At 41.1% G+C, this 144,179-nt stretch overlaps 1 protein-coding gene across 1 annotated transcript; it reads left to right on the top strand.

Annotated features, from left to right (window-relative positions):
• Nucleotides 1-32,717: 32,717 nt before the first annotated feature.
• Nucleotides 32,718-90,033, top strand: LOC148023169 (protein ASPARTIC PROTEASE IN GUARD CELL 2-like). Its single transcript, XM_087695329.1, has 3 exons — nucleotides 32,718-33,313; nucleotides 33,662-34,333; nucleotides 89,886-90,033. Exons 1-3 carry the CDS (start codon nucleotides 32,718-32,720, stop codon nucleotides 90,031-90,033), a joined length of 1,416 nt encoding a protein of 471 aa, XP_087551455.1.
• The last annotated feature ends 54,146 nt before the right edge of the window (nucleotides 90,034-144,179 follow it).

Here is a 144,179-nt window from a genome sequence, read left to right as displayed (position 1 = left end):
CTGCGGAGAGCGTCCTTGCAAGCTAGCTGCCCTTGGTTCTCCACGTTTTCCTCGCAGGGGGCCTGTAAGATGCGAATCAAGGATTAGGATTTGTTACATGATAAAACCATTCATATGTAAGGGATTATAGTACAGGTTATCAAGTGCATAGGATGAGAAGGGGAGGGGTGGGGCATGCAGTGCTTGTTGTAGAGGGATGGCCCCCATGATGTATATTTAGCCTCCTACCATTAGCAGGTCTTGGCTTATGCCGAGTTACGTCGGCTGGTGGTCATGAAGTTAGGCAGGGCTCAACCTTGGAAGGATAGATCAGAAAGGGAAGAAGGTGTATAGAAAAGGGGCTGTACCTTGTCTACACCATCAGAGTTGTTGGTCAAGGCTTCCTATGGCCGTAATGTGGGTTGCATACCCTTCACTTGGAGGCGGGAATGGTCACACGGCTTTTAAATGCGTGATGAGAGGAGGACTTGAGGAGCTTGGCCTGTTAGACCCAACTCTTCTCCCTGCACTTGACTATCATTGCTTGTGTGTGTTGATATTGTTTATACACGCTGACACAAAAATTAATGTTTATTTATATACATATTTATGAATCCATGTCACTTCACGAGGATAAGAACCAATTGTAGAACTCGGGGTTGTACTAGAGCATGGCACACGCATCCAGTACTCATGGTAGCTTACTTAGTACCGATAGATATTTTGTGACATCAAGCAGCATGGACCCTTGTCCGAGTCTACTGGCAACATGTAACTCCTCCTCAGTGAGAACCTTATCAAACAGAGAGTTTTCTTGGCTAGGTTCAGCCAAGTTCGTACCCCGAATGGCAGTCAGTACTCGAAGGGAAGTTGGTGCCACATAGGTTGGGTCTCTTTGAGACCGCCATTTGGCCAATCGCTCCTCTAATACTGTCATGATCTGAGCTCCTAGTTCGGCCATTACAATGTGGCATTCGCATCAACACTACTCAAATTGACTCTGGCCTACTGACAGTCGCTTTAGTTGCTCTATGTCTACGAGATTCGGTCGGCAGAGCACTTCATTGAACGTGACGGTTAAGCGCAGTTCGTCAGCCTCCTCGTCAGAGATGAGTCACATGCGTTCATGTAAGAGCTTGTTATAGTGCTCGTCAAGATGTTCTTGCTCTTCCCAAGATAAGGGGAATGGAAAGTATTCTTCGAGCTGCTCCTTAGGGAATGTGCCCATGTCTGCAAGGACGTAGACACGTGCAAACACTTTGAGCTTAGCATCCAACTCAGTTAAGCATTCTATGACACTTCTATGTTCAAAGAGGGCTTGCTCGATTGCTATCTCATGCAAAGTTCTAAGAGTTTCCTTAGGCTTTAGCATAGCTGGGGACTCAGGCCTAGATGAGCAAGATTGGTCAACACTAGGATTGCTTATGCTCTCAGGGATTGTGTGTTTTTCGTGAGGTTTTGCTGCTATTTTTTCATGGTTCTTCTCGGATGTGATTGGTATAGATTTGTCACCCTGTTGTGACGATGTTGTATCCACTCTTGATTGGCCCCGATGTGAGTTCTATTGTTGGTGGATTGAGTGTTGAAAGCAACTGTTGATGGCAACGACTGCTTTGATTTTTCAGAGCACACGGATGTGATTGCTGTTGTCTTCGTTGTTTTCTCCTCTTTTTCCTGGTCAGTGAAGGTGCATCTCTCAATGACTCAGGACCTTGGACTAGGTCAACTGTTGATGTGCTTGGTTGGGCCTCAGCATTTCCTTTCTCTAGTGTGTCCTCATGGGACATAGCCGTGGCCTGCGGAATAGCCTTGCCAGGTTGTGAGGATACAATTGTCTCCCTTTTCGGAGAGTCTAGCTCTTCAACCAACTCTCTTGTGTTTAACTCCTCCAGCCTAGGCTTTAGGCACTTTGAAAGTGCTGGAGTTATTAATGAAGTTGGTTGCGACACCTCCTTCACAGGTAAACTACTAAGGACATGTTCCGCAAGGGGCATTGTCACGGCCAAGGGCTGTGACGGCTGTGCTCCCTGATTTGAAGTAGTAGTAGCTAGTTTAGTGGGCTCGCTACCCTTGGTGGATTGTAGTGTCAAGTCCCTAGGGCGATTGGAAGTGGTCGTGTCTTTTGTTGCCCTTTGAGCACTCATCTGTGTAGATCGAGCATGAGTTGATCTAGTCACATTAGGTTGCTCAGGCATACCCTTGGGTCGAGAGCTACAGATGGCGTCATGTCCCACCTCTTGGACATTTGGAAGCTTAGATGGAGATAGAGATTGGAATTGAGCAGTCGCCCTTGACAACTACTGTAGTGCTTCCTATGTCTGTTTGGAAAAAAAGGATATAGGAGGTCTAGGACTCTTAGGTGGACTTGGCACTGGGTGGCTGAATGATTTGTTCAAGGCTATTAGACGATTGTGCCATTTGCTTGGTTGAGCGAGCAGCCTTGCCATGAGCAATGTTGTGCCTATGATGCTTGTTCTCCCCTTGGGAAATCAAAGGCTCTTGGGGCACTAATGATTTTTGTGCATGCTCAATGGCTACATATAACATCTGTCTATTTAGCATGCTAGGCTGAGGCTCTTTCTTTTGAACAATCATGTCTGGTTTCTTGCCTCGAGACTTAGAGTTTCTCTTAGATTCCCTCCTGTGCTTCGTTGCTTTTGATGCACTCTGGCCTTCAGCTGATAGAGGTGGTTTAGCAAGGGATTTTGGTACCTAAATCCATCGGTTACCTGCGTAGTACCCTTGAGCACGTAGCAACACTTTGGATATCCATCGCGGCATTGTGCTGACCCTCCATCAATGCCTGTGTCTATAAGGCTTGGGCTTCTTTTGGGGTCTTCTATGATATTTGTAAGTCCAAAGCCCGTCCTTGGCATTGTCTCTTGACCTTCTTGTTCTAGGCATGGCCACACTCACTGGTTCTCGTTGTTCGACCTGTGCTTGCATCAGTTTTTCCAACAAGTCCTTGCTCTCCTTAGTAGGCTTGACTATTACGTCAGCATCTTCCTTGCCTTTCCCTCGAGGTTTGATGAGGTCACCCTTGCTAAAGGTTGTGACTATCCTCACACCCGGTAGTGTCAGGTGTATCCTCTGTGCTACATAGTCGGCCTCACACTTGGTCGCCCTTTTGAAGGGTCTTCCTAGGAGGGTTTCTTTTCCGTAGCTAGCACTATTTGGAGGGACATGAAATAGGATAGGCAAGCTTTCAGTTTCAATTGTTGCAAGGATATTGCACTTCCCTATGAGTGCTTGTGGAGGTCCCCCATAAGGGCTAAGAGTTGCATTAGTCGGTGTCAGCTCTGGTTGGCCTAGTAGGGTCCATGATTCATAGGTCAAGATGTTAAAATCTACTCCTTCATCAATCAGAGCATCAATAGTATGCTCTCTTTTTGAGGTGAGTTTGACCCTAAGATAAGCAGGTGGTACTATGTCTTCATCTTCCGGGTCCTGGCTTGTAAATTTAAGCCTTCTGACAGATGCCCTTGAGTCCCCACTTGCATGACCAGACGTGGATTCTCCACCAATGTCTTGGGTTGTCTGTGCAGTGTTGCTCAAGGTACATCTCTCGTCAAGAGTGTCATGTCTAGTCATCTTGGCATTTGTAGCTTGCTGATGTTGCATTTCGCTCTCACTAGATATGGTATGAACACAATGTCTTCGTGTTCTCATGGTGTGGCCTTTTTGCCCTTGATGGCTAGATTGGCCCATTGATGTTCTAGGGTCTCAGTTTCTCTCTGTTCGGGTATGGGCTTTTGGTTGCTCTTTTGCAAGTGAGAATCCATGCTCGTGTAGAGCCATTACTACACTAGGGTCCACTTTGGAGGATCTGTCATGGCGCGTGTTTTTTCTCCAACCTACTTGGGGGAGGTGCGGAGGGGGCAGAGCCCCCTTTGCAGGGGTTCGGGGAGGGCAATCCCCCCGGCCCGCAGGGCCGTTACGGTAAACACCATGCGCAATTTGGAGGACCGTTTATAGCCAAATTTTGAACTAGTTGCTCTAAGTTTCAGCCCAGTGACGGATCTGTGATATGACTTTAGCTCTACGTAGCCTTTGGGGTCGATTTCGGGGTTTAGATGCGTCAAAATTTGCATTCTAGATACCTATTCAATTTTGATAGTTTTTGTCCGATTCTCAGATGTCCGATTTTCAGGAGTCCGATAATTAGAATCGGACGTCCGATAATCAGAATTGGACGTCTGATTTTGGGTTGGTCCGATCGGTCCAATGGTCCGATTTTGGTTACTTCCGATTCTGGGAGTCGGATCGAAAAAGTGGTCCGATTTTCAAAGTGGTCCGATTCTGGGAATCGGATCGGATAGGGTGGGTCCGATTGCCTCGATCGAACGAGTGTCCGATCAGACAGGATGGTCTGAGTGGTCCGAGTCCGAGTGGTCCGATTTCCAAAATCAAACGGGTTGGTCCGAGTGGTCCGATTGGACAGGATGGTCCGATCGGACGGTTGTCCGAGCGTCCGATTTTGGACTTGCACATTTAGTAAGATAATTGGTTGCTACTATGATGTACTTAGCTTGTGAGTCTACTATGATATACTTAGCTTGTGAGTATTGTGCCGCAAGACTAATAGGTTTGATGAAGTTAATACGCCATTTCTTGTGAAGGGTTGTTGTGCTATGATAGGGGTCAACTCTGTCTTGTCTTTGCATACAAGAATCTTAGTCCTTTGGCACTCATCACAATTCTTGAAGAGCTTAGCAGCATCATGGAACAGGGTGGGCCACACAGATGAGAGACTGTAGCACCTTGGGAGCTATCATATCTCCGCTAAAATGTCCGCCAACAATTCCACCATGCGCCTCACTCAACACATCATGCATTTCATGCTTGCACACACATCTTTGTAGCAATCCATCTTGCCCTAACCTATAGAGCTGACCGGCTATTAGCTTATAGGGTTGGATCTTAAGAATAAGTCACCTAAGCCTAACCTTCTCAATAGGTTTCTTGGGTAGACCGTGCTCTAACACTTGGACAATGTCATCTACCCAATATGGCATCAAGTCAGCTTTGAACAAATCCCTTTCGCTAGACATGCAAAAAAGGTGAGCATTCGACAAGCCATCTGCTATGCCTTGTCCAGTGGCTTCTCCAGTGGGTATGCGGGACATATGATCCGCCATGTAATGCTGTTTGCCATTGCGTACAACCACTGAGAAGTAAAAATCTAAAAGAAGAAGTAACCATCAAGCAATGCATCGTGTAGCACATGTTTATTCACAAGATAAAGTAGAGCTTGATGGTCAATGAAGAAGGTAAAGGGTGGGGCCTAAGAAGCACTAAGCTCCCTTATATTTGTTTGGTAGTGGCAAGTCAACAATAACCCTGATCTGTGAAAAGTCAGTGGCGATGCCATTCTTGGACACCACATGCCCTAAGATGCATCCATGCTTCACCCAGAATTGGCACTTTAAGGGGTTCAACAAGAGGTTATAAAGCCTACACCATTCAAAGACTGCACGAAGCTTATCTAGGTGCTCTGTCCAGTTAGAGTGTACACATAACTCATCAACGAATACCTCTAGTTCTCGTCTAAGCATGTCTTTGAAGATGGTACACATCAAGCATTGAAAGGTAGCTGGTGTGTTTGTAAGCCCAAATGGCATGAGGATATAGGTGAACACCCCCCACTCAATGGTGGCGAATGTTATTTTGTGCCTATCATTGGGATGTACTTACACTTGGTTGTAACATGAGAAGCTTTCCAAAAAACTCTAAGCTTCTTTGGTAGCTACTCTCTCAATAATATGCTCGATGTAAGGCAGTGGATAATTATCTCGTTTAGTTACTGCATTGACCTTTTTTGTAATTTACGCACACTCGAATCTTCCTGTTCTTCTTCATGACTATCACGATGGGTGATACCCAGTCATAGTGCTCTATCTTGTAGATGAATATTGCTTTCATTAGCTTGTCTATCTCCTCCTTCATTGCGTGAGTATGCTTTGGGTTCATCAGGTAAGGTTGTTGCTTTACTGGTGTTATGTTGTGGGCGATCGATATATTATGCATAACTACCCCTGGATTGACTCCCTTAAGGTCATCTAAGGACCAAGTGAACACGTCTATGTACTATCATAGAGGACCAAAAAGGTTGGCCTCTTCTTCCTCTGTCAAGTCATCAGCTATAAACGCGGGTCAAGGCTTCTTCCCTTCCCCTTCTAAGTTGACTTCCTTGACCTTGGTCGGATCCTTTGATGGGCTCACTTGTCTGTCCCTGCCTCTTTGCCCCCAACAAGATCACTACCCTATCCCCTTTTTAAAACTTCGTAAAGCATTTCAGTAGGTCTTGTGGTTTCTTTTGTTGCTCGACTTCCAACTCCTTTGAATGTCCCCTCCTCCCCTCCTTTAACTGCCTACGCCTTAGGTTAATTGGCAAGTCCCCTTTTGTGAGTATAGTTTTGGGAGGTTGGGGTATCTCTCGGTCACTTTCTATGCTTACCTCCAACTCAGAGAGTTGAACTTACAATCTTCACTGGAGGAAGGGGTCTCCCCTGGTGGTTGTATCTCTATGGGTGTCTCCGTTGGGAATAGAGGTATTGCCTCGGCTAGCTAGGCTACTCTTGCTTGCTTGTAGTCTGTTGCTCCTATGTGTTCCAACCACATGCGATCACACTTCATCCTCATGACTCCTCTTTCAACACTAAAGGTGTTCCCCTTTTTCGTGGTTTGGATTCTACTCATATTTGTTCTATCAAGTGTCCCTCGATATCAATCTCTATCATGTCAATTTCCCCTTCTATTTCCTCATTGGTTGTCATAGTACTTTTGTACTTCTAGAAAAGTGTCAGTGTCATTGTCAACACACAAGACTGTGTTTATGTGTCCAAGCTTCCATCTTGGAACCTAATTCACTCGTGTGACATTTGGTCTTGATGTCTGTTACCTCATGAGCTCACTCTTTCTCTTTCAACCTCCATAGCCAAGCTCTAGATCCAAAATTTTTACATAGTATCAGAGCCCAGTTGGGCATGGCTCAGCTCTACAAATCACTCCTTCAGCTCCGCTCAATCTTTGGTTAGCTCAGCTTGACATAAACCCTTCATCTTCCACCTCTATCTTCACTTTCTCTCTCTTGGCTGGCATAGACAGCACGTGCCTACCTCTGTTGGAGCAACCATATCTCTTCAACTAGGCCATATCTCTTCAAGATTTCATCTCAAGAGTTTTTCTTTAGATCAAGATGCATCTTTCCAGCCCAAAATGTCCTAATATTGTGCAACATACAGCCTGACATTAATAAAAAAACATAGATCTAGCACAAATTTCACTGCTATAAATCGGACATCTTCTCTCTCCCTATTTTGAGCATTATTCCATAAGTTATCATAAGGCATTTGTTGATAATATAGGTGACTTGCTTCAACTAAAAGGGCTTGAGAAAATTCCACCATAGCAGAGAGATATTAGAAGATTACTTAGAGGTGGTACTGTAGGAAGCCGTAGACAGCATGTTGCTATTTAACTAGTGGTGCCATCATTGTGCCTCACAATGTCAAGGGCTACCATAGGGCTTTTGATGTTTATCATACAGGTTACCTCCTGACAAAATTTTAACTTAAATGGTCCATTGGGTGAGCTGCTATAGCCAAAATATCAAGATGCTATCCTAAAACTGTAACTGGCAGCCATAGCCACTTACCTTTAAGCTCATTTTTTCCTTCATTATCTCTCTCTTGCCACTTAAAACAAGCCAAGGCCACTCTAATTTGAAGTCCTCAAGAAGCATTTCCCATCAAATCAGCAAAGGGGAGAAATCCAAGCATCAAAGCATCAAACTCAAGTGCTTGAAAGCATAGTATCTATTGATACTTATCAAGTGTTATTTGACACTATATTCCTTGTGTCTCTTGACACAATTAAATATTCTAGCTCAAATTTGAGAGTTTTGGTGCTGATTTGCTACTCTAGCATGGGCAGAGACTCTCTAACTATTCAGTTCAAAGGGGTCAGGTCCACACCTAGAAAACCCGCATCAAGCTTATCCTGATGAAGAAGGGTCTTTGAGCCATTGCCAATGGAAAAGAGAAGAAGCCTTAGGATGTGGACCTTGCAGTTACTTGGTAAAAGAATGATGACAAAGCACATGCCGTCATTAAGCTCGAATTGGATGACAGCTACATCCACCATGTGGATACCTGTGAAATCTCTAATGATACATGGAAGAGATTAGATACTTTGTTTGGTGCAGAATCAAAGTCATCTAAGTATAGATTAATAATTAAATTTTTTAGGCTAGAAATAAAATCAAACATAGCTCTTGCAACTCACTTAAACTACATGGAAATTTTCTTAACTCAACTTGCAGGAATTGATCTTAAGATGGATGAAGATATTTGCATTGGCGTGTTATTAAAAAGCTAGCCTCTTGGCTATAATAATGTGTTAATTACATTGATCAACATGCCTAGTCCTAAACTGGTTGACATTAAGGCCTCCTTGTTAGAAGAAGAAAAGAAGGTAAAATTCGAAGAAGAACCAAGCATCTCTAAAGATGAACAAATGTTATATGTAGGTACCAGGTACAAGGGCAAGAAAGATCAACTGGTATGTGGCTTCTACAAAAGGATCAGGCACACGAAGAAATTATGTCTTGCCAAGAAGAGGTCCCAAAAGGCCTATCTATTGCTATTAAAGAGGAAGAAGACCATGGAGCAAAAGAAGAAGAAGAAAGACCACCAAGAGAAGGAAAAGTCTCATTAGTCCTTCTATTCTGATAGACATTTTTAGCCTTGTATTACCCAACCCTAATGCTTCTGACATAAGCTTATAAAATCCTCATGTAACTTTGTACTATAGCCTTTGTACACTTTGTAAGGCCCCTGTTACAACCTCTAGATGCCCACCATGTCTTTGGTACCCACACTTAGCCTTTTCTGCGACAGCCTCTAGTGTTTACCAAGTTTGTGGTGTGCCCACACTTTTCAAATGGTTTCTCACTAAAGCCTCTACACACTTTGTACTTCTCTGGCTGTGATTAAGGAGGGGTGTTGAGATATTGGCAATCACAGTGAGCTTAGCCTCTTTATATGAAGCAGTGTGGGCTCAGGATACAGAATCCCATATGCACAGTGGTGGAAAGTGCAACCTAGTTTATTGCTATAAGCATTGTACTTGCTCCCTTTTTGAATACAATGTCATAGTACTTTTGTATCTCTAGAAAGGTATCTGTATCATTGTCAATATACAAAACTATGTTTATGAGCCCAAGCTTCCATCTTGGAACCTAATTCACTTGGTGACATTTGGCCTTGATGTCTGTTACCTCATGTGCTCACTCTTCCTCTTTCAACCTCCATAGCTATGCTCTAGATCAGACATTTTTACAAATGGCTAGTTTTTCAATACTCTGAATGGCCTAACCTTCATTCCTTTAGCCAATGTAACATTAAATCTAGCATTCTCGATAGGTGGCTAATCCCAATCCTGGACTACTACATGGCTAAGCACATTGACTCCTACCCCTGTGTCCATGATTCCTTTTCGTGTGGCATCTCCTAATGCTAGGACTGCATGCATATCTGTGCCCTCCCAAAAAGCATTCATGTGTAATGACTTGGACACTAAGTGCATCGTTAGACCGGGTATCTGAGTTACTGCATCATCATTGTGTAGGTTAGCTACCCCTTGCTCCATTGGTCCTTCAACCCACTGCTTCAACCCTTGCCACAGTTTTGGGTGCTACCTAAGCAGATCTCCCAAAGGCAAAGTAACAAGGGTTGTCACTAACATAGCGAGGAGGTTATCAGTTGCCTTTGTCTCTCCTAATTCAGTAAGCCTTGGCCATTGGCCCGTAGAGTCTAAGCTCCGTCTCTGTGGTACCACCTATGGTGTTGATACATCTCTCAATTTTACCCTTGTAGGTGAAACCGGTGTGCTCAGACTAGAGAGCTCATTGATTTAATCCTCTAGGATGGGCTTAGTATCTTTCAAGTGTTCTTGGGCCTCTTTCACTTACTCCTTGACCTTCTCTATGGCTTTGAGCTAGCGTTTTGGGTTGGGGTACTTCCCTACCTTGCCACTCCCTGTCTCTGCCATCTTTGGAGCAAATGTCGCTACCTCTTCGTTGGTGACTTTCTTTCCTATGGCAAATGTTATAGCACTCTCCATTTTAAGCATGACCTTGGCCTCCGTCCTCTTCTTCCTTCGCCTACGGATCTTTTTTCCTATCGGGATTGCGTCTAGATTGCTAGGTCTAGGCAGTGATATGCCGCCTTGCTTCGTCTGTGCATGAGTCATGATGTGTAATGGGATAGGTGTGTCCTCCTTGTCAAATGTCTCAACTCCAAATAGTCCCAGTGTAATGGGATAGGTGTGTCCTCCTTGTCAAATGTCTCAACTCCAAATAGTCCCAGTGTAATGGGATAGGTGTGTCCTCCTTGTCAAATGTCTCAACTCCAAACAGCCCCAGTGGTACTGATGGCTCATTCTCCAAACTAGAGGATGGCTTTCATCTAGGGCATTCGACAAATAAGTGAGTGATTCTACACTCTGGTCACCTAAGATTGGTCTTTTCTCGATTAGCTTGCTCCTGTTCGGGGTCATGCGAGGAGATATGCCTTGGGTGACCACAAGTCCAACAAGAAATTGGTTCTTGGTCCTGCCCCGCTAAGCCTCTACCCCTATCTCTTTCTAACGCAATCACCAACACTGGTCAATAGTCCATAAGGATTGAATTTCCCTCTTCATTGTATGAGACATAAGGGTTCATGTACGCGTCCTCGTCATTTGGCTCATCCATGTAGTGGACTAGAGCGTCGCTTGGTGGGTCGGTTATGAAGGGTCCTGGTGGCCTACATATGCTTGTTGGGTTAATTTCCATCCTAGGAATAACTTATTTCATTGGGTGCTAGGAGAGCTAATGGGGCTCCCCTTCCAAATAAATTTGTTAGCCTATTCCCTAGGTATGGTGGGGTATATTTCTGGGCATATGAAAGTCTCCTTGGTAGCCTCTGCAATGCATGGCATCATGGCCGAACCTACCACAATTAGCATAGGGCTTGGATCTAGGATCCTAACACTCCACTAGGAGGTGGTTGCCACCACAATGCATGCATTGGATGTGTGGACGTGTTGGTCTTCTCACCATTTCTTGTAGCCTTGCTATCTCCATCTTCATCTCAGTCAGCTCTTGGCTTTGGTCTACACTCTTCCCCTTGTCTTGGGTTCTAGGGGCTGATTGCTCACTAGATGTAGCAGCTCTCTCCGAGCATCTAGAACTAGCGCTATCTTGAGTCAAACTCATGGAGCTCCTCTCCTTGAGTTAGTCATCCACTCTTATGGCTTCATCAAAAACCCTAGCTAGGACGTCTCTCTGTAGACTAGAGTTTCTCGCTAAGGGTTGTAAAGCTCTTTGCTGTGGATCCCATTGATGACCACTATGGAGATCATTCATTCGTTTAGATGGGATTCTCTTAAAGAGACTCCGCATGTGGGTAACGTATTCCCTTATTTCCTCTTCATCCTTTTGACTGGCGTTCGAACTATGAGGTTGTTTGAGTACCTTGCCTCAAAGAATCTCTTGATAAATAGATCCTTGAGGCAGTTGAAATTGTTCCGCTATGTTGCATCTAAGCCAGTGTACCAGGTTCTACCCTTGTCACCTAAGCAAAGCTTGAATTCTTGGGAGCGTTGGGCAAGGTCCATGAGACTGTTGGCCTTGCAAATCTGCTTGAACTGCTCTATAAAACTATATGGATCGTTTCTAGGTTGGTACTTGTCCAACTGATTAGCTACTGCAGGGATCTTGGACTGGCTCTTAGAGCCCTGGCTGACTCCTAGCCCCACAAGCAATGAGGTCTCTAGTGCCGATGTGCTTTGCTTGCTCTCACTCTACGTTAGGTCCTATCCTATTTCTACTGTGCTAGAGTGAGGATGCACTAGACTTCTTGCATTCTATGTCCTGTTGCAGCTTCCTAGCCCTTTGTTCATGGTTATAGGTCACTATGCTCTACATCGCCTTTCTAACTAATCTTCTCTCATCCTCGATGTCTGCGATGATCTCCTCTACTGGCCTTCCATGGTGCATTGTACTAGCTAATGCATCATATTGTCTTACCATCTATTGGATTTCGACCAAGAATTCTCCCAAGTCTAGCTGTGTTGAGATATTTGCAATCACACCTATTGTGGCCTCTTTGTATGAGGTAGTTCTGGGCTTAGGACATGCAGGCTCTGTAGGAATCTCATATAAATAAAGAGGGAAAACTGCTACCCATCCAACAACTATAAAGCAATCTACTTGACTACCACTTTGAATATGGAATGAATACAATGTCATGATGCTTTGCACTCTTAGTTAAGTGTCTTGTCTTTGTCAGTCCTACACAAGATTATGTTTATGAGTCCAAGCTTCCATCTTGGAACCTAATTCGCTTGTGTAACAGTTTGTCTCTACTTGTCTATGTCATCATGAGTATGGTCTTCATCTTCCACCCACCACAGCATCTATCATGCTCTAGATCCACGTCTTTTGACATGGTATCAGAGACCAGTCAAGCATGGCATAACTCCCTTCTCTGCTCTCTTAGTCCCTCTTAACCTCAATTCAGCTCAATGAGCTTATCTCTCAACTCATCTCCACTTGCTCCACCTTGGCAGCCATAGCCAGGTCTGCACCTATCTTCCTTCAAGCTTCTATAACTTTCTCTACAGGGCATATCTCTCCAAGCTCCCTTTTGAACATTTGTTCCTTAACTCCTAAGGCTTCTCTACATCACATAAGAACTTGACATTGCCCTATCTACTACTCGACATTGTCCTTTCTCTCAAGTTCTGTCTTGTGTGGCCTCCATAGCCAGTCAGTACCTAGTTACCTTGGAGCCCCTGGATCTCACACTACAAGCCATTATTCACCATGATTTCTGCTAGGGGAATATTCTCTAACTTCAGGCATACATTATTGGCACATCATGTCCCGACATTGGTGCTGCTTTAGCCCGGCGGCATTTTGAGAAAACAAGCACATTGTTCAAAATAAGGCGCAGTCTGATTAGTACACTATTTTCCTCCTGTGCATAGCAGTGCGATTTGGTCCAAGACCATGGGCTTTGGAAGCCCATATCATAAGCTTTCTTTCTATAAAAAAAGTTTGGAAAATGATCAAGTGTGCAGTCCACACAGAATGAAATACCAGGCTATCTCAAAAACCCTAAATTAGACTCCATAGCCAAGATTACAATCATTGATAGAAAGATCATGCTTATCCTCTTCAAATTACTTGAAATGATAAAATTCCATATTCTAACTATAGTATGATAAAAATTGACACAATTTTTGATAGAGAGACGCAAGTAGAAAGACTCGGGAACTCGTCTATATCTTGGGTCTTCTCCTACTCATGGGTTCCTTTAGCTTATTAAGTTTGGGTGCGTTCTTTCTTATTGCAACCAATTCTCAAATTATTTATACTCACTACATGGTGCTCTTTAGTATATGGTGAGAAATCAGGCTTTTGTCTTTTCAATGCACTTCAAGTGATAAAATCAATGCGGGGTGCGAATGCAAAGTGGAAAATGCAGCTCATGCTATTTTCATTTTTTTGTTCGCAGCCCTAATGTGGCTCTAAGCACGTTCTGTTGCTATTCCTAAGAATTGTCTAGGGTCTTTACTACTCTTCTCTGCTTGGTTAGGGTGGAATTGGGGTCTATGAGTTGGTTTCAACTTAAGTGGGATTAGACTCTCAACTAGGCTACTAGAGGTTGCCTCTAGGCCGTAGGTCACCATTTCCCGTGTTCTCGGCTTCTGTAAGTCAGGTCATTTATATAGGGGGGTTTCGAGGTCTGGTTCAGCAAGTTCCGGCTAGAGGCTGGGTGATTTGTTATTGTTTTTATGTTCTTTCCTATTGGTCCAATTCCCAGAATTGGATGGTCCGAGGAGTCGGACGGTCCGATTGGGTGTGTCCAATCGGATGGTAGTCTGATCAGACCAAAGTGGTTCAATTCCTAAGTTTGATCCGATTGGTGGTTGTTTGATTGGAAAAAAAGGTTGTTCAAATGGGGTGTCTAATTGGACAGAACCAACTGGCATTGTCCAATCGGATGTAGTTCACTGACTGGGTCTGATCCAACTGAGCAGTCGGAATGTTTGATTCTACCAGTCAGACTATCAGACCAGTCTGACTTTGGGAGTTGGACACCGATGGGGTGGTCAAATTGTGACAGGCACAAACGCAGATGCTGGCATGATCGATGCTAGGGGTCCCAAGGGTTTATGGCATAACATGTAACCTTCCAGAACAAGCAAATAGAGTACAAGGAAGGCCTGGGGGTACCTGTAATGGAAGATGGACTTGAAATCAACATGCTCAATTCATTCTGTACTTGCAGCTCTCTTTCTCTCTCTCTCTCTCTCTCTCAAGCTCTCTTTGTCACATTGAAGTGCAGAAATGAGCTCTCCCCTATTGGTTTTGGGCTTTTAGGGTCATGTCTAGCCATCTTTAACCTTCCAACTCCATGTCTTGCATGCATTAAACCCCAAAACTCAATTTTTTCATTTTCTTCTTCTTGTTCTGCCAGTTTCACAGCAACGAAACCCCACTATTTCCCTGCAAGTTCTTGGTTGTCATAATCTACCTAAATGCAATAAAAATTTACTCAGTAATCCCTGACTGAAGTAATCTACTTGTCTACTCATAAAAAAACTTCAAACACTTAGTTGTTTTGAAAATCAAAGCACCTAAATCTCCCACCTATATCAAGCACTGGTTTGGGGGTGAAACCCTACTTCAATGCTTGATTTAAAGCGCGCAAGTGCTCAAGGCTTAAATCTATTGGTCTCGGCAATAGAACCAAAATGATGGGAGCTCACGCTCAACAACGAAAACCCATGAAACGCTTATTTTTTAAAGCATTTCAAGCCGAGCACTAGTGGCTATATCTCACATAGCCAACACGTTATCCCTCTCTACGAGTGTAGTGAGCTTATCTTGATGCCTGATTGAGTACCCTTCTTCCTCATGCACATCAGTAGCTCCACGATTCGTGATGTGAGCTTGAGCAACCTCCACCCCTCTCCTTCAAGCTCCATCCTCCATAGCCACGGGAGACAAAGAGTAGAGAAAAGAAGAAGAAGAGAGGAGATGGTGGGAGCTTCTCCACCCCGTTCCCTCACCCTCACACACTTACTCCCTCACTCACTCACTCATACTCCCTCACTCAAGCACAAGCAAGAAGAAGAAGAAGAAGAAGAAGAAGAAGAAGAAGAAGAAGAAGAAGAAGAAGAAGAAGAAGAAGAGCGTTTTCCGCACACCAAAGAATGAGCTTCTCATTCACTTTTTGAGTTTATATACAAAACCCTTATCCCTTTGGCACCCATCTCCTTTTTTACATGATCGGCTAATGTGGCAAGGTCCTCTTTTTCCAATTCCCTTCTAGTTTCCCTTTCTCTTTACCTATTACTCGTCTACCCTTTACAATTTGCAAAAATGATGGAGCCTAGTGCTCATTTACAAAAGTTTTATGGGCGCCTTACATTTAAAAATGTGCTTTTGCCTTTGACTTAGCTTTTGAGACCACCATTGCGCTTTTGGCCGTTTCCCTTCTTGTTTCTTCCTTTGTGTCCGCATTTGGAGTTTTCTTGGAATTCTTTGGACTTCTTTTTCTCCGTCTTGAACTCAGGTTAACATCTATTTTTGAGCAAGAGGTTGAGAAGGATTTTAGTGAAGTTCCCACAACTCTGCTCCCCTCTTTCCCTATTGGCAAAAGGCAGTATGTTCTCCTATCCAAAATCCAAGCCCTTTTTAACATCAGGGAGGACTAGTACCTAGCCATTATTGCATAGAATCTACAAATAGATTCTAATCTTATTATATCGTATTGGGATAAGTATCTGCTTGTGGATTCAAATGTCAAGGAAATGGAATACCTCTCCACAATAGACACTTTGACTATGATATACAAGGATGCACTCTGATATGAGTCATCCATTCCTTCAGAGGAAGAGTTTGAGGCAACACAAAAAAAATTGAATGTTTCTCACTTGGGCAAATCATTTGACTCCTAAGTCCTTGCAAATCAACCAATCATCCATTCAAATATGGAGTGAGGAGTGCTTGTTTCAGATGAAAATCAAAATGTTTATTACACAAACTATGTTCATTTGGATACCGTGTTGATTTCCATAAAAAATTTCCTAAGACTCACTAGGTATGTTTGCTATTTTTCAGCTTGTCGTGTACGAAGATGGTTTCATTGGCTGTGTAGGTGGCAAACTAAAGGGAGGTCTAGACAAGGACTCTACCTTGGGCCATTACATCAAAGACCTCATGTTTCTAAAGTTCGTTGCGTTGCATCACAAGTTCTCAAGGGACAATGCAGAGTTTACTCTTTTTGCATTGAAGACCTTATCAAGATATCTTGGAGGATATTCTATTAGGTGGAACACAAACAAGATAATGTTTTTGGAGAAACATAAAGCTATGAGAATTTTTGGTCAAGGCCTTGGTTTCCAAAAACTATGTGCCAAATACCACTTAGCATATGCATAGTTCGGGATGATGAGTGGAAAAAGGTGCTTTGAGCTTCATTGTTGTATACTCAAGAATAGTGGGTTTTCGAAAAAAGCGAGTTGTATATTTGTCATGTAAAATGTTTCTTCCAAAAATAGATAATTGATAAGTGTTAGTGTCAAAATTTCTACAAACATCTCAAGTATTTATGAGGAATTGTTGGTTATGGGTATCCAAGTTTTTCCTTGCCTTTGTCTAGTTTGTCGCCACATAGTATGTTTGATTGATGCATCAGAAATCTCCCATGATTCTTTTCTTCTTTGTCTCTCCAAATGTTGCATAGCTTTGTTGAATTTAGATGTCCTTAGTGCTTCTTGTCTATTAGCTCTATGGACAAGCTTTTTGTATGTCCATTGGTGTAATTCTTCTAAATTGTTGGCTCTCTCTACTCCTCCACCATCTCTTGTATGGCTGGAATAGTTGGTACATGCTTGATAATAGATTTTCTCCATATCTTGAGTTGACCATACTGATAAACTACCATATTCCTTAGCAAACCAAGGGGTGCGATTATATATAATGTGCTATCAAATCATAAGAAAGGATGCCAGATTAGTGCTTCATGCACCTACGATTAAGCAATTATACTTTATCATATATTATGAAGGTAACATACCATGTAGTGGGTAATGTGTTGATCTATCCATGAACTAATCGTTGAATTTTTAAATTTTTCCAATGCTCTTCCAAAGGCTTGGTAGTCATTTGAGTTCCATGCGTGCATGTCACAAAACTTAAAGATTGTATTTAAAGACTTCCAAATGTTGGCCTTGTGTGATCGTGCTTCACCACTATCAACATGGTCCACAATTGCATTGTGGATGCACTTCCACTTGTTGAATTGAAATCTTTGAGTGGAATGTTTTCCTTGACTAGGATTATCAAAGGGTGGTGGAGATAAAAATCTCCATGCTTTCACACACCCAATGGAGAGTTTCTTTAGCATGCCTCGACCATCCTTTGACCTTTTCTTGTCCCTTTCAATCTTCACATTTCCACCATGAAAACCAATGTATGATAATGCCTTCTCAAGTGCTGAAATTTCCTTGACCTAGGTTGCATTTTCCAAGCAAAACATATATACAAGAAAAGTAATTTCTCAATGATCCTGCACAGACCATGAATTGTGCATATATAGACTCAAGACAAGGGAATATCTAAAACTTCTCTCAAACTTGGATCTTTGAGGTTCCTATTGGGTGCCTTTTTCCAATTCATTTTGTCAAGTTCCTTTGTAGCATGCATGCAATATATGCATGGGCTCTTGGAATTGGCCCCTTTTGAAACATTGTACATGCACTTTAGAGTCTTCAAATCACCTGCTAGATGCCACTCTACTTTGAATCTTCCAGATCCTTCCATGTCTAAGATTCTCTTGTTCCTTTGCTCACTACTGATTTGGGGTATATTTGTCTTATGGAAAATCTAATGCAAGGTTTCAAAATTCTTGGGCATAACCTGGAATACACAAATATTATAACCATGTGACACAACAACAATATTAGCAAAAGTAAACTTCCAATTTAAAATATGTTGCTCACCTCAAAGGACCCCAAAGAGAATATATTGTTATCTGACTGGACACTAAACCATTGTGGATTATGCTTTGAAATTGTTGGATTGAGTGCCCTATTCATTAGGGTGATGGTGACCCATTCTAGCTTTTTATCCTTCACAATTTGGCACTCATCGAGCTTGAGTACAAATTTCAGGATACCATCACATTCATTAGGAGTCACCTCAAATAATTGAACACAAAATGACTGTAGGGCCTCCAAGTTGTAAAATATATTGTTGTATTTGTTGTAAACCATCACCTCCCCTAGTGCCAAATGATACATATCTTCGATATGAAATGGAGCTCCCAGGAGTTGTAGAACTTGATCATTCACTTGTTTTCACATTTTTTTGAGTGATGTTAGGTTTGGCAATATTGATCCTTGTAGCTTAGATTCCTTCATCTTCCTGTAAATAGATTTGTAAATAGTTGTGTATCCCCTGCTAGATATACCTATCTCATCCAACAAAGCTTGCATATCACTTGAGCTAAGTTGACTCCTTCTCAGGAAAATCTCAATCTCCTATTTTGCAAGATTTCAATACTTTGGATCCTTCAAGATTGCTTTGATATCTTCCTTATCTAGAAGCAGTTTAAAGTGTTCAATTGATGCCTCCATGCTTGAAGTCGTTTCTCCATTGGGTTGTAGGATATCCCTGTATTCACAATAAAAAATGTTTAGTTATCATAAATTATTTTAGAAATACTTTATGAGATGGTGAAAAGAGTAACAAAGAGCTTTATTACTTCAATGCATGTATTTTTTTCTTAATACCATCGATTCGTAGCTTCATGTCTTGAATATTTTGAAGTTTCTTGCATCATTTGTGAACCCCCAATATTGTTTCTTTAAGCCTCAATTAATCTCTTTGTTTCTTCAGCTCCAAAATAGTCTCCTTTTTCTATAGTAATTTGTGCTTACATTGCTCTAATGTTTGCCTCAAAGAGGCATTCTCCTTCTCTAACAAATCTCTTTCTAACTTGTATACATTGCTAATGGCATCCAAATGTTGAGTGTATCCTAAGAGGCCATTATAACCATTTCCAAAGAAGCTTACTAAGATGTAATATCCTTGAACCGAGACACAAAGTTATGCAAAGGATCTTCTGGATACAGTTTCCCATCAATCCATAGATCTATATTCCTCTTTCCTTGCAAGCTACAAAGTTCTTTATATATAAAAGACATGAGACATGGTTTGTTTTTCTTACTTAATGGCTCATACTCGCAAATCAAGCTCGACATGGAGGTGATATGCCTCTCTCTTGTATCTCTTTGATGATGATCTAGACACGGCCATCTCCCTTTGTGATGTTGATTCCACCCTAGCCATCTCTATTTGTAGTGTTGATTTTGCCCTAGCCCTAGCCATCTCTGTTTGTGATATTGATTCAGCTTCATCCATCCTTGTTTGCGATGTTTGTGAAGTTGCTTTCAAAAAAATGAGGGAGAATACATGGAAATCTTCCAAACGTAATGTGGTGGACACAACTCAGGGCTTCATGTAGTCTTTTGGCTCATCTTTTGATAAAAAAAGACTATGTCATTAATTCCAATCAATTTAGATACGAGTTGTCAAGTTTTGAGCACTTGGAACTTAATTCCAAGAACTGACCTCTAAACCCTTAATTAAGGATAATTAACAACTTAAAGGCTATGGGCTAAGAAAAACATCTAGAAAATTTTAAAATTTTAGCCATTTTTATTGATTTTTGAATCACCTCTCTCTATGCTGAGGTGGAATTTCTTAGAAGGCCCAAAAACTTGTGGTCAAAAACCTCACCTAATGTCTCTTGCCCTGCCAATTGATCTAAAATATGATCGATAAAGGGTAGAGGATAATAGTCCTTTACCATTAGGAAAGATCAGACCAACCTTTCTTAAATGCATCAATTCCTCAAAAAGAGGGTCTCTTACCTCAAAAGACATATGTCTAGCCTTCTCCCTCACTAGCTTACTACCTTCTTTCAATGGGATTATATGCATAGCAATAGAGGGAGGAATTCCCTTTAGTTCTTCATAACTCCATGCAAATATATCCCTAAAATCCTGTCAGAGTGCCACATAATTTGCACGCTCATTAGCAGATAATATAGTGTCTAGTTTAATGGAGCAGGGATCATTGAGAGTCCCAAGATCTAGCTCTATCACATCAACATCACGAATCCTATCCTTTGCCTCTATTGGCTCATTCAAACATGGTAAATCTCCTCAGTGGTAGAATCCTCTTCAAAATCACTAGAAATTGAGGTTCCAATAGCTGAATTTCCCTCCAGTGCCTCCCATTTGTAGTGGGAGGTAATGCCCTTTCATCCAACGAGTGCTCAGGGTATGTCTCCAAAAATTATTCTTTTAACCCACACCCAAAAATTTGTCGACCACCTAGGATATACACCAAACAATTGGAATGTAATATCCAGGATGTTCAAGCAGCAAAACTGACAGCTTGGCCTCCCAACAAATTGGATAACATAGAAGTTAAAGACACACTCAATATTAGCAACCGTCCTGTATGCTTGCATTACCATTTTTATTGGTTATCTTTGGCTATCATCTACCATTTCTAAAACTATTTTGACATCCTTTTGAATTGGTAGACCCAACCTCTCCAATAAATCCATACTCATAATGTTTACAAATGAGCCGAGATCCACCACTACATTGCCTATCACGATCCCATCGATATATGCTTGCACCCTAGGGTTGTGCTTCTCTACACGATCTCACCATTCATTGCCCACTCAATGGACACCAAAAGATTCTACAATGTAACCCATTCATAGGATTTTCTTGAACTCCTTACAAATATTTAGTGATAATTGGATAAGTTGTAGCAAATTCACATCTGGCTTGACTTCACAAAGTATGTTTGCTAGGTCAAACTCATGGAAGTTTGCCACTGCTCTCTTGTCTTTCCACACGAGCCACTCTTTTGGCTTCTTGATAATCTTAGTACCCTCCTTTTCTTTTGATTTTTGTTTTCTTTTGACCACAGGCTCCTCTAAAACACCCTCATTTTTAAGAGGCCTTTCTTGGGCATCCAACACCTTCTTGTTATCCTTGCTAGATTTAGGGTTAACTTTGCTCGTACTAGGGTTATCTTTCTGAGTATCCTTTAGTTTTTGACACCTAATCACCACTGTAACATTTCTAGGAGATAAACTCTCATTGATTGTCAAAGTTTCAACCAAACTTACCCCACTGGACATTTCCTTGAGTGTGGCTTTACCCCTTTGCAAAATTACCTTAGGGCCCTCTCCCTTAGTATTCTCATTATTTGCGCAATGGTTCACAGGCCCAAGTTGTTGACTATCTTGTTGGAGTGAACTAACCCTACTTTAACATGTAGTGTGGCTAAATGACCAAACTTCTCGTATATATCGCATTTGACATTAGGATAATTACAAGGGAAATGGTACCCACCAGACCACTTACAACTGAATCATGATGGGGCCCCATCATCAGGCTTTCTAGTACCCATCAATTTTTCTGACGCTTTAAGAAATTAACATCTACGAAAATATGGAGGTATTGCTCAGTGACCATATTTGTATAATGTTTCATCATATCTTTTATTTCCTCTTCTACAATGTTTGATGCATAAGATTCATAACCAGTGGCTTCAGGAGCTACCCTCTCACTAGGTTGCAGTGTAAAGGGGTTGCTACTTGGACAGACCTTTGGTTTACAAAAGGAGCTATTTGGCTCAATGGTGGCTTAAAGAAATTTAGAGGAGCTGGCAACAAAGGCACATTCTGCATCATGCTTTCTCTACCATTTGAGTTGGTCATAGGGGTATTATTCGCACCTTGATCTCCACTAACTATTTCCAAATTAATTTCAGGACTAAGACTTGAGTCTAAAATTTCCCTTGATACATAGGCCACTTGTAAGTGGGACTTTACTTCCTCTACTTGAGTTATAGCAGTATTAGCCGTGATACCACATTGCATCCCTCCCTTTTAGGGTCATGTTAAAGAACATCATTAGATGTCCCTCATCCTGAATTTGATAATTAAAAATGAGTTTCTGGAACTTCCTAATGTGAAGCTTTGCATCCTCCTCTACTAACTCATTAATGATGGGTAGAGGGTAACCTAAAAATAGCAAATCCGATGTTCTTGCAGGAATTGCAATAGGTTGCACTATAATGACAACCAGATTTGTTGTATGAGTTTGTAATGGTATGACTATAACTCCACTTAAAGTGGACTAACTTACTGGGAGAAGGGGAGCACTCAAGCTTCCTCCTTCTCCTAATGGACTGCTTGTGGCACAAGTGCCACTAAGACCTCTCCCCCTCATAGGGGTATCGGCCTGCTATGCTAAGGGGAATACCTCCTAATGATTTCAGCCTGCCATCTAGCCCTTTCAAGTCTTTCTTGTTTTTGGATCTCGGATTGATGGTGTTTATGGGCATTGATGCTCTTTGGTATAAACTAACTGACTAGTCCCTAATAAACCAAAGTTTAGAAATTGCCACTTATTAGCGACTCTCAGCAAATGCATCACCTATCAAGACTAAAAACGGGCACGACACTAGCTCTAGGGCTCTAGCCACTAGCCTTCTAAACTCACTAAACAACCCCACGGCTTTGCAAGGCCAGGAGCGTATAACCATTATAAACTAATATATCCAAAAAAAGTGTTTGTAGGTAAGATCTCTAAATCATAGTCGTAGTCCAACGCATAACCCTTCTTGACTCCAAGAAATTGGAGCACCCAAACATAATGGTGTCTAACATCTCATAGCACAAACAAAGAGAGCACTCCCAACTTATTGTTGTGGCCTCACTATGGCTCTCCTACATCCCACGATTTAGCCCCAGGATGCACCATTTTAACATAAAGCACATACATAACATAGTCATCTCTTTTAATGAAACATTCCAAGAGTTAAACCTCACCACATCAGTCCCCAAAGGAAATGATACACTAGACCTATACTTTAGGAAACCTCACACTCAACGTGGGTCAATCGCTCAAAAATAAGTGTTGTGCATCCAAGAGACAATACTCTTAATACCATGTATGGAAATACAAATGCGAAGTGAATGCCATAGAGTGCACAAATAAGTAAACTTATAGATCAAGCAGTATGGATGTGGAAAAACAATTATTTTCATGACTTCACTTTAACACAATGCATCGTTGCTAAGGTAGCACCAAAATAATTTGTGCTACTACATTTTTCCTTAACTTAGAATAATCAGATCCTATATGACAAAACATGCACAAAATAAAAAATCAAATGATATTTAACTCCCACGATCCCTTTCCCCTATTGTTCATGATTTTGCATTTCATGGTAGGTGTAAAGAGTATTTTACGTGTTTTTCTTATAAGGAAAGTGATAAATACAAACTATAACATAAAGAATGGGAATAAGCTAAGGCTAAATCTCATACCCTAGCCCCACCATACACTCATGGATATATTCCTAATTTTTTTTTCATATGTAAAATCTATTTTTTCATTTTTATTTATCTGATTATTTATTATTGGTTTTTCTAATTTTTTGACATTTAGAGCTTGCATGAACCAATAACCAATGTTATATTCCATATGACCCCATATGAATACTATAAGAACTATAAAAACTCATAATACCCTCAATTCTCCCAAAATTTTGCAATTCTTGCATTGCCAATTATCTTGATTTTCATTTTAATTATATAATTAGTGAGAACCAATTGTTAGTTTTGATTTTTTAAAGAAATGAAAATCATATACAATTATTTTTAACCATTTTTCATAATATGCACGAAAGAATCATCATGAAACGTCAAAATCGAGCACTTATATGATTAATTTCACATGAATCCACATGAATTTCAAAGTCAAGAAGCTACTGATGCTCTTCTATGGCCACTTATGCATCCTAAACCTTTGATCTACACTCCATAATGCTTCAGCATCATCATACATCCAAAATCATTCATCACAGTCCACCCCTCTCTCACATAAAATAAGCCATGGGAACAAGGTGCAAAGAGGAGAGAGAAAGACTAAAAATGATCTCTGCATATAATGCATCAAATTTGCTAGTTCATGAGGTAATGGATGTGAAGAAATACAAGATCTACTAGCCAAGATCACACACTTGATGATTCTCATGGTTCAATTTTCATGAATTTAACCATGAAAGGGTGTGCCAAAAATCAGCACCCCCTCCCATTCATGCTGCTTTTCAATTCATTTGGTCCCTTAAGCCCCTTTACACTTTAAACCTTAAAATAACTAGTTCAAGTCTATGTGTTCACACTGATCTACAAGTGGTTTTTGGTTGGACGGAGGGGTAAACATGCTCTGAATTTTGATCCAACTCGATGGCTGGCTTCATGGAATCAAAATCTATCAATTTTGGTTCCATCATACACATTCTGGCTCTCCGTCTGATAGCCGTTTCATAGCACCATATCTTGCGACTATTAAACGGGGAGTCAAATGACCTTTAATCGACGAACGAAGACTTGTGTTTGATTCTTTGCATCGAAATGTATCTAGGAAAACTCCAACTCCTTGATCTACTCTCGATTCATTTTCCATGAAAATTTGCTCTTTTACACCTCCCAAGCCACTTTGACGCTCTAGAAACGGCTTCAAAATTCAGCTCTCATTCTGCTTCTTCAATTTTCTAGAAGATAGTTGGCTAGAATGATATAGCTCTCTATAACTTTAGAAGATAGTGGGAATAGTTTGTCATGAAGAGTCTGCATCAAGATAGTGACGTGTTTTCACCATTGAGGGATGAACTTCTTTGTAAAAAGTAGCTTTAGCAATGAAATTTTCCAACTCTTCAAGGATATCAAGAATCCTATACGCTTCCATTGATTTTCTTCCTCTTCAATAATGCCATTGCTTCTATTTTTAGCCTTTGTAAAGAACATCAAAGAAAAATACTACAAGAAAATATGTCTTGTCTTATCAACAAGCTTGTTCTTCATGCTTTCAAGAAACCACAAGAAGAAAAGAATACCAGGAACATGAATTCTCTACGTAGCATTATAAACAATTTCTCCCATTTAATAATGTCTAAAAACTCTTCACAATGAAAGCTAAATCTTCCATTGATGTACATTCTCTTTGTTTGCTAGTAGGTGTTTACCTCGGCAATGCATACATTAGACATTGGGTCTAGTGGGTCTTTGCAATGCGTCATATAGATTGACTATTTTTAGCTTGACATTTGACATTTCTTGTGAAATCCACTTCATTGCCCTTGTCATGAGCTTCTGATGTCATTTTTTCACTATGAATAGTGGATCTCTTCTTGTCTATGGTTTGAGCCTACTAAAGGTGTCTCGACTACAAGCATGTCTCTACTAGAGACAATAAAGACAATAGAGTGGAATGCCTTTACTAGAGACAATGGAATATCTTTTATGTACTCGAGACAAGGCTTGGTACTTGATGTAATGAGTGACAACAACGATCTCACCGCATAGGTGGACTTGGCTCTTATGGATTCATGGATGTAAGATGAGTCTAGGATTCTCAAGATTACCTCAAATGGGTGACCCTCAAGGTTTGAGGATGATGAGCACTATGACTCAAAGAGGAATGTGGCGATAAATCACCTCAGTGGATTAGTGCCTTGGACTAAGAGTTGTCATTCAAGTTTTAAACTTGAGTATCTACATGGGCAAGTGTATGTCTCATGCTCGATGCTAAGAGGGAAGTCCTTACTTTTGTGAAGTGCACATGGGCTCCATCGTTTTTGTAAGAAGTTGGGAATACATGTGTTAGTGAGAGAGAGTTATTAATAATACCTTGTCACATTGACATATGTAATAAAGGTGTAAGACATGTAATTTTTGACATCTTTTATCACAATACAATTATTGTCTCTCATCTCACCTACTTGCACTCAACTTTCATGGCTTCTCTCTCTTCTTTTCTATCATTCTAGTCTTTCTCTCTTCTATTTTCTCTCTCTTCTACTCTTTATTCTCTTACCTCTCAACCTCTCCTTGATAAGTGGTATTAGAGCATTGGTCTTTGATCCATTTGGTAGAATTTTTTCTTGGATATCCTTCTCAGTCTTATTACTTCCTAGTTACTCAAGGACATGGTGTCAGTTTTTGGAAAAATGGACAAGTGCAATGTGACCAAGGAGACCAAGGATAGCCAGTCAGAGCTAATTGGAGCAATCCAAAATACCATCCAATCAAGCTAAAAATTTACAGCATGAGGGAAAAATACCAAAAATACCACATGTAAATTTTTGATATATGTTAAATTTTAAAAGATTTTTTTCAATTTTTATTTAATTTTATTTGTTGTTGGATTTTATTTTTATTCGAGCAATCAAAGATTAAAAATGGATATATTTTTTTCTTTTTAAAAATTTATGTAATTTTTTAGTTTTTTAAATTTTAAAGGATTTTTAATGAAATATTTAGGTTTTTATTAAATTTTCCATTTTTTTCTAATTTTTAACTTATATTTGTATGTAAAAAATTTAGTGAATATTTGTTTTTTGCTATTTTAATACTTTTTTCAGATTTTGTTTGAATTTTTATGGTTTGTTTGGATTTTTAAATTCTTTTTAACAAATTAAAATTTGCAAGAAGATGTGTATCTAGATTCATTATGCTGCACGTAAACAATAGCAGTTCCACGACACAATTGAGGCCTATGCGCGTCCTCATGGTGTGAATAGTAGCTTAAACCGCACACACACAAACGAAGAAAATCAGCATACGCGAACATCCCTCAACAAAGCCAGGGTGCGGGGTAATAGGGGAACGAGGGTTAAATCGCCGAGGGGGGGGGGTGGTTTAGAAAAAAAAGGTATTAATAGGGGAGTGTGGGTGGAAAGATGAGAGAGTGGGTGGAAAAGGGGGCTATGGGGGTGAGTGTGCTTGTGGGGGGATGGGGGTAAACAGAATGGAGGAGAGGGAGGAAGGGTGGATTGGAGAAGGAGAATGAAGATGACGAGGAGGAGCACATGCTGGAGATAGGGGGCCGGAGGAAGGAGGAGAATGAGGGGGAGAAGGCAGCGAAGATGGGGGTAGGGCAGAGAGTCGAAGGCGTCGGGGGCAATGTGACACTGCACGGGGTGGTAGGGAGTGGCGAGAGGGAGGTGAGGGGTGTGGGGGGCGGCAAGTGATAGTGGTGTGGGGGAGAAGGGAGGAGGAGCAGGGTGCTAAGGGCCGGTGAGGAGTTCGGGGGGGTCACTCATGAATATATAAAAAATATAACGTGAGTTCAAAATAAGGGGTTTTTAAAACACCATTTTTATACATTGTTTACATACAAAAGGGTGTCATATAAAGGGGTTACTTACATATTGAATAGAAAAGGGTTGTGTTTTATTAAAGAAAAATTCATAGATTAGGATATTTATAAATAGGCCATGAACACACGTAATATAGAGAATATATATATAGTGAACCCCACGAGGTGAGGAGGGTGTAGAGGGAGGAAGAAGGGTGGAGGTGGGGAGGGAGGGGAGAGGGAAGGTAGAGATGGGGATGGGGATGGGGATGGGGAGAAGGGGAAGAGGGGAAGAGGGAGAAAGAAAGAAGAAGGGGAAGAAGAAGAAGAAAAAGAGAGAGAGACCCATAGGTGGGAGGGTGTGGTTTTCTTTTTATTTTGTTTTTTCAAAATGTTTTTAAAGAAAATTTTAAAAATCCCCTTCCCCCCCATTCCGTGCTCAAGCGCAGGGCGGGGTAAAAGCATTTGCAATGCTGGGGACAAATGAAAAGGGAGAAGCATGAGCAAGTCGACTACAAGATGTCGGACCCAACCACACACATTTCGAGGCAAAAACCAGGCATTCACGTGGAAACGTAGAGCAAGGAGACCAAAAATTCACAAAAAAACTAATTTAAAAAGATCCGAGCATTGAATTGATGTGCAACAAAAAGAAAAAGTGGGCATGATGATAGGGGAAACAAGATGGACAACAAGAACAATACGTGTGGCATGCAAAATAGGTGTTCACATGGAAAAATTGAAAAAGAATCACCCAAAAATGGGATAAAAAATTAATAACCGAAAATCTCTTTACTAGAATGGAGTGTAGGAAAAATAAAGTGTTTGATTGGAATAAAGAACATGGCTATCAAATCAAAACACGGGTCCATTAACAAACAAGGGTGTTCGCATGGAAAAATGACAAAAACACACACAAAAAATGGAACAAAATTTGATTCGAGACGATTCATCAGTCAAAATAGAGTGCAATGAAAGAAAAAGTGTCAAAGTAGTAGTGTTTGAGAGGTCTGTCAGGTCAAAATGGGGTTTTGATGGCAAGAGGGTATATTCACGTGGAAAACACAATTAAAATTTAATAACATGAAATCCATGTGCCCAAACGAAGGGGGGGAAAAAGAAAGAATGTTTGGTTATATGTGGGGCTCAGGGCTATCCAAACTGTACACCATTCTGATGAGAGAAAAGTATGTTCACATGTAAAAATAGAAAAATCCACGTAAGAAGTACTTACAAACATGCAAAAATGAATAATGGCCAATCTGTGCACCAAAAACATAGGCTGTAAAAAGAAAAAATCTTGAAGAAATGAGAAGGATCAGGGCTATAAGGTTGAACTACATTTCTAGTGTGAGAAAGATGCATTCACATGAAAATACATCTAATTTATAGAATATTCTTTAAAAGTTAATAATTAAGAAAATGTTACTCTTGATAGAGGGCAATAAAAAGGAAAAGTGTTGAATTCAAAGGGACAAACAAGGACGTAAGGTCAAATTTCAATTTCGATGAACGTAGGGTACGTTCGCTGAAAGAATGGCAAAATGAAAAAAAGGACTAAATGGGTAAGAAAAGACCCCAGGTATAAGGCAGAACAACATAGTTGGGTGGGAAAGGGACCTAACAGAGCATATATAAAATATTATATTATTTAAAGATAATATAGTAGTATATTTATAAGTATATATAGATGAAATGTGCAAGGATGCGTCCCCATACTTAAAACCTTAATGGATTGGTTTATTGGCTCAGTAGGGGCCTAACACTGGACCATGAACCACACCCTTGCATCCCCACACTTAACACACACACACGCACACACAAAAGAGGAGGTAGAGTTAGAAACACTTAGCCCATTAGATTATTGAGGTGACTTGTCTCGTTGATGCGTTGGGTGTCAAAATCATCTGCAAGAGGTACCACAACTCACCACAGTATGCATCTAGCGTGGCAGGGACCATACAATAACACCCAGGGAGGTAGCATTATTGATGGAGAGTCATTAAGTTATAGGTGATGAAGAATATAGCACTAGCTCAACAGGCACTCATGTGAGAATGATAGATCAATCTCTTGCCCCACGGCTCACATCACTTCAAAGAGGGAAGAAAAGAACCCAAATCTCACACTTGGTTGAGAAATCAAATTCTCCATAATCATAAGCATATGTATACCGCTCTTCCTCTGATTGGTCTAGACCTTAGTTGAGTGTGAGTTGATGCATATCCTAAACTAATCCATTATAAACATAATCAAAGACTTAGATTTTTCATTGTAGCATACTCATATCCTTCCACAAATGGTCCATAAAGATGCTCACTTACTAAGTGATCCTCATATGCATTGTACTCTTCTAGGTGATCCTCATATACATTGTCTTCTTCTAGGTGATCCTCTTACTGATCATCTTGGTCTTCTAGTTATTCATATTTGTATTCTACATCTTGCTCATTGGCCTCTTCTTGTTCTTCCTCTTGCCCATCATGTTGCCCATTGTCCACTTCAATATCATCATTGCCTTGAATAACAAAGAGTTCAACATTTAATTCGGTTAATTCCCATTGGCATGCTGTCCAAGATAAATGGAATAAGCATCTTCATCATAACATTGCACAAAGTATACATGCTATTCACAATTTATTTTTGCATATTTAGACGTGTTACTAACATCATCATGCTCCAAAGAAATAACCACATCTTATAGAGAAGGTTGAATTTTATCCTCATGACTACACCAAGTGGCAATCAATGCAAACATTTTCTTTTTCAATTCACCTTGCTTTAGCAAAAGATTTATTGCCATCTCCATACACGCACGAAGATCCTCATGGTAGATACAAAGATGAATCCATATAAAAGTAGCATATTCTTTGATCTTGATAAAACCTCTCCCAAGAAATTTGACCAATGAATTCATACCTATATCCATAATTTGCCATGTTGGTTGTCCTTCTAATGAAGCCCATGACAACTTCTTAACCAATGGAGGTGTACAAATTATCATAGCCTACTGATTAGCATTAATCTCTGCAATAAGAGTGGAAAGCAATGAATGTACCAATGATGTACAAATACTTCAATGATGCCAATAAATCTACTTAAACCTCCAATTTGTCCAAGGTTAGTTGTCCCACCAATATTCTTTTGGCTTCCATATCATATATACATCTTTGTAAAACATTGTTATCTAAAGAGTGGTAAGAGCATGCACAATACATTGTTAAACCAACTAAGTTGCATGAGGTTTAATTAACTGGTAGATAGGTACTTGCTCAATCAAACTCACATCTATCACATCTATTGCCATTTTAGAGTTATCGAAAATCATAAATACATGTGCCAAAATACCCATTATGTCTACCAAAGGAACATCCATCCTACTAGAATCAATCTCTTTGATAAGACTCATAATACTTTGTTTCTGTGCTTGTGGAGAGTGCAGTCCTATAGTACATGCACTTACTAAATCAGCCATAACTTTTTCTTGAAAGCCCCAATCGATTAATTCAAATTGAATGTAACTTTTTCCTCTTCGAATAGAGCATTTAATAGTAAAATTTTTACTAGAAAAAAAAGGTATAATAGCCTAAAGTTGGCTTACTAAAACTGTCTAGAACTTGTCCTTGCTTGGATGAACTTGTAAGAGACCTATAGATTCAACTTTGACCTTGTTTAACCATATAGGATTATTGATAGAGCTAAGGACACTATAGGATACTAAGACACCAATTTATGATCTATGGGAAGAAATCAAAGATCCATATGACCTATCTTAATGACTGTAATGAGTGAGTAATGTCTTGTAAGTTACTGTCAAGATGAACCAACCATTGCCAACAGGGTCGATTGCATTTCCAACATGGTCATTTGCATTACCAATATGAACATCATCTTACCACCATTGTCAACATAAGAAAGACATTTCCATCGTAAGTATAGGTATAGCTATGGACCCACTGCCACCATAAACATATAAGCATAAGCATTTAAGTGTCTTCATGAACGATTCCATATCATCACAAGCATATCACAGCATAAACAATGTACCAAGCTCTTTGCCAATAGGATAGAATCACTTAGACATAAGCATATCAATGATTCAATGTAGTCAATAAACCTTAAATTAGCTCTAAAATATTACTCATACGAAGATTGACCCAAATATTGGCATAGAAGCATAAGCCTCTAATTAGAAGCCTCAAGATTACTTAAAGAGGAGTCCACATAGAATAATGAAGCTATAAGATTGCTCTAGTATCAAGAATTTATGAGGTTCTTGACAATGTCCAATTATCCAAGAGCTCACTCTTGAAGAAGGTCATCATAGAAGAAAGAAATCATCAAGATATAGTCAATAGTGACTTCTTGTCATCCAATAGACCTCAAACCTTATGAGTACACCATAATATTGATGATAATTCATTGTAAGAAATCTTAATGACCAAACTTTGATGCATCATTGTTGAAATTTGAACTTGAAAGAGTAGAATATGGCTACCCTATAAGATTGTATCCAAAATTTGACTTCAATCCTTCAAAGTTTGGCCCCATAATGCTTCAAGCATCAAGCATGGCTATGGTGAAGTGATCTTGAGACCAGATGAGTCAAAATCCCTCTAATTTGGAAGAGATTTTGTGAAAAATCCATGGTTGTCCTGGTCATTACAGCACCAATGCTCTCTCTAGCAAGGAAAGACAAAGAAGAGAAGTATTATGCTAATTAAGAGTAGTAGCTCCTCATCATTAACCTATCCTGAAGGGCTGGAGTGAATCATGACTACCAAGCCTAGAACAATTAGGTGTTCCATAAGCTCCTTAAATGATAGAGAATCAAGCTTCAAGGTTGGTTGATGGAACAATAGCCATCATCAAGAGATTTGAGGCTCTAAGCATCCACGGAAGCTTGTAGGCAGCTTGGAAAGAAAAGGAAAAAGCTCTTTTGCAAAAAATAGTAAGAATTACACGTTCCCTAAAGTCTGTAGCCCTACTTTACATCAAGACACCTCAAAAAATGGAAAAAATTTAACCATAGCCTGCTATCTTTAGGTGACCTACCTCTAACTTGTCCAAGACTCCATTAGTGAAGCCTGTCTTCTTGTCTTTAAAGCCTACTGGTTAATGCGGTGTTGTTCTCACAAATTTCAGCAGTCGATACAAACCGCGAGCAATTGATACAACCTATGAGCCATCTTCTAAAGTTGAAGTGTTTTCAATATATATTTAGAGCGCGTACCATATGTTCCTGGCAGCGTGCTATGCTACCTTGAATCGAAGAAGAAACAGCCGTAAAAACCAGCTAGGAGAATATCCGGACGGCAGAGCCTTAGAATAAGAGAGTAGGTAATCCTTTAATCGAGAGAGAGAGAGAGAGAGAGAGACTGTGATTGTGATGGTGTGTGTGTCAGTGATCGATCAGCATGCAACTACTGCTCTTCATGGTTTTCTTCGGCCTCTCTCTCGAGCATGGTCATGCCGATGAGAACAGGACTACAGGCAGCAGCACGGCAAAGCCCGGCAGCGTGCTTCGGATGAGCGTGTCGCACGTATACGATGCCCATTCGCCGCTGCGACCGAAAGAGTGCGGGGGGGCCGGGGAGGAGGGGACCGCATGCCTGTCCGCGCACCATTGGCAGCGCCTCTTCAACCATAGTAGCGGGGCGCCGTCGACGAATGAAGAAAACAGAGAGGATATGCGCGCCCATGCAGGGGCGCGGCGCCGGGAGTTGGTGACGCCCTGGATGGAGGTACGGAGCGAGTCGTGGCACCGGGGCCACACCTTCGACTACTACGCCGTGCTGTCGATCGGGACGCCCCCCCAGCCCCAGCTGCTCTACCTCGACACCGGCAGCGAGCTGGCCTGGATCCAGTGCAAGCCCTGCGCGCCTTGCTACCCCCAGGGCGTGCCCGTCTTCGACGGCGCCCGCTCCTCCACCATCCGCCTCCAAACCATCAACGACCCCTTCTGCCAAGCCGTCCAGCAAACCCACCTCGGTGCCGGTGCCGACTCTGCTTCCTGCTCGTACGCGGCCGGGTAAGCATTACTTAATTTGGCGCACTATGATCTCTTATCTCACAAGAATAGCAATGCAATATCGTCGTGAACGTCTGATCCATCCAGCAACCAGCTTATGTAAGCCTTCTCCAGGCCGGGAGCTAGCAGCTACCCCGTAGTACGTAGTCCGTCCCGCCATGAGGAACGGTAATCATAGGCCTAGGCGCATTCTCATCGCTGCTGCGCACCCCAGTACAGTACTCTTGCCAAAAGATAACAGCTCACGTCGTGTTTTATATATGAATCCTCCCTCTTCGACTAAGTGCTTATTAACCACAGCTCTGTCGGATCATCGCAAACTAACATTATTTCAATACCATGTATCAGCTACCAGGATGCAACAACTAGCGAGGGTGGCTTGGTCTTCGATGACATGAGCTTTTGGGACCTTGATGGAAATCCTGGCGATTATGTTACTATTCATGAAATAGCATTCGGGTGTGGTACGAGCAATTCCGTGGCTAACCCAACTCTAACATCTGGTACCTTGGCGTTGGGCAAATCACATGGTTTCTCGGTACCAGAGCAATTAGCTTCTACCATCGGTGCCGACTTCTCATATTGCCTGGCTCCTCCCGGAGCACCTCCTCTCTCTGGTTTCATTTACCTTGGTGCTGGATCTACACCGACTCGTCCTTACGACTATACATACTTTCTTGCGAATGCGATTCCTAACTATTGGTACATCGACGTTGTAGACATCATTGTTGCAGGTTCACAGCTTCACCTCCCCGCTGGTACACTTGATTTTGACCCTACCACAGGGATGGGAGGAACAGTCATTGACACCGGAACGTTTATATCTAGACTTACTGGCGCTGCCTACATTCCCTTTCGTGACGCATGGAGATTAGCCTTGCAACCATTTCTTGGAGACCCCGGGCCGGGTCTTGCAGGACTTGATACATGTTATGACTATCCTAACGATCAGAATCTGCCACCTATATCCTTCTATTTCCGAGATGGCAACATTTTCACACCAAGCATGATTGCAAATCTGTACATCTACACATCCAATAGTGGACGCCGACGAATGTGTTGGCCATACACTCCCACCTCTAGTGACTACCCTGAATCTTTCATTTTAGGCGCAAACACTCAAATATCTACTCACATGATATTTGATGTTCAAAACCAAAGGTTTGGATGGATATCTGATCGTTGTTGAGTGTACTAACTTGATTGTTTGGGATATAGGATTCTTGTTGCTAAATACAAGCATACACGCTTGTCTGAACATATTCTAGCGTCTTTTTATGAAACCTTTTGGGGTATGAATTACCAAACATGCATAAAGATCCATTGACTTCTCTTTCTTATTCTTTTTTGCAAGATTAATCCATGGCATGACACATATATTTACTTAAAAATAAATTTTTTGTTCAACATGGCTTACATTTTATAAGTTGATATAAAGTTTTTGTATTCATATTATAGCATGAATTAAACTTATTTTTCATATGCGTTCAAACCCTCTCTGCCATTTTCACCCATTGTATATTTTAAAAATAGCTTTATTGATACATTTCTCATGGCTAAAATACATTTCACATTCTTCTTATAGCATCTAGGTATAATATGCAAAACTATCAACTTTTGAGTTGTCTTTTATTAATTATTAAGGGCACAAGCATACACAAATGTGTATGCTCCCCCAAATTGATAGCTACCCTATAAGTTCACCTATTCATTATAATGCCGTGGAGTTTTCCAATATTGGAGGATGACTTTTTATTATTATTATGTATCATGACAAATTAAAGTTAATATATATTTGTCCCAAAAAGGTGAGGCAATAATTTTGGAGATTAGAATCTTTATACTACTCGATGCTCGTAAGCATATCCAAATTTAGAGTGAATACTCTTCTTTGCACAAGTTTGAAGGCATGCAAAGTTTCCTTTACATCTTCTGTAGCATCCCTACTTCCCCTTCCAACACTCGGCGCTTCCTAGGAATGAAGATCCCTATCCTCAACTTAATGAAAATTTTCTTTCAAAGTAACAATCAGAAAATTACGTGAAATGACTAAATGAAAGGGATACATTGCTTGTGACTCGCTCTATTTTCTTTCATGTACTAATTCACCATCCAAGTCTTAGGCTCACCTTTATGGAGTACATACACACACATATAGTCACAAAGTCTAGTATGAGTGGTTGAAAAGGATAGATTTTAGACTAGCAAGGTAACCTTATGACTTTTATTAATAGTTATAGGAATGGTGATTTAGTGATGGATACTCCATTGGATCTAATTCAACTAGTTTTGGGTTTAAAATGTGTATGTCTTCATAAGATAGGATTGGGTATATCTTGAACATAGTTCTTATATTTGGTCCAAAACCATACTCTTCAACTTTACTTGGTACCTATGTCATAACAACTTACAATAAATACATTATGGTTCAATATTGGATGGTGTTTCTTGACTCTAGAATACAATTCCATAAAGTTTCAAGATTTTACTTCTTATGTAAAGGAAAATTTAAACAATTTTATAGTCTTGACTATGAAATGTATTTTTTTCATTTTTTCTCTTTGGTGTGACATAATTATTTAGGATTTGATTTTTCTACATCTTTGGTGTGATGTATGTCCTTAGGGTTTTGTGTGAGATAAGTCCTTAGGGTTTGGTTTTTCTTGCATCTTTGTAGATGTAGTCAGGATGCCAACCAGGTCCCATGATGACATTTATAATACACATTAGAAGGCATGGTTCTTACCCTTTTCTTTTGTATGAATGCAGGTAACAGCTAGACCCTTCACTTACTCAGGCTTGGTAAAAGTAACCTGAATGACCTTTTTTCTTTTTGAGTACAATAAAATGAATGATACCTAGTTAGTGTACTTAATCTCATATATGAATCTTGCACTCAAGAGTTTGTCAATCTCCTCCATTACATAAGGATATTTAGGATTCATGGTGCAAGGTATTTGCTTCACTGGTGTGTCTGGAACCATAGGAATGTTATGAGTCACAATTCTAGTGTAAACATCTTTCAACTCTTTTATGGGGCCAAGGAAACACATAAGAGAATTTGTTTAAGAGATAGATGAGCTTAGTCTCATCCTCTTCAGTCAGGTCATCTACTATGAACACAAGTCGAGGCTTTTCCCCTTCACTAGAGAAGTTGACTTTCTTGACCTTGGTAAGCCCCTCGATGGGTTAGTTGGCATGTCCTTATCTCTTGGCTCCTATTAACACCACTATCTGATTGCCTTTGTTGAACTTTGCGAACCACTTTGGCAAATCATGGGGTTTCTTATGTCTCTTGTCCTCTATGTCCTTAGACAACTTCTTCTTCTCCTCCTTCAACCTTATGCACCTCAGGTGAAGGTCCCTTTAGTGCACCAATCTTAGGGTGTCATGGAAACTTAGGGTCATTATCAGAGCTAACCTTAGACTTGGACTTAAATTTAAATCCTTCACTAAATGAGAGAGTCTCACCAGATGGTTGTAGTTTAGATATAGTGCATATTTCACACAGAGTTGCAGATCTAGCTTGATTTTGTCCAACCCATTCCTAATCCACTACCTCTAAGACTAGGTGTTCCAACCAAGATTGATCATTGCCTACTCATTTGACTCCTTTCTCAACCTGCACTGATTGGTCTCTTGGGACTTAGAATCCATAATGGTCTACTTAATTATCCACCCATATGTGTCATAATCAATGGTTTCTACTTTATCATCGATTGTTTCACTCCTAGAGCCATAGTCCACATATTCATCATCAAAGTTCTCTTGATTAGAGGGCTCATCCTCTATTTGCTTATTGATTCTCAAGTTCTCATTGTCTTTGACTAGAGCCCAATGTAAAAGAGGTTTAGATCATGGACCCTAGTCCATTTCCATTTTGGAGCTTCCATGAGATCTCTGAGAGGTTTTGGATTGGCCACAAGGTTGTTGGCTAGTGTTGTCATCAAATACTCAAGGATTTTGTGCAACTATAATTTTTTCAATTGAACATGGCCCAGCCATTTTCTTACTTGCACTTCTAGCCATCATGCAATGAGGCACAAATGGTAGGTCATTGTTCATTGGTGTGCCTTCTTCCGCAATCTTGTTGTAGGTGCTTGCTTTCTTAACTACCTTCTTGTAACCATCCTTGTCATCGGAGAACGGTATATCAATGGTTGCAAGCAGGTGTCCAATCACGCTCATCCTCTCGACATGGCATGTACTTGGTTAGGGGGACATTGTTGGGTTTTCTATGTGATTCACCCTTAAGCATTACAGAGATGGCATCCAAGTCATCAGTGAGGCCTTTCAGATGTCCATTTTTATTAGGATTACTTCTGTTCTATTCCATAAGAGAATCAATCCATTGTCCCAGTCTTCTACCACTTTGGCATCTCTCATCAAGGTCTTAGTAGCAATATGTCATAGTCCATACCCTTCATGACAATAAAGTTTTATTGAAATCTCGACTCTAGCTATCTTAATCAAACAACCTTTTAGCACTCCAAATGGATGAACTTTTGTGCCATTTGCAAGTGTCACATTGAATCTAATAGTTTCCATGGGGGAACTAGCCCGAGACTCCAACACTTACACTACAACTATAAGAAGTGCATGCATTTCAATACCTTCCTAAAAGGCATTAATCTATAAGGAACCGAGCACTAGGGTGGGTGTCATACTTGGAATGAGGGTATCATTATTAGATTCTTATGCTAATTTTACCCTTCTACCCATGATTTGAATGTTTTCCGTAGATTGTGGTTTTGCCTCATTAGCTATCACAAGGGTGTAACATGTCCCCCTGTCTACTTGTAGGATATGTCTTAGCAGCCCATCGGGAAGAAAGTCTAGAAAGCGCCACCTGGCACTCCCAAGGAATGTCACGGGGTTTGCGATCTAGGTCTTCCCGAGTCTGCCACGAAGCGGAAGCATTCCAGCCGTTCCTACTTAGGATCCACTTGAATCAGGGTTTCCCTAATGGTCAAGTTCTTAGAAGGTAGCTAGCGTGGAGCCCCAGACGAACTACTTTACGCAGAAACATCAAGGTTGAAGTGGATTTATACTGCACTTGGTTCAAGGAGAATGGGAAACGAGAGGGATGTGAAGCTCGACCTCTCTGCCCGTCAGGCATAGTCCCATTCCGTTCCCCTATAACAATATAAATCGGGACTCTAGCACTGTAAATTCTAGGTCATTGTTATCCTGCTGTCGATTCCTTTGAGAAAAGTTCCCGGCCAACCGGGACCACCCTTTCATAGGACGGACGCAAGGTCACATCCATCGCACTTTCCTCGGGTTGCTTTAGTTATCTAATTACCTACCACATTTAGTTTGACAAGCAAAAAGATCTTCCTTAAATAACCAATTAAACATTGGTTACTTCATGTAACTTAGGTACTGACATAGAAAAACAATGTCAAGCAAGTTTCCTTTTCAACATTTGATCTTTATTTATCAGTCTTTGGAATACATCATATAATCCGCCCGAAGGCTATCCAGCAATCCTCAAGGATCGCTATTCCAAGTTCCGCCCATTGACTAGTATGCGAGCCTCAAGATCCCATCTCGAGTCACCTCGGCCTCTTGTGCAGGATCCAGAGGCAAGGGATTTACGGCCAGAGCCTCCCCTGGCACCCAGGCGTCCTCCTATTCCAAGTAGCACCCACGGAGAGACCCTCGCAACGGGTTCAGTCCACGTACTCGGCGTGGCTAACAACCCCCTTGGATAGGGTCAGGTAGACAGTCGGAGGTAACTGAAACTGCCTCTCCCTCCAGGCCTCAACTTGAAGCATTAGATGTTTTTCCTGAATTAGTTCCTTGAGCAAAGAAGTACAAACAATGCACCTATATGTACAATCAAGAACATTCCAGTGGTCGTTTGTACGGCCAACTACTAAGGTGTAGTTCCTTCTTCCCGAATGCTTCCAGCATTCAATCCTGGATCAATTTCGACTTGGCAAGATCCCAAGGGTTTCGTAAGCTGAGTTGATTGTTTACCCTCTTTCCTTGGGTTAGGGTTTATACCCTGTTAACCCAAATTGTCACTACTTTAGGTTTCCATATATTATGGTCAATAAATCATGGACAACCCCATTGTCCTCACTTGATTGGTCAATTGCTTGCTAGGCAATTCATAAATACCCTAACTTAGCAAATCAGCCCCAAGGGAGGGTGATGTAGTAGGATGACTACTCATCCTCTAGAAAATTAGACTTGTACTTAGAACTCGCTAACCTTGTTCTAAGGAGTGGCAATACTATTTTGTGATTTAGACACAAAATTGTACAACGTTGCAGCTTGTGTCAGTATCTGACTTGTGGGATTATATCTTTCTTTGTACGGTCTTTCTTGATCAAGAATACCTTTGATCAAGATAAGGGCTTGGGAGTCCTCTTGACCCATCCCAACCTTAACCCTACTAGGCCGATAATGCTTTGGCCCTAGGGTTCCTAAATTCATACGAAAGTCTAGTATTTGGTCAATTGATCCTTAGGGTGAGAACCCTAGATCATTCTTGCATGGGCGTTTAGCTAACCCTAACATTCTGTGAATGTGAGTAGGACCTTTGAGATCGGAAATATTAGGTTGGCATCCTAAGTGCGATACTAGGCAAAATTTTAACATAGCTTAACCCTATCTAGCACATTGAGGTGTTCATCATACTAACTATTTACGCTTTATGAATCCCATGTGAGTTACACAATTACAAGTGATTTACCTAATTGATCTAGTTGTCTTACACAAGAGGTGATCTTTCCTTAGAGATGCAAATACTTTCCCTAAAAGATGTAAATACTTTCCCTAAAAGATGTAAATAACTGCAAGATATAACATTCCATGCAAATATGCGAGGCCATAGACCTTTTCCTTCTATACAGCTATAAGATCTACAATGATCGTTACTTTTCCTTGCCCTAAACTATAATGATGGACAATTCAGAGCTAACTCTTATAAACCTTACATTGATGCAACAAAATCAAAGCTTTAATATTTTTAATGAAGATGCATTCAAGTTTTGATAAAAGAACTCCATGCATGAGCGATTACCATGAGTCCTTCATTGATTTAATCCTTACTTTTATCACTTAACCCGACCTAAAATGTAACCATCTTCGCATGCAATTTTCCATGCATTGCGACTATTTGGACATCATTCAATGGGCGTCTAAGATTATCTCATACACGAGTCACAACTAGGAAATTATTACCTAAGTGCATTATGCGCTGTTCTTTTCGCGAGGCAACAAGGATGCCTTTAGACAAATCCACCTTTTAACTTATGCAATATGCATTCAAGAATGCAACTACCATGACCATGCAAGTACTCGTCATGCAACTTAACTTGGTAATTCCATGTGAGTATATAAATTTTCCAATGTATTCAAACTTTCCTACATGAATTAAAGACATGCATAATGAATCCTTTCATGCGGGAATGTTATCGGAACCTGGGCATTAAGAATCGGGGCGTTGTCCACTCGCGTACTCGGGGTGGAACCTCCCGCGCATGCGCCTCGTGACTTTTGCTTAGGAGCCATCGATGACATAGATCTCGACTCAGCAACTCTCCTTTCCCTTTTATCCGATTTCTGAACTCCCTACTGCTCGCGAACTTACTTTCCTTCGCAAGAATTAGGCCTTGTAAACTTGATTCTAAAAAGACGAGAGACGGGGTGAACTAGGGCTAAGGAAAGCTTTAATAGAAGCTTCCAAAGAAGCTTCCAAGCATCTGGCCATAGACAAATGACGTGGATGGGAAGGATAATGAAGATAACGATGATGAAGTTGACAATGACGACGACGACGATGATGATGATGATGATGATGATGATGATGATGATGATGATGATGATGATGATGATGATGATGATGGAGGCGATGGCGCAATAGTCTGGTGGCAGTAGCCAGCTCCATAGGCGGCGGCAACAGCTCCATGTCACGAGATGCCTACAGAGTGATGCCATTCGGGCTCTGTAATGCTCCTGCTACCTTCCAATGAGTAATGATGGCTGCCTTCCAAAATCATCTGCATGATTTCATTGAGGTGTATCTTGATGACTTCTGTGTCTATAGTTTGATCCGTGAGCACTGGGGACACCTAGAGCAATGTTTTGATAGATGCCGAGAGTATGGGATCTCTCTCAACCTCGACAAATGTGTCTTTGGCATCTCCTCAGGAGTTCTATTGGGCCATATTGTCTCTGCACAAGGGATTGCAATAGACCCAGCAAAGATTGAAAAGATTGCCGCTTTAACAGCACTGACAAACCTCAAGCAATTGAGAGGATTTCTTGGCCATGTGGGCTATTACAGAAGATTTATTACACATTTTGCAACCAAGGCAGCTCCTCTGCACAAGCTCCTAAGGAAAGAAGTTGATTTCCTTTGGACAGATGACTGTGAAGAGGCCTTTAATACCCTAAAACAGTGCATGATTCAAGCACCTATTTTATAGCCTCCTGATTGGACGAAAGAGTTCCATGTGCACACAGATGCATCAGTTGAAGGGCTAGGTGCTGTCCTATGTCAAAAGGGCCCTTCTAAATTAGATCAACCGATATATTATGCAAGTCGAAAGGTCATTGATAGGGAATGGAACTACACAGTGAAAGAGCTTGAGTGCTTGGCAATGGTGTTTGCACTGGAGAAGTTTCGACACTATCTATTGTCCACACATTTCAAGTTCTATGTGGATCATGAAGCCCTGTCCTTCTTGATGAACAAAGCAGATGTTAAAGGACGACTGATGAGATGGTTGCTCCTATTCCAGGAGTTCGACTTTGAAGTAGTCACTAAGCTTGGCCGCTCCCATGTCCTAGCCGATCATCTATCACAGATCCCTCAAATAGAAGAAGAGGAACAGGATGATCCAAACCTTCCTGATGCTTCCTTGTTTCTAGTTGAGACAGTTACTCCCTGATATGCAAACATAGCCAACCTCTTGGCAACTCAACAATATCCTCCTGGCCTCTCAAGTCGTGAGCGGAAGAAGCTTCTCTTAGAATCAGTCCCCCTACACTTTGTTAGGCGATGCACTGTACAAGAAAGGCAAAGATGAAGTGCTGCGAAGATGTGTTGCAAGGGATGAAATCAGCATAGTATTGAAAGCATGCCATGACGAACCATGTGGTGGACACCTCGCAGGAGAAGCGACAGCCAGGAAGGCTCTATTAGCAGGATACTAGTGGCCGACCCTCCACAAGGATGCATATGATTACTATAAAAGGTGTGATGCTTGTCAGCGAATGGGAAAACCCACCAAAACAAGTGCCATGCCACTGCAACCCATTCTTCCCCTAAAGTCGTTTGAGAAGTGGGGGATTGATTTCATGGGTCCCATTGATCCACCTACTAGATGGAAGCAGAACAGATACATCTTAGTATGTACAAATTATATCACAAAGTGGTGTGAAGCTAAAGCCCTAAAGCGGGACGATGGTAATAGTGTCGCACTATTCATGTACGAGAATATTATCACCCATTTTGGCAGTCCCCTTGAGCTGGTAAGTGACAGAAGTACTCATTTCCTTAGCAAAATCATGGAGGAGCTGACGGAATCGTATAAGATCCGCCATCCTAAGTCCACTCCCTATTACCCCAGATCCAATGGCCAAGTTGAAGTCACCAATCGCAACCTTTGCTCGATTCTGACAAGAACAATTGCCGCACATCGTCGCGACTGGGACGATCGACTTACAGAGGCCCTTTGGGCACACAGAACCTCCCATAAGGCAACTACAGGACAGACCCCTTTCCAACTAGTGTATGGTACAGAAGCCGTCTTTCATGTTGAGCTCGAATTGCCCTCGTTGCGACTGGTGTCAAGATTGTGGGAGAGAAGGAAGGAGTCTCACTTGTAGCTTTCTTGCTTGCACAATGGGGGAATACACACAAGGGTGGAGGCTGAAAACAGTTTTTCTCTTCTTAGTTGTGTAAGCCAAAAAAGAACTCTAGTACATAGAAATAGGAGAACCCTATATATGGGTCTCAAAAGCAAACTCAACTAACTAAGGTGGCATACTAACTGAGCCATGAACTAGAGTAGATAAGGATAGCTGTCATCTAGCTATTATTCATGGGCGGTGTACCAACTGCATTTGCAACTGACAAGTCGGTGACATAAATGCACAACGGTCACCTTGGCATATCACGAGTGGAGCTCGATATCTCAACACTCCCCCTCGAGCTCAATCCCAATTCCTGCATAGCAAGCAGGTCTCTGAACTTGCGCAGCTTCTCTGCGTCCAATGCCTTCGTGAATATGTCAGCTACCTGATCCTCTGTGCTGACATAAACTAGATCAATAAGACCTAGTAAAACCCTCTCCCGCACATAGTGATAATGCACCTCAATGTGCTTTGTTCTAGCATGATAGACTGGGTTATTTGCCAAGTGTATACTACTCATGTTGTCACAATAAATGACAACTGGCCCATCTGTAGGCTGATGCATATCATAAAGTAGCTTATGCAACCAAGCTACCTCACATACAGTCATTGCTGCACCCCTGTACTCAGCCTCTGTGCTCGACAAGGCAACTGTAGGTTGTTTCTTGCTGCTCCAAGTGACAATAGCACTCCCAAAAGAGAACACATATCCACTGGCAGATCGTCTATCAGAAATACTACCAGCCCAATCAACATCAGTGTATCCATGCAACTGTATCTGAACCCCAGTCTCATAAAATAGTCCATACTGCAATGTGGACTTCACATATCTGAGTATGCGTCTAGCCACATCCAAATGTGGTTTCCTTGGAGCCTGCATAAATTGACTTACCAATCCAACAGCATAGCTCAAATATGGCCTGGTAATAGTCATATAAATCAAACTTCCTACTATGCGTTTGTACATAGTAGGGTCTTCGACAAGCTCACCTGCATCTGTGCTCAACTTCACATTCTGCTCCAAAGGAACTGAAATAGGCTTAAGCCTGTCATCCCATATTTCGACAGCATGTCCAATCCATTTTGCTTCTGCAAGAGCCATATCCCACTTGGTGATCTAATCACCTCAATGCCCAAGAAATAATGCAGCTCTCCCAAATCCTTCATCTCAAACTTTTGCTTCAATAGCATTTTCACATGAAGGATATCTTCATCACTATCACCTGTGATAATCAAATCATCAACATAAATGACAAGCAGCATAATACCTTTCTCTGTTTTTCTCACATAAAGTGGGAAATCTGCCTTGGAAATCTGAAAGCCAATAGTGACAAGATACTGTCCTATCTTGTTAGACCATGCTCTAGGTGCTTGCTTCAAGCCATACAAGGCTTTCTTCAACCTGCAAACAAACTCAGGATGAACAACATGCACATAACCTGGTGGCTACTCCATATAGACCTCTTCTTGCAAATCACCATGCAAGAAGGCATTCTTTACATCCATCTGATGTAAAGACCATCCCTTTGATGCAACCATAGCAATGACTGCTCTTACGGTTGCCATCCTTGCAACCGGAGTGAATGTTTCTTCATAGTCAATGCCATATGTTTGTGCATACCCCTTGACTACTAATCTTGCCTTGTATCTGTTCACAGAACCATCTGCATTGTGCTTCACCTTATAAACCCACTTACAGCCAATTGCATTCTTATCTTTAGGCAAAGGTACCAACTCCCATGTAGCATTTGCTTCCAAGGCATCCATTTCTTCATTCATGAGTTTCTCCCATTTTTCTTTTCCCATGGCTTGCTCAAAAGAAGTGGGTTCTGGTTCCTATATCATCAATGGGTTTCAGGAAATCGCTGCCCTCTGTATCTTTCAACGGAGCGTGAGACAGAGGGTGGGCTGAGTGTGACTGGAGTTTCTTCAATCAATTACCGAGAGGTGAGGATTGAGGGACGTTTCGACCTTTGGAGTCAGGTATGTTCCTATTTTCCTATACACCCACGGATTGGGTTTCTGCCATTAGCACAGGACACATCACTCTGCTTTATACACTGCACTACAAGGCTCCCTGGCCTTTCTCCTTGCACCTATGCCAGATGGGTTGAATGCACCGATGCACCATTAATTGTGCACCATGACATACTCCCTCTGCACCATTCCTTTGTCGATTCCTAAACCGGGTGTGTATTTCCTCGAGTGATATTAGTAATGGGGTGAGTGACTGTTCTTTCATTCCATATGAGTGATCGTGAGTTGAGTGTAATATCCCTCGCCAATGACGAATTTCCTGTGATTCTTTCAACTAGCTACCTCCCTGGGTGCTGCTGCTTGGTCCCTGCCATGATGGCCGAAGAATGTGTTCTATGAAGACACCTTGTTACCTCCTGCAGCCGACGACGACACCAGACGCAACATCGATAGTCGACATTCCTTTTCGGCAATATGGGCCAAGTTTTTCTAATCCTACACCTTTTATTTCTCAATATTGGTCATGTTTTAAGTGTGGGGACGTTTGTGGTTGGTCTGATGTGAGGAACCAAGTCTTTGATGTTTGGTTTAACCTCCCTGTTAAGGTCTTAAGTGTGGGGACGCGTCCCTGCTCGTCCATGTGGCATACCCCCATGCATACACCCTGTTCTAATCATGCATCTATGCCATGATATCATGATACCCTGATGGGGTCCCTTCCCTATCCTTACGTTTTATTTCACCATGTCCTAGGGGTTGTTCTGTGACCGTTTGTCCTTATTCTGGGTTTTGCGCTTATTTCATGTGAATGGACCTTACGTTCATCGAAAAGTCAATCCAACCTTACAGCCCTATTCGTCCCTTTGAACTGCCTATTTTTCCTTTTTACCAACCCCTGTTCCGACAGACGATTCTCAAGTTATTAATTTTTGAAGCAATTCCCATAAATTGGATATTTTTCCATGTGAACGTGTTTTTATTTCTTTGGAACCCTAATCTGATGAGCCAAGACTGTCCTACCCCTTTCCCCTGACATTTTTCTTTTTACTCCATGTCATTTTGATGCACGGTTCCTCCATTATTAATTTTGCGAGTTTTCGAGTCTTTTTCGTTCTTATTTTTCACATTTTTCCATGTGAACCTGCCCAATTTTCACCAGAATTCCAATTTGATTTGACAACCGTGTCCTCCAGCCTTTCCCCCACTTTTTCCCTTTTTCTCCCCCCTCTTCCAATTACTAGATTTATAGTTATTAATTTTTTCGAGTGTTTTTTAATGCATTTTTCGTGTTTTTTCCATGTGAACCTTTCCTAATTTCCCCCACATAGAGCTTTGTTGTTCCAATCCTGTGAATTCCTTTTTCTCGGACATTTTTCCTTTTTTTCGCCTGCTATTCCAATGCACAGTTCTTCACGTATTAATTTTCGAGTCCATTTTCCGGTCCAATTCTAGAGTTTTTTCCATGTGAACATGTCCTATCTCGATCGGAACTGTGTTTTGCCATGATAGCGTTGTCGGACACCTTGTTCTGCACACTTTTCCTTTTTTCCGTACTTCGTTCCGATGCGCGGATTTTTCGATATTAATGCCCATATGTGTTTTCAGGTTTGTTTTTTGCGTTTTTTCCATGTGGACACCTTGATTTTGCCTCGGAACCCGTGTTGCATGTTTCCAACATTTTCCCCTCGTCTCCCAACCCATTTTGCCTTTTTACAGATTTTTGATCTGACAAATGGTTTGGTTTTTATTAATTTTTCTTTCTTTTTCCCATTAATCATGTTTCTCACCTTGCGCATGAATGTGCCTGTTTTTGCTTTTACGCGCCCCGGGACGCCCCCGTGGTGCCCATGGCTTGCGTGTCCCTGTTCTTGTCCATTTGAGTCCGTCATTGCAAATTTTTTTACCCTTGCCCGCGCATGCGCATGGGCCGGGGATGTGTTCTTTTCTTATTTTTTTTCATTATGTAATATCACTCGACAACCATATTTAAAGAAAAACACTAAAAAGAAAAAAACTAAAATCTAACTTTAAAAAAAAAACCAAAAGGAAAAACATAGACAATAGAAAAAAAATTAAAAAAGTTTTTTTTATATCGAAAAAAAAACAAAGGCATACCACACACACACACACATCAACAAGTTAATCTCTATTTTGTTAAAACCAAAACCAAAAACAGAAGAAAACACAAAAACCCAAAATCCCATTAGAAAACAAAAATGCATTTAAACAAATTTTTTACAAAAAAAACAAAACAAAACAAAATAAAAAAACCCTTACGTACCTGTTGATGACCGTTCGGGCACTCCCTTCTCCTTCTCCTCCTCTTCCCTCTCCTTTCTCCTGTCCCTCCTTCTCCTTCTTCTTCTTCTTCTTCTCTCTCCTTCCTTTTTTTCTTCTCACTCTTTCCCTCCCTCTCTTCTCTCTCTCCTCCCTTCACCTCTTCTTCTTCCTCAACCTCCTTGACCTCCCCTCTGCAGCAGCAACAGCCTTCCCCTCCTCCTCACTCCCCTTCTCCTCCTCCTCATGCCGCTTCTCCTCCTCCTCTGGCCATTTCTCCTCCTCCTCACGGCCCTCCTCCATGCGCCTTCGCCGCCTTCGCTCCCAGCGGCCACCTCGTCCTCCTCACGACCACTCCGCCGTCTCCCCAGCGGCCCTCTCCTCCTCCTCCGCCCTCTCCGCCTGTAGCAGCGCCTCCCGCGCTTCCTCCTTCTCCCTCCTTCCTCCTCCTCCTCCTCCTCCTCCTCCTCCTAACTGTCCCCAATGGTTAGTTCCACTAACCTTCCTTAGGTTCACTAACCTTAATTAAGTTACACTAACTTTAATTAGGTTAACTAACCTTAATTAGGTTAATCTAATCTTACTTAGGTTAATCTAACCCTAGACTAGTTAACCTAACCCTAGTTTAGTTAATTAACCCTAGACTAGTTAACCTAACCCTAGTTTAGTTAACTAACCCTAGACTAATTAACCTAACCCTAGTTTAGTTAACTAACCCTAGACTAGTTAACCTAACCCTAGTTTAGTTAATTAACCCTAGACTAGTTAACTTAACCTTAGTTTAGTTAGTTCACTCTAGTCTAGTTAACTAACCTTAGTTTAGTCAATTAACCCTAGTCGAGTTCACCTAACCTTAATTTACCTAACCTACCTCAAGTTAGTCCCCACCTTACTAACTAACCCTAGGTTAGTTAGCCTAATCTAGGTTAGTTAGACTTGACTTAGCTTACCTAACTCACCTAGACTAACCTAGACTAACCTAGTCCCCCTTGACTAACCTGACTTGACTTAGTCTGAGTGACCTGATTTACCCAAACTAACAGGACTTAGCTTACTTGATTTGATCCTACTTACCAAACTAAGCTGCTTTCCCTGATTTAATTGATTTAGTTAATTTATAAATTCATTTCAACTCAGAAAAATTGTAGAAAATGTTCTAAAAATTCCCTTATCTTTCTGCAAATTTTTGGAAATTTGACAGGTGAAACTTTCCACCACTAAAATTACATAAAATTAAATATTTGACAATTTATTCACAATTACCTAAAAATGAAAAATTCCTTTAAAATTAGTAAAAAAATTCAAAAAAATTCTAGAAAATTCCACCCACCCTCCCTAACCTTTTTCCATTCATTTTTCACTTTAAAATATTTTCATACAAAGCACCAATATTTTAAAAAAAAACAAAACAGATTAAACATAAAAATCCAAATCTTATTTTCATAACATAAATTGTCGATATTTTCTAAATGGCTGTAATTTATTTTTCCTTCATCACATATCCATATTTAATTATTATTCCTTTTGAAAACAAATAAAAAAAACAGACGACCACATACAATTTATTACAAAACATAAACGGAAAAACAGACATAACCCAAACCATCACACATAATAAAATAAATTAACCACACCACCCTATAAAACCACAACAAATACACCTTAAAAACTTACCTTAGTTTAAAAAAAAAAAACAAAAAAAATAAAATTTACAAATAAACATATAAATCCATTACAAATTATAAAACCCACTAAGGTGTTGTCTTTGTTGTTCAGTCAGTGGTCTTTGATTTTGTTTGACTGGATTCATTGCTTTTGGGGGACTCTTCCATGCGCCTTCAGGCCCTTGCATACACACCCCTTCCAGGTATTTATTTTGTGAGCTTTATTTATTTTCATTATCCCCTTAATCTACCATCTGAATGACGCCTCACGCTCCTCCCCCTATCCAATATGTCCCACTAGTCAGTAGGGATTACTCTTCCCTACTCACTTTTGAGCCTCTCACGAAGGCATGACTCGTGACTTTCGTAGTTGCCTCCTTTCCCTTGGTTCCAGAAGATCCATCCATGTGTGATGAGTTCTTGGCCTCATACAGCAAGAAGTCGGGACTGGTCCATGGTACTTCCATGACTTTGACACCTCGAGGGTTAGGGAAGGCTCTGTCTCTTCCCTACAAAGGAGAGCCTTTTGTTACAGCTCGCCAGCTCTTCTCTAATGATGATATTTTGAAGCTGTTACAGAAACAAACCAAGGAAATTCTGGATGTTAAGAAAGTGATCAACACTTTAGGAGTCTCTTTTTCCACGATTACTGATCCTGTGTGGAAGTTGGTTTGCCAGTTCCTCCAATATAGGTTTATGCGTGCCAAAACACCATCCCATTACTTGTCCAAAGAGCTCTTTACAGCTTCAAGGATGGTGTTAAAAGGATTAGCTATTGATTGGAGCACTTACCTACTCACCAAGATGGATCAACATTTTGTTAAAGTAACTAGGGGCAATGTTACTAATGTCACCTATGGATCCTACATGTCTGCCTTCTTGACCTACTCAGGTTTAAAGTAGAGTGTGCCTCCACCTCCTCCATCTGATCCAGTACCTCCTCCTCCACCTTTAGAATAGTCCGAACCAATTGATATAGAGGATCTGGATTCTCCTCCTCCCCTGGTCATACAGCGCAAACGCTTGAAGCGGGTGGCAGATAAAGCTCCTTCAGTTCTTCCTTCTGTTACAATTCCTGCTACATCTGGCAGTGATCTCCCTGCTTATCTCACATGTAACAACCTGTTCAGAGCATATCAAGAAGGTTCCTTGGACATATCAGTACCTTCACTGAACAATGTGGTGTCAGGAGATGCCATTCCATTTCTATGTAAAGACATCCAGAGTTCAATTGAACTGTCAGTGACAGCCTGTGTTCAACAGCTATATGCTTCCTTTTATGAAGAACTGATGCAGTCTAAAGACCAATTGCATAAGGAAACATCAGAGTTAGCCTCTGCTAAAGATATCCTTGCAGATCTGTTTAAGCAGATGGAGCAACAAACCCAACTGATTGAAACCCAAAGAGATGAGATATCTTCTTTGAAGATTCAATTAATAGAGGCTCAATCAGAGGTCACTAGAATCTCAGAGGAGAAGGAGAGGATGTCCACCGAAGCACAAGAGTTTCAAACTCTCTTAGATGTAAAACTCTCAGCCTTACAGATTGCTAATGACACAGTGGAATCACAAGCTTCCCAAATCAAGCAGTTGCAAGACCAACTGGTGCAGTCACAGTCTATTCCTCCAAGCCCTAATGTTCCCTTGATCCCTTCTCTCTCATAGCAAGACTTGGCAGTTCTCTAGAGACAGGCTACCTTGTGTCCTTTATTCCAAGATAAAGTGGAAAGATTGCAGTCTAGGATGGATCTGCTATGGTCTACCTTTGAGCATTTCCAGGAATATGTTCCTCCGGACCATTCTTTCTTTGTCCACTATCAATTACAGAAGTTGGCATTTTACATGAAGCTTTCAACGATGGATCTTCCTCTTCTAGAGGATGGTTGGAGTGGGGCTTGGTCTCCTGAGTTGCTAACAGAAGTGGTCCGTATGGTGTTTGAAGATTTTGTCACTACAGATACCATGTTGCTATCATATATGTATCTACGAGGAGACTTATTGATTCCAGATGAAGTGGATATGGCCTGGTATGTGGGAGATGTGGTTTTACAAGTTGTTTTGTATGTCAACTATTTGGAGTTGCGAATAGATGACATGTTCTAGAGTTACTCCTCAAAAGTGGCTACTTGCCCTGATAATTCCTGGCACTCCATGATTGATTCTGTGGTCCTGAATCAACGACAGAACACAGCTTCTACCTATGTCCAGAGCACTAACCAACTGAGGGTGGCTCTCTTAGCTCACCTTTCCAAAAATAATCCATTTGATTCAACCTTTTTTTATGCCTATCAAAGAAGATCTATCTTAGATCCCTCTGTTCCTAGCCTACTATATTACCAAAAAATGGCTCACCGTTATGATACATATCTTTCCCTCTATCAAACCAATTCAACAGCAATCTTACCCCTTCTTTTCCAACCTCAATCTTTTCCTCAAATTCCCATATTTACATATTGCTCTTTTATCGAAGATAGAGTATTTTTCCATTCTCCACCATGTCATTCTCCATCCATCCATGTACCTTCTACCTTTCCTATTTATCAATTAACACCCTTCCTAACTGATTCCCTAAAATTTTCAGCCACTCCTTTAACCTATTCCTCCTTTTATGATTTTTCCTACCCATCTCTTCATCCACTTTTACTTATTCCACTTCCATCTCCTGCCACTTCTATCTCTCAACCCCCTCAGTTGGTTAGTGAATATGAAGGGTTTGATCAGCAGATTCCAAGAAGAAGAGGATGGAGCTCGAGTGATTTCTTACATGACCTTAGATAACTTGCCAATAATTCCAAGAGATTGGACAACTGCCAGTCAAGTATACCCGAACTACCTTCATTTTGCTCACCAATATTCACAATCTCTGGATCCTTTTGTGAGATTGACAACTCATTTTGCTTGGTATCTATCATACATGCATAGGCATTCCCATAATGATCAAAAGGCCATTCCAAAACTTTGTATGAATGTCAATGTGAACGTTGACTCCCACCAGTTGGATGTCCTGTATTTTCATGCCCTATGTCTCCCTAGCAGAAACCTTGTCTTGTTGGAAAGGATGTGCTGCTTGCAGTTCTTTCAAAATCCTCCAAAGACATTTGTAGATGAATCCTTCTCCATGGATCGCTTCCGAAACCACCAAGCCTTTAAAAGGGATCATCTTCATTGATGCCTTTGCAATGTATCTTGGATGATTCTTAATGATATATCTATTTTTGGAGGTGTCATTCAGATGGTTGTGTTAGTGTCTGTGTGTGTGTTGTCTTAATTGTATGTGATGAGTTCGTGTTGATTGCGAATAACTTGTTCGAAAGCTCTTTTTAAAAGATTGCTGGTGGTCGATGACAAGCCTATGGTGGAAAGCTGAAGAGAACCTCTTATATCCTTTACAAATTTGTTATGGCTTTTAAATAATCAATCAGAAGAGTTAATGAATAATGGAAGTTTTCCTTTAGTAGTATTTTCTCTCAGATACAGGTGATAAGTTGGGGTCATGTTTTGGCAAGATTATTGAAGATCTGACAGAAGATAAAATTGAGCTCTTTAGTGAACTTATATTCTTCTTTTTCCTTAGGTCGCGAGGACGCTTCCTTTGTAAGTGTGGGGATATGTTGAGAGTGGAAAAAGACTGAATTTTTGACTGATTTTTGTTGTTTTTGAGGACTGAATGATTGATTTTTTATGGATTTAGAGTGATGTATGGTTGTTAATGGAAGTATTTGAGAGTTTTTTAGATGATATTGATTATGTTTTAGAAGTTCATGATGATTCTCAGTGGAGATATAAGGTTCTGTGATGCTCTGATAGGTTCTGATTGGTTATGTATACCTTCTGTATAGCTTTTGTTTTGTTTTGATTGTCTCCTGTATGAAGCATGGATTGATGATTGATGAAGATTGAGATATTTTGAAAGCTTATTGAATAGTTTTTGATAGTTTGGAATGGTTTGAGTATGAGTTATGAGATTCCGATAACCTTCTGTAGACCCTCTGTCTCTGTACTGTAGCTGTGATATTGATTATGTTTTAGAAGTTCATGATGATTCTCATTGGAGATATAAGGTTCTGTGATATTCTGATAGGTTCTGATTGGTTATGTATACCTTCTGTATAGCTTCTGTTTTGTTTTGATTGTCTTCTGTATGAAGCATGGATTGATGATTGATGAAGATTGAGATATTTTGAAAGCTTATTGAATAGTTTTTGATAGTTTGGAATGGTTTGAGTATGAGTTATGAGATTCCGATAACCTTCTGTAGACCCTCTGTAGAGCCTCTGTCTCTGCTATGTCTTTGTACTGTAGCTGTTCTGGTGATGTACTGTGACTGTTCTGTAGACCTTCTGTAAGTGTTCTGTAGAATGTATGTGTGACTTTGGGAAAGTTTTCTAACCTTTGGAGAGGATGAATCTAAGTTTAAAAGAGCTAAAACATGTGGAAGAAATAGCTGCTAAAGACTGAAGAGAAGACTAAGTGACAATGACAATAGTGAGCTTTGAAAAGACACTGTAGTGGCTCTGGTGACTCTTCATATCAGACATACATCTTGGGAGGTGCACCCACAACCTAAGAAGGATTATTGAGGGTTATTATGAGAGCATTGTAGTGAGGAGATGATGTACTATTGATAGAGAGAGAGAGAGAGAGAGAGAGAGAGAGAGAGAGAGAGAGAGAGAGAGAGAGAGAGAGAGAGAGAGAGAGAGAGAGAGAGAGAGAGAGAGAGAGAGAGAGAGAGAGAGAGAGAGAGAGAGAGAGAGAGAGAGAGAGAGAGAGAGAGCCAGAGAGAGCCAGAGAGAGCCAATTCTATCAAAACAGTGTAACTGCATATGGGAGATTGAGAGAAAGAACTATGAAGACATTGAAGATGAATACTATGTGATTGATTTCCATTCAAAAGATGGTGTATTCCTTTGTGTTCTTTGTTATATTGGTGGATTCTATGAAGATGTTGAAGATTATGGTTGATTCTATCAAATCCTGGCAGAAATCTACTATGATGCTGCGTGAAGAATTGTTGTTTTCTTTGTTTTGATGATCAAAAGAATGAAATAAAAGCTTGTTGATGTTACAAAATAGATTTTCTTACAAGATAATTCCCTTTTCCTTGGTGTTCCTCTTGGGGCTCCAGCAATTTACCTCCTTGCATTGGATACACCCCTAGAGGAGGAGAGCAATGAAGATACAACTCCACAGGTTGTTTCTATCACATACATGGGAGAAGAACTGATTGAAGAGCTCATAAATGTTGAAGAGGAACATCAAGTGGTGGCAGAGCAAGGGTTGGCTCTCATGGTGCCATCTTCAGAACAGCCACAAGTCGACAAACCCAACCTTGCCTTCTTGACACCCATTGAAGTAGATGGTGTACAATACTTGCTTCTATCAGATATATTGCAATACTTGGAAATGAAGGAAGAAGAGTTGTTTTCTATCCTAGTCAGGGATTCAATGGAAGACCTGATCGATTATGATTACATGGATGTGTATCCGACAATGGTAGATATTGGAAGATATGATGGCACAAGCTTAGATACTGTGAGTGCCATCATAGCAGCACAGGAGCATATTACCTCGGTTGAAGAAGATTAACTTGTGTCAGATGGTCAATTTGAAGGACTATAGTATGATTTGTTCGGACCAAGGCCCCAGCTTCCTACCAAGGAGTTTGTAGATCCTTCTGCCCAAAGAGGTGCCTCCCTGACACACGAGGAAATGAATATACAAGATGATCTGGAGAAGGTGAGATTTCTAACCATATATTTTTATGCCATGAAACTTGATGGTAGGGGTGCGTCGGGTCCCCCGGAGTCCACCGAAGAAATCTTGGCCAAAAATGATGTCTATAGCTGCCCTGTCCGAAGTTTGGCGTCTAGGGAAGTGGCTCCAGATGCCAGACTTCGGACAAGGCAGCTGCAGGTATTGCCCCAGACACTAGACTTCGAACAAGGTAGCTGAAGGCATCATTTTTTGCCAAGATTTCACCGGTGGTAGAAAGTGGCCCTAGATACTAGACTTCAGATAGGGCAGCTGTCTGCAGGCATCATTTTTTACCAAGATTTCAGCGGTGGACTCCCGGGGACCCAACGCACCCTACCGTTAAGTTTCATTGCTTTCTGATAACTCTAGGTTAGTCACTAAATATATTGTTTGATTTGACTTTGTCATTCAGGACATACTGTATATAGATGAGTTTGCATCAAGGCAAGGAGGAGCTTGACATGCGGATCGACGGAAGGATTTAGCTCTAAAGGAGTATATTGGTAACCTTATTGTAGATTTAGTGGTCTTCCATAAGAAGTGCTCACCAGGAGGGCAATAAATAATCATGAAAATTTAAGCTTTGACCAATTTCGGACCTTTTCAAGCGATACCTGTGACATCTAGCTTGGAGAAGGTTGTAATATTTTTGCACGAAATATTAATGATTTTAGACCCTGCACACACCGTGCAAGAGCAATTTCAAGTGACCTCCCCATGACAAAAAGACCCTGGGCTAAGTGCTTATTCCGCGTGATTCAACGAACTCCAGCCCGCGTCATGTATGGAAGACTGTGGCTAAAAACCCATAGCTCCCACGAGAACACCCCTTTCAAGGGGGAAAAAAAGGGTTTAATGGATAAATTTTTGGCAAATGTTTTTATAATAACCCCCTCCCCTTCAGCCGTTGCATGGCGGGGGAGAGGGAGTGTGAGAGGAGTGGGTGTAGGTGTGTGAGAGGGAGTGTGAGAGGAGTAGGTATTGGAGAAGCATGAGGGAGGGGAGCATGCAAACTAGCCACGTGTGTGGCTATCCCCCCCCCCCCCCCCCCCCACCCCCCCACCCCCCCTTATTCCTATAAAACCACCCCCTCCCCAAGCTTGAGGGAGGGGGAGAGAAGAGAGAGAGAAGTGTTGCTGTGCTGCCCGCCATCGCCGCCACGCTGCCCTCATGCTGCTAGGTTGCCGCCTCCACCTTCCTCACCACCATCATCATCATCATCACCATCCTCGTCATCATCATCATCATCCTCCCCATCATCCTCTTCATCCATTTTCTTCCCCCCACATCATTTTGTCGTGGACAGAAGCTTAGAAGCTTCTAAACAAGGCTTCCATAAGCCTTATTCATCCACACCTCTCGGGTTTTTCAAAAATCCATAAGCCTTATTCATTCCTACACAGAAGAAGGGAACCCCGGACAAAAGTAGCTTCGTAACGCGTAAAGAGGGCCAAGAGGAAGTTGATGAACCGAGATTTAATTCATCAATGGCTCCCAAGAAAATGACGAGAGGTGCACACGCGGGAGCTTCCACCCCAAATGCACGTGTGGACAACACTCCGAACCTCAATGCCCAGGTTCTTAAAAATTAATTCCTCATGAAAGGATGCATTAGGCATGCTTAATTTTCATAGGGAAGTTATAAATGCATTTATTCATTCGATTTACAAAGTTGAGTGCATGTCGAAAATTGGAATTGCTTGCACTCCTGTGGACAAGGGTAGTTGCAATCTTCTTGAATGCATAATGCATAACTTAGAAGATGATATCGTGCTAAGAAGGATAGAGCTTATGTCACATGATGCACTTAGGAATTAAATTCATGGTCGTGGTTCATATAGAGGATAATCTTAGACTCACATTGAATGATGTCCAAATCGTCACAATGCATGGAAAAGAATTACGAACTTTGCAAATTGCCTGCGAAGATGGTTGCATTTTAGGTCAGGTCAAGTGCTAAAGGAAGGATTAACTTAATATTAGACTCATGGTATTTGCTCATGCATGGAGTCCTTCTATCAAGTTTGAATGCATCTTCATCAAAAATATTAAAGCTTTGATTTCGTTGCATCAACGTAGGATTTATACAAGTTAGCTCTGAATTGTCAATCATTATAGTTTAGGTAAGGAAAAGTAACGATCATTGTAGATCTTATAGCTGCATAGAAGCAAAAAGTCTATGAATTGCATATTTGCATGGAAAGTTATATCTTGCAATTATTTACATCATTTAGAAGGAAGTATTTGCATCTTTAAAAGGGATGATCGTCTCTAATCGTGGGTTAGTTAATCAACCAAGTAATTCACATATAGTTAAGTAGCTCACATGAAAATCATAGGTACGATTAGATTGTATATGACGATCACCTCAAAGTGCTATGTAGGGTTAAGTTACGTTCAAATTCTGCCTAGTATCGCACTTAGGTCGCCAACACAATATTTCTGATCCCAAAGATCCTACCCACATTCACGGAATGTTAGGGTTAGTTAAACGTCTATGCAAGAACGATCTAGGGTTCTCACCCTAAGGATCAAATGACCGAATGCTAAATTTCCGCAAGGAAATTAGGAACCCTAGGGCCAAAACGTTATCGGCCTAGTGGGGTTAGGGTTGGGCTGGGTCAAGAGGACTCCCAAACCCTACATCTTGACCAAGGAATATCGTGTGATGGGAGAAATAATCCCACAAGTCATGTGCGACACCTATCTCGTGCAACAAGTTGCAACGTCGCATGGTTTTGTATCTAAACCACAAAATAGTATTGCCACTCCTTAGAACAAGGGTTGGCAGGTTCTAAGTACAAGTCTAATTATCTAAAGGATGAGTAGACATCCTGCTACATCACCCTTCCTTGGGTTGATTTGCCAAGTTAGGGAAATTATGAATTGCCTAGCAAGCAATTGACCAATCAAGTGAGGACAATGGGGTTGTCCAAGATTTATTGACCTTAATGTAAGGAAACCCAAGGTATTTGTTAATTTGGGTTAACAGGGTATAAACCCTAACCCAAGGAAAGAGGGTAAACAAGCAACTCAGCTTACGAAACCCTTGGGATCTCGCCAAGTCGAAATTGATCCCGGATCGAATGCTGGATGTATTCAAAGAGAAGGAATTATACCTTAGCAGTTGGCCATATAAATGACCACTGGAATGCTTGTGTTTGTACAGTTAGGAGCACTGTTTGTTCTTCTTTGCTCAAGGAACTAATGCTGAAAAATAACTAATGCTTCAGGTTAAAAGCCTGGAGGGAGAGACAACATCAGTTACCCTGACTATCTGTACTTGCAATTGTGTAAGTGTGACGATAATGTGTGATACGTGAATGACGCATCCGCATACATTAACATAATTCAACGCATAGTACTACACTTGTAATTGTGCATAAGCAATAATGTAACTTGTATCCGTACCTACTGTAACTTTTGATGCATTCGTACGTTAAACAAAAATTAAGAGTCGTGCATTTCAAGAAACAAAACAAAACAACTTTACTCAATCATTTGAATTCAGTACACCTCGCATGAGATATTATGTATATATAAATAAATATTCCAATGTGGCAGTGTATACAAATTTTTTTGGCCTTCCAAGATGTTATGGCGCTATCACACTCATTACAAACCTTGTATCATTAATCTAGTAAACTATGGCGAAATGATAAAGTTTATGTCTTTATTTGTGATTGTGACACGCTTTGCATGGATGGCCGCAAGCTGTGTATCATGGAACAAGTCGATGAGAATCCCCTCTGCAACTATTTGTAGGGCCTCCATAGCTGCAACAGTCCACCTTCCTACTGGTGGGCCATCCCGCACTCGTGCCAAAATCTTCCCACCCCTTTCAGCTCCAAGTCTTGCATGAATTCTCGAACAACCTTATGAAAAGAACTTTTCGAGATGAGAAGCTCGTATTCACATTGGATTCTCCTTATCTCTCAAAGGGCGATAGTACCTGATTTCCATCTCCTCTTCTTCTGTGGTGGTCCTTGTGCTCTATGGGGAGCACCTATTGCTGCACTAGAGGAGGCTCCACCTTGTGCTCTAGGTGGCGGGCCTTGGCGTGATGTCTTCCCAGGGCCAAAACGGCAACATGCTTGCTTGGTGCGTGCCATGCAAGCTCAAGGAGGGCAAGACGGAGAAGAGATAGAGGTTGGGGATGTGAAAATGGAGGAAGCAAAGAAAGAAAGATTTGAAAATGAGAAGAATAATGAACTTTTAACCCATTTAAACTCCAAAATCGGGTTAATGAAGCTTCATACGCATTGTCCATCGTGTGATCGTAAATCCATAACCTTTTATCAGAATGCGACGAAACTTCACACGCACACTCGTTAGGTGGCCAAGAGCCCAATTTTTTTTTTGAAAAAAAGTGCTTGCAAACCCCTGGTCCGAAGTCTGGCATTTGGAGCCACTTTCCTGGCCGGCGTCTCGAGCCACTTTCCTGGCTCCAAACGCCAGACTTTGGACCAGGGGTATGCAGGCACTTTTTTTCAAAAAAAAAAAGGGCTCTTGGCCACTAGCGAGTGTGCGTGTGAAGTTTTGTCGCATTCCAATACAGTTTAGTATTTTAAAAATTATCCCACACCAAAATTATGGATGGATTGATAATTGAGAAATGAACATCACGACTACTGGCCCTTAGAAACTTTGCACCACATAGACTATACAAAGAGATCAGGAGTAAAGTCTACAATAAGAAATTGCAAATTTTTGCATATTATTCCTATTGAAATTGACAGTGCTAACAAAAACTGTAAGTAAGAATTGAAAATACAGCGAAGATGCACAATCAAAGTTGAGAGTGAAGGACAAGTGTAAAATTTTAATTCATATTTTAAGGGCGCATACAATAGTTTTGCACTGGGACATAGTCATATGTCCAATGCACGAGGATAACACTATGCCAAAAAAGATAACATTACAAACTGTGTTCATTCCATTGGAAGGAATGCATTATTCACTGCTTGAAGATTTCTTACAAGTTGGAAGTCCTTGGGAGTTATAGTGATGCGCTTCGCATGTATTGCACAACGTTGAGCATCAGTCATCAAGTCAAATAAAAAGGCCTCTGCAGCACACTATAGAGCATGAAGACATTCTTTTGTGAAGCGATCAGGTCTATCCTAACCTTGTGCCAAAAACCACCTCCTGCTTTCTGTGCGGTAGAGGTCTTGCACAATCTTGTGAATAAGTCTTGAGAAGCTCGCGTTCGGAATGATGAGATCAAAAGAGCTTTGATACCTCTTGATTTCTCTCAAGGCAACTGTACCTGGCTTCCACTTGCGTTTCTTATGGGGATGGTGAGGAGGACCCTTGTGAGGGCGGCTTGAGGAAGGTGGATTAGGTTAAGAAGGGGGTGCATCTGAGCTAGTAGATGCTCCAAGGGGCTGAACACCATATGGGGCTTTGATTGAAAGCTTATTTGCAACTACCTTAGACCTAGCCACCTTTCCTGCACAAGAGATGTGAGAACTCAATGAATAAGATAGAAAGTGAAACCCTCTTTTATATAACCCTAAACTATGAGACTCATTCACATAGATGCACACTCTCTCTTTCTCTCTTGAACTATGAATTGCATTCACACTAAACACATTGTTTGTCTTACTATCTTAGCTCTCTTCGAACCCATTTGTTGCCTTGTCGAAGTCTTGTTTCTAGCCACTTGGCATGGTTTTCTTTGGCACTTGAGGCTTCATAATGCATTCTTTTAGTGATACGACGTGATTCCATCATGTCTGCACCCGATTCATCAGCAGTTTCATTTGCTCTCTTTTGCAAGAGTTTAGCTTCATCCGCTACTATAATCCTATACCACCAAGATAGCAATTGGATCATTGGATTGCTACCATTCACCCCTCCACCATGATCAATTTTTCTTTAGTATGCACCACATGCTATCCAATGTGAATTTTCCATCCCTTGCGTGGACCAAATTCCGATGCTTCCCTTTTCTGCAAAGTATGGCCCATGTTCCTCAAGGATATGCTACAAAGACACATATCACACATGAATAAAACTATGCTCAATAGTTTATACAATTCATACAATTTTAAAATATTAACTTAGTACGCACCATGTAATGTGTGATAGAGCTTTTGCCCCATGCTTCCACCATGTTTTCGTAGAAGCTATGCACAACATTGATAAAATCTTGCTTATCTTTATTGTTAAACACCATCTTGCAAAGTAAGGGAGCCAATTTGTTAAGACTTATCCAAACCTTAGCTTTAGCCAATCTTGTTTTTCCTCCATTACTTGGATCAAAAACTGCAAAATGTAACTTTTTCCACCCATCGTAGTCCTGCAGCCTACGAACCATGATATTCCCCTCCTCATTGATGGGTGCTGAGAGAAACTTCCTAGCCTTTGCTCCTCCAAAGCAAGGCTTTTTTGACAAGTTACCAGATTTTCCTGATCTCTTCTCATCTTTTTCAATCGTCACTTGATGCTTGTTTACCCCAATTTCTGATAGCACTCGCTCTACATTCCTACACGTTGCAATGGCTTCTTTTTTTGGTTGCATCCTATAAGCAAAGCAAATGTATTCATATACAAGTTTCTCCATGATTTTGACAAAAGCATGCAATGAAAAAATGTGAATACGATCCAAGGAAATGTTGAAGATGGGCTTCCAAGTGGGATCTTCTTTATTGCGCGTCGATGCAACACTTGTCACCCTTCGCCAGTTCTTTCCGTCCTTTTCTTCCACCCTCTTTGTCAAGCAATATAGGCATGGATTCTTTGTATTTGCTCCATTGGAGATTCCACACATGCATTTTAAAGTTTTCAAGTCTCCTGCAAGATGCCATTCAACCAAGTATTGACCATACCCTTCAACCGAGAGCATCTCACCATGTTCTTGACAATTGATGATGCTTGGAATGCTTGTGTGCATAAAGAATAGCTGCAACACCTCAAATGTTTCCTTAGGAACTTCAAATCTAGCGAGACACCACACATGGCTCTCAAATTGAACACTAAAGTTCCCTGGGTTGTTCTTGTCGAATTGTAAAGCTCTATTCATCAGAGTTATATTAACTCTTTCAAGCTTTACTCCTTTGATGACCTCACTTTCATCTAAATTTATAACAAAATGCAATTTACCATTACATTCCTCAATAGACATATTGTAGTACATTACCATTGCCGACTACACCTTGTTCAAATCTAAATAGTAATTGTTGAGTTCGATGAACTTCACCTCACTTGCATCTTGGTGGCAAACTGTTTGGGAACAAACTGAAGAGCAGAAACAGAGAGAATGACCATCCATGGAAGATTTGGCATTCATTGAGAAGTTTCCAGACAACATCAAGTGGGAGATTGTGAAGAAGCTTCAAGAGTCTTGGTCTGTAGAGGTTCACAAAGACAAGAAGGAAAAAAGTTGGAATTTATTCATGGACGCTCAACAGCAAGATACATGGGATGCTTGGTGTACTGATAATCTTCTGTTTGTTCAATTAGCAACCCACTGGAAGTTGGTAGACAGAGTGTTTTTCACAACATACACTGTTGAAACCATCAGAAGCTGGCATTACTATGATGATGGCACCACCACAATGCTCAGACGTATGCATTTTGACACCTTCAGAACCGAATACCTTCCTCTGTGCAGTGGCATGAAAGCAGAATTCAGGGACGTTGAAAAGAAAGAAGTAGAAGAAATGTTGGCAAGAGAGTCCTCCAGAGACTGAAGCCTTCTGTTAACCCTCTGTGGAGCACTAACAACATAGTGGAGCCAACCCCCTGATGAATGACGCAATAAAGAGGCAAGCGTTAGAACGAGTCCAGAGGTACGTGAGAAGAGAGAAAGCAAGAATCAGAACCGAGAGCGAGCTTGCAGCAGAAGTCGCCTTTGATGCCCTTGCGGAACTCTTTACAGAAGTCCCAATGGCACATCAAGCCCTTCCTCCTCCTGCTGGAGGTCCACTTCCAAGCCAGATCCGTCCTAGAAATATTGATGACAGGCCAGCGAATGTAGTCCCATTGCCAGTTTTTAAGGGAGAGTACAATGAAGACCCCGATCTTCATGTAGCAAAATTTATGGTAGCATGTGTGGCTAACAATGCCAGAACCCCTGAGCATTGGTTGGCAATATTCCCCGCCACTTTCAAGGGCGCGGCGTTTCAGTGGTATGAGAGACAAGCAGCAGGAACTTTTGGCACATGGGACGACCTGAAGTTGGCCTTCCTCACTAAATTCAGGCTTGAAGGTTTTGAAGAGCGGATGAGAGAGGAATTTATGAACCTAAGTCAGTCCTCTGGAGAAAGAGTAGAAGCTTATGTCTCACGAATGGAATCCATCCTGAAGAGATGGACTAACCATAATCTAGATGATGGCATTCAGAAGGGGGTGTTTCTCAGAGGATTACAACCAGAAGTCCGTAAGTTTGTGGAGCTACAAAGACCAGCCACCCTGCAAGCTGCAACAGAAGGTGCAAGACTGTACGATGAAGTGGAAGCTCGATTAGCGATGAATTCAGGAAGAGGAGTCCTACCTCCTCTGATGCCAGGAATGATGTACCCACCAAATGCAGTTCCAGGGACTGTTCCCTATCCCTACCAACAGATGCCCCCGATATCACAGTACAGTGCACCAAATCCACAGTGGCCACAATCCATGCCTCAAATGATGGTTCAACCACAACAACAATGGTCCCAACCAATTTCTTCATTATCAAATCAGCAGCAACAGTGGAATCCTACCAACTGGAGTCAACAGCCAACAGTTCAAACAGGAGCCCTGAATCAGAACCAGAACAGAGACCCCTCTGTACCAGCCCAGTCCGTTTATGCAGTGATTACAGAGACTCCTCAAAACCCTCCTGCCAGTGCCTCAGGAGGTGAAAGCTTGAAGGACTACTTATCTAACTCAGTTGCAAATATCAAAAAGGAGTTGATGGATGTGATTACAGAGCAGTTACAGACGCTGAAAGTGAACACAGCGAGCATATCCAACGTTGCAGGAGCAGGAAGAGATGTGTTGCGGTCAAATACTTGGTGTGGTAAGTGTCATCAAGCAGGCCATTTAGCCACTGAATGTACACGAAAACCAACCATTCCTGGAGCCTTCTGTTCCTACTGTTTGCGGAAGAACCATACCGAGGACATTTGCTCTCTGAAGGAGATGCATGATAGGAGAAGGAAGGAAGAAGATGCAAGATTCAACTTGTTGGAATCCAAAATGACAACACAAGATATTGGACCCAAGCCTAGAGAGTTTGGTCCTAATTTCGGACCCAGAAGATTTCCTTCTCAAAGTTACAGAGGAAGACAGTCCGGCGGTGGTCAGAGATCAGAAGTGGAATGTTACAGATGCGGAGAAAAGGGACACATCTCACCAAATTGTCCAAATCCTCGAAGGTCAGTGGATTACAAGCCCTTATGCAGTCGATGCAAAGGAGAAGGCCACACTGCAAAAGACTGTCCAAGTCCAGCCCCAGTGAAAAACAGTGCTACTGATAGTCCAGCCAATGCCCAAGAGCCTACCTCCAATTTAGTAGAATTGGAAGTTGCTGCCATCACGCGTGCAAAGCAGAAGGAACCACCTATCCAGAAAGAGAATAACCCCCCTGCCAGAACAGTGAAGTTCAATCTTCCACCAGAAGAACAGAACAGAACAGAGCCTGATAGAGCCGTACAGAGCCCTACAGTGCCACAGACAGTTACAGAGACAGTTACAGAGACAGGACCAGAGATCCAGGATACAGAAGAGGAGGAAGTGCTACAAGTGGCGGAAGAAGTTCCCATGATGCCTTTGTTGGCAGAAAGAGGGAAAATGAAAATGGGTGTTGCCCCATTCCCTAACCGGTTAGAGAAGCCAGTGGATCCTATTAAGGAATACGATCTGGTCAGAGATCTAGATACCTTTAGACCAAACCTCACATTCCGACAATTATTGATGTTGTCTCCCAGTTGCCGGAAAAGGTTCAAAAGTATACTGACAAGACGACGTGGCTTAAGGATTGCTCCTTCAACAGCAACAAAGTCCAACAAGGCTCCAGAGCCTGTAAAAGAAGTGGATGTAGCTAATGCTTTCCTAGATCCAGGTACTCCAGAGACTGGCGTGTGGATAGAAGGCTGCTTCATTGCAAATGCACTGATTGATGGTGGTTCATCAATGAACATTATGACGGATGTTACAATGAAGGATTTAGGCCTACAAGGAGTGCAACCCACCCAATGGCTCATCAGACTGGCGGATCAGAGTAGAATCAAGCCTTTGGGCATTCTCCCATATGTGAAGACTACAGTGGCTGGAAAAGATTATTGGCTGACCTATTTGGTGGTGAAGCCAAACTCTTATGGTACATCCTATCCTCTGTTACTGGGCAGACCATGGCTTTTTGAAGCCCGAGCAAGGACAGATTGGTTCAAAGGAACTTTGACCTTGGGCAGAGGACCCAACAAAGTGGTGCTGAAACTGTATGGTTCTCAAAAAGGACATGGCTCCACCTCCTTGGAATTATCTTCTGATTCCCCTAATGAGGCTACAGATGGAACGTCAGCAGACGAAGATGCTGTCAAACAGATCCTTCCCAAGAAAACAGTGGCACATTCCTTAACAGTGGATACTGTAAGCCGACTTCCAAAAGATGCAAAGCCATTATCAATGGGTGAATACTCCCTGCCTGAACCAGGCATGACTTCTGAAATCACCTCTGACAGTGAGATAGAAGCATGGATGTACTGCTCTCCCTGTTATATGGCCATAGCAGAGCCAGAGACAGAGGCAGAAGAGGAGACAGAGAATCTGTTCTTCTGTTACAGAGCGCCTACAGAAGAAGAAGCAGAGACAGAGGCAGAAGAGGAGACAGAGAATCTGTTCTTCTGTTACAGAGCGCCTACAGAAGCAGAAGCAGAGACAGAGGCAGAAGCAGAAGCATAAACAGAAGCAGAAGCAGAAGCAGAGATAGAGACAGAAGAGGATGGATATGATATGGACGAAGAAGGTTATGAAAGTGAAACAAAAGAATCTATCCCACCTGAAGAGGATACATTTGAGGAAGAAGTTCCAGAAGCATCAGAAGCCGATGAGCTCATGCTATGGGACAGAATGGTGATGATACCATTTGGTCTGGTAAATGGATCTTCTCATATGCAAAACCTTTATAAGGAATGGATTAAGAAGAACAAGCCGTCTTTCAAGAGTGGCTCCTGCCGTCCTAACCCATCCTTGCCAAAGAAAGATGATGATGATGCACCGTGCCAACAAGCACCAGTCCCACAAATCCAACAGGCATCAGAGGGTCCCTGTTATGTGATGTTCTTGGATGTGTCATCTTCAGAAGAGGAGTCTTCAAGCCAAGAGGTAATTAATTTTGAAACCAAACCCGAAACGGCACTTATCCCATTCCAACGTCTTAAGGAGCAACCTAAGTCTCCACCAAAAGAAGAAGTTGGTTTTAGTGGGACATCCGAAGAGGACACCACTCCTTTGAAGGAGTCAGATTTGTACCCAGAAGCAGTCCGCGGGACCTTCATCCGTGAAGTAGAAGGTGAAAGGCAGTTAACATTTGAGGATGCAGAAGGCACTGAACGCCACTTGAAGGTGGGTAGCAGTCTCCCAGAAGAGGAATTGTCAACCTTGTACAACTTGTTGAAGGAAAATTTGGACGTGTTTGCATGGTCCTACAAAGACCTAAAGGGGATTGATCCCACAATATGTCAACATCATATTGACTTGGAGCCTGATGCCAAGCCAGTACGGCAACGACAGAGGCGAATGAACCCGAATTATTCCACATTGGTGAAAGTGGAGCTGCTCAAGCTTCTAGAAGCCAAGTTCATTTATCCAGTGGCAAATAGTGAATGGGTTTCACTCATCGTGGTTGTACCCAAAAAGAATGGCAAGCTTCGTATATGTGTGGATTTCCGAAAGCTCAATTCCAAGACGAAGAAGGATCACTTTCCTATCCCTTTCACAGACCAACTGTTGGACACAGTGGCAGGACACGAACTTTATTCTCTTTTGGATGGACTCAGCGGATATAACCAAGTCCAAATCGCGGAAGAAGACCAATCCAAGACAACCTTCACCACAGGATGGGGAACCTATGCTTACCGAGTGATGCCATTTGGGCTCTGCAATTCCCCTGCTACTTTCCAATGAGTCATGATGGCCACATTTCAAAATCATCTGCATGACTTTATTGAAGTATATTTGGATGACTTCTGTGTCTATAGTTTGATCCGTGAACACTGGGAACACCTGGAACAATGCTTTGACCGATGCCGGGAGTATGGGATTTCCCTCAACCCCGACAAATGCATCTTTGGGGTTTCTTCTGGAGTCCTGTTGGGCCACATTGTCTCTGCACAAGGGATATCAACAGACCCTGCAAAGATCGAAAAGATTGCAGCTCTGGCAGCACCCACCAACCTCAAACAGTTGAGGGGATTCCTAGGCCATGTGGGTTACTACAGAAGGTTTATAGCCCATTTTGCGACAAAGGCAACCTCCTTGCACAAGCTCCTGAGGAAAGATGCAGAGTTTACTTGGACAGAAGAATGTGACAAAGCCTTCCACACTCTGAAGCAGTGTCTGATAGAGGCACCCATCCTGCAACCTCCTGATTGGACGAAAGAGTTCCATGTACACACTGATGCATCAATTTAAGGCTTAGGTGCTGTCCTCTGCCAAAAGGGCTCCTCGAAGTTGGATCAACCGATCTATTATGCAAGCTGAAAAGTCACTGATAGGGAACGGAACTATACAGTGACTGAGCTGGAGTGCTTGGCAATGGTGTTTGCCCTAGAGAAGTTTCGCCATTACCTCCTATCCACCCACTTTAAATTTTATGTGGATCATGAGGCCCTGTCCTTCCTGATAAACAAAGCAGATGTGAAAGGACGTATGATGAGATGGCTCCTTTTGTTCCAGGAGTTCGACTTTGAGGTGATTACTAAGCCTGGCCGTTCCCATGTTTTGGCTGATCATCTGTTGCGTATCCCACAAACTGCAAACGACGAGCAGGATGATCCCGACCTTCCTGATGCTTCCTTATTCTTGGTAGAAACTGTAACTCCCTGGTATGCAGACATTGCCAATCTGCTGGCAACCCAACAGTACCCTCCTGGTATTTCTAGTCGGGAAAGGAAGAAACTCATGCTAGAATCAGCCCCCTACACCTTGTTAGGCGGTGCACTGTACAAGAAAGGCAAAGATGAAGTGCTCCGAAGATGTGTTGCAGGAGAAGAGATTGGGATTGTTCTGAAGGCTTGCCATGACGAGCCATGTGGAGGTCACTTTGCAGGAGAAGCTACAGCCAGGAAGGCTCTGCTAGCAGGTTATTGGTGGCCTACCATTCATAAGGATGCCTATGATTACTGTAAAAGATGTGATGCTTGTCAAAGAATGGGGAAACCCACCAAGACAAGTGCCATGCCACTGCAACCTATCCTTCCTTTGAAGCCGTTTGAGAAGTGGGGCATTGACTTCGTAGGTCCGATCGACCCTCCTACCAGAAGGAAACAGAACCGATACATCCTCGTATGTACGGGTTATGTCACAAAGTGGTGTGAAGCTAAAGCCCTAAAGCGAGACGATGGTAACAGCGTGGCCCTGTTCATGTACGAGAATATCATCACCCGTTTTGGTAGTCCCTTAGAGCTGGTAAGTGATAGAGGCACTCATTTCCTCAACAAAGTCATGGAAGAGTTGACAGAGTTGTATAAGATCCGCCATCGCAAGTCCACTCCTTATTACCCCAGAGCCAACGGCCAAGTCGAAGTCACCAATCGCATCCTCTACTCGATTCTGACAAGAACAATTGCCGCACATCGTCGTGATTGGGATGATCGACTTACAGAGGCCCTCTGGGCGTACAGAACCTCCCATAAAGCAGCAACGGGACAGACACCCTTCCAGCTGGTGTATGGAACAGAAGCTGTTTTTCCTGTTGAATTGGAACTACCCTCTTTGAGAGTGGCTATCAAAGAGCGTTTGGGGGATGATGATTCACTGCAATGCCGTCTCCTGCACTTGGAATGTTTGGACGAAATTCGCAGGATGGCTCTACAGTGCATGGAAGCCACGCAAGCTCGACGCAAGGCTTACCATGACAGTTTCATCAAGCACAAGGAGTTCAAAGAAGGTGATTTGGTCCTAGCCTATGATTCACGCTTTGGCAAGTTTCCTGGCAAGCTCCAACAGCGGTGGATGGGCCCCTATAAGGTACTTGCAGTCAACCCTAATGGTTCTGTCCAAGTACAGACCGTTGATGCCTCTGATGATCCCTTTTTAATCAATGGATATCGCCTAAAGAAGTACTTCCCTCCTTGGGGATCTTGACAATTACGGACACTTGATCCTTTCCCTCGTTGGCGCGGCACTGTACTTCTTACGATGCTACTTCTAATAGCCGTTCTTCAATCACTCCTGATGAAGTGGGCGCAACCCTCTGTCCCCTCAAACCCCCTTCCAGCCTTGATCTCTTATCCTCTATTTTCTACCAGCGACAGTGGCGAGGTTGGTCTTGACACATGGTTTTTCTACCATTCCCTTGCTCAATTTGAAAAAAAAAAAAACGAAAAAAAAAAACAAAACAAAACATATCGGTCATGGGAGAAAAGGACTTAGGTCCCTGTCATGCCGACCTATTCTTCGAGAAAAGGTGGAAACACCCTCGGGAATAGGGGAAAATAAGAAAAAGAAAAAAAAACCAAAGAAGAAAAAAAACAAGACAAACAAGTTTGTTATGAGAGAAAAGGAAGCAATTCCCTGTCATAGCAGGCCTCGTTCCAGGAAAAGGTGGTAAACACCCTTGGGCGAGAAGCTGGCTGTGGAAAAGGTGGTAACACCCAGCAGTCCAGAAAGTGGATTCATTAATTGATATCCCTAGGATCCAATTCCGAAGCTACCTCCCTTGGTACGCTGTGTCCTGGGTCTCTTTGCAAAGTGACTACCTGTCCTCTAGCAGACAACATGTTCCTATCCAATACAATATTCGATTTGATGGCTACCTCCCTGGGTACGCCTCTTCAACAACTGATGACGCGATCTTCATCGACAACTCCTTGAGTGACGTGAGCTTTCATCCTAACCGGATGGGGAAGTGAGTAAGGTTACCCTCTGTAATTATCAACCGAGCGTGAGACAGAGGGTGGGTCGAGAGACTAGTCGTTTCCCTTCAAATCAAATGAGAGGTGAGAAGTGTGAATGAAGTGTTGCACGCACGGGATGGGCCTCTCAATGCACAAAGTACAATTTGTTTCTGTGCACTGCACCAAAAGGCTCCCTGGCCTTCCTTCTTGCACCGTATGCCGGCACAGGGCGGGATGCACAGTTGCACCATCAAATGCGCACAAGGCATACAATCTTTGCACAAGTGACTGTGAGGATTACATCAATGGGTTTCAGGAACAGGCTGCCCTTCTGTATCTATCAACAGAGAGTGAAACAACGGGTGGGCTGAGTGTGACTGGAGTTTCTTCAATCAATTACCGAGAGGTGAGATTGAGGGACGTTACGACACTTGGAGTCAGGTATGTTCCACTTTCCCTGTGCACTCACGGGATGGGTCTTTGCTGTCATCACAAGACACATCACCCTGTTCTGTGCACTGCACTGTAAGGCTCCCTTGCCTTCCTCCTTGTACCTATGCCAGACGGGTTGGACGCACTACTGCACCATCAACTGTGCACCCTGGCATACTCCTTCTGCACCATTCCCCCCTTGTCGATTCCTCAACCGGGTATGAGATATGGGTTTCAATCCTTTTTCCTCGAGTGATATTAGTCATGGGGCGAGTGACTGTTCTTTCATTGCAATTGAGTGATTGCGAGTTGAGTGAAATATCCCTCATCATCGACGAATTTCCTGCGATTCCTTCCATCAGCTACCTCCCTGGGTACTGCCGCGTGGTCCCTGCCATGACGAACGTGTGCCGAGAAGATGCCTTGGTCCCTCCAGCGCCGACAACCACCATGGACGTGCCGTCGACACTCAACCTTGATTCTTGACAAAACGGGCCAAGTTTTTATAACCCTACACTTTGGTTTCTTCGTGATGGTCATGTTTTAAGTGTGGGGACGTTAGTGGATGGTCTATGGCGTGGTCCTAGGTCCCTGTTGCTCGGTTAACCCTATCCGTTAAGGTCTTAAGTGTGGGGACGCGTCCCTGCGCGTCTACATTGCATACCCTTCTGCATCTGCCTTAACCTGTTCATGCATGCATGCCTTGACTTGCTTTTACCCTAATGGGATCCCTTCCCACCCACCCGGTTATGTTCCCCCCACCCTTGGGGCTGTTCCCTTGCAGTTTTCCTTCATTCCCTAATTTTGAGGTCCTGTCCTATGAATGCACCCTACGTTCACCAACGTCCAAATCCAACTTTATAGCCCTGTTCCTCCCTTTGAACTGATCATTTTTCCTTCTTACCTACCCTTGTTCCGGTGCACGGTTTTTGAGTTATTAATTTTTGAAGCATTTTGCGCAATTTAGCCGGTTTTCCATGTGAACGTACTTTTCTTGCTTCCGAATCATGCTCTGACATCATATCCCTGACAACCACTTTTCCCCTGACATTTTTCCTTTTTCCTCCGCATCATTCCGATACACAGTTTGTCCATTATTAATTTTCCGGTTTTTTAAGACTTCTTCCTGCGTCTTTTTGCTATTTTTCCATGTGAACCTGCCCTATTTGTATCGGAATTCCAATTTGATTTGACACCGTGTCCCCTGTGCCTTCCCCCACCTTTTTCCTTTTTCCTCCACCCTTTTTCGACTTCCGGATTTTTACTTATTAATTTTTAAATGAGTTTTCGGGTGTATTTTTGGAGTTTTTCGCATATGAACCCTTCCTCCTTCCACCGGAACTGTGTTTCAACATGATACCCCTGTGCCACTCCTTCCTGCGGACATTTTTCCTTCTTACTGCATGTCATTCCGGTGACCGGTTTGTCCGATATTAATTTCCGATCCCATTTTCGGGTTTGTTTTTTGGGTTTTTCCCATGTGAACGCGTCTTATCTCTGTCAAAATTATGTTTTGATGTGATCGGATTGTCGGGCACATCTTTCTGCACAGTTTTCCTTTTTTCTGCACCTCATTCCGATGCACGGATTTTTCGATATTAATTTTTAATTGCGTTTTTTGGTTCGTTTTTTGTGTTTTTTGCACGTGACCGCCCTTTCCCCCTCCCGGAATCTCCGTCCCGTATTTTCCTTGTTTTCCGCCTGCCATCCTGCCCACTTTTTGTTTTTACGCTATTTCGTTTTGACGTCCGGATTGGGCGTTATTAATTTTTCTTTATTTTTACGTGTATTCACGCGCTCGTTTTGCGCATGAACGCGCCCTTTTTCGATTTTACGCGTCTCCACACGCCCCGGTCGTGCCCGTATGACCCGCCCCATCATCCCAGCGCCATTTCAATCCCGTCACGGTAAATTTTTTTACCCCGCCTCGCGCATGTGCGCGGGACAGGGGTATGTGCCCCTTGGCCCAATCTCTACCCCCCCTTGGTCCCTCCCCTACCCTGTCCACCCTATCCTTGTCCCCGCCCATTCCCCCCAACCGCCCACCCCTTCCCTCCTTCCCTCCCTCCCTCTCCCTCTCCTCCATCGTCACCTTCTCCCTCTCCTCCATTGTCACCTTCTCCCTCTCCCCCCTCCTCTACCTTCTTCTTCTGCCGCCTGTCTCCCGTCGCCGCCCTTCTTCACCCGTGGCCGTCGCGCCTCCAGCAGCAGCCGCCGCCCGTGAAGCCGCCCAGCAGCCGTCGTGTGCCGCCCCCCGTTGCACTCGTCGCCGCCCTTCTTCACCCGTGGCCGTCGCGCCTCCAGCAGCAGCCGCCGCCCGTGAAGTCGCCCAGCAACCGTCTGTGCCGCCCCCCGTTGCGCTCGTCGCCGCCTCCCTTCCGCAGGCCGTTGCGCCTCCAGCAGCAGCCGGCGCCCGTGGAGTCCCCCGCCGCCACCGCCGCCGAATCCGCCGCCACCACCACCTCCTCTCCCCACCACCACCACTAACCCTAACTGCCTCCTCCACTAACCCTACTACGGTTAGTCACTAACCCTAACTAGTTTAACCTAAACTAACCCTAGTTAGTTCAAACTAACCTAACCTAACTAGGACAACTAACCCTAGTTAGTTCAAACTAACCTAACCTAACTAGTTAGTTCAAACTAACCTAACCTAACTAGGACAACTAACCCTAGTTAGTTCAAACTAACCTAACCTAACTAGGACCACTAACCCTAGTTAGTTCAAACTACTCCTAACCCTAACCCTAAATTAACCCTAACCCTAGCTAGGTTAGTTTTAACTAACCATAGTCATGTTAGTTGACTTCACCTAGTTGCCTACCCTAGCCTAGTTGACTAACCTAGTTAACTTAACCTAGTTAACTTAACCTAACCTGCCTAACCTACCTGACTTGACTTCCTGTGACTAACATGACTTACCCCCACTAACCAGACTTAATTGACTTATTCTTAACTGACTTATTTGATTTATGTGATTTAATTAATTTCTAAATTAATTTTTCCATTAAAAAAATTCAGAAATTTTTTTAAAAAATCCTTTTGTTTTTTGCCAATTTGTGGGAATTTGTCCGCTGGAAATTACCTACCCTAAAATTTCTGAAAATTACATATTTCCTAATTAATCCCCTAAATTGCTAATAAATGTAGAAAATTCATTTACAAATAGTAAAAAATTCTAAAAAAATTCTTAAAAATTCTTAAAAATTCCCCTCACCTCCCTTGATCATTTTCCCTTTATTCAACCATCAATAATCACAACTTAATACCAACAAAAAAAAACAATAAAATCAAAAATAATAAAGAATAATAAAATAAACATAAACAACCAACCCAAACCAAATCCACACATCTGCTAAGGTGTTGTCGTTGTTGTTTCATCAGTGGTCTTTACTTTTCCTTTACTGGATTCACTTCTTTTGGGCGACTCTTCCGTGCGCATTCCTGCATTACATACACACCCCTTCCAGGTATTTATTTTGTGTGTTTTATTTATTTTTCATTTCCCCCTTAGTCACAAATTAATTGTTAAAATGATTTTTTTTAAAAAAAAATTCACCCACAGTTTCACGCGCATTCGCGCTAAACACACATACTTTTTAATTAAAATAAACCCGCCGTTCACTTAGCACGCGCTACGTGCGCTAAAGAGGCACTTTAACTTTTTAATTAAAATAAACCAGCCGTCACATGAGCACGCGCTGGCAAAAAAGCGCTCCACATCACCTTAATTTGTAATCAATGAATTGCATTTAGAGACCCAGTCGGGAATCGAAGTCCGGGAATCGAATAACTGCACCGCTTCACCTAATAATTGGTAATTTAATTTATAATAAGGAACCGCCGTTTTCTTGTTAAGGTTTATCACCTAATAAAAATTCACCCATTTTTAATAATTTCTTAAAATCAACCCTTCATTAAATTAATTCCCCCTCACTGCACTTAATTTCCCTTTTTAATGAACCGTTTCGTGGGATGGGTATGCGTAGTCATTAGAGTTGTTTTCCATGGTCCAGTCTTGGTTTATCACAGATATAGTTTTGATATGTGTCGGATGTGGTCTTATTTTGGTTTCCTGTCTTAGTTACGGTTAGGGGTACGGTATGCAGTTTTTTTTTCTTTTATTGCCTGATACGGGGTTCTGGGTGTTTGTCTGATGCATCGCATAAAGCTTTCGGTCGCATTTGTCTCCAGGTCATGTCAAAATTTTTCTAGGATGTGGTTTGCTTGGGGTTAGTTGGTCGTGTTACGTTTTATTGGTTATTCTCTTATCCTTGGTTTTTGTTTGTTGCTTTGCAGGCATTCTCCTTGATTGTCTATGTTTGTGGTGTGTGTGTAACCATCTGAATGGCGCCTTCTCATGCTCCTCCCCCTATCCAGTACGTCCCACTAGTTAGTAGGGATTACTCTTCCCTACTTACTTTTGAGCCCCTCACGAAGGCGGGACTTGCTGCTTTTGTGGCCACTCCTTTTCCCCTGCTTCCAGAGGATCCATCGTTATGTGATGAGTTCCTGGCCTCTTACAGCAAGAAGACAGGCATAGTCCAAGGAATGTCTCTGACTTTGACATCTCGAGGGCTAGGGAAGGCTCTGTCTCTTCCCTCCAAAGGAGAACCTTTTGTAACCACTCGTCAGCTCTTCTCTAATGAAGAGATTCTAAAGCTGTTGCAGAAGCAGACAAGGGAAATCCTTGATGTTAAGAAGGTGATAAACTCTTCAGGAGTTTCCTTTTCTATGATTACTGATCCCGTATGGAAGACGATGTGTCAGTTCCTTCAGGACAGATTTATGCCTGCTAAAACGCCATCCCACTGTTTGTCCAAAGAGCTTTTCACAGCTTCCAGGATGGTGCTGAAAGGAGTTGCTATTGATTGGAGCACTTACCTCCTTACTAAAATGGATCAGCATTTTGTTAAAGTCACCAGAGGTAATGTTACCAATGTTACATATGGATCATATTTGTCTGCCTTCTTGACCTATTCAGGTTTACAGAAGACTGTGCCTCCACCTCCTCCATCAGATCCAGTACCTCCTCCTCCACCTTCAGAAGAGTCAGAACCTATTGACATAGAGGATGATGATTCTCCGCCTCCCTTGGTCATCCAGTGCAAACGCTTGAAGCGGATAGCGGATAAAGCCCCTTCTGTACTTCCTTCAGTACCTATCCCTGCTACTTCTAGCAGTGAACTCCCTGGGTATCTCACTTGTAATAACCTGTTCCAAGCACATCGAGAAGGATCCTTGGAGATCTCAGTTCCTTCCCTGAACAGTCTCATCTCAGGAGATGCCATTCCTTTCCTCTGCAAGGATATTCAAAGTTCCATTGAGTTGTCAGTGACAGCTTGTGTTCAACAGCTTTACGCATCTTTCTATGAAGAGCTCATGCAGTCCAAAGACCGGTTGCATAAGGCAACATCTGAGTTAGCTTCTGCTAAGGATACCCTAGCAGATTTATTTAAGCAAATGGAACAGCAAACCCAACTGGTTGCCACCCAAAGCGAGGAGATTTCTTCATTAAAGACCCAGTTATTCGAGGCTCAGTCACAAGTTACTAACCTTTCAGCAGAGAAGGAGAGGATGTCCAGGGAAGCGACGGAGTTCCAAGTTCTCTTAGATGACAAGCTTTCAGCTTTACAGATGGCTAATGACACAGTGGCCAACCAAGCCTCTCAAATCCAGCAGTTGCAAGATCAGCTTGCAAAGTCCCGCTCTGTTCCTCCAAGCCCTCCTGTTTCATTAATTCCTTCTCTTTCACAGCAGGACTTGGCTGCCCTTCAGAGACAGGCTACTTTGTGCCCTCTATTCCAAGATAAAGTGGAAAGATTGCAGTCCAGAATGGACTTGTTATGGTCTACCTTTGAACAGTTTCAGGGATATGTCTTACCAGACCATTCTTTCTTTGTCCACTACCACTTACAGAAGTTGGTCTTCTACATGAAGCTTTCCACGATGGATTTACTTTTCCAGAGGATGGCTGGAGTGGGGCTTGGTCTGCTGAGTTGTTGACAGAGGTAGTCAGAATGGTGTTTGAAGATTCTGTCACGCCAGATACCATGTTGATGTCATACATGTATCTCCGAGGAGATTTGTTAATTCCAGATGAGGTAGATATGGCATGGTATGTGGGGGATGTGGTCTTACAGGCTGTTTTGTATGTCAATCATTTGGAGTTGCGCATAGCTGACATGTTTCAGAGTTATTCCTCCAAAGTAGCTGATTGTCAGGATAATTCATGGCATCCCATGATTGATTCGGTGGTCCTAAATCAAAGACAAAACACAACTCCTACCTTTGCCCAGAGTACTAATCAATTGAGGATGGATCTCTTAACCTATCTTTCCAAACATAATCCATTTGATGCTACCTTCTTTGATGCCTATCATAGATGATCTCTCTTGGGACCTTCTGTTCCTACCCTCCTCTATTACCAACAAATGGCTCACCGCTATGCTATATATCTTTCCCTTTGTCAGTCTAATTCCACAATAATTTTACCCTTTCTTTTCCAACCTTCATCTTTCCCTCAAATTCCTATTTTCACTTACTGTTCCTTTATTGAGGATAGGGTATTTTCCCCTTCTCCACCCTGTCCTTCTCCATCCATTAATGTACCCTCCACATTTCCTATTTATCAGTTAACACCGTTCCTTAGTGATTCCTTACAAATTTCTGCCACTCCTTCTTTAACCTTTTCTTCCTTTTATGATTTTTCCTATCCTTCCCTACATCCACTTTCCCTTATTCCACTACCCTCTCCTAACACTTCCATATCTCAACCACCTCAGTTGGTTAGTGACTGTGACGGGTTTGATAATCAGATTTCCAGAAGAAGGGGATGGAGTTCGGATGATTGCCTTACAAGACCGCAGATTAATTGGCCAGTAATTTCGAGAGAATGGACAGCTTCCAGTCAAGCTTATCAGAATTATGTTCATTTTGCCCAACAGTATTCACAGTCTGCAGATTCCTCAGTGAGATTAACTGCTCACTTTGCTTGGTACCTGGCGTATATGCATAGGCATTCTCATAATGATTCAAAGCCTATTCCAAAGTTGTGCATGAATGTCAATGTTAGCATTGATTCCCAACAGTTGGAGATACTGTATTTTCATGCCCTCTGTTTGCCTAGCAGATACCTGGTCCTGTTGGAAAGGATGTGCTGTCTCCAATTTTTTCAAAATCCTCCCAAAAACTTTGTAGATGAATCCTTATCTATGGATCGATTCCGACAACATCAATCTTTTAAGAGGGATCATCTTCATTGATACCTTTCCAATGTATAACGGAAGCTTTTTAATGAACAACTTTCTTTTTGAAGGAGTCATTCAGATGGTTGTGTTGTGTATTAGTGTTTGTGTTGTGAGTTCATTTATGTCAAACGAATGTGGTGGTTTCCTATGGGATTTCGTGTACGAGCTACGTTTTGGAGAATTGTGGTGTTGGGGTCGTGGTTGGAGAATTGAAGTTGATGCAGATGAAGAATAAGCAAACTCTTATATCCTTTACAAATTTGTTGTGATTTTCTTGTTTGATAAGAGGTGTTAATGTATAAAGGGTTTTTCTTTCTTTGTATTTTTATATCAGAAACATGTTACAAGTTGGGGTCGTGGTGGATGGATTATTTTTGAGAAGATATTGAAGATCAAAGTTGAGCTTTTCCCTGAACTTGTATTCCCTTTTTCCTAGGTCGCGAGGACGCTTCCTTATTAAGTGTGGGGATATGTTGAGTGTTGAAATGACTTGTTTTTTGGCTGATTTTTGTTGTTTTTGAGAGCTGAATGGTTGATTTTATGAGATGATTGATTGATTTGGAAGTGGTTTGATAGTGTTTTAGATGATATTGATTGTGTTTTGGAAGATCATGATGTTTGTTGGTGGTTCTGTGATGTTCTGATAGGTTCTGAATGGTTCTGTATACCTTCTGTTTTGCTCTGTTTTGCTCTGTTTTGCTCTGTTTTGTTCTGATTGTCTTCTGTGAAGAGGGATGGAGTATTGATTGATGAAGATTGAGATATTGAGAAAGCTTATTGAATGGTTTGTGAGAGTTTGGAATGATTTGAGAATAAGTTATGTGGTTTTGATGACCTTCTGTAACCTTCTGTAGATCTTCTGTAGAGCTTCTGCTTTTGTTCTGTTCTGTACTGTAGCTGTTCTGGTACTGTTCTGTAGACTGTTCTGTATGCTTCTGTAAGTGTTCTGTGGAATGTATGTGTGACTTTGGGAAAGTTTTATAGCCTTGGAAAGAGGTGAATACAAGTGCAAAAGAGCTGGAAGAAGTAGCTGCTGAAGACTCAAGTGAAGACTAGAGTGAAGTGACAGTAGTGAGCTATGAAAAGACACTGTAGTGGCTCTGGTGACTCTTCATATCAGACATACCTCTTGGGAGGGGTATCCACGACCTAAGAGTGATTATTGAGAGTAATTTTGAGAGATTGTAGTGAGGAGATGATGTATTATTGATGGAGAGAGAGAGAGAGAGTCAGAGATAGTCAATTCTACTTAAACAGAGTGATTGTATATGAGAGATTGAGAGAGAAGACTATGAAGATGTTGAAGATGAATACTATGTGATGTATTTCCATTCAAAGATGGTGTATTCCTTTGCTTTCTTTGTTATATTGATGGATTTTGTGAAGATATTGAAGAATATGGTTGATTCTATTAAAACCGTGGGAGATCTACATGATGTTGTATGAAGATTTGTTGTGTCTGGTGTTCTTTTCTTCATTGTGATCATATGAAACATGATAAACAAGCTTGTTGATGTTACAAGATAGATTTTCTTGCAAGAGAATTCCCTTTTTCCTTGGTGTTCCTCTCAGGGCTCCAAGTTTTGAGGGGGCAAACAACATCATCAGAATCGAGATCCATCTAGACGGGTGGCTCTATGGCATCGAAATTTACAAAGCCAGGCCTCGGCATGCTCTTCTCGGATTCCAAATCCAGTAGCTGCTTCACAATTCCAAACCTTGCGGGATTAAATGGGGGATCAAACGACCTCGGAATGGATATACGAGGCTTGCATTGGATTCCTGACGTCATTTTACATCTAGGAAAACTACAGCTCAGCCATCCGCCACCGTTTGATTTCCATGAAAATAAGTACTAGCGCTTTAGGGACTTGCCGCTTAAAATCGTACTGATTGCCACCGCCGCCTTTGACGAAGTCTATTTTTTCCTGGATATTCATAATTTTTGGCTATTTTTAAGCACTTCTCGGCATAAAAAATCATCTGTCATTGGTGATCACGGGATAGGGAGACCCAGCCCATCCAATCCCACGAATAGATCTACACATAAACAACAAAAAGGAGTATCAAGTTGATACAAAAAAATACACAACACAACATATCACAACTCTCACCCTACCCCCTGACAAAACCAAGGCATGAAATCCACGAGTAGGCCTAGTATAATCTAATAGAAAGTCTGAAGCTAGTCACTAACCAACTGCTCCAACACAAACAAGCTAAAAATAACTATCAAAGAGGTCGCCCTAAGTGGTGGTCTAAACTACCTACCTAACTAAGGACAACTCAACCAGGATCTCCCACTAGGTGAGGACTCCAATAGCCTGATCAAGAAATATTTTCTTTTAGCATATTACTCGTTGAACCTCTCATTTTCTATACTCGGGCGTGCAAAAAGGAGGGAGCTGAGCGTAGTGGCCCAAGGAGAACATGACATCGGTCTTAGGTCCTGTCTCTGTACCGAAGAACCTACCAAGCCCTCACAAGGCGACACTTAATCCTTTTCTAACGCTCACTTTTATTTTCACTCCAATCTTCTTTTATTTTCTTTGTTTTATGGCAAGATGTCACTCCAAGGAAGACAAGGCATCGGCCCTAGGTCTTACTCGTCCCTAGGAACCTACCAGGCCTTCACAAGGCGATAAACAATAGCTCAAGGATTTTTCTTTCTTTCATTTTCTATTTTTAGAGGGGTTAAAACCCCTTTTTACACACCTCCGTATATTCATACTTTCTTTGAGATATTCAGGGTTTTTCTTCTTTTTATTATCATCATTTTCCTAGCAGGCTTCTCTAACTACCCCATAACTAGCAGGAACTCCTAGAACAGCCGCCTAGTAGGTCAACAAAACAGGGTTACTAGAACTCCCATCTAAAACAGGTCTTTCAATGCCTGACAATGCCTTGCAAGAGGCAATGACTACTCAGACCTCCCCCAGATATACAGAACCTAAACTTGGGACTTCATGCCTCAAGTATCGGTCCCCCACAAGAAAGAAAACCCTCACCCGCACATATATTATTAATTGCTTAAGGGAAAGACTAGAAAAGGGAACAAAACCACCTGGAATGGCCACAAGAATCTTCTTTGCAGCAAAGGCTCCCTCCAGCAACTTCGTCAACCTGTATGGCGCAATCACTAAAACAACAAAGCATTAAACTTACTTGCACCAAATAGAGATAGGGCCCTCTTGGCCTAAAGAAATAGCACATTTCACTACAAATTAACTAGCCCTTTGGCCTAAAGAGATAGATTGTTAAAACCTGAAAACAATGGGCCCTCTTAGCCTAAAGAAATCAGACATTAACTACTTAAAGCAGCTGGCCCTCTTGGCCTAATGAAATCAAACAAACTAGCTCATAGTGATCCCTCCTTGAAAGAAGGCAGATATAGCAAATACGCTCCATTCCAAGGGAAAAAATAGGGCACTTAATCCTAAACTAAATGCATCAAATTATGGCCCATACCTCTTGCATATATAGCAAGAGGCATATACATAACATGTCTTCTGATCAACCTATGGTTCCAAGATAACAATGGTAGATGGGTCTCGACTACTCTTAGCATTACCCATATCAACCATCGCCTACCATATAACGCATGGTCTGATAACATCCCCCACAAGTGACCAGGTCTTGTCTCAGTATCAATAGCAACATTCGAACTAAGACCACAGTTGAAAAAGAGGTCCTCTTCATAAGCAAAATTAGCTAAGGAATCTGCAAATTGATTCCAATAACGTGGAATCAGCTGAAGAGATATGCTCTCAAACTCATCAAGTAGGGCTATAGCAGTTCGATGATACATACAAAGGAGAGGATTCTGGACTGTATATGTCCCATTGAGTTGATTCAATATCAGCTGGGAATCCCCTTTTATTAACAACTACCTAATGCCACCCTTCTTGGCAATATTCAATCCCATAATCATGGCTTTATACTCTGCCATGTTGTTAATAAATCCTACCCCGAGATAAGCAGCTAATTTCATTGTAACTCTACGTCGAGGATCTCGGATAACTACTCCAATACTTCCTTTTCTATTAGGGTCCCTGGATGCTCCATCAAAATATAATGTATATGTCCATAATGGGTTTACATAGCCAGCCATCAAGAACTCCCCTATTCATAATTGTGATAGTCAAAGTTCAACATATTTAGAGGATGAACTCACGGCTCCATCGCACCTTCTTCATTAAACTCAACAGGGATGCTTGTCAAGATTTGTAAGGAATGATGGCAGAAAACTTTAATTTTTCACACAAAGGTACCATCTTCTTGCTCAATCACTTTATATCCCTTGCTCCACCAGATAATCCTCGCCTGGTGATATCTTTGCTCGAGATATGGGTGCTCCAAATAAGGGATTAATTGCCCCATCAACCAATTTAAGCTCTCCTACAGGTCACTAATCAGCCCCACCATGGACGTGCAATGCATTTTTTTGTGTTAGCATACTTAGAAATAATAAGGTTTAATCTTATTAAGATTAACCTTATTCTTAAATTCCACCCCTTGTAGATCAGCTAATAGAACTGTGGACTTATTTTTACCTATCTGAACTATCTTATAAGGGCCATCCCATCAAAGTTCCAGCTTCCCTAGAAATAGCTCCCTACGCGCATTGTAATATAAAACTAACTGCCCTTTTTTAAAAGTATATTTCTTCACTTTCAAATCATGCAACCGTTTCATCCACCATTTAGCTACCTCCTGGTGCAACAAACTCTGCAATTTGAGCTCGTCTAAGTGGGCTATAGTCGTAAACCGCTCAAATAGGGCATCTTCAACCCAAATAATGATTGATTGGGAATCTAATCGTTGGCAATTCAATTTCTAAGGTCAATACACACTCCTCTCCATAAACTAATTTGAATGCGGTGTGGCCAGTGGATCGTTTAAATGTCGTATTATACGCCCAAACCGCCACATATAATTTTGTATCCCAGCCCCGCTTCTTTTCAGAGACTATCTTGGATAGGATACCCACAAGGTGCTTATTAGTACTTTCGACTTGTCCATTTGCTTGCGGATTATAGGGGGTCATCTTCTTATGCTTGATTTTCCAAGCTTCAGTCAGGCTTTTAATCACTTTGTTTAAAAAGTGAGTTTCATGGTCCAATACTATTTCTTTTGGCAGACCAAAACGGCAAATGATTTGCTCAAGTAGGAAAGTGGTAGTCTCTTTTGTATTGTCCTGCCTTGTCGCCCATGCTTCTGACCACTTTGTAAAGTAATTAGTTGCTACTATAATGTACCTCTTCCGAGTAGTAGATGACGGGGTGATAGGACCCACAAAGTCAATGCCCCACTTCTCAAATGGAAGGATGGCCATAATAGGCGTAAGTGGGCGTTTCCTATTCTCTCTATTGTCATGCCTTTGACAGGTATCACATCTCTTGACATACTCAAAGGAGTCTTGGAAGATGGACCGCCACCAATATCCAACTCTTAACGCTTTTTGTGCCGTTAACCGCTTAGATCGGTATAATCTTCAAAATACGTGTCAATATAGCCGTCCAGAAATACGTACGGACGAACATATTATAATAATTTTAAAAAAATACACAAACAAGCATTCGAATGCATACACCGACACTCATTTGGTTGTTTCTTGGTTATTATAATATCGATTGAAATGTAATATAATGTACCTAAGGTTAAAGCTCTCTCTTTTTAAGCTCAAAAAACGGTGGGTGGATTCGATGGCCGTGCCGGGCGGGTAGGGTAATTTTTCTTCTTTTATTTTGCTTTATTATCTTTATTATTTATTTTTAGTTTCTTTCTTTCTTTCTTGCGGCGGTTTGTTGTTTTTGTTCCGTTCGTTGTTAAGATTTTAAGGTGGTGGCAGGGGGGCCGTCCCAAGCCTCCGTGGAGCATCTCGTCCACGCCTTACCCCCTGCCGAGAGACAGCACTCTCGGACGATGGGTGGCATGGAGAGCTCACTCGGCCCGGCCATCGTCTCTGGCCATTGCATCGTATCCCCACCGACTCGAGGTCTGCAACAAGGAGAGCCCACTCGGGACAAATGAAGTGGGAGCCGCCCCTCTCTGCACACTTTATAAGCAAATCTCGGATTACACGCCGTTGCATGTGGGATACGCGGGATGCAACAATGTTCAAGGATAAGACATCATATCATCCCATGTAACGAACGCAATAAGCCTCTCTCTCTCTCTCTCTCTCTCTCTCTCACACACAAAAGGTGAAGACATGCCCTTTCTCCATTGCCTTGTAGCACTACCCTATCAATGTCTTTTGTACACATCCTAACATCTTAGTGTGGCCTCCCTCTAAATGTGATGTAGGTTTTAGCCCATGTGTAGCCAACTTTCGATTAGCCACACAAAAGGGGTGTCACTGAGACTTACACTTGTTGGAAATAACTCCTACATGAAGTGGTCCATGTTTTCGCGCAGGGCTGACCAACACATTGCACAAATTGAGGGGCACATTGCATGATGCTCTAGCTCATGCTTTGTTGCCTTGAATTTAAAAACATGTGCATAGCTCTAGCTTCTAATTTTTTAGAGCTAATTTTTTATACTCATCTCACCTTAACTCAAAGTAGTGTGAATTCTTATACCTAATAGCTTCCAATGCATTTGTACAACGAACTATGACAAAATCTTCTTTACTTTGAAGCCACAATAGGCCTTCAACCTCCAACTTGTGCTATGGAACATGGGGAATTAGAAGTTTTTCTTGTTGATGAACAAGATAGACAAGGTCATAGCAAGCAATGATATAGCCAAACTGCTGATTAAGTCAGTGTAGACTCATTGGAAGACATCAAGGTCATGAGTGGACTTGCACAAATGCTTGGCTCTTATACACTTTTCCAATAACTTAATTCACTCCCTACTACATTCTTCTTAAAGTCCTTGTCAGGTTCATGATTCATATAGTCCCCATTTTGAAACCTCGTCACGGCGTCTCATATTGGATTCAACATTGATATTGAAAGGATGTGTACTGACCAGTAAGAGATTCAAGGAAGAGAAGGAAGACTGGTAGAATTAGATGAACAAGGAGAGACATTTTGAATATTATTCACTATATTATGAAAAACCCGGATTACAATCCTTGTCAAGAGATTTGCATCCAAATCACAAATTCATATGAGAATATCCTAGATGTTAGCACTCTAATTCATCCAAGGACTTCCCTGGATTAGGAGTAGTCAATCCTAACCCCGAACTATGCTTAGCCCTTAACTTCATTTGAGCATAACATTATTCAAGAGTGATCAAAACTAAGCCCTTTTTTTGTTACCCTTGATCAAGTCACTTCAAAACGCGAAGCATGTTTTCTGACATGAAATAGAACCCGCCTACTTCCTTCATTGTTTTCTTACCATTGTAAAGCACTGATCCGCACATAAACAAAGTTAAGATGAAAAGTGATAGCTACATCAATATCATTGCTCCACATCTCCAATGCATGCAAATTAAGTGTAGCTTCCTTTTCCTCTTAGGGTATATATATGCTTCTCTTATTGTCGCTTATTTCTTTCTAAGGTTCCTTGATCATCATAAAAATGCCCTTGTTGAATGATTACTATGATAGCAAGGAGCTTTCAACTCCTTATGGTTGTAGGGAGGAGCATAGACTACACTAAAGGCATTCATGGCAGTGCTAGCTCTCATGATAAGGATTTTGTACTTTTCATGAGGAGAGTAGGACTTGCAATAATGTTGCCTTTACTCGATTGTCTTCTTAAGTATAGAAGCATGGAGAGAGACTCGGCTTATTGGTGCCTTCTTGGAGTCAAATTTATAAATCTAGTGGAGTAAGCTTAAAGGCAACCTTGTAGTCAGAGAAGATCACCATCAGGGTAGACCACAAACTATCATGAGGTTTAGATGATTGAGTGTAGAAAGAGCCTCTTGATAGGACTTCTTAAGGCTTTTTTGTCTTAGGCTGATCATTATGCTAAGCATAATTGGAATTCCTTTTTTTTTTCTTACAAACATGCCTTACAAGCCAAAATGCCAACCTGTTACATGTTTTGTTTCTATAACCCAACACTTTGCATGCCACCCTTCTTTAGATTTAGCTCTGATCATGTCGATTGATTAGGATAATTAGCATATGTATCATCAACACTTGAATTTGCACTAGATATTAGACCAGAATTTATTAATTTCCACATCACTATAGTCACCTTATGAATTGTCATGAAGGTGACATCCCTTTTGAATGACCATCACACTCATTGTCCAAATAGATCCACACTAAAGAATACTATTGTCTGGTGATCATCTTCAACACAGTCAAAGTTAGAAGCAACTCCAAAAGATGAAGATTGTCACCAAGCACCTCTAGATTTAGAGAGTGGTACAATCCAAAGTATTTGCCATGATATACACATTGAATTCAATATAAGAACTAGTGAAACCTTGATAAAGGCCTGGTAGACCGTCAAACTTCAAAGTCTTCTTGTAGACAACTAAGAGTCCAATGAATTGTCACTCCCCTCCTTTCATTGCAGTCTTGGCCTCCTTAACAAGGTGAGTTCTAACATAGTCTAGGGAATACACAAAAATGAAAGTAGAAGGAGAGATGCACTAGCCACTCTTTCCCATAATAACATTGTTTGACTCCCCTTCATGAAGATCCTCCTTTATCCAAAAGTCATGTTGCACTACAACCCTCCTTTATGTTCTTGTAAGAATGCAAGGAAAATCCCTATTTTTCCCACAAAGCATACTAGTAGATGTAAAATACATGTTTTACTCTTTCCCTTTATTCTTCTACAAGTCATGCATCATTTGCCAATTAACCATATTTCAATGAAGGTTAAGTTATTTCCCATCCTTTTCTATGTTATCATTCACCATGCTTATGGCCATTGAGCTTATGCTCATTGGATTATGCATGGAGGTGTTCTCAAGAAAGCTAGGAGCTACCCTTTTCATATATTTTTATTCCTGACCATTTCTTCCTTTTCTCCAAAAATGCAAAGATACTCCAAAACAATGCTAAAAGCATGTACTTAGTAGTTGTACACAATGCCACCTGTTTCACCATAAAAAACATTGGTCCCTTCATGCATGAGCCCTTACTCACCTAACTTAGATTTTCTATACAATCAATCTCAAGAGGCAAACCAAATATATGAATAGTGTCGTTGACTTCATCCACTCAAAATATCTAACTCGTGTCCTTCCACTTAGGGTCTTCACGAGTGCATGCATAGCATCACATCAACAACGGTAGCTAGTAGCTTGTATTTCTTTCTCTCATATCCCTCATAGTTGGAATCATACTCCTATGGTTGATTGAATTGAGGACGAGTTCTCCCTCTTCACCAAGCACAATAATGAGGAATGTAGCAACTAGGAGGCATGTGTTTGTTTGTGTTAGATACCTCATAGTTGGAATCATGCTCATATGGTTGATTGAACATACATTTGTTTTTTATTGGTAATTTCTCTTTACCAAAAGGTTTTTGGTTCATTTTAATTTATGTCATCAATAACTTTGTTAAGATAGGTGCTTTCAATTTGGGGGCACAAGAAAAATGAAACCACTTATGCAAAAGAGATGCATGCATTTGTTTTAAGTAAGAATGCATGAAGTTACAAGCAATGGCACTCTTCTATTGATGGTGTAGCCTTAATATTTAGGTAGTGCATGAAGTTAAAAGAAAATATTTGGATTCGATGATCATTTTTAAATTGTCTTTTTCAGGCATCCGTTATTGTGTTTCTCACTCCAAAAAGAAAGATTACTTACATCAAGCATAGGTGATTCTTGAAGAGCAAAAACAATATACCAACGAGTTACTTTATCACATGTGATCCACTCGTTATAAATAGTTTGCCGTTCTTCAAAGATAGATCCTTCAATTACAAGGGTATTATCACGAGCCTGGTCAATTGATTGAGGCATACATTCATAATTACCAAAAACAATATCATGCAAGTCATTGCCTTCAAGGATTAGCAGCGTGTTTACTTTCCATCCAAGGAATCCTTGTCCTTGAAAGTGAGGGATAGAACATTGTCCAGAAGGAAATGAGTTAACCATTATAGAATTTGACATATCTAGCTAAGAGAATAAGTGCAATATGAGATCACAAAATATACACACCATAGTTGAAACAGTGACAAAAGTACAACACAACAAGTCGTACACAAAAAACTATGTTGTAAAGAAAGACATTTAGTTCAAAAAGCATACTCCGAAAGAAAGAGACCCAAGATAGATGAAATGTGGGCAAGAATAAAGCAACCCATAATAGAAAAAACATGTGCAAGAATAAACTGGCCCAACATAGATGAGAAAACATTATCGCTTTACTTTTTGGCCAAGAATAGATGATGGTCTAGAAAATTTTGGCAGAAACTCAAGAGTGAGTAATCGTGACGAAACTTGTGTCACGCAAGTCTGCATGAAAATCTATTGTTTTATTTATTTTCTTGTTTCAAGTCCAATTTACTTGAACTGATATAACTTTTGACACAGAACTCCAAATTAAGTAGGGATTTGCTAAAAGAAAGCTTGTAAGTCCTAGCACATCAGAAAAACTATTTTTCTTAAGAAATGCATTCCTTTAAGAGTTTCCCAAATAGAAACTTTTAGGGTGTCCAAAAAAGGCATATCTACAATTCAATATATATACAATCTAAATGATGATCGAGTGAACTTCTTCTATTCTTAAAATTCATAACATAAGATGCTCATAACATAGAATTTTAAGCATGAAAAGAACAAATCAAGAATCAAAGAGATACTACATAGATATACTTCCTAATTGTCTTCTTCAAGGAATTGGTTGTAGTCGATCATGATAGCTTTGATACCATGCTGAGATGTAGAGAGAGAAGATATGTAGAGATGCAAAAGGGAGAGAAGAGACACACCATGTACACTTCCAAAGACTATTTCATATTGATCACAATCTACATACATATAGGTGAGACCTAGTCTAGATAGGGTGAGCTATATATAGTTCGGACAATCTTTTGTCTGAGTTTTGATGGTACTATGTCTATGTCATGAGTTACAAGACACTTATGTCTAAGTTTTGATGGTACTATGTCTATGTCATGAGTTATAAGACATTCATGCTCTCATGATAGCCTAAAATGGTAACTTGTACCAATAGAACTAATTGTAAACTGGCTTAGGAGGTTGTGCTCAAGCTATGATAGAATGTCACATTATATTATGAGTTGAAAATTGATACTTAACAATACATGGACTGATTAGGACTACATCCATGTAGATTGTAGCATGTGACAACTAAGGTGGGAAACTCCAAGAGTTTTATAGAAAGAGTCATTAAGCTTGGTAACAATGGAGGATGGAGAGAACACAACTATGTTAGACATGACCATACTATTGTATATCTTGATATGTGGTTTCTTATTTTTATTCTCCTTTCACAATGAAAGGAAGCATGGCTGTGGACACTATTCTTCTTTTCCTTCCCATTTGAAGTAAATATAATAGCCATGTTCTCTCCATTTATAAGAACTACATGAGTAGATGGGTTGCCTTCTTCTCCTTCTTTTATTCTAAACCATGGAGAGCTTTCTTGATCATCTAAATTAGATTTCTCATACTATAGGGTTTGGTTAAGAAGAGTTGTGTGTGTGTGTGTGTGTGTGTAAAGTATTGTAATGGAAAAGTAATAAAGCTACTTTAGAAGACCAACTCATGAAGGTCTTTGAAGACCATACCATGCTCAAAATGAACCTATCAACCCCTTGAGCATTGGAGGCCATTGATTTACTTTGAAGAAGATATGAGCTTGAGTGTGTTGTTATAGAGTGTTTTTCCAACCTTTCACCCTCTCTTATGGGTAGTTAAAGAAATATTTTGCTAACTTGTTCTCAAAGCATGAAGAAGTTGAGTAAGAGGTTGATGTTGCAACCTCAAGAAGAAGATTGTTGAGCTATTTTGTATGACAAAATGAGGTTGTTTTACATCTCAAAATTAAATAATAAAGGCATAAGTTATTGAGGAACTTGGTAAGCCTTCCATGATGATCATGTGATGCAACATTTTCGTGGCATCATGAGACTCATATAAGCTGAGAATTTATGTATTAACCTTGCATTGTGTAAAATGGGTTTCTTTGCGAGTTCATGCATGTTGTTGGCATTTGGCTTTGTGGAAGAGGTGCTTAGAGTGGTGCTACTTATCTTGTATATGGTCCTATAGGGGTTATCTCTTTTTTGGTATCTTTAAAGTCTTGTGTAATATCCCCACCCCGCATAGGAATCCCCCCTCTAAAAACAAATAAAAATTATTGAAATTCCCCCTGTCATTGCAAAACAGGTGGCAGGGGGAGGAAGAAGGAGACGATGGTGACAAGAGGGATGATGTGGAAGAAGAAGAAGTAGATGACATAGAGGAGGAAGACAATGACGACGTGGAGGAAGAAGGAGATGACACCAGGGAAGACGTGCAAGATGATGTGAAGTAGGAGTGGAAGTTGACGTCGATGAAGGTGAAGAAGGTGATGATGTCGAGGGGGAGGCCACATGGCCTACCAACCCTCCCCCTTGGGCATGTCGAGCCCTCATGGTCACCTGGAGGGGCTAAGAAGCCCCACCGCCATATGGATGGTGACAAGTGGTGGGCATCACCACCTCCTCCCCACTTTCCCTTCGTTATAAACCCCCCCTCCACCAATGGAAAGAAAGAAGGGCCTCGATGCTAAATGGCACTACATATATATATATATATATATATATATATATATATATATATATATATATATATATATATATATATATATATATATATAGAGAGAGAGAGAGAGAGAGAGAGAGAGAGAGGAAACCTTCTAAAAGGTTCCTCCCTTTTCCCCTCCTTAGAGGGTGGCCACATGCACTTACCCTTTCCCTCTTATTCGCAAGCTTAACCTCCCCCAATCATGATAGAAGAGAGTCACCCTAGCATGCCATCTCTCTAACAAGAGAGAGAGAGAGAGAGAGAGAGAGAGAGAGAGAGAGAGAGAGAGAGAGAGAGAGAGAGAGAGAGAGAGAGAGAGAGAGAGAGAGAGAGAGAGAGAGAGAGAGAGAGAGAGAGAGAGAGAGAGAGAGAGAGAGAGAGAGAGAGAGACACAGACTCATAAGGTGAAAGTACAACCCCAAAATAAAGGGTGACACATACTAGTGGTAATCCCGCATCCAACAATGGAGTCACCGGTCAGGGCATTACCATTAATACAAATATAATGTTGAGTATGGATAATTCATCTCCGAATACCTAGGTACTAATTGCCATCTCTGCTATTCATTGAGACATAGGCATGTGCATGAATTCATTTTAACAAGTAGCTTGAATTTATTTTTCGATAGTTAATAAACTCATAGGGGGATGGTAGGATAATTCTTTTCACGTTAGGTTCTCGATAACCATCAATGACCTTGCATAGATTTATGCATATGGTGCATTGAGGTTTGCACAAATACTTGTACCCGAATACAATCATGGCATCCCAGTGCTACGCGACAAAATCATATGTAGTATGAAAAGCATATAAGTTTACCTTGAGGGTTACGCACATAGACAGTACATGCATGGGAAAGATTATTTGAAACATACATCAATGGTACATGAAATGATCTTTCATTAAAAGTCTTGTATCTATCCTATGAAGGTTTCACATAAAATAATGGTTAAGGAGTTTACCTTGTGCTACCAAACCATGAGTTGATTACAACTCGCACAATCATTCAGGAATTATTTTACATTGGAAGATAGTCTTGCATCATTACAAATTTGTCTCGCATTCTTTTCCTTACGAGAAAGGAAGATAAAGTCGAGTTAAAATTTTGCATAGTATCGCTCTTTGATCCCAAGGGGGAGAGCAAATATGCAACGAAAAGGTTATCGCGACTATTCTTGTAATGTTTGGGAATGAATACCATTGTTTTTGTTGAATTGTTGTTTGAATGATTATTCCAAGTGCTTGTGATTGATGGTAAATGTATGGCAGGGGTCTATGATGACAAATTGCCATGGTGATAAAGGAATGTTCTCTTGGAAAATTATATAAGGGTTGACTACCTTGACTGTGCTTGATTCTTAAATGATTTAATTAAGGAAAGGTTCTTTGCACGGGTGGATCACCTCCAAGATCGCACTGTGGATCAACCCGAAAAGTGCACCACTCGATTCATGACCTGAAGGTCGAGTGATGAAAAGGCCAACCACGGGAATAATGTTTTCACTCTTAGGCAGCTTGCGGGTTAGGTGGAGCTCTGGACACCCCTTGCCAAGTCCAAAACGGAGTTGAGGACCTCCGTGGCCCCAACGTCTGTGTGGCATTGGAATATCCTATTCCAGATAAAGGATGGAAATTGTGGTGCCATGTGATTTGGACTAGTTACTTCTGTAGAAGTGACATGTAAATTCTCCTGTATGGGAAGGGAGCAAAGATTAACTTGAAGATAAATTAAGGAACTTGTTTGCCAAAAGGATTGGTTGCTCTATATTCGAGTCTCTACTATAAATTACGCGAACAAACCTTGTTTATTAAAAGGATTAATTAAGGAATATGGTTTTAAATGTCACACATAAATGTGATAGGACATAATTAAATAACTAAAGAATGCCTATTGACGGAAGCGGGTGGATGGAACCCTTGATGCGTCCATTCTACAATAGGGTGGTCTGAGAGAACTCAGAGGCTTCTCACCAGGTTTTATCGACATTCGATCCTTAGGAATTGTTAGGTTAGAACCCCAATTCATGCTGTTTTAGGGGACCGAAATGGGACTATGCCCTACCGGCAAAGAGATTGAGTGGCACATCCCTCTTGTTTCCCATTCTCTTTGAATCAAGTGTGGCATGGGTTTGCTTCGACTTGGAATCTCTACATAAACTAGGATGTTCAAGACCACCCGACGCTAGAATGTTGTCAGGAGACCTTGACCACTAGGGACTCAAATATTAGGTCAATGCCAGTGGGTTCGTCGGCCATGAATATTTCGTTGTGAGGCGAACTCAAGAAACCCTAGGCGACAAACCCCATAAAATTCCATGGGAGTGCCAGGCAGCGTCGCTTAGATTCCTCTCTCAATGGACTGCTAAAAATGTGCCTTGATACCCGATAGGCAGGCATGTCACATCTTGCTAGGGATTTTGTGAGGGCTTGTGGGCTCTTGATTGTAAAAATTACACGGTGCAGTGAACAGAATCTGAGAAAGAGATAGAGATAGAGAGTACACAATAGATAAGAGGAGAATTAGAAAATTTCTTTAGCTCCAAACAATTGATACAAAGATGGCTCTATCCACCTGTGCGCTTCCCTTTTGAAGCTTAGATGGCGATCTAGACAGAAGATAGGTGAAGAGCTTAAGGCTAGTTGGAATGACTCTAACTGGGTGAAAGATAGGTGATCGATGGGCTGTGAAGGGGTTTAGCTTTTATAGACCGTGAAGGCGGTTAGGTCGGCGTGACCAACTACCATATGAGCCTCCACTAGTCGGCCATGGAATATTCCCTTTACTGTCAAGCCAAGGACGCTGCCCTCGGACCCCCGCGAGGGGGGCTGCTGGTCCCCCCTAGGGCCCCCTTTAACTCCCTTACCCCGCAACTCGATGCAGTGTGCCTCGAGTTGCTACCAACTTAACTACTTAGTCCAACCCAAAGATTAGACCCACAATGGTCACCTTTTTTCCATCCGGTCACATAGACCTCATCTAATATACAAGTCAAGACTCAACCAATATCCGGGCTCACATTTGGCTTCTCCTCATAATGGGGGCCTTACAAATTTGAGCACCATGGATCATTGGTCGCACCTTATGAGGGTGGAGCATTGAGCATATCTAACACCCCCCCTCAATGTCCACCCATAGGTGAACTATCTCCTCAGCCCAATGCCAAGTCTCTGAAGATAAACTTGAAGCAGATCCTTCGTAAGTGCCTTGGTGAAGATATCCACTCCATTCTCTTCTATTGGACAGTAGACCAGTTCCACTATCCCATCCTCCATCAAATCACGCACATAGTGATACTGGATCTCTATATGTGTGGTGCACGCATGAAACACTAGATTTTTGGCAATGGCGATGCAACTCTGATTGTCACATCTCAACACAATTGGTTCTTCATCCTGCACTCCCATATGTCATAGGATCCTTCTCAACCATATTGCTTCACATACAGCAAAACAAGCTGCCTTGTGCTCTGCTTCGGTAGAAGACAATGCCACTGTTGGCTGCTAATCCAACAGAAAATTCATGAACCCAAAGGGAAACAATAACCAGAAATTGACTTCCTGGAATCACTGTCTCCTACCCAATCTGAGTCACAATTCCCCACAAGAGAAGTTCCAGAAGTGTATGTGATACCATGGTCAAGAGTTTTCTTCAAGCATTTGAGCACCTGCATCCCAGCCTTCCAATGACTCTCATGAGATTTGTTTGAGAACCTGCTCAAAACACCAACAACAAAACTGATATCTAGTCTGGTGTTATACAAGTAGATCAGACTATCGACCATCCTCTTGTACCTCCCAATGTCTGCTAGTGATGATGCATCCTCACGGATAACTTTGCATTCACCTCCATAGGTGTAGCTATCTCCTTGAACTCGGTCATGCCAAATGCCTTCAAGATCTCCCATGCATACTTCTTCTGAGAGATGAAGATCTTTCCTAGCTCTTGCCAGACTTCAATTCCCAAACAATAGTGCAGCAAGCCCAAGTCTGTCATTTCAAACTTAGAACTCAAAGCCTTTCGAGTTTGGTTGATCATACCTTCATAGTCAACTATAATAACAAGGTCATCCACATATAGGACAATCACTACAAACTTTTCACCATCCCTGTAAACATACAAGTTAGCATCTGAAGCACATCTTTTGAAGTTGAAGCTTTAAAAAAACTTATCTATCCGCTGGTACCATGCTCTGGGGGCTTGTTTCAGCCCATACAATGACTTATTTAGCTTATACACTTTGTTCTCAGAATGGGGGGCCTCAAACCCTGGTGGCTGAGCCACGTACACCTCCTCCTTGAGGTCACCATTTAGGAATGCTGACTTAACATCCATTTGGTAAATTGGCCATTGCTTGTGGGCGGCCACTGCAAGTACTGTGCAAATAGTGGTGATTCTGGCAATTGGGGCAAATGACTCTTGAAAATCAAACCCTTCAACTTGTGAAAATCCTTGTGCAACCAGTCTAGCTTTGTACTTTTCTAAGGTACCATCATCCTTGTACTTTACCTTTGAGAGCCACTTGGTGCCAATAACCTTCCGCTTTACTGGCTGATCCACTAGCTCCCAAGTGTCATTCTTCATTATGTTGTCATACTCAACTTGCATAACTGACTTCCATGTTGGATCTGCAAGTGCTTCTTCTAAGTCAGTTGGCTCCTTTACTTCTCTCATAATCTTAGCCATCAAGGCCATATTGACTATATGAGCAGAAGCCCTCCTTTGCTCCTATATTCTCTGAGACCTCCTTGTTCCGCCTGCCTTCTCCTCAACAGATGTGGGCATAGGATTATTGTGGTCATAGAGCTGCTTCACCCAACACGGAAATGGCTTTTCGGGTGGGGTGATGTCAGGTTGGTAAACTTTTTCCTCATCATTTGAAGATGATGCTTCCTTCTCCTTAAGGATAGGGACATCTCTCGGGACAAATTCATAGTGGACTACTTCGCTTGATGATAAAGTGGAAGAACTTGCCTTATCCTCCTCCACAGTATGTAGCTGCTCCTTGAACACCACATCATGGCTCGAGATGATATTCTTTGCCTCTTGGTCATATAATTTGTAAGCCTTCTACTATCACTATAACCCAAGAAGATACATTTTCTGCTTTTTGATTGTAACTTGTTTCTCTTCTCATCTGGAATATATGCATAACATTCACATCCAAAAATTCTGAAGTGTGAGACAGATGGTTTCATACCAGTGTAAGCCTCATGAGGTGTTTTTTCCTTGAGAGCCTTTGTGTAGCTCCGATTTAAAATGTAGACTATAGTATTAACAACTTTAGCCGAAAAATGGTTAGGCAATCCCTTGCCCTTTAGCATGCATCTTGTCATCTCCACAATGGTATGATTCATGTGTTCCACAACACCATTCTGCTGAGGTGTGTGAGGCGTCGTCAATTGATGCTTGATCCCTTTGCTCTTGCAAAAGTCTTCAAACTCCTTTGAGTTGAACTCACCACCACCATCTGTTCTAAATTTCTTCACACTTTTCCCTGTTTCATTCTCAACAAGTTTTAGCCATTCTTTAAACTTACCAAAAGCTTGAGCCTTATCATGAAGGAAGTACACCCACATCTTCCTACTGTAGTCGTCGACAATCAACATAAAATAAGAAGATAACCCCAAGGCCCGTGCAGGCACCTTTTCGCACAAGTCAACATGCACCAACTCTAGAGAAGCCTGTGCTCTATTCTTGCTTTCTTGTGGAAATGCCTTTCTCTGTTGCTTGCCCATCATACAAGCTTCACGTGGTTCCTTCAATTCAGTCATTGCAGGTAGGTGAGCAACCATACCTTGCTTGTGCATCTCCTTCAAAACTGTAAATCCAATGTGTCCAAACCTTTCATGCCAAAGCTTACTTGTTCCCACTCCAAGGTGGTTGTAAGAGCACTTAGCCCATACAGGTTATTCCTTCTTTCTCCTTTGCCAACAACTTTGCCATCACTGTCAAGAATTTCTGCACCTGTCTTCTTGAATCTCACTTCATGACCAAGATTAGTTATGGCAGCTGATAACAGATTTCTCCTAATTTCAGGAACATACAACACATTTGAAAGCTTTTTGACATCACCATTTGCAACAACAAATGAAATAGTACCTCTGCCCACAACAGGGCATTTTGCATCATTTCCAACCGTCATAGTGATGGATTCTTGTAGAGGCTGCATAGAACTGTATAGACCTTTCTTGTTGGTCATGTGACGGGAGGCCCCACTATCCAACACCCATGAGTCAGTGGTACATTCTTCTTGCGTTGACGAGCATACCTCCTCAATGGTCACCATGAACAACTCCAACCTTGCTTTAGCTGTATTGGCTGTCTCTTTCCCTTTACTTTTAAGGGTACCATTCTTTTCATCTTCCTTCTTGACACGACAATCTGCGATTGCATGTCTTTTCTTCTTGCAGTAGAAGCACTCTCCTTAAAAATTCTTCTTATAGACCTTCTTCTTTTTGTCACCATCATTTTTGGTGGAGGAACCACCTTTGCCTTTTGCATTTGCAGAGAATGTAGCATCTCCATTGTTGCTTCCTTCTCAGGCTTTTAGCCTCAGCTCCTCCTCCAGCAATAATGCACAAAACTCCTCAAAACTCAAAGCTTGAGGTCTCACCTGAGTATTAAGGGCAGTTACTAGTCCATCAAACTTTTGTGGATAAATCTGAAGATACATCCAATCTAGCTCCTCACTAGTCTTTTGTATCCCAGCACCAGCCATTTGGTTGCGCAAATTCTTAATCCGGGTGATGAATGCTTCAGCTGTCTCTCCTTCAGCAAACTTCTCTGCTGCTAGTTGATTCTCCAAGTTTTGAATCCTGATTTGGTTTCGTGTTTCATACTCACTCCTCGGTACTTTCCAAGCCTCTGATGCTTTGGTTGCATGCTGAATCAAAGTCAGAATAGCTTGTAACTAAGGCACACAATTCATCTACATTCCTTGGTTTCCAAGATCGTAGCAGATCTGCATTTGGAGGAATCATCACAATAGGATTTGATGGGTCAGGGGTAGGCTTTGGTTCTACATCAGTCCCCAACATAGTCTTCAAAAGCTCATAAGAATCAAGGATAGTTGTAATTTTGAACTTCCACAAGGTATAGTTTGTACCATCTAACTTGCCTTCGCTGAAGGTTGGTGGACGAATCCTTAGTGTTTGAATAGCTGGTACAGTAGTACCACCTCCTATACCGCTTCTGGAAGATGACATTGTGTCTCTTTGCTGTTGAAGCCTTTGCCTCTTGCGCACTCTTCGATCCCTAGAGCCCCCTGCGCTCTGATACCATGTAAAAATTACACGGCACAACAAACAAAAACTGAGAAAGAGATAGAGATAGAGAGTACACAACAAATAAGAGGAGAATTAGAAAATTTCTTTAGCTCCAAACAACTGATACAGAGATGGCTTTTTTCACCTGTGCGCTTCCACTATGAAGCTTAGATGGCGGTCTAGACAGAAGATAGGTGAAGAGCTTAAGGCTAGATGGAACAACTCTAACTGGGTGAAAGATAGATGATCGATGGCTGTGAAGGGGTTTAGCTTTTATAGCCCAGGAAGACAGTTAGGTTGGCATGATCGATCTACCATATGAGCCTCTACTAGTCAGCCAGGGAATATTCTAGGGAATATTCCCTTTAACATAGGCCGGGGGTGGTGACCTCGTACCCCCGCCAGGGAGGACCCCCCAGCCAGGGGCCTCTTCTGCGGCCCTCGAACCCCAAACTAGGGGCCCCTTTTAACTCCCTTACCTCGCAACTCAATGCAATGTGCCTTGAGTTGCTACCAGCTTAACTACTCAGTCCAACCCAAAGACTAGACCCACAATGGTCACCTTTTTGCGTGTTCGGTCACATAGACCTCATCTGATATACAAGTCAGGACTCAACCAATATCGGAGCTCACATTTGGCTTCTCCTCATAATGGGGGACCTTAAAATTTTGAGCACCATGGATCATTGGTTCTCACCTTATGAGGGTGGGGCATTGAGCATATATAACATTGGTCTACTAGAAATTGTTATCATTTAATGTTGCTTTGGATGGTCTTATGGATCTCAATTTCATATTCTCTATCTCAATTTGATGTTGCTTTGGATGGTCTTATGGATCTCAATTTCATATTCTCTATCTCAAATCAATAGAAGTTATTTTGGTGGCTTGTGTGCCAATTATTTAGTTTTATAATAAGATTTTGTGTTTATTTCAATGACAGAAATGTGATTGGCTTTTGGTGAGGTCAAAACTCTTACTTATGGAGGTAACACAATTGGTCTATGGGCTCATGGATAATTGTGATTAGTTATTGCAAGAAGTTGTGATGAAGCTTGCCATATTTCTTGTGATTTGTTTATGATATTTGGGGCTTTATAATCCCTAAGGGTGTCTCCCCTACACAAGATGCACCTATTGTATACTAGGAATTTTCTTATCATTCTAGTAAGGATATATATCATATGCTTGAAGTCAAGCAGGGTAACACATGCAAATATCACTTTTTTTGTCTTTCTAACACTCACCCATAGTGGGAGTCGAGTTGATAAATGGAAATCCCAAGTGGTATCATGCATGTTCGACATGTGGTTGAGATATTTTAGTTTTGAGACACGCGCTTCATGCAGGAAGAGGAAAAAATGTGCTCTCATTTCCGATTTTGAGTCCTCGAGTGGAATTTTACGTGGCAAGGGGCATGTTTGCCATTTAGCAATTGAGGGGAAGCAAGGGGCAACTTGAAAATTAAGGGGGGGGGGGAAATGTGAGTAGCTCTTTTTGGGGAAAAAGAGAAGAGAAGTGTTCGACACAATACAACACAACAAGCATGAGAGAGAGAGAGAGAGAGAGAGAGAGAGAGAGAGAGAGAGAGAGAGAGAGAGAGAGAGAGAGAGAGAGAGAGAGAGAGAGAGAGAGAGAGAGAGAGAGAGAGAGAGAGAGAGAGAGAGAGAGAGAGAGAGAGAGAAGAAGAAGAATCTTGGAGGCTGAAGAAGGGAGAAATCTAAGCTTGGAAGAAGAAGAACAAACTATCAGAAGAAAGAGATCGTGAAGTTGAAGTTATTGGAGCTGAGAAGCAGGATGGCAAAGCTGCTGAAGTCAATGGGCTGATGCAAGTTCTCAATTCTCAGATGACGGTAATAAGAGTCTCCTTTTTGTCTTGTTTTCTTCTACTGCTTTATGGGGCAGAGAGTTTGCATATCAATTCTGATGTATGGATATGAGTGAAAGACAACAGAGGGCTATTGTTCATCATGATGAGAGTGATGTTTGCTAGTTGTTGAGTGAGGCTCCCTGTCAGCAGAGAAGAATGGAAGTGAAAGGTCTCTACATCTGGAACTGGGTATGTAACAAGGAATATATATTATGGTCGAATGTTGAATGCACGAGCTCAAGTTATTGGAAAATCTGAAAGGATTTGCAGCCAAGAAGATAATGGATCAGAGTTTGTAAAGTTCAAAGCTCTCGCGACTCTTCATCAATGCAAGATCGTGCTTTTGGAATAGAGAAGTTGTGTTTGCTGCATAAAGCGTGTAGGAATTTAAGATTGCAGACTGTGCAGAGTTGTTTCAGGGAAGCAGATCAAGGAATTGGACTCTAATTTGTTCTGAACAATTGTGGATTGAAAAGAGAGCTACAAATTTCCTTTTTAAAGCTTGGGGATCTAAGGTCTGGTTAGAAAGTTGCGATCTGTTTTGTGTGTAATGCTCTATGAAGCAGTTTCTGTGCTTTATGAGGCAATTTCCATGCTTTATGAGGCAATTTCCATGCTTTATGAGGAAACATGTGAATTCAATAGCTTCTACAACACCAACTTGGTTTCCAGTGGAATTCATCATGCTTATCCATTGTTATATCAATGCAAAATTGGTTTTGATGCAGTAGTGGAATGTCTATAGCTGTGAAATGCTTGTAGCAATTGAATGGGCATGAAAATTTGCCATATAAAGCTTTGATTCTGTGAGTATTTGGTTTGTATTTATGTGTGCTTTGAAGGAAGAATGACAGAGAGGGTCTACAACTGATTTTGTACTACTTAAAGCGATCATGCTTTGTGGAGCAGTTTGCTGCGTAGGGTTGCTATCCCTAAAAAATAGGAGTTGTGTGAATCTGAAAGCTCTTGTTGTCAAAGTCTATGCCATGGTTGTTTCTGCATCAAATCTTCTTTAAAAGTGGTAAAATCTGAGCTTGAAATTTTGAACTGTTTAAGTGTTGAGTTGAAGTCTCAGTAAGGAGAAAGTGATTAGGAATTTTTGATCATGTGTTCAGTGGAGTTGTCTCGTGGGTTTCGTTGAGGGAAGATCCTTGGTCTTTATCCTGTGGTGTTGTCTTGGGGGTTGTTAGAGGCCAACTACCCAATTCACCTACCATAGATTGGTGCCCCCACTGAGGATCTCCCGTGTTGAAGATCTCTTGTTGATATTATCAGTTGGGAACTGTAAGGTTTGGAAACCAACCTGTACACAAACTCAAGCATGGCGGCTTTTGGATATGAACCCTTCTTTGGTACTAAAAATGAGGATGCTAATCAGTTTATCAATAGATTGGAGTGGATGGCTTACCAAGGTCGAAGAGACACTGATGCAGATAAGCTTCGAATGATCAGCATGTTGCTTGAAGGTTCTGCAAGATTATGGTGGAACTCACTGAATGAAGAGACAAGGGTGAATTGGAATGAAGTCCAAAATGAGTTCCTTACAAAGTTTGCAACTAAGCAAACTCCTGAAAGTTTATGAAAATCTTTGGAGACGATGTTTCACGGGGAGAAAATGAGGAAGTGTCTAAATTTGCAATGAGATTTGAAACAAAGTGGATAGAAGTTGCACAGAGTATGGAGAAACCTCCCATGATGTTCTTGAAAAACGACAAGTTTATTTCATTGCTCAAACCTGAAATTAGAAAAAAAATTATGATCAAAGACCTTGATACATATGAAGATGCAGTCAAAATAGCCAAGGAAAAGCAAAGAAAAATACAATTGAGGCCAGATCAATCAAGAGGTATTGCTGTGCATACATTTTTATGGCCTCATCAAGCTGACAATGTTGCAGGAAATGTAGGACAGCAAGCTGTAAATCTTCATGGGACATTTGAAAGAGCGGAGAATAGGACTCAGCAAGGTCATAGGAAACCTGATGATGATGTGATTAATAAATTGCAAGAACAGTTGGAAAATCTGAATTTAAATATGAGCCTATTGCAGGCAAGGCAACCTCAAATGTAAGCTAGATTTAGAGGACCAAGGAATATATGTGAAAACTTTGAATGCTTTAATTGCAGGGAGAGAGGCCATATTGCTCATGATTGCCCTTATCCAAGAAGAACAGGAGGGGAGATGTATCCCATGCCACAAGGGAATGCTAGCTAAGATGCTAGACCTCAATAGGAATAAAGGCCACTTGAACTAGCTAGGCAATAGTTGGAAAGAAGACCTAATGAAGGCACATCGGGTATGAATTTGATTGAAACCAGTGTGTCTGATGATGGGGAAAATGGAGATGTTTTTGCTAATGAGAAAGTAAGAGAGAGGGATACTAAAACTAAAACTCAAAGGGTAGCAATAATTAAAAAGGGAAAACAGGTTGTCGATGATCCAGAAACTAGCAAGAAAGCTAGACAATAAAGGAAGATTCAAATGGGGAACTTTGCTTTGGGACTCAATCAAGTTCCTTACAACCAGCTTGAGGATTTAAAAGGTAAAAAGGCTGATGTTACATATGGCCAGCTACTACAGATGAACTCATCTTTGAGGAGGCAATGGCATGGTTTAGTTAGCATCAGGAAAAGAAAAACCCAAAATGGGCATGTTGGAGTGGTATACCTATTAGATGTTAAAGACATTATACGTGTCATGGATGCATGGATACATGGAAGGAAAATTGATCAAGTTTATGTTGATGGTGGTGCGCAAGTTTATGTAATCAGTGAAGAAGCAGTGTTGTAAATGCATCTTAAAATGACAGGGAAGTCACTCTTTAAGGTTAAAATGGCAAATAGCTCAAAAGTGAAATGCTTGGGAGTCATTGAGAACTTGGAGATCAACATTGAAGGCCAAAGAGCATGTTTGGATTTCCATGTTATGCCTGCAAAACTTGGGGCATATCCTCTCATTTTGGGACGACTGTGGTTGATTGGTATGAGATCCAGACAAGACTGGTATAGAGGTCAATTGGAACTCTATCTAGATAAGCATGTTCATAAGAGGGTGATCTTTGACATGAAAACAGGGTCCATCATTCAAAGTGGACATGAAAGTGATGTTGGAGGTGATGAAAGTAGTGATTCAGAAAATTCCAGCCTTGATGAGGATGATAGAGAATGGGAAGCTAGCCTACTCTCTAGGGATGTTGATCTCTTTGGGTTGTCAATCCAGGGTTCAAAAAAAGAGGAAAAAGTGGTAAATATTGTTGCAGGAAGTGCCAACTTCTTGAAGGAGATATGTGATCAGCAACCTAAAATGAATGTTGGACTGCCTAAGCTTATGAAAATGTTGGGAAATGATTTGACTAATGATGAAAGAGATGAATATTCAGCCATTTTTCAGAAATACCCAAAACTGTTTGCTATAGAATACCACCAACTGAGGGGTACTAACAGCATTATGCATTATATCAAATTGAAAGAAGGGTGTAAACCAGTGGCTCAAAAACTTAGAAGACTTGGTACAATTTAGAAAAATGTACTTAAAGTTGAAATTCGGAAATTGCTTGATGTTGAATTTATCTATCCTGTTGATGATGTAGAATGGGTGTCTCTTGTTGTAATCAGACCAAAGAAGAATGGAAAGTGGAGAGTATGTGTTGATTTCAAGCCTCTTAATGCAGCTACTAAAAGGGACTACTGTCCTCTTCCATTTCAAGATGAGATCTTGGATCAAGTGGTTGGTCATGAATTTTATAGTGTGTGTGATGGATACTCTGGATATTTCCAAATCAGAATAGCAAAAGATGTTCATTACCCCATGGGGATGCTTCTATTATGGAGTGATGCCTTTTGGTCAGATGAATGCATATACTAGCGTTTCAAGATGGGTTAGTTGGGTATTTGCCCCTTTCATTGGGAAATCTTTGCGGGTATTTATGGATGACTTTTGTGTGTACAGCTCAAGGGCCTTACACTCTAACAAGCTTGATGAATTTTTTTGCAGACTTGATGAGGATGGTGGTCAGTTGAACCCTGATAAATGTAAGATAGCAAGAACTAGAGTGATACTCTTGGGTCATGAAGTGTCTGCTAATGGTATTTCACCTGAGCCTAGTAAATTGGAGGCTTTACTTCTTATGAACTCTCCAAAAATTGTAAAAGAACTTATGAGCTTTGTTCAAAAGTTGAGGTATCTATCAAGGTCATTCCATATGCTAGTTGAATATGTATATCCTTTACAGAAAGCAACTCAAAGGGATCCTTTAGTTTGGATGCAAGCTGAAGAGGATGAATTCTTGTAGATTAAGCACTTTGCTAGTTCTTATGTCTCCAAACTGGGATGAACCTTTCTTCATTAGCATTCGTGTTGGAAAAAATGCAGTGGGAGTCGTTTTAATGCAAAAGGAAAAAGGGATGTCTTATATGAGATCGGTGTTTTATATAAGCAGATCCATTGGAGTGACTGAAAAAGCTTGGATGGAAGAAGAATTGTTGGTATGGGGGCTAGTGTATGTAGTTGAAAGATGGAAATCATACTTGATTCAAAAAACATTTGTAGTACTTAGTGATTCCCAGTTGCTTCCACGAGTTTTGCGATTTGCTGAAAATGCTCCACGAGTTACTAAGTGGCTATTGGCTTTGCAAGAATTTGAATTTACATGTTTGAAGGAGGATACTGTAAGAGCTAGCTTGGCTGATATCTTGACTTTTAAAGAACCTGTTGAAAGTGCAGCCGTTATAAGACGCAAATTGATTCTGCATCCGCAAATTCATGAGGAGATGAAGGATAAAGAAGCTACCTTATTTTTTAATGGCAGTTATAGAAGAGTGCTGAAAAAGGGAGGATTGGGTTTTGTCATTATGGATGCTAAAAATCAAGAAGTCTTTTTTGGAAGTCAAGAGAGTAAAGAGATACAAATTAACAATGAAGCTGAATATGCAAGTTTACATGCTGGTCTAAAACAGTATATTCAGCTGGGATACAGAAAGATAGTTGCAAAAGAAGATGCTATGTTGGTGGTTAGACATGTTCAAAATGCTTGGAAAGCCAATAAATATATTTTGAAGGACTAGTTGTTTAAGATAAAAAGCCTCATGAGGCACTTGCAAAAATTTGAAATTTGGCATGTTGGTAGGGAAAACAACCATAGAGCTCATGAATTGGCTGAAAATGCTCTTTCTCAGTATGTTGCTGCCATGAGGGTAGATAATCCTAGATATGAGGATAGGGAAAGCCTTCACCTGATTGAAGAGTTTCTAAAAACTGGGGAGTTAATGTCATTGGCTGATAAATACAAAAGATATGCCATTATCAGAAAGGCTAAGGCATATATGCTCATAAATGATCAGTTGTACATGAAGAGGATTGATAATGTACTGAGAAGGGTGCTAGATAGTTTTGAGATTCCTGCTTGTTTATATTCCTGTCATGAGGAAGCATGTGGTGGTCATTTTGATTTTGAGCTTACCAAAAGGAAAATTCTACTAGCAAGACTTACTTGGCCTAGTCTAGGTGTTGATGTTGCTCATTGGAGTAAAAGTTGTCATGCTTGCCAGCCATATGCAAAAAACGTACTAATTCCAAAACATGCTAAAGCCATTGCTGCCTATGGACCGTTTGAGAAGTGGGGTTTAGATTTTATTGGACCTTTTCCTAGTACAAAAATAGGAAAGCCTTACATCATTACTATAGTTTATTATATGACCAAATGGCCTGAAGCTAAGGCTACAAGGAATTGCAAGAAAGAGGATGTAACTCAATTCCTCATAGAGGATATATGCTGTAGATTTGGGATACCACTAGAAATAGTGACAGATCAAGGTCCTGGCTTTAGAAATAAGCTATTGAGAGAGTTAACAAGGAAACTAGACTTGAAACACAGATTTGCTACTCCTTATTACCCTAAGTGCAATGGATTGGTGGAAGCATTCAATGGAACGTTACAGAAGATTCTCTTTAAGTTGGTGGAAAATCATCCTAAAGATTGGGACAATTATCTACATCAAGATTTGTGGGCTTGTAGAACAATGCAGAAGACAAGTACAAGATGCACCCCTTTTCAGTTAGTATATGGTCAAGATGCTTTATTACCTGTTAATGTCATATTTCCTATGATGGAGTTTGTAAGAAAGCATCAGTTAGATTAGACAAAATTGGGAATTGAGAGAGGACTGAACTTGCATACCCTATAGTTGGATAGGCAATAAGCAATGAATTGTTATGAAAAATAGATTGTGAAGAGAAAGGAATGGTTTTATACATAGCTGAAGAAGAAGAATCTTATAGAGGGAATGCTAGTTATGAGATATGACAATAGCTTGGACTCTACTTTCCAAACCAAGTTTCGAGTTAGATGGGAAGGACCTTTCCTCATAAAGTAGAAGTTTGAAAATGGGACTTACTTGCTACAAGATTTAGATGGGACTGTTCACAACAGTAGAATCAATGGGTTCCATCTAAAGAAATATATATGCAGGATCGTGCAACTCAAGGGGATGTAAGTAATGTACATACTGTACATAAAGTAGGTTGCTTCCAGTTTACTGTTTGGGGTAGATTCAGTTTTTTGAAATCTAGTGTTGATTAGATAGTTGTAAATGATGGATAGCATATTAAAAGTGTGCTTTGACACCTAGTAAAGGTCTCTGTCAAGCTTGGTGTTGATCCGAGCGAGAATGCAAGAGTTATGGTCTCTGGAAGGTTGATGTCTAAAGTGGATTGCATGTAGGAATTTAGGACTATAGACTGTGCAAAGCTGTTTCAGGATAGCAGACCAAGGAATTTGACTCTGAGTTGTTCTAAAGAGTTGTGGATTGGAAAGAGAGCTACAACTTTCCTTTTTGAAGCTTGGTAATCCAAGATCTGGTTAGAAAGTTATGAGCTGTTCTGTGCTATGCTCTATGAAGCAGATTTTCAGAAAAAAGGTGTTTGTCTTTGTCAGATATTTTTGAAGCTTTTAATAAAGGTTTGTTCACACTTTGTGTTCCAAACCAGGGGCTGGCTAATCATGGTGAGTGAAAATGAGAAACCGGGGACATGATGCTTCATGAAGTCAAGTGGGGTAACACATGCAAATATCATTTTTTTTGTCTTTCTACGTAGCGGGAGTCGAGTTGATAAACGGAAATCCCAAGTGGTATCATGCATGTTCAACACGTGGTTGAGATATTTGAGTTTTGAGACATGTGCTTCATGCAAGAAGAGGAAAAAATGTGTTCTCATTTCCGATTTTGAGTCCCCGAGTGGAATTTTACATGGCAAGGGCATGTTTGCCATTTAGCAATTGAGGGGAAGCAAGGGGCAACTTGAAAATTAAGGGGGGAAAAATGTGAGTAGCTCTTTTTGGGGAAAAAGAGAAGAGAAGTGTTCGACACAATACAACACAATAAGCGTGAGAGAGAGAGAGAGAGAGAGAGAGAGAGAGAGAGAGAGAGAGAGAGAGAGAGAGAGAGAGAGAGAGAGAGAGAGAGAGAGAGAGAGAGGGAGGGAGGGAGGGAGGGAGGGAGGAGAATCTTGGAGGCTAAAGAAGGGAGAAATCTGAAGCTTGGAAGAAGAAGAATAAACTGTCAAAAGAAAGAGACTGTGAAGTTGAAGTTATTGGACTTGAGAAGCAGGATGGCAGAGTTGCTGAAGTCAATGGGCTGATGTGAGTTCTCAGTTCTCAGATGACGGTAATAAGAGTCTCCTTTTTGTCTTGGTTTCTTCTATTGCTTTGTGGGATAGAGAGTTTGCATATCAATTCTGGTGCATGGATATGAGTGAAAGACAGCAGAGGGCTGTGCTTCTTCATGATGAGAGTGATGTTTGCTAGTCGTTGAGTGAGGCTCCTCCTTGTCAGTAGAGAAGAATGGAAGTGAAAGGTCTATACATCTAGAACTGGGTATGTAAAAAGCTCAATTTGATCTTCTTTAGTATCTTCAATAATCACCCCAAACCACGACCCCAACTTATCACCTGTATCTCTAGAAAATAATACTACTAAAGGAAAACTTCGTTATTCATTAACACATCTGATAAACAATAAAAAGTCATGACAAATTTATAAAGGATATAAGAAGTTCTTCAACTTTCCATCGTAGGCTTGCCATCCGCCATCACCATCAATAGTTGAAAAGAGATCTCTCGAACAAATCATTCAACTAGCACGAACTCATCACATATAAATTATTAAAACACACACACAAACATAACCATCTGAATGGCACCTCCAAAAAATGTCTCATTAAGAAGCACAAAAGATACATCCAGGGGTATCAATGAAGATGACCCCTCTTGAAGGCTTGATGATTTTGAAAGCGATCCAGGGATAAAGACCCATCTACAAACGATTTTGGAGGATTCTGAAAGAACTGAAGGCAGCACATCCGTTCTAGCAAAACAAGGTATCTACTAGGTAGACAAAGGGCATGAAAATATAGGACATCCAACTGTTGGGAATCAATGTTCACATTAGCATTCATACAAAGCTTTGGAATGGCCTTTTGATCGTTATAGGAATGCCTATGCATATATGGTAAGTACCAAGCAAAATGGGCTGTCAATCTCACTGAAGGATCTAGAGATTGTGAATATTATTGAGAAAAATGGATGTAATTTTGGTATGCTTGACTAGCAGTTGTCCAGTCCCTTGGAATTAAGGGCCAATTAATCTGTGGTCGCGTGACAGAATCAGTTGAGCTCTATCCTCTTCTTCTCGAAATCTGCTGATCAAATCCTTCGTACCCACTAACCAACTGAGTGGGTTGAGAAATAGAAGTGGCAGGAGATGGAAGTGGAATAAGTAAAAGAGGATGAAGAGATGGGTATGCAAAATCATAAAATGAGGAATAAGCTAAAGAAGGAGTGGCTAAAAATTTAAGTGAATCAGTTAGGAAAGGTGTCAATTGATAAGCAAGAAAAGTAGAAGGTATATGGATAGATGGAGAAGGACATGGCGGAGATGGGGAAAAGACTCGATCTTCAATGAAATAACAATAGGTAAAGATTGGAATTTGAGGAAAACCTTGAGGTTGAAAAAGGAGAGGTAAGATAGCTGCTGAGTTGGATTTGTTGATAGTACAATAAGCTAGGAACAGAGGGACCTAAAACAGATCATCGATGGTAGGCATCAAAGAAGGATGAATAAATTTATTGGTTCTTGGAAAGATAAGCTAGGAGATCCACCCTTAGTTGGTTAGTGCTCTGCACATAAGTAGAATCTGTATTCTGGCATTGGTTCAGGACTACAGAATCAATCATTGAATGCCATGAAGTGTCAGGACAAGTAGCCACTTTAGAAGAATAGCACTAGAACATGTCATCTATCCTTAACTCCAAATAGTTGACATATAAGGCAACTTGTAAGACCACATCCCCCACATACCAAGCCAGATCTACATCATCTAAAATTAACAAATCACCTTGCAGATATATGTAAGACAGCAACATGGTATCCATCATCACAGAATCCTCAAAGACCATATGGACAATGTCTGTCAGCAAATCAAAAGACCAAGCCCCACTCCAACCATCCTCTAGAAGAAGGAGATCCATCATTGAGAGCATAATATAGAAGGCCAACTTCTGCAAACTGATAGTGGACAAAAAAGGAATTGTCCAGAGGAACATACTCCTGAAATTGCTCAAATGTAGATCATAATAAATCCATCCTAGACTACAAACTTTCCACTTTATCTTGAAACAACAGACATAATGTGGCATGTCTCTGGAGAACTACCAAGTCTTGCTGAGATATAGAAGGAATCATAGGAATATTGGGACTTGGAGGAATGGACCGTCACTGTGCCAGTTGGTCCTGCAACTGCTTAATCTGGGAAGCTTGGGATTCCAATGTATTATGAGTAGTCAGCAAAGCTGACAGTTTCGCATCAAAAAATAGTCTTAAACTCTTAAGCTTCTTTGGACATTTTCTCTTTCACTTTTGAAACTCTAGTGACCTCTGACTGAGCCTCTACTAACTGAGTCTCAATCATTTGTGTCTGCTGCTCCATATGCTTAAACAGATTAGCAAGAGTGTCTTTGGCGGAGGCTAACTCTGTGGTTGCCTTATGCAACTGGTCTTTGGATTGCATTAATTCTTCATAGAAAGAAGCATATAACTGTTGAACACAAGTTGTCACTGAGAGTTCAATAGAACTATGAATGTCCTTACAAAGGAAAGGAATGGCATCCCCTGACACTAAACTATTCAGCGAAGGAACTGATATTTCCAAAGAACCCTCTCGATGTGCCCTGAATAAGTTATTGCATGTGAGGTAGGCAGGAAGGTCACTTCTAGAGGTAGCAAGAACTGACACTGAAGGAATGATTGGTGAAACTTTATCTACCACACGCTTCAAGAGCTTCTGCTGAATGACCAATGGAGGAGGGGAATCAAGATCCTCTATGTCAATGGGTTCTGAATCCTCTAAAGGTGGAGGGGGAGGTACTGGATCATATGGAGAAGGGGGTAGCACACCCTTCTTAAGGCCTAAATATGTCAAGAAAGCATATAAATATAAACCATAAGTTACATTGGTAACATTCCCTCTAGTCACTTTGACAAAATATTGGTCCATCTTTGTAAGAAGGCTCGGGGGGTTCACTATATATATATTCTCTATATAACGTGCGTTCATGGCCTATTTATAAATATCCTAATCTGTGAATTTTTTTTGAATAAAACACAACTCTTTTCTATTCAATATGTAAGTAACCCCTTTATACAATACCCTTCTATATGTAAAAAATGTATAAAAATGGTATTTTAAAAATCCCTTATTTTGAACTCATGTTATATATACATATATTCATGAGTGACCCCCCCTCCCCCCGAGTAAGAAGGTAAGTACTCTAGTCAATGGCAACTCGTTTTAACACCATCCTGGAAGTTGTGAAGAGCTCCTTGGACAAATAGTGGGATGGTGTTTTGGCAGGCATGAACAGGCATGAACCTGTCTTAGAGAAATTGGGAGACTAGCTTCCAGAGAGGATCAGTGTGATCATTGAGAAAGACACTCCTGAAGTGTTAATCACCTTCTTGACATCGAGGACCTCTTTAGTCTACTTCTGTAATAGCTTGATAATCTCGTCATTTGAGAATAATTGTCTAGCTGTAACAAAGGGTTCTCCTTTTTAGGAAAGAGACAAAGCCTTCCCTAACCCTCCTAGTGTCAAAACCATGGAAGTACCACTAACCAAGCCCAATTTCTTACTGTATGACACAAGAAACTCATCACATAGGGCTGGATCATCTGGAATCAAAGGGAGTGAAGCAGCCACAAAAGTTGCAAGGCTAGCTTTCGCGATAGGCTCAAAAGTCAATAGGGAAGAATAATCCCTACTCATCAATGGGACATACTGAACAAGAGGAGGAGCTTGAGGCGCCATTCAGATGGAATATTGGAGCCCCAAGAGGAACACCAAGGAAAAGGGAATTCTCTTGTAAGAAAATCTATCTTGTAACATCAACAAGCTTTTATTTCCTTCTTTTGATCATCAAAACAAAGGAAACAGCAAATCTTCACGCAGCATCATAGTAGATATCTCGCACGGATTTGATAGAATCAACCATAATCTTCAACATCTTCATAAAATCCATCAATATAACAAAGAACACAAAAAAATATACCATCTTTAAATGAAAATCAATCACATAGTATTCATCTTCAATGTCTTCATAGTTCTCTCTCTCAATCTCTCATATACATTTACACTGTTTTGATAGAATTGGCTCTCTTTCTCTCTCTCTCTCTCTCTCTCTCTCTCTCTCTCTCTCTCTCTCTCTCTCTCTCTCTCTCTCTATCAATAGTACATCATATCCTCACTAAAATACTCTCATAATAACTCTCAATAATCCTTCTTAGGTCGTGGATGCACCTCCCAAGAGGTATGTCTGATATGAAGAGTCACCAGAGCCACTACAGTGTCTTTTCACAGCTCACTACTGTCACTGTCACTCAGTCTTCTCTTCAGTCTTCAGCAGCTGCTTCTTCCACTTGTTTTAGATCTTTTGAACTTAGATTCATCCTTTTAAAAAGTTAGAAAACTTTCCCAAAGTCACACATACTTTCTATAGAACGCTTACAGAAGGTCTATAGAACAATTATAGTACAGTACTAGAGCAGCTATAGTACAGTTACAGTATAGAGACAGAGCAGAGACAAAGGCTCTATAGAAGGTCTACAGAGGGTTACAGAAGGTCATCAGAACCTCATAACTCATACTCAAACCATTCCATACTATCAAAAACTATTCAATAAGCTTCAAAAAAGATCTCAATCTTCATCAATCATCAATCCATGCTTCATATAGAAGACAATCAGAACAAAACAAAAGCTATACAGAAGGTATACAGAACCAATTAGAAGCTTAATACCCTTTTGACATAGGATAGCACCTAGCCCTTCAACTGATGCATCTGTGTGCACATGGAATTCCTTCATCCAGTCAGGAGGCTGCAAAATAGGCTCTTGGATGAGGCACTGTTTTAGGGTATTAAAGGCTTCTTCACAGTCATCAGTCCAAAGGAAATCAGCATCTTTCCTTAGGATCTTGTGTAGAGGGGTTTCCTTGGTTGCAAAATGTGCAATAAATCTTCTATAGTAGCCCACATGGCCCAGAAATCCTCTCAATTGCTTGAGGTTTGTTGGTGGTATTAAAGCGAAAACCTTTTCAATCTTTGCAAGGTCTGTTGCAATCCCTTGTGCAGAGACAATATGGCCCAGGAGAACTCTTGATGAGACGCCAAAGACACATTTGTCGGGGTTGAGAGAAATCCCATACTCTCGGTATCTGTCAAAACATTGCTCTAGGTGTCCCCAATGCTCACGGATCAAGCTATAGACACAAAAGTCATCGAGATACACCTCAATGAAATCATGCAGATGATTCTGGAAGGCAGCCATCATTACTCATTGGAAGGTGGCAAGAGCGTTACAGAGCCCAAATGGCATCACTCTTTAGGCATAGGTCCCCCATTCTGTGGTGAAGGTTGTTTTAGATTTGTCCTCTTCTGCGATTTGGACTTGGTTATATCCGTTGAATCCATCCAAGAGGGAATATAGCTCATGGCCTTCCACTGTGTCCAACAGTTGGTCTATAAAAGGGATAGGGAAATGATCCTTCTTCGTTTTCAAATTGAGCTTTCAAAAGTCCATACATATTCGAAGTTTCCCGTTCTTCTTGGGTCCTACCACAATGGGCATAACCTATTCCCTATTAACCACAGGATAAATGAACTCTGCTTCAAGAAGTTTCAATAATTTGGCTTTCACTAGAGCAGAGTAATTAGAATTCATACGCCTTTGTACAGGTTTGGCATCACGCTCTAGGTCAATATGATGTTGGCATACCATGGGATCAATCCCCTTTAGGTCTTTGTATGACCAAGCAAACACATGTAAATTCTCCTTTAGTAGATCTCACAAGACCACTAGTTCTTCTTCTGGAAGATTGAGACCCACCTTCAGGTGTCATTCAGTACCGTCAGTATCCAAGAACATTACTTGTCTTTCACCTTCCACTTCGCGGATGAATGTTCCATGGATTGCTTCTGGATAGAGGTTTGACTCTTTCAAGAGAGTATTATCCTCATCTGACGTTCCGCTAGAACCAGTGTCCTCCTTCTGAACAGGTGACTCATTCGTCTGTTGAGGTTGGTGGAAGGGTATCAAAGCTTTGTTTGCTTTTGTGTGAGTGGTAATTTCTTCTCAACTTAGGTATTCATCTTCAGAGGATGCGTCCAGGAATGTCACATAGCACGGACCTTCTAGGGGCCGTGGCTCTGATGGCTTTAGCTTTTGTTGGTAAGGGGTATCATCATCATCTTTTCTTTGGACTGAACAGTTAGGGCGACAGGAGCCACTGGTGAACTTAATTTTTATGCTTTTAATCCATTGCTTATACAGATTCTGAATACTTTGTGGTCCATTGATCAACCCAAATGGAACCATGGTCATTCCATCCAGCACCCGGAGATCTTCGGCCTCTGAGGTCTTTGTAGGAACATCAACAAGATCATCCGCTATCAAAGGAAATTATTCATCTACACTTTCATAACCTGATTTATTTTCTTCCTCATCATTTTCATTCTCTTCCTTTGGAGGCTCTGTCTCTGCTTCTGTAGAGGCTCTGTAGGAGAAGAACATATCTTCTACCTTTGCATTTGCTTTTGCTTCTGTCATTTCCTCCCACTCTGCTTCTACCTCTGGCTCTGGCTCTGGCTCTCTGTCTGTTACTCTCTCTATATCTGCTGCTCTGTATCTGTTCTGTCTCTGCTCTGTAATTGTATTGTCTCTGTACTGTCTTTGCTCTGTATTTGCTCTGTAGTTGTTCTGCCTCTGCTCTGTTTATGCGACTATCATGTAATAGGGAGAACATTACATCCATGCTTCTATTTCACTATTAGAGGTGATTTCAGAAGTTAATTCTAGTTGAGGCAGGAGGTATTCTCCCATGGACAAGGATTTTACTTTCCTTGACAGTTGGCTTACAGTGCCCACTATTAGGGACTGTGCCTCTGTTTTCTAAGGAAAGATCTGCTTAACAGCCTCTTCATCTCCTGATGTACCATGTGTTACCTCATTGGAGGAGTCAGTTATGACTTTGATGGATGTGGATCCATTGCTTTTTTGCGATCCATACAGCTTTAACACTGCTTTGTTGGGTCCTCTGCCTAGGGTTAGGATTCCTTTGAACCAGTCTGTCCTGGCTCTTGCTTCAAAAAGCCAAGGTCTTCCCAATAGCAAAGGGTATGAGATTCCATAAGAATTTGGTTTGACCACCAAATATGTCAGCCAATAGTCTCTTCCTGCAAGGGTTTTTTTAACGTATGGGAGGATGCCCAACGGTTTGACTTTGCTTTGGTCCGCCAATTTGATAAGCCACTATGTATGTTGAATTCCTTGCAACCCTAAGTCCTTCATTGTCACATCCGTCATTATGTTTACTGATGAGTCTCCATCAATCAATGCATCAGAAATAAATCATCCTTCTATCCATACACTAATCTTTGGGATTCCATGATCTAGGAAGGCATTAGCCACATCTACTTCCTTTACAGGCTCCGGGGCCTTATTGGTCTTAGTCACTGTTGAAGGAGTGATCCTTAGCCCACATCTTCTTGTTAAGATGCTTTTGAATTTCTTTCAACAACTAGGAGACAACATTAGCAACTTTTGGAATGTTAAGTTTGGTTTAAAAGTGTCTAGGTCTTTAACCAAGTCATAATATTTGATAGGATCCACAGGCTTCTCCAGCCTACTGGGGAATGGGGCTACACCCATTTTCATCTTTCCTTTTTCTTCTAATAATTGTAGCACCGGCACTTCTTCTGTTTTTGGAGGTGCCTCTGTCTCATCTATCTCCTGGACCTCTGGTCCTGTCTATGGGACTGTCTCTGTAACTCTCTGTGGCACTACAGTGCTCTGTACTGCACTGTTCTGTCCTATACTGCTCTGTCCCTTTGTTGGCAGGTTGGACTTCACAGTCTTGGCAGGAGAATTATTTTCATTCTAAACAACTGGTTCCTTCTTCTTGGTGCACGCGACAGCAGCAACTTCCAACTCTAGCAAATTGGAGGCAGGCTCTTGTACCTTCTATTGGCTATCAGTGCCATTGGCCTTTACAGGGGCTGGACTTGGACAGTCCTTTGCAGTGTGGCCTTCTCCTTTGCATCGGCTGCATAAGGGCTTGTAATCCACAGATCGTCTAGGGTTTGGACAATTTGGAGAGATATGTCCCTTTTCTCCACACATGTAACATTCCACCTCTGATCTCTGACCACCGCCAGACTGTCGTCCTCTGTAACTTTGAGAGGGAAACCTCCTTGGACCGATATTAGGACCAAATTCACTAGGCTTTGGTCCAATATCTTGTGTTGTCATTTTGGATTCCAGCAAGTTGAATCTTGCATTTTCATCATTCTGTCTTCGTTCATGCATCTCTTTTAGAGAGCAAATATCCTCTGTATGGTTCTTCCGCAAACAGTAGGTACAGAAGGCCCTAGGAATGGTTGGTTTTCGGGTACATTCAGTGGCTAAATGTCCTGCTTGATGTCACTTTCCACACCATGTATTAGAGCGCATCACATCTCTTCTAGCTCCCACAGGAGTGGATATATTGGCAGTATTCACCTTCAGCGTCTGTAGCTGCTCTATAATCACATCTGGAAGCTCTTTCTTGATACTTGCAACTGAAGTACTTGTAGTAGGATTTTTATCTCCTGAAGTACTTGTAGTAGGATTTTGGGAAGCTTCTGTAATTACTGCATACACTGGTTGGGTTGATCCAGAAGGTCCTTTGTTCTGGCTCTGATTCAGAGCTCCTGCTGAGACTTGGGGTTGTTGATTCCAGTTGATAGGGTTCCACTGTAGTTGAGTTGCCATTGGAGGAATTGTTTAAGGCTGTTGTTATTGTGGTTGAACCATCATTTGAGGCACTGTCGTCTACGGCGACCACAGTGGATTAGGTGCATTATACTGCGGCATTATTTGCATCTGGGGATAGGGGTAGGGAACTGTCCCTCGGACTGCATTTGGTGGGTATACCATTCTTAGCATGGGAGGAGGTAAGACTCCTCTTCCTAGAGTCATTGACAGCCTTGCTTCAACTTCGTCATACAATCTTGTACCTTCCACTACAACTTACAGATTGACTGGTCTTATCAATTCCACGAACATGAGAACTTCTAGTTGTAGACCCCTAAGGAACACTCCTTTCTGGATTCCTTCGTCCAAATGATGGTTAGTCCATCTCTTCAGGATGGATTCCATTCGCGAGACATAAGCTTCTACTCTTTCTCCAGAGGACTGACTTAGGTTCATGAACTCCTCTTGCATCCACTCTTCAAAACCTTCATGCCTGAGTTTAGTGAGGAAGGCCACCTTCAGATCGTCCCAAGTGCCAAAAGTTCCTGCTGCTTGTCTCTCATACCACTGAAATACCGCACCCTTGAAAGTGGCAGGGAATATTGCTAACCAATGCTCAGGAGTTCTGGCATTGTTAGCCACACATGCTACCATAAATTCTGCTACATCAAGATCAGGGACTTCATTGTACTCTCCCTTAAAAACTTGCAATGGGACTACATTAGTTGGCCTGTCATCAATATTTCCAAGATGAATCTGACTAGGAAGGGGGCCTTGAGTCGCCATGGGGACTTCTGTAAAGAGTGCTTTTAGGGTGTCAAAGGAGGCTTCTGCTACAAGCTCGTTCTCAGCTTTGATTTTTGCCTTCTGTCTTCTCACATACCTCTAGACTCGTTCTAACGCTTGCCTCTTTATTGCATCATTCATCAGGGGGTTGGCTCCAACTAGTTGGTTTGTAATCAATAAGATAGTATCAGAGAGGGCTTCAGTCTCTGAGGGATTCTCTAGCCAACATCTCCTCTACTTCCTTCTTTTCAACATCTCTGAATTCAGCTTTCAAACCACTACAAAGGGGAAGATATTCTGTTCTGAAAGTATCAAAACTCATTCTTCTTAGGATCATTGTTGTGTCATTATAATAATGCCAACTTATGAGGGTTTCAACAGTGTATATTGTGAAAAACACTCTGTCTACCAACTTCCAGTGGGTTGCTAATTGGACAAATAGAAGATTGTTAGTACATCAAGCATCCCACGTATCTTGTTGTTGAGCATCCATGAACAAATTCCAACTCTTTTCCTTCTTGTTTTCGTGAACCTCCACAAACCACGACTTCTGAAGCTTCTTCACAATCTCCCACTTGATGATGTCTGGAAACTTGCCAATGAATGCCAAATCTTCCATGGATGGTCATTCTCTCTGTTTCTGCTCTTCAGTTTGTTCCCAAACAATTTGACACCAAGATGCAAGTTTCTGCTGCTTCAACAGGAAGAGGAAACAGTCCACCACATGGAGCATGCATCATGATGGTGATATGTTTCTGCCATTGTGGGATGAACTTCTTGTAGAAAGTGGCTTTGATAATAAGAATCTCCAATTCTTCAGTGGAAGAAGGAACTTTGCAAGCTTCCATTGAATTCTCATCTTCTTGGCAATGCCATTTTCTTCATTTTCAGCCTCTTCTGATGCTTGTTGATGGCAAGCTTCCCCGGCTACACACCAAAAACATGGAACCCCAAGAGGAACACCAAGAAAAAGGGAATTCTCTTGCAAGAAAATCTATCTTGTAACATCAACAAGCTTTTATTTCATTCTTTTGATCATCAAAACAAAGGAAATAGCAAATCTTCACGCAGCATCATAGTAGGTATCTCCCACGGATTTAATAGAATCAACCATAATCTTCAACATCTTCATAAAATCCATCAATATAACAAAGAACACAAAAGAATACACCATCTTTGAATGGAAATCAATCACATAGTATTCATCTTCAATGTCTTCATAGTTCTCTCTCTCAATCTCTCATATACAGTTACACTGTTTTGATAGAATTGACTATCTCTGGCTCTCTCTCTCTCTCTCTCTCTCTCTCTCTCTCTCTCTCTCTCTCTCTCTCTCTCTCTCTCTATCAATAGTACATCATATCCTCACTACAATACTCTCATACTAACTCTAAATAATCCTTCTTAGGTCGTGGATGCACCTCCCAAGAGGTATATCTAATATGAAGAGTCACCAGAGCCACTACAGTGTCTTTTCATAGCTCACTACTGTCACTGTCACTCAGTCTTCAGCAGCTGCTTCTTCCACTTGTTTTAGCTCTTTTGAAGTTAGATTCATCCTTTCCAAAAGTTAGAAAACTTTCCCAAAGTCACACATACTTTCTACAGAACACTTACAAAAGGTCTACAGAACAGTTACAGTATGGTACTAGAGCAACTGCAGTACAGTTATAGTACAGAGACAGAGCAGAGACAAAGGCTCTATAGAAGGTCTATGGAGGGTTACAGAAGGTCATCAGAACCTCATAACTCATACTCAAACCATTCCATACTATAAAAAACTATTCAATAAGCTTTCAAAAATATCTCAATCTTCATCAATCATCAATCCATGCTCATATAGAAGACAATTAGAATAAAACAGAAGCTATACATAAGGTATATAGAACCAATCAGAAGCTCAACAGAACATCATAGAGCTTCATATCTCCACTGAGAATCATCATGAACTTCCAAAACATAATCAATATCATCCAAAACACTCTCAAACACTTCCATTATCAACCATACATCACTCTAAATCCATCAAAAATCAATCATTCAGACCTCAAAAATAACAAAAATTAGTCAAAATTTTAGTCTTTTTTCACTCTCAACAATCAAACTACAGACCGCTCTCGTAATCGTATCACACAATCAAACCATAATACCTCAAAAACATAATTAGGACATAACTAGAAATTTGATAAACAATGTCAACTTAAAAGACTATATGTTCCCATCTCACAAAGCGTATTTATTGAAAGGGGAGAAAAGTGCAGTGAGGGGAATGATTTTAGTGAAGGGTTTATTTTAAGAAATTATTAACAATGGTTAAAATTTTATTAGGTTGTAAACCTTAATAAGAAAACGATGGTTCATTTTTAAATTGTTATTACAATTAATTAATGTGAAACGGTGCTTTTTAACAAAGCCCAAACTGTGATCCCTAGACTCAAGTCTCTAAATGCATATTCATTGATTAAAAATTTAATGTGTCTGAAGCACTCTTCTTTTTCAACGCGTGGATTTTTTTTAAAAATGAGGTCTGGTTCATTTTTATTTAAAATTAAAGTGCCTCTGAAGCGCATGTAGCGCGTGTAAAGTGAACGGTGGGTTGATTTTAAATAATTAGAAAAATGTGTGTTTAGCGTGAGTGTGCGTGAAAAAGTGGGTGAATAAAGTTTAATTTAACAATTAATTGTAGTTAAGGGATGACAAAAAATAAATAAAGCACGAAAAATAGATACTTGGTAGGGGTGTGTATGCAAGAGACTGAGGGCACACTAAGTAGTTCCAAATGCAAGGAATCCAACAAAAAAGTAAAAACCACTAACTGGAAAAAATAAAACACCTTGGTTTTTTTTAAAAAAGACAAAAGAAATATCAAGGCAATGTTAGTGGGATCACATTTGGTTTATGCAATGTTCATTAATGTGTGGGTGAGATTATTATTAGTATTTTTTTAATTTTAATTTAGGTGTGTTTTTATTTTGTATTTTATGTTTTCTTTGTCTCTTTTTTTTGTATAATTTTTATTTTAAAATATCCCAAAAGCGGTCAAATGCATTGATGGAGTTTTTTGTGATTTTTTTTGAATTTAATTCTGATTTTTATGGATTTTAATGATTTTTTCTCAAATTTTAGTGAATTTTAAAAGGATTTTAAATGTTAGTATTTTTTGCAATTAATTCTCTACATTATAATCAACAAGATCAACTAAAAAATTACCCAATTTAGAAATGAAAATTTCAATAAATTTTTTGTTTTTAATTGATTTTTAATGATTTTTTAAATATTTTTAATTGTTTTTAGGTATTTATAATTGTTTTTACTTGTTTTTAGATATTTTTAAAGTATTTTTCTCGGGTTTGTAAAAAATTTAAAAAAAAATACCCGGGCTGCATGTGAAGAGTTATGTGTACTCAGGGATGACACGCACTACCGCACGGAGAAGATCAAACGTGCGTCCTCGCGCGTGAACACCCACTGGCCAGGCCCGTACGCACAGGCACACCCGAACACCCGCGCTGCGCACTGTGTATGGAGAATGGGGGTAGAGTGGAGAAGGGGCAGGAAAGGGGGTAAAATGGGGGAAACTCGGGTTAGTAGAGGTTAGTTAATTAGGAGATCTAAGTGCGTTAGGTTAGGTTAAGTAACTTAGTTGAGTTAAGTAAATTAGGTGAATTAAGTTAATTAGGTTAATTAGGTGAATTAAATTAGTTAGGTTAGGTAGGGTGATTAAGTGAGTTAGTTATGTTATGTTAGTTAATAAAGTTAATTAAGTTAGGTTAAGTAAGGGACCTAACCAAGAGGAGGAGGAGGGGTGGAGATAGCGGGCAGTGGAGGCGGCTGAGGGAAGGAGGAAGAGAGAAGGTGTGCGACGGCGGAGGCGACTGAAGGAAGGAGGAGGAGAGAAGGTGTGTGGTGGCAAAGGTGGCTAAGATCTCGACAACGACGCGGAAGAGGTCGTAGAGGGCAGTGCGGACGGGGCTGTGGGGGCCAAGGAGGGAGCACACTTCCTTGGAGTCAGAGCAGATGCGGCCGGCGGTGGTGGAGAGGCGGGAGACGCCGAGGGTCGCGACGATGCCGAGGCAGGGCAGGCCGGCGGTGGTGATGGCGATCTTAGCACCCTAGCCGGGTGGGGCAGGCGGCGCGACGAGGCTGGAGGGAGGAGGTTCAGAGCGCGAGGAGGAGGAAAAGGGAGACGTCGCATGGGGAAGGAGAGAGGCCGCGGGACAACGAACATGTAAGGGTTTCTTTCTCTTGTGTTTTCTTTGTTTGTATTATTTTATTTTATTTTATTTTTTTAAAAAAATTGGTGGAGTTATGATTTTTTAAAAAAATTTGTGTTATTATTTGTTTGTTTTTTTGTGTTTTTTGTTTTTTTTTTGTGATTTGGTGTTTTGTTGGTTTCTTTTTTTGAAAATTTTATTTAGGTGTTGTTAGTTATTGTTGCGTTGTATGTTGGGTGTGGTTTTTCTTTTTGTGGTTTGTATTTTATTTATATTTTTTTTTTGTTGTTTGTTTTTAATGTTAGTTTTGTTTTTGTTAATTTTTGTGTTGTTTGTGTTTTGTCATTAAAAAGTGAGTGCACCTCCGTCCCGTGCGCATGCGCATTGCGGGAGTAAAAAAAATTTCATCGGCGGGATCAAACGGGGCGGGGACGGTGACACGCGAGGCACAAAGGCCACGAGGGCGTCCCGAGGCACTTAAAACCAAAAACATGCGCGTTCACATGCGACACGAGAGACACGACTACACGACAAAAAGGACGAAAAATTAATAAAACCCAAACCGTTCACCGGATCGAAAAACCGTAAAAAGAAAAAATGTGTCAGGAGATGAGGGGAAGATGATAAAAAAATGTGACACGAGTTCGAGGGCAAAAGCAGGGTGTTCACATGGAAAAAACACGAAAAATGTCTAAAAATACATTCGAGGATTAATATGGAAAAAAAAAATCCGCTCATTGGAACGCAAGGTGGAAAGAAGGAAAAATGTGCAAAACAAGTTACCCGACAAATCTATCACATCGATACACGGTTTCGACCAAAAGAGGACGCGTTCACATGGAAAAAACCAAAAAATCGTGCTTGAAAAGGGATTCGAAAATTAATATGGAATGATCCGTGCACCAGAATAGAGGATAGTAAAAAGGAAAAATGTCCAGAGGAAGGGAACACACAGGGCTGTTACGTCAAAACTCACGGTTGACAGAGGGAGGAGGGGTTCACATGCAAAAAACACAAAAAAGACACCTAAAAACACATGGAAAAATTAATAACTAGAAATCCAGCAGTCATAAGAGGGGGGGAGGAATAAGAAAAAAGTGGGAGAAAGGCTGGCAAGACACGGCGGTCAAGTTAAACTGGAATTTTGGTGAAAATAGGGCATGTTCACACGAAAAAATGTGAAAAATAGGCACGAAAAGGGCCTCAAAACTCGCAAAAATTAATAGCGGACCAACCGCGTATCAGAAGGACACAGAGTAAAAATAAAAAATATCAAGGGTAAGGGGGCTGCCAGGGGGCCACGTTGAATCACAGTTCTGAAGCAATAAAGGCGCGTTCACATGGAAAACCGTCCAATTTATGGGAATTGCGTCAAAAATTAATAACTCAAGAACCATCTATCGAAACAGGGGTTGCTAAAATGGAAAAATGGGCAGTTCAAAGGGAAAAACAGGGCTGTAAGGTTGGATTTGGATTCGGGTGAGCGTAGGATGCGTTCACATGCAAAACATCAAAACAAGGGATAAAGGAAAATAGGGAAGGAACGGCCCAAAGGGTGGGGGAAAGTTAGGCAGGGGTGGGAAAGGGACCCTATGAGGGCAGAAAGAGGTCATGTCATATGTGCATGATCAACTTGAGGCATATGCAGGGGGTATGCACATCAGACGGGTAGGGACGTGTCCCCACACTTAAAACCTTAATGGATAGAGTAGATTTATCGACACGGCTACAGACTTGTCAACTGACTAGACGCTGGCATCCCCATACTTAAAACATCACATACACTTACAAACAAAAAAGTAGAGTTAGGAACACTTGGCCCGTTTCGCGTATGGTCGAAGGAACCGTCACTGCTATAGAAGGGTTGGAGTCGACTGCATGAGAGGTATCACGTCTCACTCCAGCATTCAACCAGCATGGCAAGGACCATGCAGCAGCACCCAAGTAGGTAGCTGGTTGATGAAGTCCATCGGGGGAGGCGTCGTAGACGAAGAATAGTCATTCAGCTCACTGGCACTCAAATGGAATGAGAGAATAGTCACTCGTCCCATAACTTACATCACTTGAGGTAATATTGATGGAAACCCAGATCTCACATCTGGTTTAGGAATCGACAAGGGGATGGTGCAGAGGGAGTATGCGAGGGTGCACAATTGATGGTGCATTAGTGCGTCCAACCCCGTTTGGCATAGGTGCAAGCAGAAAGGGCAGGGAGCCTTGCAGTACCATGTACAGAACAAAGTGATGTGTTATATGCTGATAGCAGAGACCCATCTCGTGGGTCCATAGGGAAACAGAAACGTACTTGATTCCAATTGTCGTAACGTCCCTCAATCCGCACCTCTCAATAATTGATTGAAGAAAAGTTCGTCACATTCAGTCCACCCTCTGTCTCACTCTCTGTTGAAAGATCCAAGAGGGCAACCCGTTTCTTAAACCCATTGATGTAATCCTCATTGTCACTTATCCAGAGGTTGTATGCCTTGTGCGCATTTGATGGTGCATTAGTGCATCCTGCCCTGTGCCGGCATACAGTGCAAGAAGGAAAGCTAGGGAGCCTTATGGTGCAGTGCACAGGAACAGATCGTGCATTGTGCATTGAGAGGCCCATTCCATGCGTGCAACACTCCGTTCACACATCTCACCTCTCATTTGATTTGAAGGGAAAAATTGGTCACTCACCCCACCCTCTGTGTCACACTCACTAATAGATACAGAGGGCAGCCCATACTCACGTCCCCATCCTATTAGGATGAAAGCTCACATCACTCAAGGGGTTGGTGATGAAGATCATGCCAGTTATTGTCATCAGGATCTTGAAGAAGAGGTGTACCTAGGGAGGCAGCCAACAAGTCTCATATGTTAATGATTTGTAAGAAAGGTCGTCTGTTAAGAAGGATAGACAAACTGATATTGCAGATATAGCGAGCCAAGGGAGGTGGCTTCAAATTACTTGCTAGAAAGGTTCTGCTAGTGAGTCAGCTATCCTGAACTGCGTGGCGTTACCAACTTTTCCACAGTCAGCTTCCCGCCCAAGGGTGTTTTCACCTTTTCTTGGAACGAGGCTTGTTATGACAGGGAATTTCTTCCTTTTCTCCCATAACAATTTTCTTTTTTCTTTTTCTTTTTCTTTTTCTTCTTTTTTTTTCCTTCTTTCTTTTTCGCTAAGAAAGAGAATGGTAGAAATACCATATGTCAGGACCAACCTCGCCATTGTTGTTGGATTAGACGAGAAGAGAACAAGGTCAGGTTGAGAGGTATCTGTGAGGGGCTAACAGAACGAGAGTGCCTCATGAGAAGAATCATAAGGGCTATCAGAAGCATGAAGAGAATGACAGTGCGATGCCCAAAAGGGAGAGGGTAGGTCGACTGTGATTGTCAAGATTCCCAAGGAGGGAAGTACTTCTTTAGACGATAGCCATTGATCAGGAAAGGATCATCAGAGGCATCAACGGTTTGCACCTAAACAGAGTCACTAGGATTGACAGCAAGTACCTTGTATGGGCCCATCCACTGTTGTTGAAGCTTGTCAGGAAACTTGTCAAATCTCGAATCATAGGCTAGGACAAGCTCGCCTTCTTTGAACTCCTTGTGCTTGATGAAACTATCATGATAGGCCTTGCGTTGTGCTTGAGTGGTTTCCATGCATTGTAGGGCCATCTGCCATATCTCATCCAAGCATTCCAAGTGCAGGAGGTGGCGTTGCAGTGATTCATCATCTCCCAAGCGTTCTTTAACTGCCACTCGCAAAGAGGGCAATTCTAGTTCAACAGGGAAGACGTCTTCTTTACTATACACTAGCTAGAAAGGGGTTTGTCCTGTAGCTGCCTTATGATAGGTTCTATATGCCCAGAGGGCCTCTATAAGTCGATCGTCCCAGTGGCGACGATATGCGGCAATCTTTCTTGTCAGGATCGATCAGAGGATGCGATTGGTGGCTCTGGGGTAGTAAGGAGTGGACTTGCGATGGCGAATCTTATACAGCTCCATCAGCTCCTCCATGATTTTGTTAAGGAAATGAGTACCTCTGTCACTTACTAGCTCAAGAGGACTGCCAAAACAGATGATAATATTCTTATACATGAATAGGGCTACGTTGTTACCATCGTCTCGCTTCAGGGCTTTAGCTTCACACCACTTTGTGACATAATCCGTACATACTAAGATGTATCTGTTTTGCTTTCATCTGGTGGGTGGATCAATGGGACCCACAAAATCAATCCCCCACTTCTTGAACATCTTTGAGGAAAGAATAGGTTGCAGTGGCATGGCACTTGTTTTAGTGGGTTTCCCCATTCACTGACAAGCATCACATCTCTTACAATAGTCATATACATCCTTGTGGAGGGTCGGCCACCAATATCTTACTACTAGAGCCTTCCTGGCTGTTACTTCTCCTGCAAAGTGTCCACCACATGGTTCATCATGGCATGCTTTCAATACTATGTCGATTTCATCCCTTGCAACACATCTTCGCAACACTTCATCTTTGCCTCTCTTGTACAATGCACCGCCTAGCAAAGTGTAGGGGGATGATTCTAACAGAAGCTTCTTCTTCTCATGGCTTGAGATGCTAGGACGAAATTGTTGAGTTGCCAGGAGGTTGGCTATGCCTACATACCAGGGAGTAACTGTTTTAACTAGAAACAAGGAAGCATTAGGAAGTTCTGGATCATCCTGTTCTTCTTCTGCAATTTGAGGGATCCGTGATAGATGATCGGTTAGGACATGGGAATGGCCACGCTTAGTGATCACTTCAAAATCGAACTCCTAGAATAGGAGCAACGATCTCATCATTCGCCCTTTAACATTTGCTTTGTTCATCAGGAAGGACAAGGATTCATGATCCATGTAGAACTTAAAATGCGTTGACAATAAATAGTGTCGAAACTTCTCCAGTGCAAACACCATTGCCAAGTACTCAAGCTCTGTCACACTGTGTAGTTCCGTTCCCTATCAGTGACCTTCCAGCTTGCATAATATATTGGTTGATCTAATTTAGAGGGGCCTTTTTAACATAGGACAACACCTAGCCCTTCAACTGATGCATCTGTGTGCACATGAAACTCCTTCATCCAATCAGGAGGCTGTAAGATAGGTGCTTGGATAAGGCACTATTTTAGGGTATTAAAGGCTTCTTCACAGTCATCAGTCCAAAGAAAATTAGCATCTTTCCTTAGGAGCTTGTGCAGAGGGGCTTCCTTGGTTGCAAAATGTGCAATAAATCTTCTCTAGTAGCCCACATGGCCAAGAAATCCTCTTAATTGCTTGAAGTTTGTTGGTGCTGTCAAGGCGACAATCTTCTCAATCTTCGCCGGGTCTGTTGCAATTCCTTTTGCAGAGACAAAATGACCCAAGAGAACTCCCGATGAGACGCCAAAGACACATTTGTTGGGGTTGAGAGAAATCCCATACTCTCGACATCTGTCAAAACATCGCTCTAGGTGTCCCGAGTGCTCACGGATTAAACTATAGACACAAAAGTCATCAAGATACACCTCAACGAAATCATGTAAATGATTCTGGAAGGCAACCCACATTACTCATTGGAAGGTGGCAGGAGCATTACAGAGCCCAAATGGCATCACTCTATAGGCATAGGTCCTCCATTCTGTGGTGAAGGTTATTTTGGATTGGTCCTCTTTTGCAATTTCGACTTGGTTATATTCATTGAATCCATCCAAGAGGGAATACAGCTAATAGCCTGCCACGGTGTCCAACAGTTGGTCTGTAAAAGGGATAGGAAAATAATCCTTCTTCGTCTTCGAATTGAGCTTTCAAAAATCTACACATATTCGAAGTTTCCCGTTCTTCTTGGGTACTACCACAATGGGCGAAACCCATTCACTATTAGCCACAGGATAAATGAACTAGACTTCAAGGAGCTTCAATAATTCGACCTTGACCAGAGCAGAATAATTAGGATTCATACGCCTTTGTCTTTTCCTTACAGGTTTGGCATCAGGCTCTAGGTCAATGTGAGGTTGGCATACTGTGGGATCAATCCCCTTTAGGTCTTTATATGACCAAGCAAACACGTCTAAGTTCTCATTTAGTAGATCTTGCAAGACCACTAGTTCTTTTGCTGAAAGATTGAGACCCACTTTTAGGTGACGTTCAGTATCGTCAGTATCCAGGAACGTCATTTGTCTTTCACCTTCCACTTCGCAGATAAATGTCCCACGGATTGCTTCTGGATAGAGGTCTGACTCTTTCAAGGGAGTAGTGTCCTCTCTGATGTTCCACTAGAACTGGTGTCCTCCTTTTGAATAGATGACTCATTTTTCTGTTGAGATTACTGGAAGGGTATCAGAGCTTTGTTTGCTTTTGTGTGAGTGGTGATCTCTTCTAGACTTAGGGATTCATCTTCAGAGGATGTGTCCAGGAATGTCACATAGCACGGACCTTTTAGAAGCCGAGGCTTTGATAGCTCTGGCTTCTTTTGGCAGGGGATATCATCATCATCTTTTCTCTGGACTGAACAGTCAGGGCGACAGGAGCCACTGGTGAACTTAATTTTTATGCCTTTGATCCATTGCTTATGTAGATTCTGCATACTTTGTGGTCCATTGGTCAACCCAAATGGAACCATGGTCATTTCCTCCAACACCTCGAGATCTTCAGACTCTGAGGTCTCTGTAGGGACATCAAAATGATCATCTGTTATCATATGAAATTCTTCATCTACACTTTCATATCCTGCTTCGTTTCCTTTCTCATCATTTTCATCCTCTTCCTCTGGAGGCTTTGTCTCTACTTTTGTAGAGGCTCTATTAGGAGAATAATAGATCTTCTACCTCTGTGTCTGTTTTTGCTTCTGATTCTGTCTCTAGCTCTATCTCTGCTACTGTCTTTGCGACTGCCATGTAACAGGGAGAACAATACATCCGTGCTTCTATTTCACTGTCAGAGGTGATTTCAAAAGTGAATTCTAGTTGAGGCAGGAGGTATTCGCCCATGGATAAGGACTTTGCTTTCCTTGGTAGTTGACTTACAGTGCCCATTGTTAGGGACCGTGCCTCTGTTTACTTGCGAAAGATCTGTTTAACAGCATCTTCATCTCCTGATGTACCATTTGTTACCTCATTGGAGGAGTCAGTTATGGCTTTGATGGATGTGGATCCATTGCCATTTTGTGATCCATACAATTTCAACACCACTTTGTTTGGTCCTCTGCCTAGGGTTAGGGTTCCTTTGAACCAGTCTGTCTTGGCTCTTGCTTCAAAAAGCCAAGGTCTTCCCAACAGCAGAGGGTATGAGGTCCCATAAGAATTTGGTTTGACCACCAAATACATTAGCCAATAGTCTCTTTCTGCAAGGGTTGTTTTTACATATGGGAGGATACCCAATGGTTTAATTCTGCTTTGGTCTGCCAATCTGATAAGCCACTGTGTAGGTTGAATTCCTTGCAACCCTAAGTCCTTCATTGTCACATCCATCATTATGTTTACTGACGAGCCTCCATCGATCAATGCATCTGAAATACCATTCTTCTATCCATACACTAATCTCTGGGTTCCAGGATCTAGGAAGGCGTTAGCCACATCTACTTCCTTTATAGACTCCAGGACCTTATTGGTCTTGGTCGCTGTTGAAGGAGCTATCCTTAGTCCACGTCTTTTGGTCAAGATGCTTTTGAATTTCTTTTGGCAGCTAGGAGACATCATCAGCAACTACGAGAATGTTAAGTTAGGTTTAAAAGTATCTAGGTCTTTTACCAAGTCATAATCTTTGATAGGATCCACAGGCTTCTCCAGCCTGCTGGGGAATGGGGCTACACCCATTTTCATCTTTCCTTTTTCTTCTAATAATTGTAGCATCGACACTTCTTCTATTTCTAGAGGTGCCTCTGTCTCATCTATCTCTTGGACCTCTGACCTTGTCTCTGTAACTCTCTGTGGCACTACAGTGCTCTGTGCTGCACTGTTCTGTCCTATATTGCTCTGTCCCTCTATTGGCAGGTTGAACTTCACAGTCTTTGTAGGAGAATTATTTTCATTCTGAACAACTGGTTCCTTCTTCTTGGTGTACATGACAACAACAACTTCCAACTCTACCAAATTGGAGGCAGGCTCTTGTACCTTCTGTTGGTTATCAGTGCCATTGGCCTTTACAGGGGCTAGACTTGGACAGTCCTTTGCAGTGTGGCCTTCTCCTTTGCATCGGCTACATAAGGGCTTGTAATCCACAAATCGTCTAGGGTTTCGACAATTGGGGGAGATATGACCCTTTTCTCCACACTTGTAACATTCCACTTATGATCTCTGACCATCGCCAAACCGTCGTCCTATGTAACTTTGAGATGGAAACCTCCTTGGACTGAAATTAGGACCAAATTCCCTAGGCTTTGGTCCAATGTCCTGTGTTGTCATTTTGGATTCTAGCAAGTTGAATCTTGCATTTTCATCTTTTTGTCTTCGTTCATGCATCTCTTTCAGAGAGAAAATATCCTCTGTATGGTTCTTCCACAAACAGTAGGAACAGAAGGCTCCAGGAATGGTTGGTTTTCGGGTACATTCAATGGCTAAATATCTCGCTTGATGATACTTTCCACACCATGTATTAGAACGCATCACATCTCTCCCAGCTCCCATAGGACTAGATATATTGGCGGTATTCACCTTCAGCGTCTGTAGCTACTCTGCAATCACATCCATAAGCTCTTTCTTGATACTTGCAACTGAGTTGGATAAGTAGTCCTTCAGATTTTCACCTCTTGAAGTACTTGTAGTAGAGTTTTGGGAAGCTTCTGTAATTACTGCATACACTGGTTGGGTCGATCCAGAGGGTCCTCTGTTCTGGTTCTGATTCAGAGCTCCTGTTGAGACTTGGGATTGTTGATTCCACTTGGTAGGGTTCCATTGTTGTTGAGTTTCTCCATTGGAGGAATTGTTTGACGCCACTGTTGTTGTGGTTGAACCATCATTTGAGGCATTGTCGTCTGTGGCGACCACAGTGGATTAGGTGCATTATACTGCGGCACTGTTTGCATCTGGGGATAGGGGTAGGGAATTGTTCCTGGGAGTGCATTTGGTGGTTATACTATTCTTGCCATGGGAGGAGGTAAGACTCCTCTTCCTAGAGTCATTGACAGCCTTGCTTCAACTTCGTCATACAATCTTGCACCTTCCACTGCAGCTTGCAGATTGACTGGTCTTCTCAATTCCACAAACTTGTGAACTTCTGGTTGTAGGCCTCTAAGCAATGCTCCTTTCTGAATGCCTTCGCCCAAATGATGGTTAGTCCATCTCTTCAGGATGGATTCCATTCGCGAGACATAAGCTTCTACTCTTTCTCCAGAGGACTGACTTAGGTTCATGAACTCCTCTCGCATCCACTCTTCAAAACCTTCATGCCTGAGTTTAGTGAGGAAGGCCACCTTCAGATCGTCCCAAGTGCCAAAAGTTCCTGTTGCTTGTCTCTCATACCACTGAAATGCTGCGCCCTTGAAAGTGGCAGGGAATATTGCTAACCAATGCTCAGGATTTCTGGCATTGTTAGCCACACATGCTACCATAAATTCTACTACATCAAGATCAGGGACTTCATTGTACTCTCCCTTAAAAACTGGCAATGGGACTACATTTGTTGGCCTGTCATCAATATTTCCAGGATGAATCTGACTAGGAAGGGAGCCTTGAGTCGCCATGGGGACTTCTGTAAAGAGTGCTTTTAGGGTGTCAAAGGAGGCTTCTACTACAAGCTCGTTCTCAGCTTTGATTTTTGCCTTCTGTCTTCTCACATACCTCTAGACTCGTTCTAACGCTTGCCTCTTTATTGCATCATTCATCAGGGGGTTGGCTCCAACTAGTTGGTTTGTAATCAATAGGATAGTATCAGAGAGGGCTTCAGTCTCTGAGGGATTCTCTAGCCAATATCTCCTCTACTTCCTTCTTTTCAACATCTTTGAATTCGGCTTTCAAACCACTATAGAGAGGGAGATATTCCATTCTGAAAGTATCAAAACTCATTCTTCTTAGGATCATTGTTGTGCCATCATTATAATAATGCCAGCTTCTGAGGGTTTCAACAATCTATGTTGTGAAAAACACTCTGTCTACCAACTTCCAGTGGGTTGCTAATTGGACAAGTGCACCAAGCATCCCACGTATCTTGCTGTTGACCATCCACGAACAAATTCCAACTCTTTTCCTTCCTGTTTTCGTGAACTTCCACAGACCATGACTCCAGAAGCTTCTTCACGATCTCCCACTTGATGATGTCTGGAAACTTCTCAATGAATACCAAATCTTCCATGGATAGTCATTCTCTCTGCTTCTGCTCTTCAGTTTGTTCCCAAACAATTTGCCACCAATATGCAAATTTCTGCTACTTCAATAGGAAGAGGAAATAGTCCACCATATGGAGTATGCATCATGATGGTAATATGTTTCCACCATTGTGGGATGAACTTCTTGTGGAAAGTGGCTTTGGCAATAAGAATCTCCAACTCTTCAATGGAAGAAGGAAATTTACAAACATCCATTGAATTCTCCTCTTCTTGGCAATGCCACTTCCTTCATTTCAGCCTCTTCTGATGCTTGTTGATGGCAAGTTTCCCCGGCTGCGCACCAAAAACATGGAGCCCCAAGAGAGACACCAAGGAAAAAGGGATTCTACTGCAAGAAAATCTATCTTGTAACATCAACAAGCTTTTATTTCATTCTTTTGATGACCAAAACAAAGAAAACAACAATTCTTCACGCAGCATCATAGTAGATATCTCCCACAGTGTAATATTTCCATATAATAAAAGTAAGTTTGTTAGTTTGAAAGTTAGTTAGCCAATTAATAAGTTAGTAATATTACTAACTAAAGATTAACTAAGGTAAAAACTAAATAACATTAATTATTAATAATTTTTAAAATATTTTATTTAGAAAAATCAAGAGTCGTAAATTCGATATTTTTCTCGGATTGGCAAGGACCGTAGCCACCCTTCACGTAAATTAGAACGTGAATGAGACTTATGAGTTATATTAATCACTAGGTTAATGTGTATAGTTTGGATGGTCCAAAAATATTAGATTTTGAGCAAAACTAGTATATTTTAGATATTTTAGATATTATCCTAAAAAAAGATATGGAGATTTTAGAATTGGATGTCATTTAAAAGAAAAAAAAAGTGATATTTTAGTTAGTTTGGAGATTTTATAAAAAGAAGAAAATAAAGAGAGGATTTGCGAAATCGCGCACGCCGCGATCGCAGTTCACAGGCAGTGGACAGCACTTTGAACAGAGAAAAGAAGAAGGAGTGAACCAAGAGCTTTCTAATCAAGTGTCTTGGGGTTTTACCCCCCTTTCGGAGCCAATGGAACCATCAGATTTATGATCCAAGCATCAGATCACTGATCTTTCCAAGATCCTCCTCCACAAAGAACTCCACTTCTCAACCACAAGCCCTCTTCTCTAATTCACTATAAATATGAGGCATAGGAGAGGCATAGAAAGCATAAGGACACCTCGAGAGGCTGCGAAAGAGAGGTAGAGAGGAGGATACTCCTCCGAGAGATTATGAGAAAGAGCTGGAAAGAGAGCTTGAGAGAGAGAGAGAGAGAGAGAGAAGAGTCACCTCAAGAGGCTGCAAAGAAGAGAATTAGCTCAACTCCCTCTATCTCGATCCTCGACTTAACCATCTTCTCTTACGCTCTCCCATCTTGAATCTATTCCACCTTCTTAATCTCTTGAGTTTACTTGTGGACGATGGCCTCCAAGTAAAGAATGTCGCGTGTGGATGACAATCCTGCAACCAGCAACAAGGCTTCGGGCAAAGGCATCACCGTCAATCCAACTGTGGTTCCGGTCGTAAGTAATGTATTTTCAAATTGATAGATGCTTGTTTTGACTCTCGTATGAGATACGTTAGGCCCCATACTATTGCACAAGTATAGGTCATGGGAAAGGATAAATTTCATCTCACCTACTCGGAAGATGGAGTTTGTGAAGTGCATATATCAAGGGAAGATAATTGCACCTAGTTACATATGACTTATTTGCTAGTAGAGCAATTACAAGGAAGAATTAGTCAAGCGTTATGAATAGCATAGTCGTCAAAAGAACGACATTAAAAGATTGTGCATACAAGTGCTAGATTAAAGTATAGTCAAGGGTTACAAATAGCATAATTACTAAAAGAATATGACATTGAGAATCATGAATAGAAAGTACTAGTTTAAAGTTTAGATACTTCAAAAGTTTTTAGCTTAAGAGCCCAAATATTAAGAAGAATTATATTCTAGCTCAAGGCAAGGCATGTTAAAGTCTAATTACTTGAGATAATCTCACACTTATCTTATCAAGTATTTACACATTATGCCTATACAATATTTGATATATGAGGATAATTATCTAGTTGCCTCATGACTTGACTAAGAGCTAGTACAAGAAATTAATCATAAGGGTTAAAACTAAGATGTCTTGAGTTCCGTCCGATAATGATGACTTTTTCCAATCCAAATCGAGGGTTGGGTTATCAAGCAAGGTAAGTGACTTATAGAACTTACATCATGAATAGTGTTTGAACCCTTAACATATGCCCTAGCCAAAGGAAGGAAGTGTTAATAACATTTTTGCATAATATTGGTCTTAGATCCCAAGGGGGAGAGCAGATATGCAATGGAAAATATTATATCATCTACTCTTGCATTGTTTTGGAAAGAATGCAATTGGTTTTGTTGGTTGATCGAACAACATCCTAAATGTTTTTACATTCAATTGGTTGTTAGTTGTTGTTTGGATGATTATTCCAAGTGCTTGTGATTTATGGTAAATGCATGGCAAGGGTCTATGATGACAAGTCGCCATGGGAATAAAGGAATGTTTTCTTGGAAAATGATATTAGGCTGAATGCCTTGTTTGTGCTTGATTCTTAAAGAATTTAATTAAGGAAGGATATATTGTACGGGTGGATCACCTCCATGGTCGCACTGCGTATTAACTCGAGAGGGCATTGCTCGATTCATGGGCCGAAGGTCAAGTGGTGAAAAGGCCAACCACGGGAATGATGTTTCGCTCCTAGACAGCTTGTGGGTTAGTTGGAGCTCTGGACACCCCTTGCTAGGTCTAGAATGGAGTTGAAGACCTCCGTGGCCCCCAACATCTGGGCATGTTGGGAGATCCTATTCTAGATAAAGGATTGAGTTTGTGGTGCCATGTGAATTGGACCAGTTACTTCTGCAGGGCAGAAGGGATACTTCTGTTGGATAGAAGCGATACATAACTTCTCCTATATGGGCGGGAGACAAAGATTAACTTGAAGAAGATAAGTTAAGGAACTTGTTTGGTCTTGTTTGTCAATAGATTGCTTTGCTCTGTTTTCGTGTCCGTGCTGTAAGTTATGTGAACGAACCCTATTCCCTAAAAGGATTAATTAATGAAGCTGACTTTAAGTGTCATACATAAATGTGGTAGGACCTAATTAGAAAACGAAAGCTATTAAGGGAAGTGGGTGGGCGGAACCCCCGACGGGTCCGTCCTACGGCAGGGTGGTCCCAGGGAACTGGGAGGCTTCTCATAAGTTTTTATCGTCATTCGACCTTTAGGTATTGTTAGGTTAGAACCCGATTCATGCCATTTTAGGGGACCGGAATGGGACTATGCCCTATGGACAGAGAGGTTGAGCAGTGCATCCCTCTTGTTTCCCATTCTCTTTGAACCAAGTGTGGCATGGGTCTGCTTCAGATTGGGTATCTTTGCGTAAAGTAGGGTGTCCAAAACCCGACGCTAGAATGCTAATAGGAGACTTTGACAACTAGGAACCCGAATTTCAGGTCGATCCTAGTGGGTTCGGTCGTGAACGTTCCATTGTGAGGCGGATTCGAGAAACCCTAGGAGAGAAAACTCGGAACATTTCCTGGGAGAGCCGAGCAGCGATGCTTAGATTCGTTTCTCGATAGACCGCTAAAAGAGTGCCTGGAAAGCCGATGGACGGGCACCTCATAGTTGGTATTAGAGCGAAATTTTGTAATGATACGTGATTGATTAATGTATAGTTTGTAGACATATCCTAAACAAAATAATCTAAGCAGTATGGCTTGATTGTTAGGCACCTTCTGCACCCATGAATGTTGACATGTAAGAGAAAAAATTCATTCTCAAGCAAATTAAGGCACCCGAGTTTGATGGAGAAGGGATAGACATCGCAGCAGAGGCAGAGATATGGATTGAGTCGATGGATGACTATTTCTTTGCTTCGGGAACTGCCTCTACCAATCAAGCAATGGTAGCTAAAATTAAGTTAGTTGGCCAGGCTCGATTATGGTGGAAGCAATGGTGCAAAGATGAAGGTGTTTCTGAAGCCACTGTTACTTGGGTTAAGTTGCAAGATGCTGTATGCGGAAGATACCTTCCGCCAACCTACCAGACTTTGAAGATGAATGAATTCTTCAAGCTAAAGCAACTAGAATTAACTTTGGAAGCTTACTACTTAAAGTTTGTAACCCTACTAAAATATGCACCACCTATGGATATTGCGTAGCAAGTATCCAAGTTTTGACATGGCCTAAACACTCCTCTGAACCACCGTCTTGAAGCAATGCATCCAACGGACTTGCAAGACGCATTACTCCCAGCGAATCCAATCGTCCAAGAATTTAAATCGGAAAATTTTAGTAAAGATGACTCCCGAGATCTAGGTAAGAGATGCCATACATGTGGAGAGATAGGGCACATCCGTAGGAGATGTCCCTACCTTCAATGTTTCCATTGCAATGAACTAGGACATGTCCAAGCAGATTGCCCTGACTTAAGTCCAAAAGATACGGAGCCTCCAAGAAAACGAAGCTACACAAGTGCAGTCTTCGGATATATAGAGGAATCAGATGAAGACGAAGACTTAGAACCTACTACACCACTTCAGGATTATTAGAAATCCTAGAAATTTTGTCGACATGAAATACAGCTTGTATCGGAATAAACTTTACTCTTGTAACTACAGTTAACTTGAGTAACATGAGTTGCATCTATTTTGAGCCTAGAACTTGCAAATGATTAGAGATACTCTGGCAAGGAATGATAGTTATAATGTGCAATGAATTTCTCTCTTGTTATTTCTTCTCAACTAATATAGATTGGGTCTTACCAGAATGTCGAAGCTTGGAAGTATTCTCTAGTATTACAAGCAAAGCCAATTTTCCATGGAGCTCAGTCCCGAACTAAGGACATGACAATCTAGAAATGTAGTTTCCAAGATAAAGGACCACTCCAATCTGCTAAAGGAATCCTAGGACACTTTGGTCTAAAGAAGAAAATCCTACCAAGGACAACCAAGAACCTTGTGACCGCAAGTGATAAATCTCCGCGCTGTTTCTATTGCAAGGAGTTAGGTCATTTCAAAAGGGAATGTCCAAAGCACCCTAAACACCGATGCTCCGAGTGCCACAACTGTGGACATAACTATATCAATTATCCCAATAGAACTCGAAGAGAACTTGATCTTACAAGAAAAGAAGTTGTACAATCTCCAATGATCTAGAATATACCAAGTGCTTAGGAAAAACCTAGAAGATATCCATGAGATGTAATTACAATAAATTTTCTATTGTAACCAAGACTCGGATATATCAAATACCATAGGTTGTTGTTTCAAAAGACCCCATGTCTGTGAGTGATCAGAGTAGCGCAACGAAAGCATGGTGGTCCATACCCCACAGGTTCCAAGATGATACCCCCCGTTTCTCTCGAGATGGGAACATCTCGATTTCTCTAAGGGGAGGAGGATGTAATATTTCCACACAATAAAAGTAAGTTGGTTAGTTTGAAAGTTAGTTAGCCAATTAATAAGTTAGTAAGATTACTAACTAAAGATTAACCAAGGTAAAAACTAACTAACATTAATTATTAATAATTTTTAAAATATTTTATTTAGAAAAATCAAGAGTCGTAAATTTGATATTTTTCTCGGATTGGCAAGGACCGTAGCCACCGTTCACGTAAATTACAACGTGAATGAGACTTATGAGTTATATTAATCACTAGGTTAATGTGTATAGTTTGGATGGTCCAAAAATATTAGATTTTGGGCAAAGCTAGTATATTTTAGATATTTTAGATATTATCCTAAAAAAAAGATATGGAGATTTTAGAATTGGATGTCATTTAAAAGAAAAAACAAGTGATATTTTAGTTAGTTTGGAGATTTTATAAAAAGAAGAAAATAAAGAGAGGTTTTACGGAATCGTGCGCGCCACGATCGCAGTTCACAGGCAGTGGACAATAATTTGAACTAAGAGCTTTCTAAGCAAGTGTCTTGAGGTTTTACCCCCCTTTCGGAGCCAATGGAACCATCAGATTTATGATCCGAGCATCAGATCACTGATCTTTCCAAGATCCTCCTCCACAAAGAACTCCACTTCTCAACCACAAGCCCTCTTCTCTAATTCACTATAAATATGAGGCATAGGAGAGGCATAGAAAGCATAAAGACACCTTGAGAGGCTGCAAAAGAGAGGTAGAGAGGAGGATACTCCTCCGAGATATTATGAGAAAGAGCTTGAAAGAGAGCTTGAGAGAGAGAGAGAGAGAGAAGAGTCACCTCAAGAGGCTGCAAAGAAGAGAATTAGCTCAACTCCCTCTATCTTGATCCTCGACTTAACCATCTTTTCTTACGCTCTCCCATCTTGAATCTATTCCACCTTCTTAATCTCTTGAGTTTACTTGTGGACGATGGCCTCTAAGTAAAGAATGTCGCGTGTGGATGACAATCCTGCAACCAGCAACAAGGCTTCGGGCAAAGGCATCACCGTCAATCCAACTGCGGTTCCGGTCGTAAGTAATGTATTTTCAAATTGATAGATACTTGTTTTGACTCTTGTATGAGATACGTTAGGCCCCATACTATTGCACGAGTATAGGTCATGGGAAAGGATAAATTTCATCTCACCTACTCGGAAGATGGAGTTTGTGAAGTGCATATATCAAGGGAAGATAATTGCACCTAGTTACATATGACTTATTTGCTAGTAGAGCAATTACAAGGAAGAATTAGTCAAGCGTTATGAATAGCATAGTCGTCAAAAGAATGACATTAAAAGATTGTGCATACAAGTGCTAGATTAAAGTATAGTCAAGGGTTACAAATAGCATAATTACTAAAAGAATATGACATTGAGAATCATGAATAGAAAGTACTAGTTTAAAGTTTAGATACTTCAAAAGTACTTAGCTTAAGAGCCCAAATATTAAGAAGAATTATATTCTAGCTCAAGGCAAGGCATGTTAAAGTCTAATTACTTGAGATAATCTCACACTTATCTTATCAAGTATTTACACGTTATGCCTATAACATGTTTGATATATGAGGATAATTGTCTAGTTGCCTCATGACTTGACTAAGAGCTAGTACAAGAAATTAATCATAAGGGTTAAAACTAAGATGTCTTGAGTTCCGTCCGATAATGATGACTTTTTCCAATCCAAATCGAGGGTTGGGTTATCAAGCAAGGTAAGTGACCTATAGAACTTACATCATGAATAGTGTTTGAACCCTTAACATATGCTCTAGCCAAAGGAAGGAAGTGTTAAGAACATTTTTGCATAATATTGGTCTTAGATCCCAAGGGGGAGAGCAGATATGCAATGGAAAATATTATATCATCTACTCTTGCATTGTTTTGGAAAGAATGCAATTGGTTTTGTTGGTTGATCGAACAACATCCTAAATGTTTTTACATTCAATTGGTTGTTAGTTGTTGTTTGGATGACTATTCCAAGTGCTTGTAATTTATGGTAAATGCATGGCAAGGGTATGTGATGACAAGTCGCCATGGGAATAAAGGAATGTTTTCTTGGAAAATGATATTAGGCTGAATGCCTTGTTTGTGCTTGATTCTTAAAGGATTTAATTAAGGAAGGATATATTGTACGGGTGGATCACCTCCATGGTCGCACCGCGTATTAACTCGAGAGGGCACTGCTCGATTCATGGGCCAAAGATCGAGTGGTGAAAAGGCCAACCACAGGAATGATGTTTCGCTCCTAGACAGCTTGCGGGTAAGTTGGAGCTCTGGACACCCCTTGCTAGGTCTAGAATGGAGTTGAAGACCTCCGTGGCCCCCAACATCTGGGCATGTTGGGAGATCCTATTCTAGATAAAGGATTGAGTTTGTGGTGCCATGTGAATTGGACCAGTTACTTCTGCAGGACAGAAGGGATACTTCTGTTGGACAGAAGCGATACATAATTTCTCCTGTATGGGCGGGAGACAAAGATTAACTTGAAGATAAGTTAAGGAACTTGTTTGATCTTGTTTGTCAATAGATTGCTTTGCTCTGTTTTCGTGTCTGTGCTATAAGTTATGTGAACGAACCCTGTTCTCTAAAAGGCTTAATTAATGAAGCTGACTTTAAGTGTCATACATAAATGTGGTAGGATCTAATTAGAAAACTAAAGCTATTAAGGGAAGCGGGTGGGCGGAACCCCCGACGGGTCCGTCCTATAGCAGGGTGGTCCCAGGGAACTGGGAGGCTTCTTATAAGTTTTTATCGTCATTTGACCTTTAGGTATTGTTAGGTTAGAACCCGATTCATGCCATTTTAGGGGACCGGAATGGGACTATGCCCTATGGGCAGAGAGGTTGAACAACGCATCCCTCTCGTTTCCCATTCTCTTTGAACCAAGTGCGGCATGGGTCTGCTTCGGATTGGGTATCTCTGAGTAAAGTAGGGTGTCCAAAACCCGACGCTGGAATGCTAATAGGAGACTTTGACAACTAGAAACCCGAATTTCAGGTCGATCCTAGTGGGTTCGGTCGTGAACATTCCATTGCGAGGCGGATTCGGGAAACCCTAGGCGACAAAACTCGTAACATTCCCTGGGAGAGCTGAGTAGCGACGCTTAGATTCGTTTCTCGATAGACCGCTAAAAGAGTGCCTAGAAAGCCGATGGACGGGCACCTCACACACGGATTTGATAGGATCAATCATAATCTTCAACATCTTCATAGAATCCATCAATAGAACAAGGAACACAAAAGAATACACCACTTTTGAATGGAAATCAATCACATAGTATTCATCTTCAATGTCTTCATAGTTTTCTCTCTCAATCTCTCTTTGGCTATCTCTGGCTCCCTCTCTCTCTCTCTCTCTCTCTCTCTCTCTCTCAATAGTACATCATCTCCTCACTACAATATTCAATAATGACTCTCAATAATCCTTATTAGGTCGTGGATGCATCTCCCAAGAGGTATGTCTGATGTGAAGAGACACCAGAGCCACTATAGTGCCTCTTCATAGCGCAGTACTGTCACTATCACTTTAGTCTTCTCTTTAGGCTTCAGCTGTTGGTTCTTCCATTTGTTTTAGCTCTTTTGAACTTAGATTCATCCTTTCCAAAAGTTAAGAAACATTTTCCAAAATCACACATACATTCTACAGAACAAAGATCTACATAATAGAGCAGAACAGGAACAGAGCAGATATAGAACAGAGACAGAATAGATATAGAGGCTCTACAAAAGGTTTATAGAGGGTTACAGAAGGTCATCAGAGAACAATAGATCCTCATAAATCATACTAAAACCATTCCAAACTATCAAAAACTATTCAATAAACTTCCAAAATATTTCAACCTCCATCAATCATCAATCTATGCTTCATACAAAAGAAAATCAGAACAAAACAGAAGCTATACAGAAGGTATCAGAACCAATTAGAACCTCAACAGAACCTATCAGGACATCACAGAGCCTCGTATTTTTACTAAAAATCATCATAGACTTCCAAAACATAATCAATATCATCCAAAACACTCTCAAACACTTCCATTATCAACCATACATCAATCTAAATCCATCCAAAAATCAATCATTCAGACCTCAAAAACAACAAAAATCTATCAAAAATTCAGTATTTTTCCACTCTCAACAATCATGTATTTGAAGCTTGCTTTGATCACATTCATCATCTTAATTGTCTATTTGCTTTATTAGAGTTAAGTGAGAGTCTTGTCTTTTTATTGTTTTAACATACAAATCATGTAGGAAATGAGAAGTTATCAACTCCATTGGTCTCAAGCCTCCTTGTTGGGTGATGTTGAGGCATGTCATAGGCAAATGAGAGCCCAAATATGGTGGCTTTCCCCCCTCATTAAAATAGATATTTATCAACTAATTACTACTTGGGAGACTCTTCAGAGCTCTTCATTCATGGTTGTAGTACCTTCCTTTGCTTTGGTGTGCATTCACTCCAATTCGTTCAAAGGTGGTCCCCATTTTCCATTAGGTACAATAAAGACATCCCACCATGGTACATTAAGTTGTGGCCCTCCATCCATTGGTGGAATCACTTATTTTTCTACACAAGGGAGGACGATGACCACTAGAGGGAGCTATTAAAATTGTCATATCCATTTTCCATATCTTTGTGTGACCACTTGCATCTAGACTTACAGCACAGGGAGAGATACATGTTTGCTTTCGAGGCATGCCTAGACACATATTATTAGTGGAGAAGAAAGTTGCCATTGTTGTGATATTGCTTACTTATAACAACATCCATGATCACATAGCCAAGTTACACATTTGGCTACACTTGCTCCACCTTAAGAGGTGGTGGATGCCAACATGTAGTGTGGGACCCACTCCATGTAGTGGCCTTCCACTCGAGAAAGTTAAGGATGGATCTAGATCTCACCGAGGCCTCTCCGATTGCTAGGGGGCCCTAGATTGCACTCATATTAATATGATTTTTCCTCCAAATGAGCCTTTGGTTTCATCACTACTACATGAACATCATGATAATTCAAGACATATGTGACATCAACATGAAATTTCTTGATGTGAATGTTGGGTGTCCATGTTTTACTAATGTCTGCAAGCTTTTGAAAAACTTTGGGTTTTATTGCCACTACCAAGGTCGACAAAAATTGATAGGCACTCTCTTTGATTATCATGGTCTTATATTCCCCAAGTATATTGTTGGGGATGGTGGATTAATTCTTCTTCCATGGCCGCTGATTCCATCATCCAATTATAGCATTATCCCCATTTCGTGCTTCATACATCAGAGCTTTTTCTAAATCCACCATATGCAATTGCAATAGCAATCCGAGTTTCCTTAGATTGATGATGAGTATCATCTACAAACATAAAACATGCCCACTTCATTGCTTATACGATTAGTCGATCTCCCTTTGACTACCTTAATTGACACTTCTTTCCATAAAGCTCTCTTTCTCTCTAACATTGCTTTTTTCACATGCAATATGAGCCTTAGCTTTCCCCTTTCTTTTCTGCTACTACATGCATCTATTCTCTTTGTGTTCCCAAAAATAGCCTCCTAAAGGATGCAATGGCTTCAGCCTATAAAGCTAAGGTTTTACTTGTGATAATATCCTTGTAGCTAAAGGACCTATCTTTGAATAATGGAAAACTATTTATAATGAGTACGTCAGAGGCAATAAAGTAGCTCATTAGTATATTCTTTTTACTCTTCAAGAATCTCTTATGCTTGATGTATGTAATCTTCTAACTCACAAGCTATATGGGAGTATTTGATAACAAATTTTGAGAATAAAACTATCACAGGGATACTTTATCTTTGTAGTCATCTCATTGAGTTACAATACAACATCGGAACTTCTATGACAACACATATCAAATCATTTAAGAATATTATCAATTAGCTTGATGCCTCTATTGGTGATGCCATTGCACGAAAACAATTGGTGACACAGCTTCTTGACACTATAAAGGATCTTGCTTATGATAATATTGTTACCATATTATTTGACAAAGATGGGATCAATTTGGATCAAGCTTGTATATATTTGATTGAATATTCACAATGACATGAATGACAACACACAAATCAAGAAACCGCTATGATTTCATAATAGGACATAGTCAGAACACATCAATCAAGCTTTATTTGCTCGAAGGCATTCCTTTCCATGCTTTACATATATTGTTGACTTCTCTCATCTCAAGTTTCCTAACAGATGTTGTTCTTAGTGCGGTAGAAATGATCAAAGTAATAGATGATTGCTAGTAGGCAAAACAATATGATGAAGAATATGGTATTACAAATAAACAACCATGTTTATGCAGGGATTATTCTCCTTATCATCAACCCATCTATGTTTAAAGAGGCATTTTGATTCAGATTGTAATAGAGCGTCTTGGTGATCTTAACAGTAAAATATAGCATCATCGCTTCGATCATTCTGATTTTTCTAAGCTTGTCGATCTTTATTGGTGTGACCTTGCTCAAGGTATGGGATTCAAAGCTAGTCCTCACATGGGTATTTGTGAATATTGTACACTTAGAAAGAATTTTCATAAACCCTTTTCCATTTCCACCACAACTCATTCCAAAGGTTTTCTTGATCTGATTTGCACTAATATTTGTGGATCTTTTTCTCCATCAAAATCTCAAGATCAATATTTCATGACTTTTATTGATGACTTTTCAAGATACACCATTGTTTTTCTCTTGTGACACAAACTAGAAGCCTTATTGTCTTTTAAGCAATATCAAAAAGTTGTCAAACTTCATATTGGTTGTCACATTAAGAAACTTTGTAGTGATAATGGTGGAGAATACATTTCAAAATATTTTGATGATTATAATAATAATTAGGGTATTCATCATGAATATACGGTTCCCTACTCTCCTCAATAAAATGGTATTGTTGAATGTAAAAACAATACTATCCTCAATGACATGTGATGTATGCTCATTCATTCTGGCTTATCTTGATATTTTTGGGCTGAAGCAATCTTAACAATAGTATTTCTACAAAATTATCTTTCTATGACTGATTCTTGTAAAATATTGATTGCTACTTGGATAGGGAAAACTCCTTCTGTTTCATAGTTTTGAACCTTTAGATGTATTGCTTATATTCAAGTATCCAAAGAGGCTCCTAGAAAACTTGACCATTCTAGTTTGAAAGTTATTTTCATTACATATTCTTATTTTTTTAAGGAATAAAAGTTTTATGATCCATCCTCCAAGCAAATAAACATAAGTCATAATGCTATTTTCAATGAGCAACTTATGGGCAGCACATGGTCTCAAGAGGATGCTAGGAGGATGTGGTCATTGGAGGATATTGATGAAAAAAAGTCATTACTCACTACTTTTCCTTTTCTATATGATGATGAACCTTCTTCACTGGATAATATTGACTCTTCAAATTAGGATTCACATGATGTACCTATTATTGCTAATGATGACCTTGGCATTGATGTTTATATTGATCTCCCAATTGAAAATTTACATGGTACCTATCATGTTTATGATGTTGATATTCTTGAGAATGCTCTCAATATTTGTGAAGACCTTGTCTCCTACAGTGATGCCATGTCATCCCCACAAAAGGAACAATGGCAAGAGGCTATGGAAATTGAGTATTAATCTCTTCTCTCTAAAGGTACTTGGGTTCTAACTGAGTTACCACCTGGATGTACTACTATTAAAT

The sequence above is a fragment of the Lygodium microphyllum genome, chromosome 16, assembly GCF_053477565.2.
Source record: "Lygodium microphyllum isolate KBCC chromosome 16, Lygodium_microphyllum_v1.1.10, whole genome shotgun sequence".
Taxonomy (NCBI): domain Eukaryota; kingdom Viridiplantae; phylum Streptophyta; class Polypodiopsida; order Schizaeales; family Lygodiaceae; genus Lygodium; species Lygodium microphyllum.
This window is presented reverse-complemented; position numbering and strand designations above follow the sequence as displayed.

Coding starts and splice junctions, on each gene's coding strand:
- LOC148023169 (XM_087695329.1), top strand. CDS start 32,718: ATGGTTTTCTTCGGCCTCTCTCTCGAGCATGGTCATGCCGATGAGAAC. Junction 33,314..33,661: donor TCCTGCTCGTACGCGGCCGG/GTAAGCATTACT, acceptor ACCATGTATCAG/CTACCAGGATGCAACAACTA. Junction 34,334..89,885: donor CCAAGCATGATTGCAAATCT/GTACATCTACAC, acceptor ATTGCAAAACAG/GTGGCAGGGGGAGGAAGAAG.